The 144,179-nt window shown below is 40.4% G+C and overlaps 2 protein-coding genes and 1 pseudogene across 3 annotated transcripts; 1 reads left to right on the top strand and 2 right to left on the bottom strand.

The window, feature by feature from the left end:
* The first annotated feature begins 9,997 nt into the window (after nt 1-9,997).
* LOC104676817 lies at nt 9,998-11,650 on the top strand (annotated as a pseudogene).
* A 26,467-nt stretch (nt 11,651-38,117) lies between these two features.
* Nucleotides 38,118-93,524, bottom strand: BLOC1S5 (biogenesis of lysosomal organelles complex 1 subunit 5). 2 transcript variants are annotated; one of them, XR_004056684.1, is made up of 6 exons: nt 93,381-93,524; nt 91,658-91,740; nt 70,810-70,939; nt 51,885-51,943; nt 39,699-40,403; nt 38,118-38,465 (listed from the first exon to the last, which is right to left on the bottom strand). XR_004056684.1 is itself a non-coding variant. In XM_010381695.2 (5 exons), exons 1-5 carry the CDS (start codon nt 93,490-93,492, stop codon nt 40,224-40,226), a joined length of 564 nt encoding a protein of 187 aa, XP_010379997.1. In that variant the 5' UTR covers nt 93,493-93,524; the 3' UTR covers nt 38,118-40,223. The 2 variants fall into 2 exon arrangements, 1 of the variants encoding a protein (XP_010379997.1); XM_010381695.2 differs by having other exon boundaries at nt 38,118-40,403.
* A 14,214-nt stretch (nt 93,525-107,738) lies between these two features.
* EEF1E1 (eukaryotic translation elongation factor 1 epsilon 1) lies at nt 107,739-131,239 on the bottom strand. Its single transcript, XM_010381694.2, has 4 exons — nt 131,100-131,239; nt 125,983-126,183; nt 118,872-118,967; nt 107,739-108,376 (listed from the first exon to the last, which is right to left on the bottom strand). The coding sequence occupies exons 1-4, from the start codon at nt 131,184-131,186 to the stop codon at nt 108,236-108,238; spliced, it is 525 nt and encodes a 174-aa protein (XP_010379996.1). The 5' UTR covers nt 131,187-131,239; the 3' UTR covers nt 107,739-108,235.
* Nucleotides 131,240-144,179: the final 12,940 nt, after the last annotated feature.

The raw sequence follows: 144,179 nt of genomic DNA, 5'->3' as shown, positions 1-144,179 counted from the left end.
GGTGACACAGAAGATGGGCAATTTCTGCATTTTCAACTGAGGTACTGGGTTCATCACTCTGGGGTGTGTCGGACAGTTGGCGCTGGTCCGCGGGTGCAGCCCGATCAGCAAGAGCTGAAGCAGAGTGAGGCATCGCCTCACCTGGGAAGTGCAAGGGGGAAGGGAATTCCTTTTCCTAGCCAAAGGAAATTGAGACACACAACACCTGGAAAATTCGGTAACTCTCACCCTAATACTGTGCTTTACCAAGAGTCTTAGCAAACGGCACACCAGGAGATTATAGCCCACACCTGGCCCAGAGGGTCCCACACCCACGGAGCCTCCCTCATTGCTAGCACAGCAGTCTGAGATCTAACTGCAAGGTGGCAGCGAGGCTGGGGGAGGGGCACCCACCATTGCTGAGGCTTAAGTAGGTAAACAAAGCCACTGGGAAGCTCAAATTGGGTGGAGCCCACCACAGCTCAAGGAGGTCGGCCTGCATCTGTAGACTCCTCCTTTAAGGACAGGGCATAGCTAAACAAAAAGCAGCAGAAACCTCAGCTGAGGTAAATGCCCCTGTCTGACAGCTTTGAAGAGAGCAGTGGATTTCCCAGCATGGAGGCTGAGATCTGAGAACGGACAGACTGCCTGCTCAAGTGGGTCCCTGACCCCCGAGTAGCCTAACTGGGAGACATCCCCCACTAGGTGCAGACCGACACCTCACACCTCACACGGTGGGGTACACCCCTGAGACGAAGCTTCCAGAGCAAAAATCAGACAGCAACACTTACTGTTCAGCAATATTCTATCTTCTGTAGCCTCCGCGGCTGATACCCAGGCAAACAGGGTCTGGAGTGGACCTCAAGCAAACTCCAACAGACCTACAGCTAAGGGTCCGGACTGTTAGAAGGAAAATTAACAAACAGAAAAGACACCCACACAAAACCCATCAGTACGTCACCATCATCAAAGACCAAAGGCGGATAAAACCACAAAGATGGGGAAAAAGCAGTGCAGAAAAGCTGGAAATTCAAAAAATCAGAGGGCATCTCCCCCTCCAAAGGAACACAGCTCATCGCCAGCAACAGAACAAAGCTGGACGGAGAATGACTTTGACAAGTTGAGAGAAGAAGGCTTCAGTAGATCAAACTTCTCAGAGCTAAAGGAGGAACTACGTAACCAGCACAAAGAAAGGAAAAACGTTGAAAAAGAATGGATGAATGGATAACTAGAATAATCAATGCAGAGAAGACCTTAAAAGAACTGATAGAGATGAAAACCATAACATGAGAACTACATGACAAATGCGCAAGCTTCAGTAACCGACTCAATCAACTGGAAGAAAGAGTATCAGTGATTGAAGATCAAATGAATGAAATGAAGTGAGAAGTGTAGAGAAAAAAGAGTAAAAAGAAATGAACAAAACTTCCAAGAAATATGGGATTATGTGAAAAGACCAAATCTACGTCTGATTGGTCTGCCTGAAAGTGACAGGGAAAATGGAACCAAGTTGGAAAACACTCTGCAGGATATCATCCAGGAGAACTTCCCCAACCTAGTAAGGCAGGCCAACATTCAAATTCAGGAAATACAGAGAACACCACAAAAATACTCCTCGAGAAGAGCAACTCTTAAGACACATAATTGTCAGATTCACCAAAGTTGAAATGAAGGAAAAAATGTTACAGGCAGCCAGAGAGAAAGGTCGGGTTACACACAAAGGGAAGCCATCAGACTAACAGCAGATGTCTTGGCAGAAACTCTCCAAGCCAGAAGAGAGTGGGGGCCAATATTCAACATTCTTAAAGAAAAGAATTTTCAACCCAGAATTTCATATGCAGCCAAACTAAATTTCATAAGTGAAGGAGAAATAAAATCCTTTACAGACAAGCAAATGCTTAGAGATTTTGTCGCCACCAGGCCTGCCCTACAAGAGATCCTGAAGGAAACACTAAACATGGAAAGGAAAACAGGTACTAGCCATTGCAAAAACATGTCAAATTGTAAAGTCCATCGATGCTAGGAAGAAACTGCAACAACTGACGAGCAAAATAACCAACTAATATCATAATGACAGGATCAAGTTCACACATAACAATATTAACCTTAAATGTAAATGGACTAAATGTTCCAATTAAAAGACACAGACTGGCAAATTGGTAAAGAGTCAAGACTCATCAGTTTGCTGTATTCAGGAGATCCATCTCACATGCAGAGACACACATAGGCTCAAAATAAAGGGATGGAGGAAGGTCTACCAAGCAAATGCAAAACAAAAAAGCAGGGGTTGCAATCCTAGTCTGAAAAAACAGACTTTAAACCATCAAAGATCAAAAGAGACAAAGAAGGCCATTACATAATGGTAAAGGGATCAATTCATCAGGAAGAGCTAACTATCCTAAATATATATGCACCCAATACAGGAGCACCCAGATTCATAAAGCAAGTCCTTAGAAACTTACAAAGAGACTTAGACTCCCATACAATAATAATGGGAGACTTTAACACACCACTGTCAACATTAGACAGATCAACGAGACAGAAAGTTAACAAGGATATCCAGGAATTGAACTCATCTCTGCAGCAGCAAGCAGACCTAATAGACATCTACAGAACTCTCCACCCCAAATCAACAGAATATACATTCTTCTCAGCACCACATCGCACTTATTCCAAAATCAACCACATAGTTGGAAGTAAAGCACTCCTCAGCAAATGTAAAAGAATAGAAATTATAACAAACTGTCTTTCAGACCACAGTACAATCAAACTTGAACTCAGGACTAAGAAACTCAATCAAAACCGCTCAACTACATGGAAACTGAACAAGCTGCTCCTGAATGACTACTGGGTACATAACCAAATGAAGGCAGAAATAAAGATGTTCTTTGAAACCAATGAGAACAAAGATACAACATACCAGAATCTTCTGGGACACATTTAAAGCAGTGTGTAGAGGGAAATTATAGCACTAAATGCCCACAAGAGAAAGCAGGAAAGATCTAAAATTGACACCCTAACATCACAATTAAAAGAACTAGAGAAGCAAGAGCAAATACATTCAAAAGCTAGCAGAAGGCAAGAAATAACTAAGATCAGAGCAGAACTGAAGGAGATAGAGACAAAAAAACCCTCCAAAATATCAAAGAATCCAGGAGCTGGTTTTTTGAAAAGATCAACAAAATTGATAGACTGCTAGCAAGACTAATAAAGAAGAAAAGAGAGAAGAATCAAATAGACACAATAAAAAATGATAAAGGGGTATCACCACCGACCCCACTGAAATACAAACTACATCAGAGAATACTATAAAAACCTCTATGCAAATAAACTAGAAAACCTAGAAGAAATGGATAATTTCCTGGACACTTACACTCTCCCAAGACTAAACCAGGAAGAAATTGAATCCCTGAATAGACCAATAGCAGGCTCTGAAATTGAGGCAATAATTAATAGCCTACCCACCAAAAAAAGTCCAGGACCAGATGGATTCACAGCCGAATTCTACCAGAGGTACAGGAGGAGTTGGTACCATTCCTTCTGAAACAATTCTAATCAATAGAAAAAGAGGAAATCCTCCCTAACTCATTTTATGAGGCCAACATCATCCTGATACCAAAGCCTGACAGAGATACAACAAAAAAAGAGAATTTTAGACCAATATCCCTGATGAACATCGATGCAAAAATCCTCAATAAAATACTGGCAAACCGAATCCAGCAGCACATTAAAAAGCTTATCCACCATGATCAAGTAGGCTTCATCTCTGGGATGCAAGGCTGGTTCAACATATGCGAATCAATAAACGTAATCCAGCATATAAACAGAAACAAAGACAAAAACCACATGATTATCTTAATAGATGCAGAAAAGGCCTTTGACAAAATTCAACAGCCCTTCATGCTAAAAACTCTCAATAAATTCGGTATTGATGGAACGTATATCAAAATAATAAGAGCTATTTATGACAAACCCACAGCCAATATCATACTGAATGGGCAAAAACTGGAAGCATTCCCTTTGAAAACTGGCACAAGACAGGGATGCCCTCTCTCCCCACTCCTATTCAACACAGTGTTGGAAGTTCTGGCTAGGGCAATCAGGCAAGAGAAAGAAATCAAGCGTAATTCAGTTAGGAAAAGAAGAAGTCAAATTGTCCCCGTTTGCAGATGACATGATTGTATATTTAGAAAACCCCATTGTCTCAGCCCAAAATCTCCTTAAGCTGATAAGCAACTTCAGCAAAGTCTCAGGATACAAAATCAATGTGCAAAAATCACAAGCGTTCTTATACACCAGTAGCAGACAAACAGAGAGCCAAATCATGAATGAACTCCCATTCACAATAGCTTCAAAGAGAATAAAATACCTAGGAATCCAACTTACAAGGGAGGTAAAGGACCTCTTCAAGGAGAACTACAAACCACTGCTCAGTGAAATAAAAGAGAACACAAACAAATGGAAGAACATACCATGCTCATGGATAGGAAGAATCAACATTGTGAAAATGGCCATACTGCCCAAGGTAATTTATAGATTCAATGCCATCCCCATTAAGCTACCAATGACTTTCTTCACAGAATTGGAAAAAACTGCTTTAAAGTTCGTATGGAGCCAAAAAAAGACCTCACATTGCCAAGACAATCCTAAGCCAAAAGAACAAAGTTGGAGGCATCATGCTACCTGACTTCAAACTATACTACAAGGCTACAGTAACCAAAACAGCATGGTACTGGTACCAAAACAGAGATATAGTCCAATGGAACAGAACAGAGCCCTCAGAAATAATACCACACATCTACAACCATCTGATCTTTGACAAACCTGAGAAAAACAAGAAATGGGGAAAAGATTCTCTATTTAATAAATGGTGCTGGGAAAATTGGCTAGCCATAAGTAGAAAGCTGAAACTGGATCCTTTCCTTATTCCTTATACGAAAATTAATTCAAGATGGATTAGAGACTTAAATGTTAGACCTCAAACCATAAAAACCCTAGAAGAAAACCTAGGTAATACCATTCAGGACATAGGCATGGGCAAGGATTTCATGTCTAAAACACCAAAAGCAACAGCAGCAAAAGCCAAAATTGACAAATGGGATCTAATTAAACTAAAGTGCTTCTGCACAGCGAAAGAAACTACCATCAGAGTGAACAGGCAACCTACAGCATGGGAGAAAATTTTTGCAATCTACCCATCTGAAAAAGGGCTAATATCTAGAACCTACAAAGAACTCAATCAAATTTACAAGGAAAAAACAACCCCATCAAAAAGTAGGCAAAGGATATGAACAGACACTTCTCAAAAGAAGACATTCATACAGCCAACAGACACATGAAAAAATGTTCATCATCACTCACCATCAGAGAAATGCAAATCAAAACCACAATGAGATACCATCTTACACCAGTTAGAAGGGCAATCATTAAAAAATCAGGAAACAACAGGTCCTGGAGAGGATGTGAAGAAATAGGAACACTTTTACACTGTTGATGGGACTGTAAACTAGTTCAACCATTGTGGAAAACAGTGTGGCGATTCCTCAAGGATCCAGAACTAGAAATACCATTTGACTCAGCCATCCCATTACTGGGGATATACCCAAAGATTAGAAGTCATGCTGTTATAAAGACATATGCACATGGATGTTTATTGCAGCCCTATTCACAATAGCAAAGACTTGGAATCAACCCAAATGTCCATCAGTGACAGACTGGATGAAGAAAATGTGGCACATATACACCATGGAATACTATGCAGCCATCAAAAAGGATGAGTTCGTGTCCTTTGTAGGGACATGGATGCAGCTAGAAACCATCATTTTCAGCAAACTGTAGCAAGAACAGAAAACCAAATGCCACATGTTCTCATTCATAGGTGGGAATTCAACAATGAGAACACTTGGACACAGGAAGGGGAACATCACACACCGATTCCTATTGTGGGGGTGGGGGGAGGGATAGCATTAGGAGATATACCTAATGTAAATGACGAGTTAATGGGTGAAGCACACCAACATGGCATATGTATACATATGTAACAAACCTGAACGTTGTGCACATATACCCTAGAACTTAAAGTATAATAAAAATAGATACATATATATTTTAATAAAAGCATTTAGTTGCTATGTAGTTAACGTATGTCTTGATATACTGGGGTTTACATCCTCGTAGGCTTCATGCTTCTCTTGCCTATTCTAGTTCCTTCTCCTGTACCTCCTTCCCGCTTCCATTATGCTTTCTTTTGAATTAAGTTGGTATTTTAAAATAATTTTCTCCCATTAGGTTTGCATTTTATTATCTTCCACCACTTTTTAGTTATAGAAATTACACCATGCAGGCCAGGCATGGTGGTTCATGCCTGTAATCCCAGCACTTTGGGAGGTCAAGGTGGGTGGATCACTTGAGTTCAGGAGTTTGAGACCAGCCTGGCCAACGTGGTGAAACTCATCTCTACTGAAAACACAAAAACTAGCCTGGCATGGTGATGTGTGCCTGTAATCCCAGCTACTTGGGAGGCTGAGGCAGGAGAATCGCTTGAATCTGGGAGGCAGAGGTTGCAGTGAGCCGAGGTCAGACTACTGCACTCCAGCCTGGGCGACAGAGCAAGACTCTTACTGAAAAAAAAAAAAATTAATTTTATCAAAAGAAGCTAACATCATTAACACTTTTACTTCAAAATGCAAACGACTTTATAATACTTTAATTTTGTTTAGATCCCTCCTCATTTTTGTTGAGACTTTAAACAATTATGTTTTTAAATCCCAAAGCATAGCATTAATATCATTTTTTGAAGAACAACATTCATTTGGATATACTCATTTATTTACCCCATTTCTCTTGCTCTCCATTTCCTCCCCCATCTCTAAAAAATTAGAGTCATTTTTCTCTTGCCCGAGAATGTTCTTTGGTGTTCCCTTCATTACAGGGATGCTTCTGGTAAATTCTCTCAGCTGCTGTTTACCTGAAAATGTCTTTGTTTCCTTGTCATTCTTGATAGTTATTTTTGCTAGGGATAGAATTCCAAAATTCAAAGACTTTATTCTACCGTCTTCTATTATTTCTGTCAAGAAGTTAGCTGTCAGTCTTATGATTCATTCTTCGAGGATAATCTCTCCTCACCTACCCCATCACTTGGTTTGCTTTAAATCTTCTCGTTGCCTTCCAGCAGAATTTTACCATCAGTTTTTATTTATCTTACTTGAGGTTTACAATGATTCTTAAAACTATGACTTTAAGTCTTTCATCAATTTTGAAAAATTCTTAGCCATTATCCCTTGAAATGTTGCTTCTGTCTCATTTTCTCTCTCCTTTCCTTCTAGGACTACATGTTATGTTCTTTCACTGTATTCCCTATCTTTTCTTTTTTATGTATTTTCTTTATTTTCTCCCTCCCTTTCTTTCTTTCTTTCTTTCTTTTTTTTTTTTTTTTTTTTTTTTGAGATGGAACCTTGCTCTGTCGCCTAGGCTGGAGTGCCATGGTGCAATCTTGGCTCACTGCAACCTCTGCCTCTCAGGTTCTAGCGATTCTCCTGCCTCAGCTTCCGAAGTAGCTTACAGGTGCCTGCCACCACGCCTAGCTAATTTTTGTACTTTCAGTGGGGACAGGTTTTCACCATGTTGGCTAGGCTGGTCTCAAATTCCAACCTTTAGTGATCCACCCACCTCAGCCTCCCAAAGTGCTGGGATTACAGGCATGAGTCACTGCACCCAGCCTCTTTTATGTATCTTCTAAACTTTTATTTTTCTATGCTTCATTCTACATATTTTCTTCAGATTTTCCTACTCCCCTCCTTCTCTCTTTAGCTGTCTCTAATCTTCCATAAATCTTGTCCATTGAGTTTTTCTTTTGTTATCATAATTTTTAGTTGTAGAACTTTGTTCTTTTATAGCATTTCTAGTTCCTGCTTAAGCTGCCAATCTCATCTTTTATTTTTTTAAATATATTAATCAGTGTTACTTTAAAATCTATATAAGAGAATGACATTACTGAGATATGGCAGGATCCCCTGTGAGTCCATTTATATTGTCTATTGTTTCTCTTGGTGTTCAGTTACATTGTCTTGACTCCTTATGTATATAATAATGACTGCCTGAATTCTGGACAGTACACATAAAAAATGAGAGAGAATTTAAGGGCTAGGACAATGATCTATTTCTCCAAAGAGGAATATAAATTTGCTCTTTATAGACATCTAGGGATATTGCCAATCTTGATCCCACCAGGGATTGAGGTGACTCACAGCTGAATTGCAGTGTCTGTGAGGGATGGTCTACTTCTATACACATTTACTCCCATGTTATATGGCCTTTCAGGGTCCCAATCCAAAGTTCTGGGAAGTTTGCCAGACTATTGCTCTATCAGACCCCAAACTCCGTTTTTTTTTGTTCCCTAGTCTACTGAGTTTGTCAAAAACTCTGCTAAGCTTATCAGACTCTCAGCTACCTCTAATGGAACATGCAGAGGTCCCTAAGGAAACAGTGGGCCCAAATGCTCACCTCTCTGTACTTCTTTCTTTTCCCAGATCTCAGTACTAATTATTCACTAACTTCTTAGGACTCCAATGTATCCTGTATCCAACCAAGTTTTTTAAAAAATTTGTTCTCTGAGGAAGGTTGGTTTAAATTGAGTAGTCTGCCATAAACAAAAGCAAATTCCCATTATAAATATTTTATTATCACAAATACTTGTCCATTCATGGTAGTATGCTGGGGGCATAGCAGCACACATAACAAATTTCATATAAATTAAGTGTACAATTTTTCTGTCTCATTAGAGAATATATTTGCGGCATTATTTGTTAGCGTGTCATTATCACAGGTTTTGACAGGATGGTAGGGAATAGATATTATTCCTTAATTCCATAGGTTTTAGAGTATGGAAGGATCATGTAAATTCACCTAAACTCCTCCCTCCCCATTTCATAGAGGCAGTAACAGAGCCCCCGGGGATGTGGAGTAACTTACCCAAGATCATACAGTCAGCTAGTGGCACAAGCAGATTCTTAAATCAGTTATCACACTTCCTAGAGCTCTAAGTTCTTTCTTCCATAACACACTGAAGTGTTGTTTGAGAAAGCTTCTATACATGAATTGGAATTTCAAGTGTGTTTCTGAGACTAAGAGAGAAGTGAGGCTAGAGGACCGAGATGATCGGGCATTCAAGTCATTAGGTGCAACTTGAAATTAAAAAAAAAAAAAGGCTTAGGTAGGAATGGGTTGATGAGGTGAAGAAACCGATGGATCGGCTGAGCACGGTGGCTCACGCCTGTAATCCCAGCATTTTGGGAGGCCGAGGAGGGTGGATCACCTGAGGTGGGGAGTTCGAGACCAGCCTGACCAACGTGGTGAAACCCCATCTCTACTAAAAATACAAAATTAGCTGGACGTGGTGACGCATGTCTGTAATCCCAGCTACTTGGGAGGCTGAGGCAGGAGAATCGCTTGAACGCGGGAGATGGAGGTTGCGGTGAGCTGAGATCACGCCACAGCACTCCAGCCTGGGCAACAAGAGGGAAACTCCGTCTCAAAAAAAAAAAAAAAAAAAAAAAAAAAAAAAGGAAAAAAACAAAAAGAAAACTGATGGATGGAAGCGGCTGGGTTGGGCGATAAACAGGCCGTGGCTAGGGAGGACAGAGAGGCGGGCGTTCACTTCTCTGGGACTTTTCATGCCTCGTTTGTTTGTTTTTTTTCAGATGTGGCTTGGTCCTGACGCAGTGTCCAAGCAGCCAGCTTGAGCTTCATCCTTTGTGAAGGGAAGGTCTCCCCTGCGGAGAGCGGTTAAACGTGTGGAGGGGGTGCGCGGCGGGAGTTCCCCCCCATGGCAGGCGAATGGTGCGGCCTTGACCTGGTTCTGTAGCCGGCTCCACGGGTCTGAGGGAGGCCCCAGCGGGGCGGGGAGGTGGCCGCAGAACACGGGTTCTGTCAAGAGACGCGGAGAAGATTCGATTCCGAGAAGAGGAAGCGCCGGATGGAAAGAGAACCAGGCGGCTGAGGGGGGGAGGGCGCTGCCAAGATGGCGTCCGCCTCCTCCCAGCCGTCGTTGGTGGTCGGTTTTCCATCCTTTGATCCCGGAGTCCCTCCCTGTACCGCGTCCTCAGCGTCTGGAATCAAGGGCCCCATGGCATCCGAGGTGCTTTATGCCTCTGGCATGCCCATCAAGAAAACAGGCCATCGAGGCGTCGATTCCTCAGGAGAGACAACATACAAAAAGACAACCTCATCAGCCTTGAAAGGTGCCATCCAGTTAGGCATTACTCACACTGTGGGGAGCCTGAGTACCAAACCGGAGCGTGATGTCCTCATGCAAGATTTCTACGTGGTGGAGAGTATCTTCTTCCCCAGTGAAGGGAGCAAGCTGACCCCTGCTCATCACTACAATGACTTTCGTTTCAAGACCTATGCACCTGTTGCCTTCCGCTACTTTCGGGAGCTATTTGGTATTCCGCCGGATGATTACTTGTGCTCCCTCTGCAGTGAGCCGCTGATTGAACTCTGTAGCTCTGGAGCTAGTGGTTCCCTGTTCTACGTGTCCAGCGACGATGACTTCATTATTAAGACAGTCCAACATCAAGAGGCGGAGTTTCTGCAGAAGCTGCTTCCAGGATACTACTTGAACCTCAACCAGAACCCTCGGACTTTGCTGCCTAAATTCTATGGATTGTACTGTGTGCAGGCAGGTGGCAAGAACATTCGGATTGTGGTGATGAACAATCTTTTACCAAGATCGGTCAAAATGCATACCAAATATGACCTCAAAGGCTCAACCTACAAACGCCGGGCTTCCCAGAAAGAGCGAGAGAAGCCTCTTCCCACATTTAAAGACCTAGACTTCTTACAAGACATCCCTGATGGTCTTTTTTTGGAGGCTGACATGTACAATGCTCTCTGTAAGACCCTGCAGCGTGACTGTTTGGTGCTGCAGAGCTTCAAGATAATGGACTATAGTCCTCTTGCTGTCAATCCACAATATAGATGATGCACAACGAGAGCCCTTAAGCAGCGACACCCTTCAAGTGTCAGTTGACACTCAAAGACTGACCCCCCAAAAGGTTCTGTACTCCACAGCCATGGAATCCATCCAGGGAGAGGCTCAACTGGGCGACACCATGGAGACCGATGACCATACGGGTGGCATCCCTGCTCAGAGTAGTAGAGGGGAAAGGCTTCTGCTTTATATTGGCATCATTGACATTCTACAGTCTTACACATTTCTTAAGAAGTTGGAGCACTCTTGGAAAGCCCTGGTACATGACGGGGACACTGTCTCAGTGCACCACCCAGGCTTCTATGCTGAACGGTTCCTGCGCTTCATGTGCAACGCAGTATTTAAGAAGATCTCCTTGAAGCCTTCTTCTTCCAAAAAGTTTGGGACTGGCTCATCTTTTTCTTGGCATACGGGCTCCAGTGGCAACTCCTGCATTACTTACCAGCCATTGGTCTCTGAGGAACACAAGGCACAAGTGACAACAAAGGCAGAAGTGGAGCCAGGTGTTCACCTTGGTCGTCCTGATGTTTTACCTCCGAATCCTCCTTTGGAGGAAATCGGTGAGGGCTCACCTATTACTGAGCCCAGTTTCTCACCTGTAGTTGGAGAGACTTTGCATATGCTAACTACAAGTACAACCTTGGAAAACTTGAACGTGCAGAGTCAGAGTTCACCCATTAAGCGCAAAGCCTCAGAAGACCTGGAAAAAGATTCTGCCTCTCTGTGATCCCAAGATGTCAGCCCTTGCCCCAGCAATGTTGAATTTTCTTCTACTTGGTCATCAAAAAAGGAGTGTAAAAGAAGCGAGGTGGGCTCTCCATCTTCTTCCTAAAGAAGAGCCTCCTCTTCTCTGTCCTCATGAATGGGCATTAGTGCCTCGGACAGTTGAGGACCACAGCGTCCCCTCCACTCCAGAGTTAGGTGGCATGGATTTTCAACTGGCTAACCTTGGCTTCCACAACTGAAATTTTTTCAGACCCCCATTCTTCATGCTGGAAATGAGATTACTAGACTTGGCAGTTTTCTTTCCCCTCATCTTTCACCAGGAACTGGACTCTTAATTCCTCAGGACAGACTAGCTGGCACATTATCCCCACCTCTTTCTCTCTCATCCCTGGAAGAAGACCCCTGTAATCTCTGTAAAGGTTTTTGGGAGATAAGGGTGTTTAACCACCTCCCAACTTTTTTTTTTTTCCTGAAAAAAGGAAAAAGCACACAGCACAAAATTTCAAGCCAGTTTCAGATCAAAACTCCAGAAGTGTTGACGAGATGCCTATTCGTAGGGTTCCCTCAGAAGAACCACGGTGTTTGTGAAGAGAAAAGTAGTGATTGCTCTGCCAGAAGCAGCACCTCTTTAAACTCCTCCTCTCTTGATGAATTTCTTAAGGCTGAAGGAATGGAGAGAGTGGGATGTGGGGTAATCTTTACCCCTTTTGTTAAAACATGAGGCAGCCATGGGTTGGGAGATCATAGCCCTTCCTAGGCAGAATCCTATTCACTGCCAGGCTATAATGATTATTACTGTTTTGCAATTTGAAATATATTCTGGTTGCTTTTCTAAAATATGAAGACTTACCAAGTGAATTTTAGATCATTCTCCAAAGGAGATTTTTTTGCTCTTTCCATCTTTTCCAACAGTGTTCTCCTGTTTGTGGTGCTAAGGTGAAGAGGGGACACCTCGGTCTGTTTAACAGGCAGTCCGTATCTATGAGGCCAGCAAATATTTTCTTAAACTCATGGGGAGACAGTGGATTCTTGCCTCGGTGAGGTCATTGCTATGCCATATGTCCTACCCCCCTGTCTTCATGCAGAGAAGTTGGAAATGGGGGCTACATATGCCCTCTCCTCCCCATCTACAAGAGTTGTGGTTTTCCATCTGATCCTTCCACTGTTGTCAGGAGAAGAAGGGGGCCTGGTATCTCAGGCAGATTGTTGAATTCCCGTTCTATCCCTTCTCTATCGCACCCTGCCTTGATAGCAGGTTAGCCCATACCCCAAATAACTTTTTATATTAGATACCCCCAGTCAGTTTCTGGCTGCCTGTCTTTGCTGCCATGTTCTTTTTTACAAGAAGGAAACAATTCTTGCTTTTTTTTTTTTTCATAATTTACTATTTATGATGTATTTAAGTGTTTTATTAAAGACAGAGTTCTGTAAGGGGTGGGAGGGAACATTTGAGGGAGGGCTGGGTCTTAGGGAAAGGAATGGGAAATCAACATTTTTATGAAGTGTCTCTATTTGCCTCTACTTTGTATCGTTCAGAAAAGGCAAATGCAATATAAAAGTGATATATGGTTTTAATGTAATAAACTTTAATCAGTTATTTAGAAAAAAAAAGAAACTGATGGATCATTTTGATAACAATGAAGATAGGAGACAGGGATAAGGAAACGTTGAGGTTATCCTGTAACGCATCTTAAAGCAGAAAGCAAGGCTCTTAGTTTGTAATTTAATACACCTGACTGTAATAATTTTAAAGCAGGAGTCAAGGAAGGAAGGCAGCTGACTATGCCATGTGTCTGTCAGCATAAGGCAAAGGCAGAGCAAGGTGAAAAGGCATGACCAGGAAAGATGATATTCATTGTCATAAATAAATGCAGAGAGAAATACAATTTTTATTTTGTGAAAAAGAACCTTTTTCTGGACTCATATACTTTATAAGCATAGGGTACTACTTATTCTTCAAACTACCCAAACTAGTCATAGATGAATTTTCAATGTTTTTATATGAGTTCTTTCATGAGCCCAAAATACTATTTCTTACAGTGTGTCTTTCCATAACACATCTGCTAATAAACATACCTGCTAGAGTACCAGGAGCCTTAATGAGAGGCTTCTTTAATGTTATGTTACTAGCATCACTTCTGAGACACATTTATTCATCCACTCATATACTAAACCACTCATTTGAGAAGCACTTATTAAAATTTATGCTAGAACTAAGGAAACAGATAAAAGACATAATCCCTGATGCCAAGAAGTTGCCTGGCTTGCTGATGGAATTTCCTAGTACCCCATGTTATTCTTGGCTGTGCAAAAATTAGATTTTTGAACTTTTATTATTGTCTAAAATTATGGGTTATACCATTTAGAGAACAAAGCCTCACTACTGTTGCAGGTTGAGGTTACCATTGGGATATTAGGTATCAACACAGGCCCTATGACAGAATCTGAGTAAAAACTGTAGCCTTTGCATAATGAAAAGTCTGTGTCACTTTTCCTAAAGCTGTGTGAAAACAGCAAAATTATATCCTCTTCTTTTTTTTTTTTTTTTTTTTTTTGAGACGAGTCTCGGTCTTGTTGACCAGGCTGGAGTGCAATGGCGCAGTCTCAGCTCACTGCAACCTCTGCCTCCCAGGTTCAAGAGATTCTCCTGTCCCAGCCCCCAAAGTAGCTGGGATTACAGGTGCGCGCCACCATACCCAGCTAATTTTTTGCATTTTTAGTAGAGATGGGGTTTCACCATGTTGGCCAGGTTGGTCTTGAACTCCTGACCTCAGGTGATCCACCCTCCTTGGCCTCCCAAAGTGCTGAGATTACAGGCGTGAGCCACCATGCCCGGCCAATTATACTTTTTTATTGCTTTCAAAGATCTTCATGACAATAAAGAGAGCCAATGCTCTATCCCAGAAGGAAGAAAATGGTCACGTCACTTCTGAATGTTTGCTAGGATGCTAAGGTAAAAATGGGCTGAGGATATACGAAAGCTAAAGTTCAGGTGGCACTGTTGCTTATAAGTCAATGAAAATTAAGTCACATTAAACATTTAGTTCCTTAGACACATTAGCCACATTCCGAGTACTCAATGGTTACGTATGGCTAGTGGCTACCATATTGGACAACACAGATCTAGAACACTTCCATCACTGCAGAAAAGTCTACTGGACAATGCTGGAAGTAAAATGGGTCTCCTAAAAAGCTTCAAAGGTAAGGTTGTACATGGTGTCCAAGAGTTTGAGTAGCAAAGAAATTACCTTAAAATTATAATTAAATGTAATAAGAGATGTTTTTAAAAATTCTGTTGGAACTTTTAAACACATAATTTAGCCAAACAAAAATGATACAAATTTTCTCCTGGAACTTTGGCTGTTTGGGTGACTGTTTTGAATCTTGTCTGGGGGACAAGCAAGAAGCCGTGTCCCTGTGTGTGGCTACCAGATGGGCCTGAGATCACTGACTGTGTTGTCTCGGAGTCATCCAGCTGCTGGCTGACAGAAAAGGGAAGGACATTCACCCTGCATGCATATACATGCACACAGACATACTCTGTCTGCCTGTTGCCAGCTTCCATAACATGGGGGAGAAACTTTTTAAAAAGAAGGTCCTCTTATTTATGTGACTGGACACTAAAAGTTTTGCCTTTGAACTAGTCACATGGAAGGAATAGAATGGACTCATCTGCAGTAGATTTTAGTTAATGCCATTTACCTGGCTCATGTTGACATACTACACTATTCTACACTCTACTTACTTGCTCAAATCGAAGTCAATTTGATACATCCTACTCTTGATCTTAAAATATAAGACAGTACATGGGTGCAGCATTTCTTGGGTTATATGGATGAATGAGATCTAGAACAATGTGAAATCTGTTACTGGGGCCTAAATGAGATCGGTCAGTGCTGGTTTCTTTTATGTCTTCTGTCTACCCCCTGGTGGAGGGATTCATTACTAGTCAGAGCCAAAGAAGGAAAGAGAAAGAGAAAAAAGCATGAATTATTTCCTGAATATCTATTCAGTTCCTCAATAATCTTGGGTTTGTTGTTTATACGCGAGTGCCAGCTCAACGGGAGAAGAGCTGAAACCCATTATTTGCCTTTGAACATGTTCTTCACTGGGAATGGCAGGAGGAGCAAAGCAGCAGGAGGGCTGTCCTGCCAAAACGCTGAACTTGGAACTGAAGGGGCCATCGCTCTGGGTGCAAAAAAAGAGTTATGAGCTTTGCTGCTCTGTCAGGTCTGGAATCCTTCCCTTGGCTGTGGATAATACCTAATGATTCAGAGGAAGTACTGTCAACTCTTCAAAGCAGACCTAGCTAATTGTGTAATGTTATTCTGAGGCACTGGGAGAAGCCAAAAAAGAAGGGAGGCTGGGGAGAAATTCCTTCCTCTGCAATGATCAGCTTACATCCTGCACCATCAGATTTGATTATCCTTATCTTTTCTTGCATAACTACAAATGTTATGACTGGTCATAGTGACCAGACTTCCAAAAAAAAAATCCAGCCACAATATTTGACTCTATGACTGCCTGTGGCGGTAAATTCCTTAGACTAGCTACATGCTGTGCAAAAAGCTATTTCCTTTGATTTATTCATTTCCCAGTTCTTAACTCCATTAGGTGCCCCTTGATCTCACATTAGAGAATGAGGCAAAAAAAGAAAAGGAAAAAAGAAGTCTGTTCATTTTGCCTTATCTCCTTGCAGTTAGGCAATTTAAATATCCACTGACCTCTTTTGCTCATATTGCATAGTAATTTTTAAAATTAACTCCTTTTAACTAGCTCTTTTTTTAATTGAATAAGTAATACAAGGACCTGATTAAAAGATTTAGGCACTACAATAAATAGAAAAAGGAAAAGTAAGTATCCCTTCCATTGCAGACCTGCAGACCCTTGATTCCCCAGACCCTACCCTGAGGCAGTCATCAGTACCAGCTGCTGGTGTACACTCTAGAAATATCCAAACCCAAGCATGTGTGCATTTTCTCCTTTTAAAATGTATCTTTCTTTTTTACATAATAACATCTTGGAGTTCATTTCATATTATCATGTTTAGTGTTAACTCATCCTTTTTCATGGCTGCATGGTATTCCCATTTGAATATACCACACAATTGATTAACCAGTTCCATATTAATGGATATTTATGTTGTTTCTAGTATTTTTCTCATATGAAAAGCTACAACAAAGACCCCTGTACACATCTTAACATACAAATGCAAGCATATGCATTTATTTTCATTATTTATTTATTTATTATGGGACAGGCTCTTGCTCTGTCACCCAGGCGGCGGGGGAGTGGCACAATCTTGGCTCACCCCAACCTCTGCTTCCCGAGCTCAAGTGATTCTCCCACCTCAGCCTCCCAAGTAGCTAGGACCAAAGGCATGTGCCACTGTACCCGGCTAATTTTTGTATTTTAGTAGAGACGGGGTTTTGTCATGTTGCCCTGGCTAGTATCGAATTCCTGGCCTCAAGCAATCTGCCCACCTCAGCCTCCCAAAGTGCTGGAATTACAGGCGTGAGCTACCGTACCTGGCCTAAGAATGTGTATTTTATTTTTTATTGTATTTTTTTTTTTTTTTTGAGACAGTCTCACTCTATCATCCAGGCTAGAGGGCAGTGGCCTGATCTCGGCTCACTGCAACCTCCACCTCCCTCATTCAAGTGATTCTCCCGCCTCAGCTTCCAGAGTCACTGGGATTACAGGCGCGTGCCACCACGGCCAGCTAAGTTTTGTATTTTTAGTAAAGATTGGGTTTCACTACGTTGGCCAGGCTGGTCTCCAACTCCCGACCTCAGGTGATCTACCTGCCTCGGCCTCCCAAAGTGCTAGGATTACAGGTGTGGGCCATCGCGCCCAGCCAGTATGTGCATTTTAAATGTTGATAGATATTTTCAGATCGCCCTCCAAAGAGGTTGTATCAATTTATACTCTCCTTTGAGAGTATGTAGGAGTATGTAGGAGTCCTCTTCCTCACTTCTTTGCTAACATATATATTCTAATAATATTTTACAATCTTCCATCATATTCCTGTTCTGCCTGAAAAACCACACAAGGTGCAGTGACCTCTGCGTAACCATCAGGTCCTGACATTAAGCCTTTTGCCCAGTCTCTTGTAACACCACTCTCACCTGTATAAGCCCTAACATCTAATAGGCAAAAGAAGCAAGATGAAAAAAAAAAAAAAAAAAAAAAAAAAACAAAGAAAACGGGTTACATAAAGCAACCAACCAGCGCCACCTACACGTCCCTGGGCTTCTGTATCACCAAATTTGTGAACTAGCCAATTTGCACCTGCAATTGTTTCTGTATGTGTTTTGGGGGATGGAGTTACCAAATGATTCCTAAAATGGTCTGCGATTGCTACTTAAAAAAGATAAGCATCAGTGACCTACATAATTAAAAAGAGAGAAAGAGAAAGAAAATTAAACCTGGAGGACTGGATGCAGTGGCTCATGCTTATAATCACAGCACTTTGGGAAGCCAAGGTGGGAGGATTGCTTGAGGCCAAGAGTTCAAGAGCAGTCTGGGCAACACAGCAAGATCCCTGTCTCTACACAAAAATAAATTAGCTGGGTGCCATGGCATGTGCCTGCAGTCCCAGCTACTTGGAAGGCTGAAGCAGGAGGACTGCTTAAGGTCAGGAATTCAAGGCTGCAATGAGCTATGATGACACCACTGCACTCTAGCTCAGGCAACAGAGCAAGACCTTGTCTCTAAAAACAAAAAAAGAGGGAAAAAAATTGGATAAAAATCCAAATGCCTGATTTTATGGCTTAATGTAGATAAACTAAGTATTATGGTATACTTAACTACTAATATGTAAAATAATGAAATCACTCTAAACAGTGATTCTCCTATTTTGGGACTAGATACATTTCTAAAACAAAACATGCAACCCAAAGTGGTCTTTGTCAAAGTTCTCTTACTTCAGATAGAGGCATTAACCAAAAAATAGCTACCATGATCTGTCATCATTTCATAAGGTAATTTCAATACCAAAAAGTAGAAAAGCTGTAACATGACAGTAAAAGGCAGTTCCTTAAGGTGGGTAAATTTAACTGTATCTCAAGTTCACTGCTCTAACCCTCATGTTCTCATTTCACCATCCAGTCTGAGAATCCAAATGACACACACAGGAAAACTCTGTCCTATAGGATCACTGTCCATGGACTGACATTTGAAAACTACTGCTATCAGGAACCTTCTCTTAAATTCTAAAAGCCAGGGATTCTTTCCTCTGTCTTGTATTTTATATGTGTAGTTTAGAAATAAATCTAGAGGAGAGCAAGGCTGGGCGTGGTGGCTCACGCCTGTAATCCCAGCACTTTGGGAGGCCGAGGTGGGTGGATCACTAGGTCAGGACATCAAGACCGTCCTGGCTAACACGGTGAAACCCTGTCTCTACTAAAAATACAAAAAATTAGCCAGGCATGGTGGTGGGCGCCTGTAGCGCCAGCTACTTGGGAGGCTGAGGCAGGAGAATGGCGTGAAGCTGGGAGTCAGAGCTTGCAGTGAGCCAAGATCACACCACTACGACTCCAGCCCGGGCAACAGAGCAAGACTCTGCCTCAAAAAAAAAAAAAGAAAAGAAAAGAAAAAGAAATCTAGAGGAGAGAGCCCCCGATTTTCAGTTCTGGATTTGCCACTAATTAACTTCAGTTACTGAACCCTTCTATGAACTTCAGTACTTAATATCAGATAAGAATAACACCTTTCCTGCCCATTTCACAGGACTGACCGGTTCAAAGAAAATTAATATGTGAGAGAGTTTTTTTTTTGTAAACTACCATGCTTAATATAATGATTAAGTACTAACATTTATCAAGCATTTTTAAAGTGCCAGATGCTGTTCTAAATGCTTCCCAAATGGTATCCCATCTAGCCCTGTTGGCAGCCAAGTGAGGAAACTGAGGCTCAGAGAGGATAAAGAACATGCCAAGTTCATACAGTTAGTGAGGAATAAGGTCAGGACTGGACTCCATGACTGTCTGGCTGCAATTCCATATTCTTTTTTTTTTTTCAGACAAGGTCTCTCTCTGTTGCCCAGGCTGGAGTGCAGTGGTACAATCTCGGCTCACTGCAACCTCTGACTCCCGGGTTCAAGTGATTCTCCTGCCTCAGCCTCCCTAGTAGCTGAGACTACAGGCACCCGCCACTGCACCCAGCTAATTTTTGTATTTTTAGTAGAGAAGGGGTTTTGCCATGTTGGCCAGGCTGCTCTTGAACTCCTGACCTCAGGTGATCCACCTGCCTTGGCCTCCCGAAATGCTGGGATTACAGGCATGAGCCACTGAACATGGACTAATTCCATATTCTTAATCATTATGATATACTCTTTTGTAATTAGTGATATAATTATATCACTGCAATTCTTGTATGCTACTGGCTGAATACTCTAGCTACTGGCTGAACATGCAATGTTAATTAACAATTTGTCAGACTCAAGCCCTTCCAAGTCAGCAAGACCTCCAGATGATAGCTTTTAGTTTAATAAACAAAGGATTTGCTCAGGATCCATTCAGCTAATAGACGCCACTTTTTTATGTTCAGATATTAACCTCTGTAGATAATGACATGCCCTAGCAGGTAGAGCACTAGTCTACATTGCTAAGTAAAAGGATTGGGCATTATCGCACTCAAGCTGGAAACATGTCATTGGGTAAAGATGTAAAAAAATGGGGGGAAAATGAGATACAGAATCAGAAATGTCAAGCCTTTTGAAAAGTGTAGTCAATTTGCTAAATCTTTAGTAAATTATACACATGCATTAAAACAGGATATGAGGCTTGCTGAGCTGAAAACTTACATGTTAAGTGACTCTGTGGTATGCTATATTTTTCTCATTCATTTTATTTTGTGATTTATCTAGAATAAAACATCACCTACTTTTTCTTTTACTCAAGGCAGAATCATTTTTAGTTAACATTGGCTTTTGGCTTTAGCATGTGGCACTAGTGCCAGGGCAGGGTCTGCTAGTAGAGAGGACAGCATCCAGAGTCCAGGAGCTGTGTGCAGGGGTGTGGCCAGCACCAGCATCCTCCATGTGCATCCTTTCTTTGGACTTTCTGGTTTTGTTCCCCCCAGCACAAGACCACATTACCTCACACTTTACTTGGCAGTTTCCTAAGTAAACTTCCAGCACCCCCACCCTTCCCCTCTTTGCTGCCTGGAGCCACACTATTGGCAGAATAGCAGCATGCTATTCTCCGTCTAGGAACTAGCTGGCTTTCCTGGTCTCTGTGGCATCTGGTCTAAAGTTCTCCCTTCAAGGTCCTACATAATTAGCTTTCATCTACTTTAGCCAATTACTTTTTCATGACTTCACCAGCCCAACCCTACTTAAGGCATGCAAGGGACGTCACCTTTCTTTAGCAGACAAAATGCTTATTCTTATTCTCCCATCTGGAATTTTCTACCTGTTCCCTCTACAGGGTAATATACTACGAAGAATGTAGACTTTGGAGTCAGACAAGATACAGCTATGACTCTCAGTCAGATTATCTCTCTGTCTCTCTCTGTATTTTTAAACACATATTGAGTGGTTACAGCATATGAAAAACTGTGTTAAGTTCTTTGTCTCATTAAGTAATTTATTCATCACTCTATACCTATGAGGTCACTATTATTAAGTTCCCAGTTTACAGATGAAACAATGAAAGCACAAGGAGATGAAGGGCAGCCAGTCGGTGAGGAGCTGAGATTCAAATATAACACTGCCTGGAATGCAGAGCCAATCATCCTAACCATGACTTAAGAGCATCTCACTAGTTGTATAAACTTGAGCAAACTGCTTAACCTCTCCAGTCCTTAATATTCTCATGTATAAACAGGGATATAAATGTCTACTCAGCAAGATTAATGAGATTATGTGTATAAAGTTGCTATCTAAGAGTCTGGCGTTCAAAAGAGGCTCCATAAATGTTTCTGTCTTGTCTCTTTTCTGCCCAATTACATTCCATTCATCTTTTACATCCTGCCTCTTCCATGAAGCCTCTTTGGAAGATGCAATGACCTATTTCAGCCTACAGTGATTTCTTCCTCCTGTAAAATCCAAGCATTCTAAAATGTAGTTTTAAACTGTTTCCCAACGATTTCATTTAACTTAGCCTTTGCGTCCTCAACAAAGGTTTTTTACAAGGCAGTAATCACATATTATATACCTCATTTACATCCGCTGTAATTAGCCAAGTACTGGATACATGTGACTGGCCTAGTGATACAGTCCCTGCATGCAGTCTAAGACAGATGTTGCTTTAGAAAAATTTCATTCTATATTTAACAATGCTTATAAAAAGGTATATGGCAAATACAAATTCATAATCCACCATTTATGCAGTATAGGTAACAATGAATTAAAAATTCATACAGACTTCAATTTAACTTTGCTACCTGTGTAAGCCTGTGCTATCCCTAGTCATTGAAGACTAACAGACAATTGGTATTTGCTTACAAAGCTATACTATATCTTGCCAAAATTCAGTATTACCAAGAAAATGACTGTTCCAGAAAACATTAATAACACTTATCCTTAAATATAAACAGCAGCCCATTAGGCCTTAAGTGCTTCATAGACAGCTTCATAGAGTTGAGTATTCATGGCTGGCGATTGCCCTCTGAGGTAGCTATGACGACTAGTAAGGTAACTGGAATTTACAGAATTGGGTAACTACTGTGTTAAGCCAATCCTGGGAGTGAGCCAAGATAAGAAAGCCAAAAATGATTCCACTGCTATAAACTAAAGCCAAACAATGAAGACAACTGATTTAAGACTCCAGACACTGTTCATTCTCAAGTTCTTAACTAGGCCTAGACCACTGAAATCTGGTTCCAGCATATTCCACGGAATAAACGATGTGCCAAGACCTATGCCTGGTCCTCCTCCACCCAGGACTGCTTTCCCCACATGGCAGGCTGCACAGCCCCACTTGCTGTCCCATGGGGCAAGGTGGCACAAACCCTACTTCTGCTTTTAGCTTTTGTCACTGACTCTTCTTCAAGAGGTAATTTGACCTATTACCTTTTTAATAAAACAAATTGCCTCATTCCACCTATAGCTTCTCAATTTGAGTCTCCTGGCTTGAAAAGAGCCAGTGGGAGTCAAGAAACAATGAGAAAGGTAAGGGATTTTCTAACATGGACGTGTGGCCAACCACACTGTTCAGCCGGGCTGCAGCCAGGCCAAATGGAAAGATGTCTCAAAAAAAGAAAACCTCAATTTAGCAATTTCCATAATTTATGAGGAATTGGTTAATTTCAGATACAATCAGAAATAAGCATTTTTGTTTTTTAATTGTTTTGTGGAGATGGGATCTCACTACGTTGCCCAGGCTAGTCTCAAACTCTTGGGCTCAAGTAATCCTCCTGCCTCAGTCTCCTGACGCTGGAGCCATCATACCCGGATGCCTGAAATAAGTAGTTTTAAATGCCAGTTTCACACTATACTTTAAAAAGTTATACATTTCACTACAGTAAATGTCAAGCAAATTGATTTTGCGGTGGAATAAAGAGACGCGACATCGATACCTAAGCTTCCACACAGGGAAGATGATTTACAAAGACCCAGAAAGGCAGACAGAGAATGGTCTGTGTATCTGGGAAAAATGTCCAGAGGCAGCCGACGAAACCCCATAAGTAATGCTGCAGTGTCTCAAGTCCCTCTTCAGTCTGCTCAGTGTCCCTCCCTGTGATTCTTATATACGATTTATTATACCTTTCACTCACCGGATGTGTCAACACAAAGGCAAATTCAAACATTCCGATGCAATCTAAAACACAATCTAGTTTCCAAACAGCTTCCTAGCTGGCCTTGTACAGGCTCAACAGCCAGATGACTATTCTCCATTTTTTCTCATCCCTGATTAAATAATTTACAGTACTGACTTCCCTTCAAATGAGAATTCCAGAAAGCATGGCCTAAACATTAGCAATCTTCTTAATTGTTATTCTTTGCCATGGGTACCATCAGGCTACCTTGGTGATGTTTAGATTGCTAAGGATTATAAAGATGCCTCTTCATAGGAGTATCTACCAATCCACATTCAAGGTAAAGGAGCTACGGGGCCCAAAAACTCTTACACTACCTCAACACATGTTTTGCTGAAATAGATATTCATTCTTTTCTTTTCCTTTTTTTTTGAGATGGAGTCTCGCTCTGTCGCCAGGCTGGAGTGAAGTAGCATGATCTCAGCTCACTGCAACCTCTGCCTCCAGGGATCAAGCGATTCTCCTGCCTCAGCCTCCCAAGTAGCTGGGACTACAGGCGTGTACCACCACGTCCAGCTAATTTTTTGCATTTTTAGTAAAGACGGGGTTTCACCGAGTTAGCCAGGAAGGTCTCAATCTCCTGACCTCGTGATCTGCCCGCCTTGGGCTCCCAAAGTGCTGGGATTACAGGCATGAGCCACTGTGTCCGGCTGATATTCATTCTTTCTAGAAAGTTTGCACTTCTTATCTGGAGAGTCTGAAACAGAAGTCCCAAATTCTCTTTAGGAGTGAAAGGAAAACAAGGCTATAAAATGAGAATAGTTCAATAAACTGAAAGTAATCTCTGGGATGGTTCCCAAACGTGCACGAAAAGGAACCCAGCGTCATCATCTCCCAAGAGGCTGGAAGGCAGCACAAAGACAAGGAGCTCACCATGGCCAGAGCCCCTCTCAATAGTGCCGAGTGCTTGCTGATTTATTACCTCTGGTCTCTGGACTGGAGTGAAGGAAACTGGAATGTCATACCTTCATTCACAACACTGTCTCATGGAATTATTTTTTCCGGATTCCTTGGGAAGTTAAAGTATTTGAGAAGAATATCAGGAACTGTTGTTTCAGCCTGTTTTATGAGTAGATAATTGCCTTCCAACTCCATTATTTCAGGAAATGATGTGTGCGGCATTGTTCCTAGATGAGGGGAGCAATGTGTTTTAGCAAGACCCATACATGCATATGAAAACAAAACAAAACAAAAGGCATGCAGTCTAAGTCACTTCACTGAACTCAGACTTTTAAAATCTGGTCTCTAGATAAGAGGCTGGCCCCAGACAACCTACCCACATACCAGTAACATTCTTTTGAAAGGGTGTAAGCAAAATTTGTTTTAAGAAGTGAGAAATTTTTACCAAAATTACTAAATGTGGTAATAAATAACTTCGACAAATTAAGTGCTATCAAAATGGGTTCAGCAGAGCCCTATTTGAAAGGCTAAATTTTTCTCTAATTTGGGTCTGAGTCAAAGACCAGCATGGGAACTAGAAGTAAAACACATTTCATTCTGAGAAATACCTTTGATTCCATGGAATATATTAGCTGATCTTCCTGAAATGTGACATCATTTGTGGCACCAGCTGTATGGGTGTGCCATCTAAGGATTTACTAAACTAGTATTTCTTTGGTTTAATATGTATTTTAAGACCACAGAAAAAAGTCTAATCCAACTAAGTGGTCCAGGGGGAACTGTTATGGACTTCGTTCTAAGAAGCTTAAATTTCTTATGATCATGACCTGTCGACCTTTTAATGGATGGATTACACAGAGCAAATTCCCAAATGGACATCTAGAATTGATAATGATAATAACTGTTATAAAGGAATCATTAAATATAGCACCTGTGAGGTTCTATTTTACATATATTAACTCATTTAATTCTCAAACTTATGAGGTTAAGTATTGGTCCTTTTACCATTCCTGTTTTACAGATGGGGAAACTGAGGCACAGATATTGAGGTTTGAGATGCCTATTAGGCATCTCAGTGCAGATATTAATCAGGCAGTCAAATATGTGACGCAAAAAAACAGGGCTGCAGATACAAATTGGGGAGTTTATAGTTAACATCCTAAGACTGGCTGCAAGGAAGTATCTGCAGGGAAGAGATAGTTGGAGGTCTGGCCTTGAGGCATATCAATAATTAGAGGTTGGAAAGAGGAGGAACACCCAGAGAGGCAGAAAGCAAACCAGGAATAGCTGGTCATCAAAAAGCCAAGTGAAGAAAGTGTTTCTAGGAGGGAGTAATCAATTGTACCTACTGCTGTGGAAAAATAGTGTGAAAACTCAGGACCATTGGATTTGGCCCAATGGAGGTGGCTGGTGGTTTCAGGGGAGGAGCGGTACTGAAAGCCAGGCTGGCAAGGGTTCAAGGGAGAATACAGAATGAGGTAAGTGGACACAGCAGCAAACACTGGCAGCTCTTTCCAGGTATTTTGCTATAAACGTGAGCAGATAAATGGAGCAGTAGCTAAAGGGAAAATGGGGAGCATAGGGAAGGCTTCTTGGGGTTAGGTGGCAGTTATAATGCATTTATAATATGCTGAATTAACGATTTTGCATAATCTAAATTTTCTTCGTCTTCTGAAAAAATAAAATTAGTTTGATAATTAATGTTCAAAACATGCATTTTTGTTCTGCATACATTTAATCCATGTTGTTTTGTTTTGCAAGAAGCAGGATAGGTTACAAATGGTTGTCTACACTTGGTTCAGCCAGTCAGTCAGCCTCAGCAATGAGTGTTCCAGATTACTTTTCAGTTGCTATAGCCTGCAATTTTGCTGTCCCTAATACTTACAGAGGGAACTTGCTCTTTTCTTCATGAAAACTTGGTCTAGATGCTCCTAGGTGGGCAATGGAGGGGAAATGTCCACATGGAGAACAGTAACTACACCTCATGGGACAACATCCACCTTCTCCTTTGAGACTGCTCCCTGCCATCACCACTATCCAATACATTTGGTGTTGAGGGACAGCGCCTTGCTTAACTTCCTCTACATAGCCGAGATCATGTGAGAACATTTAAAAAAAGTTTCATGGAGAATTTGGGGGTTACAACGTGGAAATGGCCACACAATAAAATATAACTAGAGAATCTGGTTTACAAAGCATAACTCACTCATCTCTGGTTCAGGTGCTCCTACAAAGATGACCGTGTGACCTGTAGTCCACTTCCATGAGGCAGAGGTTATCTGTAACCCCTGCCCACTGCGGAGGGAGAGGGAGAAGAAAGAAAAGGGGCAGGGGGAGAAAGAGGGTGAGAGAGAGAGAGAGAGAGAGAGAGAGAGAGAGAGAGAGAGAGAGAGAGAGAGAGTAGGTTCTCACACCCACCTAGTCCTCTTTAAGAATGCATCACTTTCTCAGGTGATTAACATTAGTAAGGTCTATTCATTTCAGGACTTAAGTATAGAATTATTCTGTGGCCTTAATTAGATACCTACATAAGATTTTAATACAATAAACCCAACATCCATACAAGGCGCGCGCGCACGCACACACACACATACACACCAGATACAGAAGAGAAGAGGGATTTTGTTATGCTCTCATGATTTCTGATACCTGGAATCTGGGACCTGGGATCTCCAAGTGGGAGCCTAATTCACTTCATAAGATACCTAGGTCTGTGAAAGCCAGGAGGAGCCAGTTGGAGCAAGAAGGAAGGGATGAAAATAAATCCTTGGGGACTGCTCTGCACTTTCACTAGTCATTAGTTCAGCCCTAGGGGAATCCTGTAGGCAGCAACCTCAGGGCCGACTTACCCCACAGAACATCCCGCAAGAAGGAAACCAAGAAGAAAATGTTACAGAGCTCGTTTAATGTGCACATGGAGATGCTTTTATCCAGTGATGCGTTTAGGGAACCAAACCATCAGTGTCACTAAGCGCTCTTAAAGTTGTGTGTGTGTCTAGTGGTGGTAGAAAGGGGTGCTTCTCATCTGCTTCTCCTTTCTGTCAAAAATCTTAGTAAAAACCTCAAAATGTCTTCAGCACCAGATAAAAGGGAAACTGTGAGACTTTTTCTGAAGGTGAGTTGAAGAACAAACTGCTTTGAGGTAGGAAGTAAACACAAAGGGAAGCAGGCCGGTGGGAGGCTGGGGCTGTGGCTGCAGAGTGAATGGTACTAAACAGCAGACGCCTCCTTCAGGGACCGGGAGCTAAGAGATTCTGCTCTGCTTTCCCACCTGGCAATATGATTTTCAGAGCTGCAGCCAAATGGGTACATCCCAGGTCCCACAAGTTAAGACTCTGAATACAGTTCTTTAAAAAAAAAAACAAACAAACATCAAATACAGTGGCTGATAATCCGCTTAGAGCATTACATATCACTACTGGCACTATGGTATTTTGAGGCATGATACCATCTTTGTGGGCCAGCTAAAAGCTAATCACCATGTACATCATTGTTTCTATTGCTAGATGCATTCCAAGTTCCAAACAAATGACTTAAGTGAGGTTTTGGGGGAAAATACTGCTAATTGGGGTAATTTTTTTTTCCAAAAAGGTAATATTTCAAGTTTCTACTTTTGCAGTATATAGCTTATTTTAAAAGCTTACAAGCCTTTCCAGAGAGAAATAGCAAATTTTATAAACCAGGTGATGACAGACTATTGAGGAGCCTGAAGTTTTGATTAAAAACAATGAAACACATTCATCTAGTCTTTATGCATTCGTCATATTCAATTATTGTAAAACATAAATGTAATGTAAATAGCAAGGATAACTCAAGTTTTCCTTCATCAAACTAATACCTGGTGAGCCTTGTAACACAGCAAGAACCTCCTTTCCTTCTGTTTACTTCAATAGTGTTTGGGGAATTGGTTGCATGGAGAAGTTCTCTAGTGGTGGTTTCTGAGATTTTGGTGCACCCATCACCTGAGCAGTGTACACTGTACCCAGTGTGTAGTCTTTTATCTCTCACTCCTTTACATCCTTCCTCCCGAGTCCCCAAAATCCATTAAATCATTCTTATGCCTTTGCATCCTCATAGCTTAGCCCCCACAAACTTCCCTTTTTAATATGTGGTCAGCACATGTCCTATGAAAGGGATATAAAACACCATAACAGCATAAAACACATTCTTTGTCCTTGAATAATTTAGTCTTCTGGGAAAGGAAATGGGAAATCCTTAAATAGAGGTAGCTGCTTAGTAAAGCCTGATGTGTTTTCACACTGATTATAAAAAGCAAAATACTTGCCTAAAAGACAAAGACCATTTAATAACTTTCTTGATTTCCTACTTATAGTAATGGTGTTCTCAAAAGCAAAAATTCAGTCACTTTGGGCTAAGAATTACTATTTTACATAAAAAAGAAATAGAGATTATCTAAATCTGAAGCCATGCCAGTAATTGTCATAAAGTAACATAAACAGTCCATAGACATATCTATATATGGATGTTAAAAATTCCCATAATCTTAAATTCCAAACCAAGATCTTCATCTCTATCCCTGCCCTGTCTAGACTAGGAATTGCTATTTTCAGCTACATTCTAAAAAAATCCTTATGCAGGCTAATAATTTCCTCGATCTATCAGTCATACATCTGAGTCCACAGAGTAACCTTCCTGTAACACTTCCATCGTGTCACTTACGCTAAGAGTTACTTACCTACAGGATAAGCACAAATTATTAAAGTTGGAAATGAGGTGAAAACCATCTATGTAATGTGTTTAAAGTCTCTGTACAAATTTAGTGATGGACGCATGACCAAAATGCAAGTCTTCTCTCAACCCAGTGAACTTTCCAATTTCCACTGATCCACTACTGCTTCAACATCAAAGAAGTCTATGGATCATTGTCTAAACTTCCCAAAAGTATGTCCACCTATGTTTTTGATAAACAAGGGCAGAAACCAAGCTTCAGCCAGCTTCTTAGTCCTAGTTCCTGGAACACAGGTGCTTGCTGAACTAAACAGAGCTGGAAAGATTCTGCCATCCTTTTCATAATGCAAATCCTATTGCATTCAAGTTTTATCTTTATTACAAATGATTCCCTGATCACAACTCACAGTTTCTACTTGGGACTCTTATTTTAGTCATACACGGCCTGCTCAGCATATCACAGTCTTTGGTGTGGTATTACATAATGTTACAGTCTTGGTTTTCTACTTTATTATTACATGTGCACAACTCAATTATAAATTCCTTTATGATAGAGTGCTATTTCTCTGACTTTTCTGCCTTTTGGAATACAATCCTGACAGAGAACAATGCTCGTATGTTTATTAAATCCTACTCTGGCTTCCATGCTAGGTGGAGAAAAAAATACTGACAACAGCTCTTAAATTTCCATTTTCGACCAACTGCTGTATTTTTGTGCCTGTAAACATTAATTTAAAAATTACAACTGCCTTAATTTGGAGGAATGAACCAAGAGTTTTTTTCTCTTTTCTCTTTTTTTTCTTTTTTTGGAGATGGAGTCTCGCTCTGTCACCCAGCCTGGAGTGTAGTGGCATGATCTCAGTTCATTGCAACCTCCACCTCCTGGGTTCAAGCAATTCTCCTGCCTCAGCCTCCCAAGTAGTTGGGACTACAGGTGTGCGCCACCATACCCAGCTAACTTTTTTTTTGTATTTTTAATAGAGACAGGGTTTCGCCACGTTGGCCAGGCTGGAACTCCTGACCTCAAGTGACCCACCTGCCTCGGCCTCCCAAACCACTGGGACTACAGGTGTGAGCCACAGCGCCCAGCCAACTTTTCCAAAACCCATATGAAAACATTATTAGGAATGTTCCGTTTCTTAATTTAATTTTGGTTATACAAGGTGTTAACTTACTGATTTGTGTACCATTCTATACTTCAACATAGCCCAAATATAAAGGGATTTTTCACTGTACTTTTATTGCTAATAAAACCGCACATCACTTACATAATGAAAGAATCTGTATGTTTATGACATGAAGAAAGCGAGAAAAAAACACAATTCTCCTAAAAATACAGCACTCCTAAAAAAATATAGCACTCATAACCATCACGGAACACATAGGTTTTTCCTACATTTCGGTATTTTTATTCAGCTATATAACTTACATTTATTATCTCCTACATATCTTTGTCCACAGATGGCATGCGCCCATCCACATAAAACTGTTCAGAGGGGGGAAAACGTGTTATCACAGTGACACCTGCTGGTGTTCAGTTATAAATTTTATATTCTAACTGAAGGACAGATTTTTTGGTGTCAAAATTTTTCTTAATAAAATTTAATATTAATGTTTTCCACTTAAATAACTTGTATAATTGTTACAAACAAATCTATGTAATACACAACTGACCACCTAAGATTTTTATTTTGTGACAATTATCTTACTGTAATTTTATTAACCATTTTCTTTAAAAAGACACTTTCCCAATAAAGCAGCTTAAGTATTCAGATGACATGAAGTTTTTAAAAAAGTGGTTTTCTTTTCAAATTCTCTACAAATTCTATTTTAAGGGAAACTATTATATTAAATCAACATTTACAGAATATTTTCTCTGGTAATGCTAGCAATATAAACAATTTCACAAAAGTCAAAAATCAGGTCTATGTAGAGAAAATTTTAAGCACAACACAGATAAACTCATACATTGACTTCTATTATGGTAAAACTTCACACTCATAAATGGTGATAATATTTGCAATGGAGGCTAACTTTTAATGCCTGCCAGGTCTCAACCAAACTTTTCTTCTTTAAAGTTAAAAGGGGAGAACAGGTTGGGCGCAGTAGCTCACGCCTGTAATCCCAGCACTTTGGGAGGCCGAGGCAGGCGAATCACGAGGTCAGGAGATCAAGACCATCCTGGCTAACACGGTGAAACCCTTTCTCCACTAAAAAAACAAAAAAATTAGCCAGGCGTGGTGGCAGGTGCCTGTAGTCCCAGCTACTTGGGAGGCTGAGGCAGGAGAATGGTGTGAACCCTGGAGGTGGAGCTTGCAGTGAGCTGAGATCGCGCCACTGCACTCCAGCCCAGGTGACAGAGCGAGACTTCGTCTCAAAAAAAAAAAAAAAAAAAAAAAAAAAAAGTTTAAACGGGAAAACAATTGCTCCAAGGAATGCTAGAACGCACATATCCTCATTCATTTCCAATTTTAAAAAAAACACAGTACTGACCACATGGCTGCAGAGTGGACCTGCTGGCCACAGGGGACTGATGACAGGGCTGGATCTTGTGCACACACTCTCTTCTCTCTTGCTATCAGTAAATGCTGCACCACTTGAGCCTGGTGTTGTCTGCTCTAAATGTCCTTGAATCAAGCACTGGCCTCTTCCCAGGGTGGCACTTATCTATCTTAATCTTACCTACATTCATGTTACATTCTTTCTTTTTTCCTATTTTTGTGTAGAGACAAAGTCTCACCATGTTGCCCAGTCTGGTCTTGAATTCCTGGCCTCGTGATCCTCCTGCCCCAGCCTCCCAAAGTGCCGGGATTACAGGTGTGAGCCACTATGCTTGGCTTTTTTAAACTGATAAATAATTGTATATATTTATTAGGTACAATGTGATGGGTTGATACATGCATACATTATAGAATGATCCAATCAGGCTAATTAACATATCCATCATCTCATGTTATATTCTATGCTATGGCAAAGCCTGACCACACAGCGAATGGAGAAATAATAGTAAATACCTCTAATGATTCAAAATATTTCAGAGCAGAATTTCACATATTGACTTATTGTTTGTAGTACATGAGACTATCATTTTAGAAAGCGATGTTAATTTTAAAGAAAAATTTTTGGATCCATCTGTACTATGGATTTTCATATCACTTACGGAATTTTTAAAAAACCATGAAAGTATTATTTACTCTATCTGATGTGTTGTTGCTAGCTCAACATCAGGTGGGCAAAACACTATATTCCTTGTATTTCTGCTCTGTTTTGCTCTCTCTTTAAAAGAATATAATGGGTATTTCTTGGTTATAATGATGAAATAAGATTAAACTACAGGCCGGGCGCGGTGGCTCAAGCCTGTAATCCCAGCACTTTGGGAGGCCGAGGCGGGTGGATCACGAGGTCAGGAGATCGAGACCACCCTGGCTAACATGGTGAAACCCCGTCTCTACTAAAAATACAAAAAAAAAAAACTAGCCAGGCGTGGTGGTGGGCGCCTGTAGTCCCAGCTACTCAGAGGCTGAGGCGGGAGAATGGTGTGAACCCGGGAGGCAGAGATTGCAGCCAGCCGAGATCGCGCCACTGCACTCCAGCCTGGGTGACACAGCGAGACTCCGTCTCAAAAAAAAAAAAAAAAAAAAAAAAGATTAAACTACATATAAGGCACTTAAAAAGTAGGCTCTATGCTGTGTTATACAAATATGAGTATTGTGTTTAACTTACCTTAAATTAATTTTGACTATTTCTTCAGAGATAATTTGAACCTTGAGTTTTTGTGAGGATCAAATGTTAATGTACTTACTAACTTACTGCTCTTTGATGTGTATCACATCTGAACATCCAAGTTTGTTTTCTCTTGCTTATAGAGCATAAATAGGAAAATACCAGAGGAAATGCTGTTTTGCTATTGTTGCCAGACCAGTCACAAGAAAGCATTATTTGTAGCAGTTAAGATTCAAAAGTGAGCAGAGGGCCGGGCACGGTGGTTCACGCCTATAATCCCAGCACTTTGGGAGGCTGAGGCAGGTGGATCACCTGAGGTCAGGTGTTTCAGACCAGCTTGGCCAACATGGCAAAATCACATCTCTACTAAAAATACAAAAATTAGCTGGGTGCTGTGGTAGGCACTTGTAATCCCAGCTACTTGGGAGGCTGAGGCAGGAGCTGAGGCTTGAACCCAGGAGGCAGAGGTTGCAGTGAGCCAAGGTTGCGCCATTGCACTCCAGCCTGGACAACAAGAGCGAAACTCCATCTCAAAAAAAAAAAAAAAGGCAGAATGAGGAAGAGCAGGCAGTAAGTGATATGACCGATTTCCATTCTCCATTCATTGTATGACCTTGATTATGAAATAATTATAAAACCTTTCTGAAAGACTAAGAACAAGCTACTAGAAAATATATCGTCTGTAATGGAAGCTTCAAATATTTTGACTGAATTAATGTTTAAAGTATTTTTCTGGTATTTTTCATCCTGAGAGATAGACTTACAGCCCCAAATGGGAAAAAGAAAAAAAAAAAAAAAGCCTCCAGGGTACAATTTCAAGAAAGGCAGACACTATACTAAATTCCAAAGCAATAAAACCCTCTACCTTTTCATTTGCAATGGCAACCAGAAAACTCACTACCTCTAGACACATGCACAGTAGAAAACTGTACAGACAGCACACGGAAATGTTCAGATAGAAAGTTTATGTATTATAAGAGCAAAGAAGAGAATTCCCTATGTATCTTGGAGGCATCTGTGACTCCTCCAGATTTTCATGGCACTTTGGGTTTAATAGCACAGATCAAGCCCCTTCTATCTACATGCCCATAATAGTAGCCTGAGACATTTTCACAAACCACAATAATGTCCTAAAGATTAAAAATTCCAAAATTGAGCATTCAGATAAGAGTTATACAGGTTTAGAACACTACTGAACTCTTCTTTGCCTTCATTAGCTCATAAACAGTAAAAGGTCAATCCAATAGAAGCAGTAGAGACAACCATGATTAGTTCATGGATAATAGGAAAAATCTAATATAAAAGATTCAGTATAATATTGAAAGAAAAGTCAAAAACTATCTTTTACACTAGAATATGGGCATGTTCTCTTTTGGAGAAATTTTAGTATAATAAAATCACCATATACTTGTCTAACATGCCATTTCTGTACAGGGAAATCTGTCTAGCCACTGAACACCAGTAATGCTAGAAAACAAATGTACACTTTATTATTCTTGGCTGAATTTAAGGCAAATTAGTGAAAACAACTGAAGGGCAGCTCAGGAGACAGGGACATTCTACAGGGTCACTGAGCTCTGGGTAACTGCCCTAAAGGCATCTCCATCCCTGCAGCCTAGGAAGGCCTCACTTGTTAGAAGCCATACCTGTGTGAGGAACAGGAATCAAAGTGAGGGACTTTCCCACCTGCCGTAACAAAATACCACAGGCTTGGTGGCTTACATAAAAATTAATTTTCTTACAGATGTGCTGGCAAGAAGTCAAAGGTCAAGGTCCTGAAAAATGTGGTTCCTATGAGGCCCCTCTTCCTGGCTTGCAGATGGCTGCCTTCCTGCTGGGATCTCAGGACTTTTCCTCTACGTGCAGAAAGAGAGCTCTGGGGTCTCACTTCCATGCCCTATGACCTCATTTAACCTTAATTACCTTCTTAAAGGCCATATTATCTCCAAATACAGTCACACTGGGGTTACAGCTTTACTCGATGAGTCCAGGGGAGACAAAATTCAGTCCATAACAGGGACTGAGCTGGATGAGCAGGAGGATTTGTAAAGCCTCAGAGGGTCCTGTCCTCAGGAAGTAAACTAGGAGAACACCTAAATTTACCCTTCTTCATTATTCAAGAAGAGATACAGAGGAAGAAAAATGTCTCCTTTGGGAATGCCTCATCACAGCCAACAGTCACAGGTGTGTAGGGCTGAAATCCACATTTTGTGAGTGTGCATACACGTAGGTGTGTGGGTGCAAAAGCTTAAGGAGTAGAAAAGGGAGAGGCAGGGAATCCAAGGTGAAAACTGATTTTGAAGTGGTCTGTGGTTTGTAGTGTTGCAAGAAACAAATTGATGCGATAGGAGAAAAAAAAAATCTTCTCTGTAGGACTATACTTGAAATTCTAAAAAAATCTCCCAAAAGAAAGTTCAGAGGAATGTGAACTTAAAATAAAAAATGACTGACCACATGAGGAAACTAGTCACCATAAACTTGTTTCAGCAAAATCAACAAGCAACAAATTCAGATCCACAAAAAATATTGAAATTACCACACACAGAATGTAAAATAAGTACTTTTAATATGTTTAAAGAAAAGAGAAAGAGGGAATAATGGAACTATCCCAGGCAACCCAGGAAAGTTTAAGAAAGAACCAAACAACTCTTCTGAAAATAAAAAAAATAATAACTATAATTAACAACTTAATAGATGGGTAAAATAGGTTAGAGATAGAGTGAAGACAGAATTAATGAAATAGATTTAAAGAAATTATCCAGAATTCAACACTGAGACAGAGAGATGGGAAATACGAAACAGGGATTAAGAGATACGGAGAGGACGGTGATATCATAAAACGGAAGTGTAATTTGATTTCCTGAAGGAGAGAATAGAGAGAATGAGGGAGACACAATATTCCAAGAGACAGTAGCTGAGAATTTTTCAGAATTTATGAAAAGTACCACTTCTCAGATTCAGGAATCTCAATGAATCCCAACAGGACAATGAAAAGAAATATGCAGCTAAACATACTGTAGTATGGCCACATTTGACTGTAGAACATTAAAGATAAAGATCTTAAATATGACTTGAGAAAGAAGGCAGATTAGCTACAAATACTGATCAGACTGGCAACTGTCATTTCAGAAGCAGCAATGGAAGCAAGAAAACAGTAGAATATTATTAAATACTGAGAAAACAGCTGTCAACCTATAATCGTATACCTAGCTAACTTTCAAGGATAATAAAATAGTAAACTTCTAGGTAAATCTACATAAACACTGACTGTACAAAATAACTACTTTTGTAGTTAAACGGAGATAGAACTAGAATTCTAGGCAACAATTTGTAAGTTGAAGAGATAAATCAGACTTTGTACAAAAATCTCTAATGTATAGGAAGAGAGTAAAGATGTTTACTTTAGATTCTGTTAACTATGCAAGTTAAATTTCCTACTAAGCACTTCATTAAAAGTTAATTTTTACATATAAATAAAATACATATCAAAAGTGATTTGGAAACTGGGAAATGTTTAACTTTGAAAGTAGAAGAAAAGTAGATGGAAAAACAAAACAAAAACTCAAGCTGAAAGAAAGCAAGAAACAGAAAAGGTGGGACAAAAAGCACAAAATAAGATATAAATAAATATTAATATATCAGTAATTCTGACAAATGTAAATGGATTGAACTTCTTAGCTGACAAATGATCAGAAAGAAAGAAAAACATCCACTCACACGTTTTTTTGTTTTTTAAGAAAGAGTCTCGCTCTGTCACCCAGGCTGGGGTGCAGTGGTGCAATCTCCGCTCACTGCAACCTCTGCCTCCTGGGCTCAAGCGATTCTCTGCCTCAGCCTCTCGAGTAGCTGGGACTACAGGTGCACGCCACCATGCCCAGCTAATTTTTGTATTTTTAGTAGAGATGGGATTTCACCATGTCAGCCAGGATGGTCTCGATCTCCTGACCTCATGATCTGCCCACCTCGCCCTCCCAAAGTGCTGGGACTACGGGCATGAGCTACCACCCTGGCCCCAGTCACACAGTTTTTAAGGGGCATATCTAAAACATAACAGCAAGGTTTAACAGAAGGATAAAAAAAAAAGATATATCGTATAAATCTAGCTAGCTGGCATAATCTATATAAATATATATATTTTACGTATTTTTATGTATATATTTATAATTATTTATAACAGGACTTCAAAATATATAAAAATATAAAACAAAAATTGACTGAATTATAGGGAGAAATTGGTAAGTTCACTAGAATAGAAAATTTCAACACATCTCAGAGTCTGAGATCAAGCAGAAGACAAAAGAATAGTAAAATGGAAAAAAACTGAACTACATAATTAACAACTTTGGTCTAATGGACATCCAACAACTAAAAAACAAGCATACTTTTCAAGCAATCATGAAACATTTGCAAAAACAAGTTATAATCTAGGTCATAAAGCAAATCTCAACAAATATTAACAGATCAGTCTTACATGTACCTATTTTCTGTCCACAATTCAAATTCAATTAAAACAGAAATCAATAAACATAAAATTTAAAAATATACATGCTAGGAAATGGGAAAAAAAGCCTCATACATATGTTAGTCCAGAAAGAAATCATAATTAAAACTTAAAAATACATAGAACTTACATCTTTCTATGGTGCTTTAAAATTATAGAACATTATTTCATTTGATCATTACAGTAATCCGATGAGCTACGTAGAACCCATAGTATCTCTGCTCAACAGCATAAACACAGCAGAAATGTTACAAACTGGCTGGGCACAGTGGCTCATGCCTGTAATCTCAGCACTTTGGGAGGCTGAGGTGGGCAGATCACTTGAGGTTAAGAGTTCAAGACCAGCCTGGCTAACATGGTGAAACCCCTTCTCTACTAAAAATACAAAAATTAGCTGGGCATGGTGGTACATGCCTGTAATATCAGCTACTCAGGAGGTTGAGGAACAAGAATTGTTTGAACCCAGGAGGCAAAGTTTGCAGTGACCCGAGATCACGCCACTGCACTCCAGCCTGGGTGACACAGTGGGACTCTGCCTCCAAAAAAAAAAAAAAGGGGGGTAAAGAAATGTTACAAATTATGCAGTTATTAAAATTATTTTTTACATGTAAATAAAATACATATTAAAAGTGATTTGGCAACTGGGAAACAGAAGCAAAAGTGTTCACCACTAAAAATATCAAAAGGAAGGTAAATAAACCAACTCTTATAGAAGCTATGCTGAATAGTTAAAAATGTTACAAGGAAACAATTGAGTATCTTAATGTCTAAAGCTCAAAAAGCCCATGAATTCATTTTGGTTTAGGAAGTCCCTTAGGTATTTATGGAATATATACAAACTTATAAGGTAAAGTATTATTCACATGAGATGAACACAAACTATCAGAAATCTTTGCTATACAAGTTGGGTAGCCACAGTTAAGAATATATTCCCCTCACACATACAATCTTAATTTCTTGGTTACAGCATTCGTTCAATGATGTGTTGGCAATTAATTGCATTCCAAAAAGTGTCTACAGTACAAAGGGAATTTTCATTTAAGGCTCCCCTCCCCTTTTATGTGTAGGATATTTTTGGAAGTATTTTTTTTTCCGTCCACTGAAAGAGAATTAAGAAAATTCCAACATGCCTTGGTGTCAGCAAGTGCGCTTTTTAGTCCAGGTACCAGCAAATGATTGATGAGCCTGTCAAGCCTACAGTAGCGGATAGAGAAAGTTGGCAGAAGTTCAGTGTTACTGAAAAAAAATCTCAAATACTTATTTCATCTCCTCTATTAAGTTTAATCACATTTTCAACATGCAGCCAAGAATGAAGCTTTGACAGTAAGCCATACATTTACACAGGCAGGCATTGTCAATTTTCTGCAGTCGCCACACTGAGATAACACAAGAGAGCTGGATATTTTCTTTCGTGTGCCTTTCTTTACTAAAGAGCAATAAAAAATATGTGAAAGATTTATCCATACCTCAAATTCGTTTACCATAAATCTCTTGAAATTATTGCATTTACTTTTGCTTGGTTTATGGCAAATAAAAAATCAACTTAGTTCTTCAGTTAGATTTTTTTTTTTTTTTTTTTTGAGACAGAGTCTCACTCTGTCACCCAAGCTGGAGTATAGCGGTGCCATCTCAGCTCACTGCAACCTCCGCCTCCCAAGTTCTGGTGATTCTCGTGCCTCAGCCTCCTGAGTAGCTGGGATTACAGGCGCACACCACCACACCGGGCTAATTTTTGTATTTTTAGTAGAGACGGGGTTTCACCATGTTGGCCAGGCTGGGCTTGAACTCCTGGTCCTCAAATGATCCGCCTCCCTCGGCCTCCCAAAGTGTTGAGATTACAGGTGTGAGCCACTGCACCCAGCCTCAAATTAGACTGTTAAATGCAGGTTTTTAAAGATCACAGTGATGACAGAACTGGTCCATGTTTCATCATAATATACCTGCTTATGAGAACAGACATTAGCACTAAAAAGGATTTACATTTAACATGGACCATTTGCCATGTGGGCAAACACTTCTGGTTCATTCAAAGCCAGGAACTTTACATGGTTCCAGAGGGACTCCCTGGCAGATTTTGTTGATTACTCCACTAAACAGTCGAAACACGTATAGATATTTTTTATCTTATAAAGCTTACCCACAGCAAAACAGACACAAAAATGAGGTAAATACTATGGGCAAGATTATAGTTCTTGGAAAAACTAAATGTCAAAATATATTTTTGGTAAGCTGTTCTTACTAAGCATGATTTAAAAGCTGAAAATAGTTAAGTGTTGGAAGGCCACAAAACTTATAACATGTGTCTTCTCATCCACGGAAGCCCGTGGCATTACGCTGCACTGTAAAATGAGCAACCCTTCCCAAAAGGCAGTTCAAATACCAACATGGTCATCTTTGCTGCAGTAGAGACAATGTTTTCACTCTCACCTCTCTGAAATGTGATGTCTGCTCCAAGGACAGTTGGGTTTTTTTTTTTTTTTTTTTTTTGGTCTACATTACTCATGCAGTAACACTTTGTACGTTCTTCCAACAGCCAAGGAGGCCATGACAGCTAGCTTCTATACCTGCCCATTAAGCCACAACAATAAACAATTATTAACCCTATATAGAAATGAATTAAATGATCTTTTTAAGAAGTCTATACCTACAGTTCTCCGAGCTAATCAATGGAAAAGATGATCAATTCTGACTAACAAAGAGTACATTTATTCCATTGTCCTTCCTACTCCTCTTCATTCAAATAATCATATAGGCACTTAAAGCTGGAAAGATGTAGCACCTTTCTTTAAACATCCAATCAGAATGCCAGTAGAAGCTTCCTTCTTCTGATACAAGAGTGCCACTGAATATATTGCTAAGCTTGAAGCAGAGGCTAAATGGTTTGGTGGGAATATTTTTCAGGAGAGAGGTGAACATATTCACATTAGTTTGTGATTGTTATGGTTCAAGTTCCTAAAAAGTTGAAAATTTTGCTAGGTCCTTCTCCATCTCAGCATATTGTTCTTTAAGCCTCTCCATGGCTTTTCTGTGCTCTTCATCCACTTCAGCCCTTTTGTTGGGTTGCTCCTTCATGAAGTCGTCCCATTGGAGCGTATGCTGTTTCTCACTAGCTACTAAGTGGTCACTATGAATCTGAGAAAAGAAAATTAGAAAGTCACATGACATTTTCCAGACAATAATTTCATAAAGTTATCTCTTGATATTTGGTTACCGTAACAATCAGCTGGGAAGTCACAAGGAAAAAGTTGTGTTATAATATCCAAAAAAAGATGACACATTAGAAACATCTAAGGCTTCTCTCATTAAAATAAAACATGGATATTCTCATTTCTTTTTTTTTTTTTTTGAGACGGAGTCTCGCTCTGTCGCCCAGGCTGGAGTGCAGTGGCGCGATCTCAGCTCACTGCAAGCTCCGCCTTCCCGGTTCACACCATTCTCCTGCCTCAGCCTCTCGAGTAGCTGGGACTACAGGCGCCCGCCACCACGCCCGGCTAATTTTTTGTATTTTTAGTAGAGACGGGGTTTCACCATGGTCTTGATCTCCTCACCCTGCGATCCGCCCGCCTCGGCCTCCCAAAGTGCTGGAATTACAGGCGTGAGCCACCGCGCCCGGCCTTCTTAAATTTTAAATGCGGGCTGGGCACAGTGGCTCACGCCTGTAATCCCAGCATTCTAGGAGGCCAAGGCGGGTGGATCACCTGAGGTCAGGAGTTTGAGACCAGCCTAGCCAACATGGCAAAACTTTGTCTCTACTAAAAATACAAAAAATTAGCCGGGTGTGGTGGCACATGGCTGTAGTCCCAGCTACCTGGGAGGCTGAGGCATAAGAATCACTTGAACCCAGAAGGCAGAGGTTGCAGTGAGCTGAGATGGCACCACTGCACTCTAGCCTGGGTGACAGAGTGAGACTCCGTCTCAAAAAAAAAAGAAAAAAAAATTTTTTTAAAGCGTCTAGTATAAAATGATGAAATCAAACACAATCCAAGTATTTTTTCATATTTCTATTTCTCCTCAAATACCATTTCACTGCAGATATTTTAAAACCAATTTTAAAAATTACATGCTAAAAGAATCATTGCTATAAGAAGTCAAAGTGTCTGTCTTACATAAAATATTTTTAAGTGCATTAAAAAGAATCATAAATTATTAGTCACTAGAGGAGAACTCGAGAAATCTCTTCTGGGCCGGGCACAATGGCTTGCGCCTGTAATTCCAGTACTTTGGGAAGCTGAGGCGGGCAGATCACCTGAGGTCAGGAGTTCAAGACCAGCCTGGCCAACATGGCAGAACCCTGTCTCTACTAAAAATATAAAAATCAGCCGGTGTGGTGGCATGCACCTGTGATCCCGGGGCCTGTGATCCCAGCTACTCGGGAAACTGAGGCAGGAGAACTGCTTAAACCCAGGAGACAGAGGTTGCAGTGAGATGAGATCACGCCATTGCACTCCAGCCTGAGTGACAGAATGAGACTCCATCTCAAAAAAAAAAAAAGAAAGAAAGAAATCTCCTCTGGGTCAGTTCTAGTCCTTAAAGCAAATCAACATCTCAAACATCTAGGTCAAATGTCTCAGTTCTTGAGATGTTCCTTAATACTGCTATATAAGGATGAAAGGTTTTTTCTTTTTCTTTCTAGCACCACAGTAATACAGATAAAATGCTGTATAAATAAAAAAGGTATAAATTTAGTTTTCTCCTTCCCTCCAAAGTATAATTTCAATTATTAACTTTGAATACGTACAACAAAAATCTAAATACAGAGTATGAAAAAATAACTTTACATCCCTATTTCAATTATTCTACATGTATGTCATTAGCAGTTAAGTTTTGATACAGATTAGGTTCTATTAAACAAAAACTGGGATATGCAAACTATAAAAACATACAAGGTCGAATTGCTTGAACCCGGGAGGCAGAGGTTGCAGTAAGCCGAGACCGCACCATTGCACTCCAGCCTGGGTGACAGAGCGAGACTCTGTCTCAAAAACAAAAACAAAACACACACACACACACACACACACACACACATACACACACACCCCTACAAAGCACCCAAAGTCACTGTTAATTCTGGCATATTAATTCCAGCACTTGAATGAAAAAGAGACACCCAGTGTACTCAGATGCAGGTTAACTCAGATGTCAGCCACCAGAAAAACAGCTACTAAGAAAAAGAAACCATCTTCAGGCTGTTCATCATGTTCTTGCTGTTCTATTTTCTCTCTCATTCAGGTCAGGATGACAAACAGGATGAAGGGCTGAATAAACCAATGTGCTCTAAGTACCCATACAATGCAAATTTCTGCTAGTTGTTTTGCATAGCTACTTCTAAAAGCCTCTCCTTTAAGATGACATTATTCTCATTTTACAGACAAAGAAATTAAGGCTTAAGGACACTTTTATCCTCCATGGTCACTCACCTAATAGCTTGGTTGTAGATTCAAATTTAGGTCTTTCTGATACCCAAACCTACGCCTTTTCTATCACAGAGTACAAATCAGATCTTTCTAGAGGAAGTTTTACGTAGGTAGCTAAAAATCTCTTTCACAAGACAAACGCTCTTGTGAGAGCCTTTTTGCCAGGACATTGCTCTAAAATATGCCCCACAGACACTTGGGATCTGAACAGATATTACAGTGGTGGGGAGAGAGGATTAGGGAGGGGTTTACTCATCCAATAAATTTGTTAAACAGGTTAAACAAAATGCAAAGAATTACTTTTTAACTTTTCAGCCTTATAGATTATAACTCTAAAAGATGCATGAAGAGTTTATTGAACTATTCTGATGGGACTTTAGAAAAAACTGTTACAGTCTAAGAGAAAAGCCACAGTCACACTAGAAAAAGAAAAAATGCAGATAAACTTCATCAAAATGGTATTTAGCTTTAGTTGTGTTTTAATAAATACAGAGAATATTAAACATGCATACTCAGATGTTATTTAATTTGTTCATTTCTTTGTAAATGAAAAGTCATCATTGGCTCAGCTGACCCTGTGATGTGGACCACACGGCAACAGCCCGTGTTCCCCTTCCCAACCAGAATGCATTTTATCCAGTACAGCCCAATAAAGAAAAATATAGCTTTGGCAGGCATATAAACCTGGCTTCAAATTCTGGTCCACCTGTCACTAGTTGCATGATGCTGAGCAACTTAGTTTCTTTAACTTTAAAATGAGGAAAATAAATACTCCGCATCCATAAATAATACTTAAAAAGACTAGAGGTAGAACATATCAAGTTCCTAGCTCAGTGCCTGAGGAACTTAATAAAAGGTAAATATTATACAAATCACAAGCAAAGCATCTAGAAGGCAGATTACTCTACTTTTATCCCCCTGCCATTACAGTTTTTGTTCTTTACTTTTAGTAATTTTAGCAACAGATTATTGTAATAATTCAAACAACACAGACAACTCAAGAGCAACAGACTTTCCCCTCCATTCCTATATTCAATTTAATCCTTGATGTAGCCATTATTAACCACTTGGCTACAAGAACAGTCTTTAAGATACTGCAATATATTAGTGAATAAGATACTGCCAAAGATCAGTATTTCTATTGTGTACTTTCAGAATATTATGAATAAAGATAAACATATTCAAGTAGCCTGTTCACATCAGGCATATCGCTTACTGGCCTTGTAGGCCAAGTGAAAATAAGCTAAAAGATGACAATCGCCAAATCCAAATAAAAATCTAGTTTTGCTTCCTTATCAAGAAGTTCTTACAGTCACTCCATGCTATCGTTTCCTAGTCACCCAGGCTGGAGTGCCATGGCACTATCTTAGCTCACTGCAACCTCTGCCTCCTGGGTTCAAGCGATTCTCCTGCCTCAGCCTCCCAAATAGCTGGGATTACAGGCGCCCACCACCACACCAGGCTAATTTTTGTATTTTTAGTAGAGACAAGGTTTCACCACGTTGGCCAGGCTGGTCTTGAACTCCTGACCTCAGGTGATCCGCCCACCTCTGCCTCCCAAAGTGCTGGAATTACAGGCATGAGCCACCCCACCCCCCCCCCGCCCCCGGCCCATTCTTACATTCTTTACAACAATCAGTAAAGAAAAAAGGGAGAGGCGGGGGTCCCCTATACATTCATGTATTGACAATACTGCGGTCTTTACATACAAATAAAACTCAGCTACCTGGAAATAACATGTATCTGAAACTTAGTTGAGAACGTGGTAAGACCTTTAAGTCATCCAAAAGAAAAAGATACTACAAAGTCCATTTACAAATATTGCAGGGCTCATGAAAAGCTCTTCTGATTCTGAGCCTATTTGACCTACATTATATACATTTCTAACCACCTTAGTTAACTGGTTTCTAAGACAACACCCTATTAAAAAATCACAAGTTAGAAAATGGAAAGGCTGATAAATGAGGGAAGAATAACAGGCATCAGCCTTATAGCAAAAGAGGAGGCAGATAAAAAACTTAAAACACACAGTGTCTGAGGGCAGCTGGTACAGAAACACAGCACAGTATCTCTCTTTCTCCTTCCCTAATGACATCACCATATTCACCATAATATAAAATCGGATATTCTCAATAATGCCTGATTCCTACAAAATTATTCCTAACATTTAATAAATTTTTTAAAAAACATAAAAGTATAGAATATCTTTTTAAAGATTTCCATCCAAAGTAATCAAAGTTCATGGTGACAGATGACAAGAAGACCCATCGAGACATGGAGACCTACAACATCTCCATTGAGGAGATGCCCTTCAATGTTGCTGACCTTGTCTGAGAGGCTGTCCTGCTACCTGGCCCCAGCTAGGGGCAGAGGAGCAGCAGGCGTGTGAGGATGGCATGGACATCTTGTCACTTCTTTCTCTGAACAAATACCACTTCTTGAGGCAAAAGAAGTTAACTGTGAACATGTCAGACACCCCTTTTCTTTGGGGTAGGCTCTTGCCCTAGCGGCCATTTCTTCTCCCCAAAAACACTAATTCATTTCCCTAAGCTAGTTACCTCCAGATTCCAGAGGCTCTCCCCACCCCAGCTGAGTTTCTCTGGATATCATTCAAGGGACTATGTCACTGAACTTCATTTGCTGGAACAAATCTGGAGGGAGAGCTCCTAAAACTCCTGAGTGAGGCTGCCCAGGGGATTGTCCCCATGTAGGGGAAGCAGAGGAGAGAAAATGGTAGCCATTTTTACACTGACATTGTTTTGTATAGTATTTATTGATTCAAGAAACATAAAATTCTGAATAAAATGACTTGGAAACTCTCCTTAAAAATAAAATAAAGAAATCAGAAAAACAAAAAAAGTGGTTAAAGTTATAAGAACATTGTGCTTAAAGAATACAAAAACCTTGGCTTTTACATAGAATTACCATACAAAGCAGCAATTCCACTATTGGGCATATATCCAAAAAATTAAAAGTAGGAACTTGAACAGCTATTTGTACACCCACATTTACAGCAATGTTATGCATAATAGCTAAAGGTGGGAGAACCTAAATGTCCATAGACACAGATAAACAGAATGTAGTCTACACATACAATGGAATATTATTCAGCCTTAAAAAAGAAGGAAATTCTGACACATGCTACAGCATGGACGAATCTCGATATTACACTAAAGAAATAGACCAGTCACAAAAGAGACAAACGTTATATGAGTCTACTTACACGATGAACCTAGAGCAGTCAAATTCATAGAGCTAGAAAGTAGAATGGTGGTTTCCAGGGGTGGAGAGAAAGGGAAATGAGAAGTTACTGCTTACTGGGTACAGAGTTTCAGTTTTGCAATATGAAAGAGTCCTGTGGGCCGGGTGCAGTGGCTCACGCCTGTAATCCCAGCACTTTGGGAAGCTGAGGTGGGTGGATCACCTGAGGTTAGGAGTTCAAGACCAGCCTGGCCAACATGGCGAAGCCCCGTCTCTACTGAAAATACAAAAATTAGCTGGGCATGATAGCAGGCGCCTGTTGTCCCAGTTACTGGGTAGGCTGAGGTGGGAGAATCGCTTGAACCTGGGAGGCGGAAGTTACAGTGAGCCGAGATCACGCCACTGCACTGCACACTGGGTGACAAAAGCAAAACTCCATCTAAAAAAAATAGCAATAAATAAATTTAGAAAAAAAAGGTTCTGTGGATGGATGGTGGTGATGGTTGAACAACAATGTGAATATAGATAATGCCACTGAAATGTACATTTTAAAATGGTTATGAAGGTAAATGTTATGTTATATGAATTCTGCCACAATAAAAAAAAAGTAAATCAAGTTTCAGTGGGCTCTTCTTAAATGAAATCAATTGCACTCTTCAAGATAAACTTAGAAAATGCCAACTTCAAAAGAAAATGAAGAGAATTTATTAATAACCTATAACTACATACCAAAAGTAATTAACTATAATGGTGTTATCTCTTTCTACTTAGTAAAATGTATACATAAGTTACAACAGAGAAAGAAATAATAATAAACTGGCACGCATGCAGGCACACACTCACCGCCTTCCACCAATTAAAGATAATTTGAAATAGAAACCAATCCTGAAGATAGGTGTCTAGAACCAGGTATATAAAAGAATTCTGGATTACAAAATAAAAACACACTTCTGCAGAGATTCGTCTAAGTCAGTGATTTTCAATGGGGGGCAGGAGAGGGCATTTTACACCCCTCTCCCCCAGGAGATTGTTGGTTATTATAACACAGGTTGTGGGAGGTGCTACTGGCATCTAGTAGATAGAGGTCAAGGATGCTGCTAAACATCCTGCAATGTTTAGCAGCATCCTTGACCTCTATCAAGGATGTGGGACAGCACCCACAATAAGGAATTACCAGGTCCAAAGTGTCAATAGTGCTGAGGTTGAGAAACCCTGGTCTACAGGAAAACTCTGAATAATCCAACTAAGGTCTAATAGGTCTTTTAGAGCATCTGCCAGTAATATACATGCCATTAATTTTATATATGCCTTACAGAGACACAGGAAAAACCATTTCCTTTGGTAAGGAGTGTCAGTATAACAACTGCTGAAAATAATTTTATGTGGAACAGTATGTACTGATATGTTACTCTATTTTCAAACTCTATTAAAAACAATGTATAAGCCATGTGAACCTGTTGCTCTCATGAAAGTAATCACAAAGAAGGATAACTGGATCTAATAAATATTTGTGGACAAAGTGAATCAAAAGCATTCACATTTACTTCATAATTACTTCCAGTCTGGTTGAACAGGGCTTCAAAAGTTGACACCTGTGCATGAAACTGAATTTAAATTATTGACAGATACTATTAACCATCTCATCTCCACCGGTGGCATATTTTTAAGAGCAAGTGAATTTTATAAGCCAATAATATTTTCCTTTCACTATTCTTATTGCTAGTGCCCAAAATGCAACTTTGTACTAGTGGTAGTTTTTAAGACATGTCAAATAACTAGGGAATGTGCATTTATTGTTCTTCTGAATGTACTTTTAGATATCAATTGTGGGAAATATGATTTGTATGAATGACGTTTAACAGTTTACTTCCTACAGAAATCCACAAATTGTCTTGACATAAAAGAATTAATGAATTCAAGATCAGCCTGACCGGCCGCGCGCGGTGACTCAAGCCTATACTCCCAGCACTTTGGGAGGCCGAGACGGGCGGATCACGTGGTCAAGAGTTCGAGACTATCCTGGCTAACATGGTGAAACTCCGTCTCTACTAAAAAATACAAAAAAAACTAGCCGGGCGAGGTGGCGGGCGCCTGTAGTCCCAGCTACTTGGGAGGCTGAGGCAGGAGAATCGCGTAAACTCGGGAGGCAGAGCTTGCAGTGAGCTGAGATCCAGCCACTGCACTCCAACCTGGGCGACAGAGCAAGACTCCGTCTCAACAACAACAACAAAAAAAGATCAGCCTGACCAAGATGGTGAAACCCCGTCTCTACTAAAAATACAAAAATTAGCCATGAGTGGTGGTGTGCGCCTGTAATCCCAGCTACTTGGGAGGCGGAGGCAGGAGAATCGCTTGAACCCAAGAGGCAGAGATTGCAGTGAGCTGAGATGGCGCCACTGTACTCCAGCCTGGGTAACAGAGTGAGGCTCCATCTCAAAAAAAAAAAAAAAAAAAAGAATTAATGAGTAATGGCAGGAGTCTATTTTATTTCATTACTACTCCCATCTTTGCTCTGAGAACCTTTCAAATATATAAAATGTACACAATAGTATAACCAAGGGCAACAATTAACATTAGGTTGAAAATGCAGCTAGAGGTCAGGTCTTTCGTTTTGTTTACGTTGGCTAGATGAAAAATTAAACTTTACCTTTATGACATACGTGTGTGTGCACGCACATGTGTATGTGTGGGGTTTGAAATCTCTGCCATGTCACAGTTTCAGAAGAAGCTACATATGGCAGTAAAACAAAAAAGTAAAAGAAAAAGAAAAAAGAAAGACACGACTAAAAGTTTATTGCTCTAATAAAAATGTAAAGAATTTTTACTTTAAAAATGTAAAGAATTATTCTCTGAACAAAGAAGTACATCTGTTTATGACTTTAAGCTGGTTAATTTATTAAATTATCTTCAGGAAAGAAAATCAAGGTAACAAATCTAAGTCTGCTTACAAACTAAGTCTCACAGACTTACCAACTTCTGGTGAAACAAAGTTTCAGTATATTTTAAAATACTAATTTTTAATATATATTCTATAAAAATTAGTTTAAAAATACCCCCAGACATAATATCTATAAGAAATGTCCTTCAGGTTGGGCACAATGGCTCATGTCTGTAATTCCAGCAATTTGGGAGATTGAGGCGGGTAGATCATCCAAGGTCAGGAGTTCGAGACCAGCCTGGCCAACGTGGCGAAACCCTGTCTCTACTAAAAATACAAAAATTAGCTTGGATTACAGGTGTAATCCCAGCTACTTGGGAAGCTGAGGCAGAAGAACATTTAAACCTGGGAGGCGGAGATTGCAGTGAGCCATTGCACCACTGCCCTCCAGCCTGGGCGACAACGGAGTGAGACTTCGTCTCAAGGAAAATAAAAAAAAAAAGAAAAAGAAAAAAAGAAATGTACTTCATATTAAATATTAAAATATTCTTTTTTTTTTTTTTTTCCCTGAGACGGAGTTTCACTCTTGTTGCCCAGACTGGAGTGCAAAACTCGGCTCACCGTAACCTCCGCCTCCCAGGTTCAAGTGATTCTCCTGCCTCAGCCTCCCCAGTAGCTGGGATTAAACGAGGCATGCACCACCACGTCCAGCTAATTATGTATTTTTTAGGAGAGACGGGGTTTTTCCATGTTGGTCAGGCTGGTCTCAAACTCCCGACCTCAAGTGATCCGCTCGCCTCAGCCTCTCAAAGTGCTGGGATACAGATGTGAGCCACCACGCCCGGCTTAAAATATTATTTCTTGTGGCCAGTGCTTTTTAAACCATGGGCTAGACAGCACTTTTTAATTTGCAAAATCATCAATGGGACGGTTTCTCAAGTGCTTCTTCACAGACTCTAACAGACTACGGCAGGGCTCTTATCCACACAGTGACTGCTCGCATATTAAACAAATAGCTGGCAGGAAAAAAATGCTACTCTACATTTTGACAGTGAGATACAATTTTCAAAGTCATTTCAAATAATTTTTACAATGCAATTTACCCTTCGATCTATCAGATAAGTAGAATAGATCATTATTTTGCAGACGAGGAGCTGGAAGCTCAAGGATTTATCCAAGGGCTTATAGCTAGCTAGTAAAGGGAACCAATACCAGAAATAAAAGAAGCCAGGTATTTCTTACCCAATCTGGTCATCTTCCTACTATACATAGGGCCAATACACGACAGTAGAAATAGTTCAAAGCAACAAGAGAAACTGTTCAAATTAAAATTTAATTTTCAGTTCCTTCTGCTCAAGAATGACAAAAATTGCCATTTTTCAAACTATAACTGCTTTGACAATGTCTTAGAAAAAACAGACCGATTAATGTGCTGGTGCACACTCACCTGAATCTACTTAAATCATACAGCAACATGTCAGAAAGGTAACATGTAGCATGCGATACGTCTTCATTTTTATTTTGAGAGCCAAGAGAACCGCCTGCGTTGAAATGTACAGCCAGTGTTCTATCAGATAGTTATTCGGCTTCTCAAAAAACGGAAAGTTTCTGATGTCCCCACAACAAATTGTTTAATACAGCATTTAAGATCGTCCACAATAATCTCTAGAAATGTCCATTTAGACAGTCTCCATACCAGGTCCACGAGACAATACTGACTTACCACATCTTTCGCCTTTACTTACAATGTATTCCTTGCCCTGTAATATCTCTCTTCTCATCTTCCAGCAACTGAATTCCTACCAATCAAGGTCAGGCTTGAATGCCATCGTCTTCCTAATAAATTACACTTTTGCCAAGATCCTAAAAAGTTATTAGTAATGATCACAGTTCTCACTTTATCCTCTATTATTACAGGGTTAGCGCTTTGGGACTCCAAGACTTTTAGCTCCTTAAGTGTAGGAACTGCCCTAAAATTAACAAAATCCATCATCCCCAGTGGCACCTAGCAAAGCAGAGGAATTAAAAATGTATCTGCTGTCCAGTCTGTCATGGTCCACTTACATCCCCCAGCCCTGCCTGCCTTTCCAGCACTCTCTGCACACTGTGCAAGCACCCCATCCTGACACAAACTTCCCTGACCACAGACCTGCCCTGCCACTTCATCCGGGAGCTCAGCCATGGCCCTGCTTCCCGAATGGCCTGTGGGGTCCCACTATCCTTGGGCAGCATTCCCATCTGTCTTCAATGTCAAGTCCTTTCAATAAAGTGTAAATTAGCAAATTGTTGACTTTTCAAACTTTGTATCAACATTTAGATTTAAGCAGAGGGTACAGAAACTGAAACTCTGAGAAGGCTCATTCCATTATATTTTTATACAGTGACAGATCTGAACTATTACTGTGGATTAACCACAACACATTCCAGATAAATGGAGACAGTAACATTTGTCGGTACACAAGCAAAAAAGCATTATTTTCAGAGTGACTTAGTCTTTTCAATGTTTTTTAATAAGTGTTAAGATGTATCTTCATTAGTTTAGAGCAATGAGTAAGTTACAAAAACACTTGATGATAATTGCAAGTGAAAAACACCAAATTATCACAGGAACTTAAATTCTTGTGCTATTTTTCCACATCTGAATTTAGTTAACATATAATTCAAATAAGCAAAGCACTGCCCAGCAAATGATTCAAATACTCCTATGGCTATTCATTAAATAACCTATCCACAGGCATGAATGCTTCCTTTTCTGGAAGAAATATACATAATATACTCAATACTTCAGGCTCAGAGGAAAGATTTATATCTCCAATCTGGTGGATATTTGTTGTTACATGTAAAAGTCCTATTTTCTCTCTCCTCCAGGAGACAAATACCACTTTCAGGGAAAAGATGGAAATATTGAAAACGAAAAAAGAGAGTTCTGCAATTTCAATTTATAAGAATATTGATGGTATGACCACGTGACCATACCTCCTCAACACATCTTCAATGAATCAGCCATTTTAAAATATGTAAAAATCACTGCATTCAGAGAATTTTCTGATCAAAAGCAATTGCTAATCATATAACAAACACCCAAGACTTATATGCCCCGTTATCTAAATGATCTTTTACCTTTTTTCGTTCCTGCTCCCTCTGTTGGAGTCTACAGACTGAGTCATTAGCTGCTTGCACTGAAATAAAAGAGACATGGGTTTTCAGTCAGCAGACCGTGTTCGAGGAAACACACACCTGGGGGAGGAGTATGTGTGGAGAGCATGTGGATTGTTTTAGATCTCAAAAAACTAGGAGAAAACTGACATTATTTTGGTGGTGGTGAGATGGCCAGAAAGGGAAAGTAAGTTTTGCCAATATATTCAGGATGTCATAATTAGAACAATAATTCTTGAGCTTTGAGCTACAAGCTGAAGGACATTTAAATACTAACTCCAGTGACAGACTGTCTACAACCACCTCAGAATTCTCCAAAAAGATATAAAATGCCGATAAATTTATCACAACATTCTGATTATGACGTTACATTGTCTGTCTGTCCCCACCGTCCCCCCTTTCTCTCATTCATACTACTGCTCTCTCACTGCAGTACCTGGTAACTACATGACTTCAACAACTTTCTACTCTTCTTGCCTGTGCTCTCTTGATTTCTAATTTATCCCAGCTGCCACTGCAAGATTCAGCTTCCTCTGGACCATCTCCATTAAGTCACTTCTCTTTCTCAAGAACTAACTGCTAGTAATAATTATTCTAATTATTTATTGAGTATTTACTAAGTGCCAAGATCTATGTATTACCCCTCTTAATCCCACATTCCTACTAGGAAATGATCACTATTCCATTTTACAGATGACAAAACTGAGGTAAAGAGAGGTGAAGCTGTCAATCAAGGAGGTTATACAACTAATAAGTACAGGAAACAGGATTTCAAATCAGATCTTTCTAGCTCTAAAGACTTGGCTCTTACTATCAACACTCTACTGCCTCTTTAATTATTTCATCAGTGAAACCACTTGTAATTCTTCCCTTATTTAAACCTTTTCATCTGCCACATGCATTTTTTTTCTGTTCATAAATGTTCTCTTACTTCATCCAAATAAAGACATGTAGTGTGCAGGCTAAAAGTGAGCCTTAGTCAGTCAAATTTGGCACTCAGTTGTGTGAACGATCTTGGGCATGTTTGCTCGCTCAGCTACTCATTTGTCAAATGTTTACTGAGCATTTGCTTTGTGCCAGGCACTGTTCTTGTTGGCACTCCTATCTCTCAGCACCTTAGTTCCTCATCTGTAACATGAACATAACTACTAATGACAGGGCTTCAGAAGTGACATAAAATTTAAATGAGAACACAGTACATACTATGCTTAAAAGTAAATAATTTCAATATTAATAATGATAATCACTTAGAGTAGTTCTTTATATAAAATAAGCAGTCAGGCCGGGCGCGGTGGCTCACGCACGCCTGTAATCCCAGCACTTTGGGAGGCTGTGGTGGGCGGATCACCTGAGGTCAGGAGTTCGAGACTAGCCTGACCAACACGGTGAAACTCTGTCTCTACTGAAAATACAAAAATTAGCTGAGAATAGTGGCACATGCCTGTAGTCCCAGCTACTTGGGAGGCTGAGGCAAGAGAATCGCTTGAACGAGGAGGCGGAGGTTGCAGTGAGCCAAGATCGTGCCACTGCACTCCAGCCTGGGTGACAGAGCGAGACTCCATCTCAAAAAATAAATAAATATATATGTGTGTGTGTGTGTGTGTGTGTATGTATGTGTGTATATATATATATATAAAATAAGCAATCAAGAACTGTTCACTGTTACCAATATTCTATTTATTGTACTATCCTAAAGAAAATCCTTTCCTTATTTCTTTTCACTAATTAAACTGTTTTGTTTCAAAAGCCCAGTTCAAGGTTTACTGTCTTCATAAAGCCCTCCTGACTAGTCTCTTCCCTCTGAGGATTTTCCCTATTTGAAATTCCTTTATCAGGTGTGTGTGTGTATCCTACCATTTATTAATATCTTGCATTTGCTGAAACTGGAGGTTTGTCTAATTGTTTTAAAATTATGTCTTCCTACCCCACCCCAATCCGGCCCCAACTAGGTCACAAGTTCCACAATAGGGCAGGGACTGTGATTTCTCTTTCAGAGCAATGTTAGGCCTTTCCCTCGGGGAATATGGTAAAAGAGAAGAATTTTGTTTTCAAAAAGTTGTGTTTTTATCAGTAACCATTAATTCTAGCTATATCAAAGGTAATATTTAAGTACTGAAAATTAGGTTCCCAATCATTGTTTTTTTATAAAAGAAAATATTTTTTAAAAAAAGGGTTGATTAGATCTGCCTTCTTTCTGTGGCATATTAATATGACATCATTTTTCCCAAGCAGTGCTTCTATCATTTCCTGGGCTGGTTTTTTCCCCCACTGGCTCTGCGAACATAACTTAAAACCCATTTGGCAGTTGTTAGGAGCTTCATCACTTTCAGAAGATTCTGAGCCTAACCTAAAAGAAGAGTTACAGGCTTCTGCCACCTACTTTGTGATTTGTAACGTCCTTTAAAATTGTAATCAGAACACATCTGACAAAGGGGCACTTCTGTTCTGCGTCAGGATGGCTACGTTTAGACAGAATATCCACTTTCAGAAATCACAGTCCCTGTGAAGCAATTCACCTTTTAACTCTTCAGGCACACAATGGAAAAGGTTTACTTTCTGAATTTATGAAACTTGCTTTTCTAAAGTCGAAGACAGTCATCAGACTGCACCAAACATTCCCTTTTTGATCAGTTAGTGACAGCAAGAAGGCCCATTTCTCTAAACCTTCCTATCACACCTGCATCACTTACTGGTTGTATAACTCAGTACGAAGCCATCTGCTCTGTTGTCTCAGTGTTTTAGGAGAGACTTTAAAAAAAAGTCAAGAATTTATCAAGTGCTTTTCTCTTAACCAAAAGATTATTCAAGTAGATCTGTGCCACGCACCACAGTTAACAATGTCCTATTTTCCTCACATAAAAGAGAAACAAATTCATTCTATCATGGTGTCTATAAGTAAACCTCAAACACACACATAAGAAAATAATTTCAGGACTTGCAGTTCCAAAATGCGGGTATAGAAGCGAGCTAGCTTCACTCTCCACAACAGAAAACGAAAATCAGGTACACATTGCCAGCAATACCCCAGAACTCAAACATGAGGATGAGACAGTTCTCAGGGCCACAGAGAAATGAAAACACTCTAAGGAGACAGGAACAGAATCGGACTTTCATCTCTGTACCTTTCCTTCCCCAACCTGCCTTGGCACTAAGCACATGGGAAATTTCCCTGACTCATGGTTTCTATGCTAAAAGAGGGATCATGGTGGACGATCAGCTTCCCCGCCATCTTGGGCTCCCTGGCAGGAGAACTGTCCCTGCCTTAACCCATGGAAAGCAGTGGTGATACCTTAGAGGCAGACATATCCTCCAGGACAGCCAGAGATAAAGGAGAGAGGTGCCACTTCCACCCCCAGCCTTTCAGAAACTCTGTTCTGTAACTCAGCCAAAGAAGACACCAAATCAAAGTGGCTACTCGGCAGCACCACACTGCAGGAGGTTCGTTCCACAGGTGCCCTGGGCACAGAGGCTGCCTAGCCAGCCTTCTCACACTAACAAGATATCCCTTTGGGGACCTCCCCTATTCAAGATGAGTGGCATTTTGATTGTTTACTAGAACTAAGGCAGACGGGTTTAGGATGCCGTCTGGTGCTGAAAAGAAGCAGTGACCTAGTGAAAGAAAAAAGAAATCTGCAGGTAAAATACAAAGAGTCTCTAAGCAAATGGATCCAATAAAAACAGAAACAAGACAGAGGAAAGGGGAATAAATAACTAATGCTTCAATGCAAAGACACAGATGTACATCCACAAGAAACAACAGCAAACAAGGAACGAAGACCTCCCTAACAGACAAAGCAAAGAACCAGTCAGTGAATGACCTCAGTGAGATGGCACTAAATGAACTCTCTGACCAACAACGCAAAATAGCAGTTTTAAGGAAACTCAGTGCTCTCCAGGATAACACAGAAAAAATAATTCAGAAATTTAACAAAGAGATTAAAATAGATTTTTTTCTTTTGAGACAGCTGTTGCTCTAGCTGGAGTGCAGTGGCACAATCTCAGCATACCACAACCTCCGCCTCCCGGGTTCAAGTGATTCTCCCTCAGCCTTCTGAGTAGATGGGACTACAGGCGTGCGCCACCACGCCCAGCTAATTTTTGTATTCTTAATAGAGACGGGGTTTTACCATGTTGGTCAGGCTGGTCTCGAACTCCTGACCTCATGATCCACTCGCCGTGGCCTCCCAAAGTGCTGGGATTACAGGTGTGAGCCACCATACCCAGTCAGATTAAAATAATTTTTAAAAATCAAACAGAAATCTTGAAACTGGGAAATACATTTGCTGAACTGAAAAATTCACTAGAGACTCTCAGCAGTAGAATGAATCAAGCAGAGGAGAGTCAGTGAGCTCAAGAAAGGCCAGACACAGTGGCTCACTCCTGTAATCCCAACACTTTGGGATGCCAAGGCAGGCGGATCACTTGAGGTCAGGAGTTCGAGACCAGCCTGACCAACATGGTGAAACCCCGTCTCTACTAAAAACAGAAAAATTAGCCGGGTATTGTGGCAGGCGCCTGTAATCCCAGCTACTTGGGAGGCTGAGGCAGGAGAATCGCTTGAACCCAGAAGACACAGGTTGCAGTGAGCCAAGATCACGCCACTGCACTCCAGCCTGAGCGACAGAGCGACAGTCCAAAAAAGAGGAAAAAAAATCACACCTCAACAGACTCAGAAAAAGCAATTGACAAAATCCAGCATCCCTTTATGATTAAAACCCTCAGCATAACTGGTACAGAAGGGACATACCCAAGGTAAAAAAGCCATCTATGACAAATCTACAACCAACACTATACTGAATGGGAAAGCTTGAAAGCATTCTCCCCGAGAACCGGAACAAGACAAGAATGCCTACTTTCACCATTTCTATTCAACATAGTACTGGAAGTTCTAGCCAGAGCAGTCAGACGAGAAAGAAAGGGCATCCAAATCGGTAAAGAGGAAGTAAAATTGTCACTGGTCACTGACGATATTATTGTATACCTAGAAACCCCTGAAGACTCATCCAAAAAGCCCCTATAACTGATAAATGAATTCAGAAGGTTTCAGGATACAAAATCAATGTACACAAATTAGGAGCACTGCTATACACCAATAGCAACGAAGCTGAGAATCAAATTCAGAGCTCAACCCCTTTTAGAATAGCTGCCAAAAAAGCAAAATACTTAGGAATATACTTAACCAAGGATGTGAAAGACCTCCACAAGGAAAACTACAAAACACTGCTGAAAGAAATCACAGACAATACATATGGAAACATATCCCATGCTCAGGAATGGGTAGAATAAATATTGTGAAATGTCCATAATGCCAAAAGCAATCTACAAATTCAATGCAATTCCCATCAAAATATCATTATCAATATTCACAGAACTAGAAAAAAAAAAATCCTAAAATTCAGATGGAACCAAAAAAGAGCCCACATAGCCAAAGCAAGATTAAGCAAAAATAACTAACCTAAGGTCATCACATTACTTGACTTCACATTACACTACAAGGTTATAGTCACCAAAACAGCATGGAACTGGCATAAAAACAGGCACACAGACAAATGGAACAGAATAGAGAATCCAAAAAGAAAGCCAAATACTTAGTCAAATGATCTTTGACAAAGACAACAAAAACATAAACTAGGGAAAGGGCACCCTATTCAACAAATGGTGCTGGGATAATTGGCATGTCACATGCAGAAGAATGAAACTGGATCCTCATCTCTCACCTTATGCAAAAATCAACTCAAGATGCATCAAAGACTTAAATGTAAGACCTAAAACCATAAAAATTCTAGAAGTTGATAGTGGAAAAACCCTTCTAGACACTGGCTTGGGCAAAGACTTCATGTCCAAGAACCCAAAAGCAAATGCAACAAAAACAAAGATAAATAGATGGGACTCAATTAAACTAAAAAGCTTCTGTACAGCAAAAGAAATAATCAGCAAACAGACAACCCACAGAGTAGGAAAAAAATCTTTGCAAACTATGCACCCCACAAAAGACTAATATGCAGAATCTCTACAAAGAACTCAAACAAATCAGCAAGAGAAAAACAATGCCGTCAAAAATGGGCTGAGGACGCAACAGACAATTCTCAAAAGAAGATATACAAATGGCCAACAAATATATGAAAAATGCTCAACATCAATAATTTTTGGGGATATGCAAATCAAAACCAGAATTTGATACCACCTTACTGCTGCAAGAATGGCCATCACTGGCCGGGCGCGGTGGCTCACGCCTGTAATCCCAGCACTTTGGGAGGCCGAGGCGGGCGGATCACAAGGTCAGGAGATCGAGACCATGGTGAAACCCCGTCTCTACTAAAAATACAAAAAATTAGCCGGGCGCGGTGGCGGGCGCCTGTAGTCCCAGCTCCTCGGGAGGCTGAGGCAGGAGAATGGCGGGAACCCGGGAGGCGGAGCCTGCAGTGAGCCGAGATGGCGCCACTGCACTCCAGCCTGGGCGACAGAGCGAGACTCCGCCTCAAAAAAAAAAAACAAAAAAAAAAAGAGTGGCCATCACTTTAAAAATTTTTTTAAATTGATGGAACGTATCTCAAAATAGTAAGAGCTATTTTATGACAAACCCACAGCCAATATCATACTCAATGGGCAAAAACTGGAAGCATTTCCTTTGAAAACCGGCAAAAGACAAGGATGCCCTCTCTCACCACTCCTATTCAACATAGCGTTGGAAGTTCTGGTCAGGGCAATCAGGTATGAGAAAGAAATAAAGGGTATTCAATCAGGAAAAGAGGAAGTCAAATTGTCCCTGTTTGCAGAGGACATGATTGTATATTTAGAAAACCCCATTGTCTCAGCCCAAAATCTCCTTAAGCTGATAAGCAACTTCAGCAAAGTCTCAGGATACAAAATTAATGTACAAAAATCACAAGCGTTCCTATACACCATTAACAGAAAAACAGAGAGCCAAATCATGAATGAACTCCCATTCACAATTGCTACACAGAGAACAAAATACCTAGGAATCTAATTTACAAGGGATGTGAAGGACCTCTTCAAGGAGAACTACAAACCACTGCTCAATGAGATAAAAGAGGACACTAACAAATGGAAGAACATTCCATGCTCATAGATAGGAAGAATCAATATCCGTGAAAACGGCCATACTGCCCAAAGTAATTTACAGATCCAATCTATCCCCTTCAAGCTACCAATGACTTTCTTCAGAGAATTGGAAAAAACTACTTTAAAGTGCATATGGAACCAAAAAAGAGCCCACATTGCCAAGACAATCCTAAGTCAAAAGAACAAAGCTGGAGGCATTCAAATTATACTACAAGGCTACAGCATGGTACTGGTACCAAAACAGATATATAGACCAATGGAACAGGACAGAGGCTTCAGAAATAATGCCACACATCTACAACCATCTGATCTTTGACAAACCTCACAAAAACAAGCAATGGGGAAAGGATTCCCTATTTAATAAATGGTGCTGGGAAAATCGGCTAGCCATATGTAGAAAGCTGAAACTGGATCCCTTCCTTACACCTTATACAAAAATTAATTTAAGATGGATTGAAGACTGAAATTTTAGACCTAAAACCATAAAAACCCTGGAAGAAAATGTAGGTAATACCATTCAGGACATAGGCATGGGCAAGGACTTCACGTCTAAAACACCAAAAGCAATGGCAACAAAAGCCAAAATTGACAAATGCGATCTAATTAAACTAAAGTGCTTCTGCACAGCAAAAGAAACTACCACCAGAATGAAGAGGTAACCTACAGAATGGGAGAAAATGTTTACAATCTACCCATCTGACAAAGGGCTAATATCCAGAATCTACAAAGAACTCAAACAAATTTACAAGAGAAAAACAAACAACCCTATCAAAAAGTGGGCAAAGGATATGAACAGACACTTCTCAAAAGAAGACATCTATGCAGACAACAGACACATGAAAATATGCTCATCATCACTGGTCATCAAAGAAATGCAAATCAAAACCACAATGAGATACCATCTCACGCCAGTTAGAATGGCAATCATTAAAAAGTCAGGAAACAACAGGTGCTGGAGAGGATGTGGAGAAATAGGAATGCTTTTACACTGTTGGTGGGAGTGTAAATTAGTTCAACCATTGTAGAAGACAGTATGGCAATTCCTCAAGGATCTAGAACTAGAATTACCATTTGACCCAGCAATCCCATTACTAGATATATACCCAAAGGATTATAAATCATGCTACTATAAAGACACATGCACCCGTATGTTTATTGCAGCACTATTCATAATAGCAAATACTTGGAACCAACCCAAATGTCCATCAATGACAGACTGGATTAAGAAAATGTTGCACATATACACCATGAAATACTACACAGCCATAAAAATGGATGAGTTCGTGTCCTTTGTAGGGACATGGATGAAGCTGTAAACCATCATTCTCAGCAAACTATCACAAGGACAGAAAACCAAACATCGCATGTTCTCATTCATAGGTGGGAATTGACAATGAGATCACTTCGACACAGGGCAGGGAACATCACACGCTGGGGGCTGTCGTTGGGTGGGGGGCTGGGGGAGGGATAGCATTTGGAGAGATACCTAATGTAAATGACAAGTTGATGGGTACAGCAAACCAACACGGCACATGTACACCTATGTATCAAACCTGCACGTTGTGCACATGTACCCTAGAACTTGAAGTATAATAATAAAAAAAATTGATGTTGGCGTGGATGTGGTGGAAGGGAAATACTTTTACACTGCTGGTAGGAATGTAAACTAGTACAACCACTATGCAAGACAGTGTGGAGATTCCTTAAAGAACTGAGAGTAGATCTACCATTCGATCCAGCAATCCCACTCCTGGGTGTCTACCCAGAGGAAAAGAAGTCATCATACGAAAAAGACACTTGCACACACATGTTTATAGCAGCACAATTCGCAATTGCAGAAATATGGAACCAGCCCAAATGCCCATCAATCAACAAGTGGATAAAGAAAATGTGGTGTATATATATATACACACATGCACACAGATATACACACACACCATGGAATACTATTCAGCCATAAAAAGAAATGAAATAATGACATTCGCATCAACCTGGATGGAATTAGAGACCATTATTCTAAGTAAAATAACTCAGGAATAGAAAACCAAATGTCGTTATGGTCTCACTTATAAGTGGGAGCTAAGCTATGAGGACACAAAGGCATAAGAATAATACAGTGAACTTTGGGGACTCGGGGAAGGATAGGAGAGAGGCAAGGGATAAAAATCTACACATTGGGTACAGTGTACACTGCTCAAGTGATGGGTGCACCAAAATCTCAGAAATCACCAATTAAGAACTTATCCATATACCCAAATACCACTGTTCCCCAAAAGTCTATTGAAATTTTTAAAAAGGAATAAAAATCCATTTTTTTAAAAAAAAGGCATAGAGTGACTGAATAAACAAGACCCATCTCTATGCTGCCTATGAGAAAGGCACTTCACCTATGAAGACATGCAAGTTCTATGTGCTGATGAAAAGAACACATATTCTGCAGCAGTTGGGTGAAATGTTCAGTAAATGTCAGTTAGGCTTTATATTTTTTTTCCATGCAACCAGAAAAACATATTCCATGCAACTGGAGACCAAAAAGAGCAGGAGTAACTACACTTAAATCAAATAAAGCAGACTACAAATCAAAGACTGTAAAAAGAGACAAAGAAGGTCACTATATAATCATACAGGGGTCAGTTCAGCAAGAGGGTGTAACAATTATAAATATCTATGTACTCAACACTGGAACTCCCAAGTACACAAAGCAAACATTAATAGATCTAAAGGGAGAGACAGAAAGCAATACAATAGCCGCAGGAGACTTCAACTTCCCATACTTAGTAATGGACAGAAAATCCAGACAAAATCAACAGAGAAACACTTGGAGAGTTCAACTACAAACTCGACCAGGCCTTAGTGACACTTACAGAACCTTCATCCAACTGCAGCAGGTTACATGTTCTTTTCATCAGAACACAGAACATTCTCTGGAACAGATCATATCTTAGGCCACAAAACAAGTCTTAACAAATTCAAAAAGACAGACATCATTATCAGGTATATTTTCTGATAATGGAATAAAATTAAAAATCAACAACAAGAGGAAACTTGGAAAATACACACACACGTGGAAAGTAAACAACATGCTTCTGAACAACCAATGGGTCAGGTAAGAAACTAAGAAGGAAATTTAAAAATCTCTTGAAACAAATAAAATGAAAATACAACATACCCAAATCTATGAGATACAGCAAAAACAGTACTAAGAGGGAAATTTATAGCAACAAAAGTCTGTATCGAAAAAATAGAAAGACTTCAAATAAACAACCTAACATTGAACCTCAAGGAACCCAAAATTAGTAGAAGGAAAGAAATAATAGAGACCAGAGCAGAAATAAATAAAATTGAGGCTAAAAAAATCAAAGAATCATTAAACGATTATCAACAACTATACACCAACAAATTGGAAAAGCTAGAAGAAATAGATAATTTCATAGACACATACAAGCTACCAAGCACAAACCATGAGGAAACAGAAAGCCTCAACAAGCTAATAATGAATAACAAGGCTGAAGCCATGATAAAGTCTCCTGTCAAAGAAAAGCTCAGGACTCGATGGCTGCATTGCTGAATTCCAGCAAACATTTAAAGACAATTTAACACCAATTCTACTCAAGTTCTTCAAAAAACTTGAAGAGGAGAGAATATTCCCAAACTCATTCTACAAGGCCCAGCATTACCTCAATATCAAAATCAGACAAAGACAAAACAAGAAAAAAAAAAAAAAAAAAAAGAAAACTACAGACAATATCACTAATGAATGTAAAAGCAAAAATCCTCAACAAAATAGTAGCAAACCAAATTCAACAACACATTAAAAAGCTCATTCACCATGGTCAAGTGGGATTTATCCCAGGAATGCCAGGATGGTTCAACATATGCAAATCTATAAATAAACCATATGGTAATTTCAATAGATGCTAAAAAAGCATTTAATAAAATCCAACATTTTTATGATAAAAACTCTCAACAAACTGGGTATAAAAAGAACATAGCTCAAAATAATAAAGGGCATATATGGCAAACCCACAGCTAACATCATATTGAATGAGGAAAAATTGAGAGCCTTTCCTATAAGATCTGGAACAAGAAAAGGATGCTCACATTCACCACTTTTATTCAACATAATACTGAAAGTCCTGCCAAAGCAATTAGGCAAGAAATAAGGGCACACGAATTGGAAAAGTATTAAGTCAAATTATCTTTGTTTGCAGATCACATGATCTTATATTTAGAAAAACCTATTGACTCACCAAAAAGCTCTTAGAACTAATAAATGTACTCAGTAAAGTTGCAGGATACAACATCAACATACAAAAATCCATAGCATTTATATATGCCAACGGCAAGCAATCTGAAAAAGAAATCAAGAAAGCAATCCTATTTACAATAGCTACAAAGAACATAAAATAGCTAGGAATCAATTGAACCAAAGAAGTAAAAGAGCTATACAAGGAAAACTATAAAACACTGATGAAAAAAATTGAAGAGGGCACACAAAAATGGAAAGATATCCATGCTCCATAACTGGAAGAATGCCATTAAAATGACAATAATATCCAAAGCAATTTACAGACTCAATGCAATCCCTATCAAAATACCAATGACATTTTTCATAGAAATAGGAAAAATAAACCCTAAAATTGATACAGAACCACGAAAGACCCTGAATAGTCAAAGCAATTTTGAGCAAAAAGAACAAAGCTGGAGGCATCACACTACCTGATTACAAAGCGTATTATTAATACAAAGCTATAGTAACCAAATCAGCATGATACCGGCATAAAAACACACAGACCATGCATGGCACAGAATCAATAACCCAGATATAAACTCGCAAATTTATAGCCAGCTCATTTTCAACAAAGGTACCAAGAACATACAATGGGTAAAGGACAGGCTCTTCAATAAATGGTGCTGAGAAAACTGGATATCAATATGACTGGGAAAAGTGGATATCCATATGAAGAAGAATGAAACTGAACGTCTATCTCTCACCACACACAAAAATCAAACAAAAATGGATTAAAGACTTAAATCTAAGACGTGAAACTACGAAATTACTAGAAGAAACTCTAGGGGGAAACACTCCAGGACACTGGTCTGGGCAAAGACTTTTTTCCTTAAGATCTCAAAAGTGAGGCAACCAAAGCAAAAACAGACAAATGGGATTACATCAAGCTAAAATGCTTCCGTGAAGCAAAGAGATTAATCAAGTTGAAGAGACAACCCACAGGAGAAGAAAGTATTAGCAAACTATTCATTTGACAAGGGATTAATAACCAGAATATATAAGGAGTTCAAACAACAATATAGCAAAAAACCCAAAGAATCCAATTTTAAAAACAGGCAAAGATCTATTTCAAAAGAAAGAGACATTTCTCAAAAGACATAAAATGGCCAAAAGGAATATGAAAAAAATGCCCAAGATCACTAATTGTCAGAGAAATGCAAATCAGACCCACAACGAGATAGTATCTCTAGTTAAAATAGCTTTTATTAAAAAGACAAAGAATAATGGATGCTGGCAAGGATGTGGAGAAAAGGGAACTCTCGTACACTGTTGGTCAGAATATAAATTAGTACAACCACTATGGAGAACAGTTTGGAGGTTCCTCAAAAAACTAAAAATAGAACTACCATATGATCCAGCAATTCCACAATACTGGGTATATATCTAGAAGAAAAGGAGAGAGACATCTGCACTCATGTGTGTATTGCAGCACTAGCCAAAATATGGAACCAACCTAAATTTCCATGAATGGGTAAGAAAATGTGGTATACACAATGGAGTATTATTCAGCCATAAAAATGAACGAAATCCCATCATCTGCAGCAACATGGATGGAACTAGATGTTATTATGTTAAGTGAAATAAGCCAAGCAGAGAAAGACAAATATTGCATGCTCTCACTCATATGTGAGAGCTAAAGAAATGGATCTCATGAATATAGAGAGTAGACTGGTAGTTACCAGAGGACCAGGAAGTATAGTGAGGAGGACGGCATGAAGACAGTTTGATTAATAGATATAAATATACGGTCTGATGGAAGAAATAAGACCTAGTATTTGATAGATCAGTAGGTTGACTATAGCTTACAATAACCTATTATGTAATTCAAATAGGTAGAAGAGAATAATTTGAATGTTTTTAGTGAAAAGAAAAGACAAATATTTAAGGTGATGAATATGTGAATTACACTAATTTGGTCTTTACAAATTATATGAAAGCATTAAATTACCATAAGTACCCCCAAAATATGTACATTATACAATAATACAAAAGTAAAGTTATTTTTAAAAAGCTAAGTAAATGTAGTATTAGCTTTGAAAAAAGAAAATAATTTCAGCTTGGCATTAGGGACAGATTTTGGCCGAATGCTCACTCATTCACTTCAATGAACAAATAACTACTGAGTGGCTACAAAGTAGCAGGCACTGTTCTAGGTGCCTGAGATACCACAGTGAACAACCAGAGTCCTGAGCTTACAGGACTCAAATTTTAGTTGGGAAGACAGGCATATGGGACCAGGCTAAAACCACAAATGTGGAATTTAATTATTGATTGGTATACAGATGATATTGAAAGGCGTGATTCTGTATGAGCTCACCAAGCAAGTGAGTTTAAACAGGAAAGCAGTCACGGAACCAAGCCTGCGAGCACCCCAAGGTTAAAAGTCATGAAGGTAAGTGGGAACTAACAAAGTAGACTGAGAAGGAGGAGCCTGTGTTGTAGGAGGAAATCCAAGAATAAGTGATAATCCAGGAATAAAGGCAGACTTTTCTCACTACCTTTTCAAAGATATATAGAAGTAACATCCTGAAGTGGAACTTGAGCTCTGAAGGCAGAAGAATTAGGCTTGCATGATAGTTCCTCCAATTATTATTGGAGAATCTGGAGTGTTCAACCACTATAAATTTCGGTTTTCTCAACTATAAGGTGGGGAAGATGATAAACACTTATTTTACTGGGTTATGAGAAAAAAATGAAAAAATACAGGTGAAAAGTCTAACTAGTAAAGTGCTATATAAATTAGTTTGTATTTTAAATTACAGTGTGTTCTTAAAGATTTCTAGGTAAAGACAGCAGAGTGAAGCAAAACCACACAAACTTAGTCCCTTAGATGACTCTCAAAACAAATAAAGTTTTTTAAAAGGTAAAATACTTCACCATTTACTAAACAGTAAAGAATTATAATTGCATACAATAAACTTTGAAAAGTAGTAACCAAGAATAGGAACACAGATTGTAGTCAAGAACTGAGATTCCTGGTGGCTCACGCCTGTAATCCCAGCACCTTGGGAGGCCGAGGCAGGTGGATCACGAGGTCAAGAGATTGAGACCATCTTGGCCAACATGGTGAAACCTCGTCTCTACTACAAAATTGTTAGAACTCTAATATGCTTTAATTTGTAGAAAAACAGATGGGGGAGGGGAGAGGAAAGAAAGGAAAACAACATATGAAAGACAGATAAGACAGACAAAGTATCCATCCTGGAAGAAAACCTAATAAGTCTCCATAAGTCCTTTGCAATAGAAAGTAGCATTATAAGCTCAATAAATGTGATCAAACCTGATGATAAAAATACAGAATGAAATGAAAAATGAAATTACAAAGCTAAGGAAACAGAGAACTATAACAACATCATTACAGATACAATAAATAAAATCAGAAACAAAGGAACTGAATCAGGTTGGTTGTGGTGGTTCATGCCTGTAATCCCCAGCACTTTGTAAGGCCAAGGCAGGTGGATTGCTTGAGCCCAGGAGTTTGTGACCAGTCCGGGCAACATGGCAAACCCTGTCTCTACAAAAAAATTAGCCAGCGTGGTGGCGCATACCTATAGTCTCTGCTATTTGGAAGGCTGAGGTGGGAGGATCACCTGAGTCCAGGGGGTCGAGGCTGCAGTGAGCCGTGACCACACCCCTGCAATTCAGCCTAAAAAAAAGGAATTGAATTGTCTACAACTAAACACTGGCAGAATTTTAACTGTAGAACAGAAAGCAAACATTATAAACCCTGACAAAGTTAAATTCACAAGTGAGAGAGTAGTGGAAGAGTGGCAGGAAGGGAGGGTTGAAAATCCTCCATCTCTCATGGCAAGGCATTAATTAATGCTACTAACAATTTGAACATAATACAAATGAACAGAAACAACATGACTACAACTTTTAATTGTTTTCTATAATTATTTTCCTCATAATGATCTTTTAGTAACTACTATATTTGATGGTAAGAAGTACTTGTTTCAAGGTACTATCTTCCGTTTTACTTTAATTTTTGCTCTAATTCAAATGAAATTAAAGTTAATACTTTAACTTAAAAGTTATATGATCCCATTCTTATCAAATGTTTTCTCTCCCTCTCATACCTTCCCCACAACTTCTCCTCTCCCCTGCTCATTTATCCAGCTATCATTCTCCATACATCGTTCTATTTGAATACACACAAAGATGTCTGGGATGGTGTTCACCAAAGTTAAAAAGCAATAGCTTTTTAAAGTAGGTTGTTGTTGCTGTTGTTGCTGTTGGTTAGAGACAGGATCTCAGGCTGGAGCGCAGTGGCATCATCATAACTTGCTGCAGCCTTGAACTCCTGGGCTCAAGCAATCCTACCACCTCAGCCTCCCAGGCAGCTGGGACTATAGGTGCGCCTCACCGCACCTAGTTCATTTTTTTCAATTTTTTTGGTAGAGAGAGTGTCTTGCTTTGTTGCCCAGGCTGGTCTTGAACTCTTGGCTTCAAGCAATCCTCTAGCCTAGGCCTCCCAAAGTGCTGGGATTATAGGTGTGAGCTACCATGCCTGGCCTGTTTCTTTCTTTTTACGATTTATTTTCTTCTTTATTTTTTGCTTATTACTAAAATATATTAGGTTTTATTTTTAAATAATGCAAAAATAAAGTCATTGTTCTTAAAAAGACAAAGGGAGACAAGGAGGGAGGGGATATTCTTTTATTATGGTCATGTTAGTTTATTTGAATGAGGAATAACCTAGAAGCTGTCCACCCTCCTTACTCTCTAAAAATCAAAGGCTGAGTCCTTGATATTAAGACAAGATCTCCTGACACCAAACATGGTGAAATTTACAAGTCTATTAAATAATTAATAAATAGAACACAGACACCTTGTCTTAAGGATGAAAAACAGGTAATAGCTATATCTTCATAACAAGTTACTTTATGGGTTGCTCTCACATACCTTGATGGAGCTCCTGTTTACTTTTTTGTGGTTCTTAAGGAATTACAGAAGAGTTTTGGTTCTAAAGCCTCTGCTTACCTAATCTCAGGACACTCTGCAAAGTAGGTGGCAATGCAGCCAAAAGCAGAAATGGTTCCAAGCCGAGTTCTGTACTAGGTCTCCATTCAGAGAGTTCTAGATGGTCCCACCTTCTTGGCCCTTCATCTATTAGTTTTGTGCACAATGTCAGAACAATGTGTAAGACCCACATTTGTAGTGTTCTGAGAGGCACAGCTGACCACACACATAGTGTCAAACATGTATACGAAGAGATAAATGTGATGGTTCTACTAAAAGGCACAAAATGAAACCCAACTTATCAATAGTCTTGTACTATTAAATACTGAGATCAATATATTCTATACAAAAACTTGCTTAAATGATTTTGCACAACTCCCAGATCGATTAGTAGTGAAAATAAACAAGTCAATACATCATTTAAAATGTCGCTTTTAAACATAAAATTTGCCACGAAAGACAGCTGGGCCCAGACTAATTTTCAAAACTACATCAGTTTTAAAGGCAGTGACACTCAGCGATAAAAGGTACAAGAAAATATTTATGTCAGAGCTTACTACAGAAACTTTTCCTGCTTCCAGCAGAAAACTGTTCGGAAAGCCATTGCCTGGTTTCTACAGCTGGCAAGACCCAATGTATTCCACACACAATGGAACCTCAATTACTAACTTCACATTTTTATGTTTTAATTCTGCCTTTCAAGAAAACGCACTTAATCTGGATTCCAAATTATCAGTAATACTTTTGTACTTCTCTGAGAAGACTGTAATTTTAAGAGGCTCGTCCTCACATCTTCAATAACTTTAGCCCCAGAATGAAGTAAGTCAAAATAGTTTTCACTCAGTTTTACAAAATTTAGTTTTATATACTTACAATGTGGAAAAGGAAAGGTGTATGCATGTCTGCAAGGCATACGTAAACATCTTATTGATAACTGTTGGAGTTTTCCTTTTAGCATGCTAACTAGAATGTTTGACAGGGTTAAGGATGTGGTTATGAACAAATGAGGACATGTTTGTTGTAAAATGCAAAAGCCTAAGGCCAATTTTATACTTCTGCTGTTCCACTCCGAGAAACCAAATGTGACCTGGGAGATCTATGTTTTCCAACCTCCTTTTAGCATTAGAGTACACAAGAGCATTAACTTGGACCTGGACACAAAGACATATTTAATTCAATTAACCAAGATCTCTCTGCTGCCTTTCTTCAGCCAGCCAGTCTACTGCAGGTCAGTTTTTTTGTTTTTTTGTGGGGTTTTTTTTGGCTTTTTTTCCCCTTCAGAAAGATCTGTTTCCATTTTATACTTCAGTAACCCATCATTATTTACCAGCGTTATCCCCACTTGTTGCTCTTGAATTCCTTCCTGCGCAACACTTGGACAAGCTGAATATTGGCAATATAAATCTGGATTTTCTTAACTACTTCACATTTCTAAATCAGTTACTAATAAAACTTTTATTTATTTTGTTATGGTTTGATATTAAAAATACTCATTTTGATCAACTATCTCTCCACATTAAAGTATTTTACTTAATGAAAAAAAGTGATAAAGTATAAACATTTATGAAAACATTATTTTCTAAACAAAGCTAAAACCTCTAGTCCCCTGTGTGAAAAAGAAGTTCATCTCAGATCTTCCCAGTTCCTGATCATCAATTTTTTTTTCTTTTCCGAGATGGCATCTCGCTCTGCTCACTGCAACCTCCGCCTCCTGGGTTCAAAGGATTCTTCTGCCTCAGCCTCCCAAGTAGCTGGGACTACAGGCACGTGCCATCACGCCTGGCTAATTTCTGTATTTTTAGTAGAGACAGGGTTTTATCATATTGGCCAGGTCGGTCTCAAACTCCTGACCTCGTGGTCTGCCTGCCTTGGCCTCCCAAAGTGCTGGGATGACAAGCATGAGCCACCGTGCCCAGCCTCAAATTATATATATATATAAATTTTTTTGTAAAAATAGGACGGCCATAGTGGCTCATGCCTGTAAAAAATTCCAGCACTTTGGGAGGTTAAGGCAGGTGGATCACTTGAGGCCAGGAGTTTGAGAACAGCCTGGCCAACTTGGTGAAACCCTATCTCCACCAAAAACACAAAAATTAGCCAGGCGTGGTGATACACACCTGTAGTCCCAGCTACTCAGGAGGCTGAGGCACGAGAACCACTTGAATCTGGGAGGCAGAGGTTGTAGTGAGTCGAGATCCCACCACTGCCTTCCAGCCTGGGAGGCAGAGTGAGACTGTGCCTCCAAAAAAAAAAAAAAGAAAAATTTGTAAAAATAGGTGAAAAATATTTTGACTTTCTCACATACTAAACAGACTGTCTCGTGTACCACAGATGCACACAACTCACTTTGGAGATTAATGCTGTTTGGAGATTAATTAATGGCAACACACATTAATCACTAGAAAACCACTTTCTCTGTAACTGAGCTTCCCTCTCATTTATCCAGGTTAAGAACTTTCCCTCTCCACTTCTCATCATAATACCCAAGAAAATACATTGTGGTGTAGCATTCATTTGAAATGAAAAGCAATTAAAAAAAAATCGCTAACTCACATCTCTGGAGAACTTGGCTGAGGTTGTCCCGCATTGTGTCTCTACATTTGGGAAGAGTATGTTCATTTGTTTCATGGATCATATTCTTCAAATTTTCAAGAACTCGCATTTCTCGAAGACCACGCTTTTCCTATTAAAAGAAAGTAAATGACTAATAAATATGGTGTCTTTTTCTTTTTCTTGTTTTTGAGATGCAGTCTCACTCTGTCACCCAGACTGGAGTGCACTGGTGTGATCTCAGCTCACTGCAACCTCCACCTCCTGGGTTCAAGTGATTCTCCTGCCTCAGCCTCCCAAGCAGCTGGGACTACAGGCTACAGCCACTATGCCTGGCTAATTTTTGTTATTTTTTTTTCTTTTAGTAGAGATGGGGTTCCACCATATTGGCCAGGCTGGTCTCAAACTCCTGACCTTGTGATCTGCCCACCCTGGCCTCCCAAAGCGCCGGCATTATAGTTGTGAGCCACCACGCCCAGCATATTGTGTCTTAAATCTTAGTAATTACTTTCTAAGATATCCACCCAGGTTTTGGTTGTTAGGTTATGACTTATTACTGAAAATTTATGCAGCCTTCTTCTAATTATTTGGCAATAAATGCCTCATAACCCAGAGGCATTTTTAAAATTATGAAATGCTCCAAAAGTTGCAATATGAGTAATATTTTTATAGCAATGTTAAAAAATTGGCAAGAGAAATACTAAAAGAACCAGAAAAATGGCCCAGATTGCCACATATTTTATTAGAAGGAAATTAAACACCCCTGATCTGATCTTAAATTTCATTTTGTCATTCTTACTATCATATAGCTTCTATTATTATGTGCTATTTTTATCTGATTCCTTTTTTTTCCTCAAAATAAAAATGGGTAGTAAAAGCAATATATAGATACTTCCCTATATAGAAAAGAACACTGAAGGCCTGAGGCTATTATCACTAGAAAGACCTCCTCATAAGGTTGGCCCTGGCTTGGGGCTGGAAACTTGACTAGTAAACAGTTCCCTATGTTGGTATAAAACCCTTCCATAAATTACAAAAGTGGTTTACTGTGCCTAAATGGTTTACACCAAGCTTGTCCAAGCCATGGCAGATGGGCTACAAGCGGCCCAAGACGGTTTTGAATGCAGCCCAACACAAATTATAAAACTTCCTTAAAACATTATGAGATTTTTTTGTGATTTTTTCTTTTTTAGCTCATCGGCTATTGTTACTGTTAGTGTGTTTTATGTGTGGCCCAAGATAATTCTTCTTCTTTCAGCGTAGACCAGGGAAGCAAAAAGATTGGACACCCCTGGTTTACACAAACAATGTGATTAATGTTGAATACCTCTTTCCTTCTGGAAGTCTGAAAATGTCGTACATGCTAGGCCGAGGATGCCTCCTTGACCAGCCTCCAATAAAACCCCTGGACACCTAGGCTCAGGCAAGCTTCCCTGTAAGATTACACTTTACATGTGTTGTCACAACTTGTCACAAGGGGAATTCAGTGCATCCTGTGTGACTCCACTGGGGGAGGACTCTTGGACGCTTCTACCTGGGTTCCTCCAGACTGCTTCCCAAGCACCTTTTCCCTTTGCTGACACTGCTTTGATTTCTTTTGCCATAACAAAGCTTGCCACAAGTATGGTCATATGCTGACTTCTGTGAGTTCTTCTAGTGAATCACTGAACCTGCAGGTGGTTTTAGGAACTCCAAAAACATCTCCATAACAGAAAGTAGAGCAAAACCACCCTCCCTGCCCAAAATGAGGGTGGGCTATACTTAGTAACATGCTTCCAAAGAATAGAACAGGGAAAGGGAAAAATATTAACATTATAGTAGAGAAAACTAGTAACATGATAGTTGAGAAAACCAGCAAATGCAGTAATACCTCAACCAAGCCAAGAAGGTTCATATTATCAGTGGTGTCGTGTTGATAGCATGCACTCCTTGATATAATGTGATAAGGGTACTTTACCTCTGTGGTATTCTTTCCCAATACCCAAAACCCCAGTCTAGTCATGAGAAAAACAACAGACAAATCCAGATTGGATACCTAGCCCGTACTCAAGACTTATGTAAAAGTCATAAAAAATAAGGAAAGGCTGAGGAACTGTCACAGACCAAAGACTAAGGTGGCATGATCATTCAATGCAATGTGGTACCCCAGATTAGATTCTGGAACAGAAAGGGGACTATAATAGAAAAACTGGTAAAATTCAAATAAAGTCTGGTGTTTCATTAACAGTAATGTATCAATGTTGGTTTCTTAGCTTTTACAAATGCAGCATGGTAATAAAAGAAATTAAATAACGAAAGAAAGTGGGTGAGATGTTGATATGGTTTGGCTGTGTCCCCACTCAAGTCTCAACTTGAATTGTATCTCCCAGAATTCCCACATGTTGTGGGAGGAACCTAGCGGGAGGTAATCGAATCATGGGGGCCAGTCTTTCCCATACTATTCTCGTGATAGTGAATAAGTCTCTGAGGGACATATCAGGGGTTTCCACTTTTGCTTCTTCTTCATTTTCTCTTGCTACCACCATGTAAGACGTATCTTTCAGGCCAGGCGCGATGGCTCACGCCTGTAATTCTAGCACTTTGGGAGGCCGAGGCGGGTGGATCACGAGGTTAGGAGTTTGAGACAAGCCTGGAAGCCTGGCCAACATGGTGAAACCCCATCTCTACTAAAGATACAAAAAAATTAGCCAGGCGTGGTGGCACGTGCCTGTAGTCCTAGCTACTCAGGAGGCTGAGGCAGGAGAATCGTTTGAACCTGGGAGGCGGAGGTTGCAGTGAGCCAAGATTGTGCCACTGCACTCCAGCCTGGGCGACAGAACGAGACTCCACCTCAAAAATTAAAAAAGGAAGTGTCTTTCGCCTCCTGCCATGATTCTGAGGCCTCCCCAGCCATGTGGAACTGTAAGTCCAATTAAACCTCTTTTTCTTCCCAGTCTTGGGTATGTCTTTATCAGCAGAATGAAAACACACTAGTACAGTAAATTGGTACCAGTAGAGTGGGGCGTTGCTGAAAAGATAGCAGAAAATGTGGAAGCGACTTTGGAACTGAGTAACAGGCAAAGGTTGGAACAGTTTGGAGGGCTCAGAAGAAGACAGGAAATGTGAGAAAGTTTATCAAAGCTGAATGGCTTTGATAAAAATGCTGATGGTGATATGAACAATAAGGTCCAGGCTGAGGTGGTCTCAGATGGAGATGAGGAACTTGCTGGGAACTGGAGCAAAGGTGACTCTTGTTATGCTTTAGCAAAGAGACTGGTAGCATTTTGTTCTTGCCCTAGAGATCTGTGGAACTTTGAACTTGAGAGAGATGATTTAGAGTATCTGGTGGAAGAAATTTCTAAGCAGCAAAGCATTCAAGAGGTGACTTGGGTGCTGTGAAAGGCATTCAGTTTTATAAGGTAAGCGGAGTATAAAAGTTCGGAAAATCTGCAGCCTGACAATGCGAAAGAAAAGAAAATTTCATTTTCTGAGGAGAAATACAAGCCGGCTGCAGAAATTTGCATAAGTAATAAGGAGTCGAATGTTAATCCCCAAGACAATGGGAAAAATGTCTCCAGGTCATGTCAGTGGTCTTCATGGCTGTCCCTCCCATCACAGGCCTAGAGGCCTAAGGGGAAAAAGTGATTTCACGGGCCAGGTCCATGGCCCCCGTGCTGTGTGCAGCCTAGGGACTTGGTGCCCTGTGTCCCAGCCACTCCAGCAGTGGCTGAAAGGGGCCAACATACAGCTTGGGCTGTGGCTTCAGAGGGTGAAAGCCCCAGGCTTTGGCAGCTTTCAAGTGATGTTGAGCCTGTGGGTGCACAGAAGTCAAGAATGGAGGTTTGGGAACCTCTGCCTAGATTTCAGAAGATGTAAGGAAATGCCTGGATGCCCAGGCAAAAGTCTGCTGCAGGAGCAAGGCCCTCATGGAGAACCTCTGCTAGGGCAGTGCAGAAGGGAAATGTGGGGTCGGAGCCCCCACACAGAGTCCCTACTGGGACACTGCCTAGTGGAGCTGTGAGAAGAGGAGCACTGTCCTCCAGACCCCAGAACGGTAGATCCACTGACAGCTTGCACCATGCACCCGGGAAAGCCGCAGACACTCAACGCCAGTCTGTGAAAGAAGCCAGGAAGAAGGCTGTACCCTGCCTTCCGGCCACAGGGCCAGAGCTTCCCAAGACCATGGGAACCCACCTCTTACATCAGTGTGACCTGAATGTGAGATGTGGAGTCAAAGGAGATCATTTTGGAGTTTTAAAATTTGACTGCCCCACTGGATTTTGGACTTGCATGAGCACTGTAATCCCTTTGTTTTGGCAAATTTCTCCCATTTGGAACGGTTGTATTTACCCAATACCTGTACCCCCATTGTATATGGGAAGTAACTACCTCGCTTTTTATTTTACAGGCTTATAGGTGAAAGAGACTTGCCTTGTCTCAGTGGAGACTTTGGACTGTGGACTTTTGGGATTAATGCTGAAATGAGTTAAAAATCTGGGGGACTGTTGGGAAGGCATGATTGGTTTTGAAACGTGAGGACATGAAATTCAGAGGGGCCAAAGGTGGAATGACACGGTTTGGCTCTGTCCCCACCCAAATCTCAACTTGAATTGTATCTCCCGGAATTCCCGGGAATAGAATTCCCGGGAATTCTATTGTGGGAGGAACCCAGGGGGAGGTAATTGAATCATGGGGGCCGGTCTTTCCTGTACTATTCTCCTGACAGTGAGTAAGTCTCACGAGATCTGATGGGCTTATCAGGGGTTTCTGCTTTTGCTTCTTTCTCATTTTTGCTTGCCACTGCCATGTAGGCAGTACCTTTTCCCTGCCACCATGATTCTGAGGCCTCCCCAGCCATGTGGAACTGCAAGTCCAATTAAACCTCTTTTTCTTCCCAATCTTGGGTATGTCTTTATCAGCAGCATGAAAATGAACTAATACAGGGGTACATGGGAATTCTCTGTACTATCTTTGCAATTTTTCTACAAATCTAAAATTAATACAAAACAAGAAGTTACTAAAAAAAGAGTGGTAAACTTGACTGTGAAAAAATAATAGGTTAGTTATGTTACTGACGTGTTTTTATTTTTTTTGAGCCATTCTTATATGGCCAGCTTCTTACTTTTTCTAATTTTCCCATAATAAGATATTAACAACTTATACAAAAGTTGCAAGAGAATAATATAATGAACTCTCATATACTCATCACCAAGCTTCAACAGTTCTCATGACTGATTTGTTCCCCTCCATAATGCTCCATACACCTCATCCCCTCTAGATTATTTTGAAGCAAATCCAAGAAAGTATATCATTTCAACTGTTAAATATTTCAACCTGTATGCTTTTGTTTGTTTGCTGTTGTAGAGACAGGGTCTTGTTCTGTCACTGAGATCACACTACTGCTGGAGTGCAGTGATGTGATCATGGCTCACTTGCAGCCTTGAACTCCTGGGCTCAAGCAATCCTCCTGTCTCAGCCTCCCAGTAGCTGGGATTACAGGTGCACACCACCACACCTGGCTCATTTTTCCTTTTTAAAAATTTTGTGTAGAGATAGGGTCTCACTTTGTTGTCCAGGCTGGTCTCAAACTCGTGGGCTCAAGCAATCCTTCCACCCTGGACTCCCGAAGTACTGGAATTACACAGTGAGCCACCATGCTTGGTCTCAACATATATTAGTATCTTTAAAACACAAAACTTGCCTTAAACAGTAAGACCACCTCTCTCTCTCTCTCTCTCTCTTTCTCTCTCTCTCTCTCTCTCACACACACACACACAGTTAACAGTAATTTTTTTTTTTTTTGAGACAAGGTCTGGCTCTGTTTTCCAGGCTAGAGTGCAGTGGCACAATCTTGGCTCACTGCAACCTCTGCCTCCCTGGCTCAAGCGATCCTCCCACCTCAGCCTTCCAAGTAACTGGGACTACAGGCGCACATTATGACACTTGGCTAATTTTTGTATTTTTTATAGAGACAGGGTTGTATCCATCTCTCTATAAAAGACATTTGTTGACCACGTCTGGCCAACAATTGTTTAGTATCATGAAATATCAAAGTAATGTTCACATTCCCTCAAATGTCCTATAAATGTTTTTTATCCCCCAGTTTGTTTGAACCACAACCTAAACGAGTTTTATATACTGCAATTGATTAATATGTTTCTTAAGTCCGTTTTAACCAATAGATTTCCCCTTTCACTTTTTTCCTTTGCAATTTGTTGGAAAAAAGTGAGTCATTTGTTCTGCACAGTTTCCCACAGTCTGTTGTTTGCTGAATGAATCCCCATGGTGTAATTTAACATACTCCTTTGTCTGTTCTCTTTCCTGTAAATTAGTCGTTAGAACTAAAGCCCTGATCAAATTCAGGGTTCTATTTTTTGTTTGCAAGAATTTTTCAGACATGGGTTGTATACTCTCAACAGCATCTTGGTAGCATTCTGTCTTTGTTTACTAGCAGAAATACTCTATGAAGAGAAACTGCCCCTATCAACAACTTGGTTACTCCGAGGAATGTTCACATACAAAAGGCAAAACAGAACACTTGATTCTTTCTCCCTTATTTACCAGTTTCAAAAATAATGAGTTCGCTCCCTAGTATTCACTAAAGGTGATTAGAAAGGTTTTTTGTTTGTTTGTACATATCCCTATGACTCATAGATTTAAAGATATTTGAAGTTTTTCAATCCACTGCAGTATTTCTCACAGGATGAACGCAAGGCCTTTTGCACCAGATAATTGGTACTCAGATTATCCCAGCTTTGTCCAGTGGGAGCCTATTCAAGCTGGCTCTGGAATGCTTCACACGAAACTCTAGTATTTTGTAGTAGGTCATTTGCTTTCTGGCATGATCTGATACTCCAGGTTCATCCTCTCCATCTCCTGCTCTGGACTTGGAATGAGCAGGTGTCTAACTCCCACTGGAGAAATGGAATTCGGGGACTGAACACTAAGGCTGCTCACTGCTATTGGGTTGGTCACTATTTCTAACTTTTCAGTGGACAAGGCTAGGAAATATGTATTTTTAAAAAGAATAGATATATTTTGAGTTCATATTGATAGTCAAACTCAAATTTAAGACCATAGATTTTCTAATTACCCTCTTCTGTCTTATCTCTTTCCAGTTATCAAAACACCAACATAATTATTTGTTTTATCACTGATTCAATCAAGTCGTAATACCAATACTAGCATCAACAAAATGATTACTAAAAAAAGAAATTCAAGATTTTTAAAAAAAATTTTTTGTTTTGAAGATACATTTCACTAGGATGTAAAGTCAAATCATTGTGCCTTGAAATTACGTGGAAGAGTTGGCTGGGCACAGCGGCTCATGCCTGTAATCCCAGCACTTTGGGAGGCCGAGGTGGGCAGATCACCTGAGGTCAGGAGTTCAAGACTAGCCTGTGAAACCCCATCTCTACTAAAAATACAAAAATTAGCTGGGCATGGTGGTGCGCACCTCTATTACCAGCTACTTGGGAGGCTAAGGCAGGAGAATCGCTTGAACTCAGGGTGGCAGAGGTTGCAGTGAGCCGAGACCACACTACTTCACCCCAGCCTGGGTGAACGAGACTCCACCTCAAAAGAAAGAAAAGAAAGGAAATTAAGAAAGAAAGGAAAGAGGCCGGGCGCAGTGGCTCATGCCTGTAATTCCAGCACTTTGGGAGGCCAAGGCAGGCGGATCACCTGAGGTCAGAAGTTTGAGACCAGCCTGGCCAACATGGTGAAACCCCATCTCTACTGAAAATACAAAAATTAGCTGGGCATGGTGGCAGGCGCCTGTAATCCCAGCTACTTGGGAGGCTGAGGCACGAGAATCTCTTGAACCCGGGAGGCAGAGGTTGCAGTGAGCTGAGATCGCGACATTGCACTCCAGCCTGGGGGACAAGTAAGGCTTTGTCTTAAAAAAAAAAAAAAAAAAAAAAAAAAAAAGCAAGAAAGAAAGGAAAGAAAGAATGTGGAACAATTTCTAAGTAGCAGTGTCGCCATCCAAAAACACAGGCTTGTTTCTTTAAATTTTACTTGATTTTTAGTAATTGCTCTTTAAATTTAAAGTTTATTTTAAATTATGTAAAATATTTATATGGCTCCAAAACTACATCTGTAAAACAAAATACATTCAAAGAAGTCTAGCTTCTACTCCTACCCTTTGCACCCTATCTCCTCCACAGCTTTCCCTTTAGGTAATTATTAACAACTTATTCAACCACTGTTTTAAGTATACACAGGCATATATAAGTGCATACGTGTCAATGTGTATATAATTACGTATATACTTTTTTTCTTTTTTTGGAGATAAGGTTTCACTCTGTTGCCCAGCCTAGAGTAAAGTGGCGTGATCCTGGCTCATTGCAACCTCCACCTCCTGGGCTCAAACGATCCTCCCACCTCAGAACCCAAGTAGCTGAAAGAACAGGTACAAGCGACTATGCCTGGCCAATTCTTGTATTTTCTGTAGAGACGGGGTTTCATCATGTTGCCCAGGGCTGGTCTCAAACTCCTGAGCTCAAGCCATCCACCTCAGCCTCCCAAAGTGCTGGGATTACAGGTGTGAGCCACTGTGTCTGGCCGATGTATATACTTCTAAGTGTACACAAGCATACCTCACTTTACTATGGTTTGCAGATACTATGTTTTTTAAAAATTGAAGGTTTGTGGCAATCCTGTCTCAAGCAAGTCTACTGGTGCCATATTTCTATCAGCATGAGCTCACTTTGTTTCCCTGTGTCACATTTGGGTAATTCCCATAAAATTTCACAAGTTTTCATTATTATTACACCTGTTAGGGAGATCTGTGATCAGTGATCTTTGATGTTACTGTTGTCATAGTTTTGGGGTGCCACAAACCACAATCACATAAGACCACGAACTTAATCTATAAATGTTGGGTCTGTTCTCACTGCTCCACTGACCGGCCATTCCCCCATCTCTTTCCCTCTCCTTGGGCCTCCGTATTCCCCATGACACACTGAAATTAGGCCAATTAATAATCCTACAATGGCCTCTTAAGTGTTCAAATAAATAGTCATACATTTCTGACTCTAATCCAAAGCTAGAAATGATTACACTTAGTGAAGAAGGCATGTTGAAAGCCAAGGCAGGATGAACGCGAGGCCTTTCGCACAAGATATTTAGCCAAGATGAGAAGGGAAAAGAAACATTTTTTTTTTTTTTTTTTTTTTGAGACAGAGTCTCTCTCTGTCACCCAGGCTGGAGTGTAATGGCATGATCTCAGCTCACTGCAACCTCTGCCGCCCAGGTTCAAGCGATTCTCCCACCTCAGCCTCCCAAGTAGCTGGGACTACAGGCGAGCACTACCATGCCTGGCTAATTTTTTTGTATTTTTAGTAGAGACAGGGTTTTGCCATGTTGTCCAGGCTGGTCTTGAACTCCTGACCAGGTGATCCTCCTGCCCCGGCCTCCCAAAGTGCTGAGATTACAGGCATGAGCAACTGCGCCCAGTGGAAAAGAAAGATTATTGAAGGAAATTTAAAATGCTATTCCACTGGGAAGCCAAGACGGGCAGATCACAAGGTCAAGAGATCGAGACCGTCTTGGCCAACATGGTGAAACCCCGTCTCTACTAAAACTACAAAAATCAGTTGAGCGTGGTAGCGCACTCCTGTAGTCCCAGCTACTCAGGAGGCTGAGGCAAGGGAATTGCTTGAACCCGGGAGGTGGAGGCTGCAGTGAGCCGAGACTGCACCACTGAACTCCAGCCTGGTGACAGAGTGAGACTCCATCTCAAAAAAAAAAAAAGTTATTCCAGTGAACACACAAATAAGAAAGTGAAACAGACTTATTGCTAATAGGGAGAAAGTTTGAGTGGTCTGGATAGAAGACGAAACCAGCCACAACATTCTCTTGGCCAAAGCCTAATCCAGAGGAAGGCCCTAACTCTGTTCAATTCTATGAAGGTTGAGAGAGGTGAGGAAGCTGCAGAAGGAAGGTCTGAAAGCAAGCCAGCAGAGGCTGGTTCATGAGATTTGAGGAAAGACACCATCTCCACAACATACAAGTGCAAGGTGAAGCAGCAAGTGCTAATGTAGACTGCAGGATCTAGCTACGATCATTGGTGAAGGCGGCTACACTAAACAACAGACTTTTAATGTATATGAAACAGCCTGCTACTAGCACAAACGCCATCTAGGACTTTCATAGCTAGAGAGAAGTCAATGCCTGGCTTCAGAGCTTCAAAGGACAAGCTAACTCTCGTTAGGGGTTAATGCAGCTGGTGACCTGAAGTTGAAGCCAGTGCTCATGTACCATTCCAAAAATCCTAGAGTCCTAAAGAATTATGCTAAATCTACTCTGCCTGTGCTTTATAAAAGGAAGAACAAAGCCTGGATGACAGCACATCTGTTTACAGTATGGTTTACTGAAGTCCACTATTGAAACCTACTGCTCAGAAAAAAAGACTCCTCTCAAAATAGTACTGCTCAATGACAATACACCTGGTTACCCTGGAGGTCTGATGGAGATACACAAGAAGATGAATGTTGTTTTCATGTCTGCTGATACAACATCCATTCTACAGCCCATGGATTAAGAAATCACTTTGACTTTCAAGACTTATTACTTAAGAAATAAATTTCTTAATGGCTGCCATAGACAGTGATTTCACTGACGGATCTGGGTAAAGTAAATTGAAGATCTTCTGGAAAGGATTCACCATTCTAGATGCCATTAAGAACATTAATGATTCATGGGAAGAGGTCGAAGTATCAACATTAACAGGAGTTTGGAAGAAGTTGATTCCAACCATCATGGGTGATTTTGAGGAGTTCTAGGCTTCAGCTGAGTAAGCTGTTACAGATGGGGTGGAAAAAGCAAAACAATCAGAATAAGAAGTGGAGCCTGAAGGCCAGGTGCAGTGGCTCATGCCTGTAATCCCAGCCCTTTGGGAGGCTGAGGCTGGCAGATCACGAGGCCAGGAGACCGAGACCATCCTGGCTAACACGGTGAAACCCCGTCTCTACTAAAAAAATACAAAAAATTAGCCGGGCGAGGTGGCAGGCGCCTGTAGTCCCAGCTACTCAGGAGGCTGAGGCAGGAGAATGGTGTGAGCCCAGGAGGCGGAGCTTGCAGTGAGCCGAGATTGCGCCACTGCACTCCAGCCTGGGCAACACAGCGAGACTCCATCTCAAAAAAAAAAAAAAAGAAGTAGAGCCTGAAGATGTGACTGAATTGCTGCATCTCATAATAAAACTCGAACAGATGAGGAGCTGCTTCTTATGGATAAGCAAAGAACGCAGTTTCTTGAGATGGAATCTACTCCTGGTGAAATCAGGTCAATTAATAACCCTACAATGGCCTCTACATGTTCAAGTAAAGAAGAGTCGCACAACTCTCACTTTAATCAAAAGCTAGAAATGATTACACTTAGAAAGACGTGTTGAAAACGCTGTGAACACTATTGAGATGACAACAAAAGTTTTAGAATATTATATAGACTTAGTTAATAAAGCAGCAGCAGGGTTTGAGACGACTGAAATTTGGAAAAAACTTCGACTGTGGGTAAAACACTACCAAGCAGCATTTTATGCTACAGAGAAATCTTTGTAGAAGGAAGAGTCAATTGATATGGGAACTTGATCGTTATTTTATTTTAAGAAATTGCCACAGTCACCCCAACCTTCAGCAACCACCACCCTGATCAGTCAGCAGCCATTAACGTCGCTGCTAGCAACGTTCTCCACTAGCAAAAAGATTATGACTTGCTGAAAGCTCAGATTATTAGCAGCCTTAACAAGGAAGTATTTTTAAATTAAGGTATGTACATTGTTTTTTAGACATAATGCTACTGTAAACTTAAAAGACTACAGTATAAACATACTTTTCTATTAATTGGTTACCCAAGTAATTTTAACTTGCTTTATTACAATATTCACTTCATTGCAGAGGCCTGTAACCAAACCCACAATATTTCTGAAATATACCAATAATATTGTACACATTTTTAAATTACCTTCCTTAAACAGAAACATGATACAGACTTTTCTTATTTCATGAGTCAAATTCATACACACATACATAATATATATATAAAATCTTTATGTGATCTTTGTTTTCTCTTTTTGGTGCATCTTTTCGTTATTTAGAAAAGTTGGTGTTCTTGTTCTCATGGTTATGTTTATACTAACACAGATGAAGGATCCCTAACTCGAAAATCCAAAATCTGAAATGCTCCAAAATCCAAAACTTTTTGAATGCTAACATGATGCTCAAAGAAAATGCTTATTGGAACATTTTGGATTTTGGAATTTTTGATTAGGGACACCCAACCTATACTTTATATAACTTTGTATATAACACCTTCACTTTTTTGGTGACTGTTTATTGGTTCCCTACTTATTAGCAATATTAATATTAGGTGTTAATCTTCTCTTTTCCCAGTTTTTCCCTCCTTTTTGGGATCCAATTTGAAACAGCATCCTTTTACTTTCAGTTAATATTTACAAGGCAATCGGTAAGGAAATCCTACTTTTCACAGACGCTCACCATTTCCTTCTATTTTCTGTTACACTACATCTTCACTGTCAGAACACAGAGTCACTGGATATTACACTGTCTGCCTTTAACTGGTTTAGTCTTAATTCTGAAAGTGAATATATATTGAATGCTTACCCACTGTTGTTAGGTAGAAGTCTCTCTAATCATTTTGGTTAGCTGAAATTCATTCTGTTGTATAACAGATTCCTTAGGAAAGGCTCATGGGAACAATCATCCCAGAGTCCTTGCGTGATCTAATAGTGTGTGGTTCCTGTACCTGCGGGTCAGTTTGGCTGGATATAAAACCCCTGGCTGTTATTCCGTTGTCTTCTGGCATGAGACAGATACATCTGTTAACAACTGCATTTTCTTGCCCTTATAAAGGACTTAGCTATTTTGTCTGGATGCCCGAAGGACTTTTTTCTATTAAGTCTAATAGATTTATTGTTAATTATCTTAGTGTTGTCTGCTCTGGGTTAATTTTCCCTGAATGTAGTGTGCCCTTCAATATAATTTTAGTAGTATTGTACTTCAAGAAAGTTTTTTTGACTCCTAGTTTTTATATTTATATTTTATATTTGCTCTATTACATTGCTTTGGTTTTCTTTTCTAGTGCCTCATTATCACACATATTTCAATTTTTCATTTCAATTTTCAACTTCACTTAAGGACTCTTCAGTTGTTTATTCACTCATGTTCCTTTTAGTTTAGTTTTCATTTATGACATGTTTTTAAATTTCTTTTTCCTGAATTCTTTCACCTTACCTTTTATTTTTGCTAATTATTTTACCTGATCATTTCTGAATTTTTCCTTTTATGAGGTATATTGTTCTTTCCTTGCTTCTACAATTTTCTTATGCTCCCAGAGCTCATCTTAAAATACCAGGTTTGGCTGGGTGGCTCACGCTTGTAATCCCAGCACTTTGGGAAGCCGAGGCGGGTGGATCACCTGAGGTCACTGAGTTTGAGACCAGCCTGGCCAACATGGTAAAACCCTGTCTCTATTAAAAAATACAAAAATCAGCCAGGTGTGGTGGCGGGTGCCTGTAATCCCAGCTACTCGGGAGGCTGAAGCAGGAGAATCACTGGAACCTGGAAGGTGGAGATTGTAGTGAGCCGAGATCACACCACTGCATTCCAGCCTGGGAGATGAGTAAGACTGTCTCAAAAAGTATATAAAATAAAATACTAGGTTATAGTTTTATTTTTTGTGTGGTCAAATCTTTCTTATTTCCTTGAGGAATATTATTCTGTTCTTTATCCTCTAATAAATTGTGTGGGATTTGACTCTTGCTCAACTTTAAGTGAAATTAGTTTTCCACTATTTTTAGAAGGGAGGGGTGGTCACAACAGCCTTTTTAACTTCAGAGTTGTAGAACTCCCTTTTTTGTTTCATAAAGTATTCAGTTTCCTACAGCTTTTTTACAGTGTAAAACATTATTGTGAAAGGGTGTTTTGGTTTGGGAGTTCCAAAGCCCCTGACTGCTTCAGCACCGTTGGGTTTTCAACAGCCCGCTAGCACCTACTCCTAAGTTGGAGCCTGTGAAGTCCCCTCCCAGTTTCTGCTGCTGTTCTCCAAATGGCCCACTGCTACAGTTTGAATGTATCCCCCAAAACTATGTGCTGGAAATATAACACCCAATGCCACAGTGTTGGGAGGTGGGGTCTGGGCCTAAGGAGAGGTGATTAGTTCATGAGGGCTGTGCATGACATAGTCAGAAGGCACTCACCAGATGAAGCCCCTCTGATAACTTCCCAGCCTCCAGAACTGTGAGCAAAATACATTTCTCCTCATTATAAATTACTCAGTTCCAGGTATTCTGTTATAGCATCACACGACAGACTAAAACACCCATCAGGCTTCCCAAATCTATCTGGTGGGAATTTTGAGGTTGTCTAGCACTCAACGCTCTCACAAGTCCCTCTGCATTCTTTCCACTCCCTCTGGCAGTTCTCATACCACAGAAGCCTTTTAGCTGTTGGTGACTTGGCCACTGGTATCACGGGTACCCTGTCGCCTGGTTTTATTACAGATGTAGATTGGTTTTGCTATGCTAATTGCTCTGTTTTTAGACATATTCAAAGAGAAAAAAAAAAACAAACATAAAACTATGCCACCACCACTGCCACCTTCTCCAGATGGCACTGTAATACGGAAAAATCAAGAGAGTAGGGGAAACTACTTCATTGCTTATGGCAGACTAATTTACATGTACAAGAAAATGATCTCTCAATTCAAAGACAAACAAAACTAAGAACAGAGAAGGGAGCTATGCAGTTCCATTCACAGGACAGATTACTCTAGGGCCTATAAATGGGCTTTGGGCTTCCAGGGTGCTCCTGAAATTGTAGTCAAATTGAAGACATATGTTCTCTATGCATTTTTCTGGGGGAAAAAACTCTTAAAGGAGTCCGTGACCTACCAGGAGAACCACTTATTTAAAGGGTTATTTATTGTAGCAGGCAAACTGGTACTTACACACAGTAAGTGAATTAGTAGCCATACCTGTCTAACAGCCCATTAATAATTAATTTAAAAGACAAAAAAGGCCCAGAGTGGTGGCTCACGCCTGTAATCCCAGTACTTTGGGAGGCCAAGGCAGTTGGAGCACCTGAGGTCAGGAGTTCAAGACCAGCCTGGCCAACATGGTGAAACCATGTTCTCTACTAAAAAATACACAAAATTAGCTGGACGTAGTGGCATATGCCTGTAATTCCAGCTACTTGGGAGGCTGAGGCAGGAGAATCGCTTGAATCCGGGAGGCAGAGGTAGTTACAGTGAGTTGAAATCGCACCACTGTACTCCAGCCCGGGCAACAAGAGTGAAACTCCATCTCAAAAAAAAAAAAAAACACCCATGACACTATTACACAAAAAAGACATTAGAAAGTCTCTTCCCTTAAACTCACCATCTGGTATGTGTTTGTTTTTATGCTGATATTTTTAACTGAGGGGTACTGTTCACACTTATCACACAAGGAAGAATATAAACTAACATTTGTTTATTTATATATGTATATTGCTTCTGGTGTGAAAATTCTCAGAGCAAAGCTCAGCACTCATAAAGCTTGGTTTCTGATGTAATCTGAGAGCATTAGAGAGAAAATGAGAGACTGATATAATTTAAGTTTTTCTTTCAGTCACAAGATTTTAAACCATACAGTGTATATATATACTTATCACGTGTTATATGGAACAGACACTCTGACAAAATGATGTTTTAACCTGACAGTGTCTCTAGTAATCTAACTAAAAACAAGAAATCAGGAGGTCAAGTGAAATTCTTATGCTGCCTTTGGAGGAATTTTCTCTTGATCAACTTAACCCACATTGGAATTAATTAAAACAATCCCTCTCAACTCCTATACTTATTGCACTGTTAAATACTTTTCTTTTTGCCTCAAATTTTAACCAACATTTCCTTTACTTTTTCTAACTCCTATTTTTCTTTCAGTCCAAACATCACCTGCTCTATGAAAATTTCTCTGAGCTCTCTTAGAAGTTGTTTCTCCAGTTGTTTCCTCTTCTGAGGTCTCAAGTCTTTTGTGCTTATTTTATTATAATAATTACACATGACGATTCTTTGTTTACATGCCTTTCTTCTCCCTAGATGGTAAACTTCATGGAAGTAGGAATTGTTTCCTATTTATTTTTTACATGTCTGGTATGACAGGTATCTCTGCCTCCATTCTCTTCTCTCTCATTACCAACATCTAAATTTCATTTGGAGTGGTAACATGCCTATAACAGAGACTGCTAGCTATTTCCTACCTGCCTTCCTTTTTGCTACATGAAATGCACAGGTAATGGGTGGAGGTCCAAAAGCCACCTTGTAGGCTGAGCATGGTGGCTCATGCTTATAATCCCAGTACTTTTGGAGACTGGGGTAGGAGGATCAATTGAGCCCAGGAGTCCAAGTCCAGCACGGGCAACACAGTGAGACCCTGTCACTATGAGAAAGGCCAGCCATGGCATTGTAATCTGGAAGAATCATGAGAGAGCAGGGTAAACTATTTCATTCCTTATGGCAGACTAATTTACATGTACAAGAAAATGGTCTCTCAGTTCAAAGACAAACACAACTGAGAACAGAGAGGGGAGCTATGCAGCTCCATTCAGAGGATAGGTTACTGTGGTCCCAGCTACTTGGGAGGCTGAAGTAAGAAGACTGCTTGAACCCAGGAGGTTGAGGCTGCAGTAAGCCATGATCCTGCCACTGCACTCCAGGCTGGGTTACAGAGTGTGACCCTGTCTTAAAACAAAACAAAACAAAAAAGTCAACTTGTAAGCATAAGGACAAAGGCAACATCCCAGGGGGACAGAAGGTAAAACTGGAAGAAAAAGCTTGACATCATAGGGCCACCATTCCAGCCCTACGCTAACTCTAAACTCTGCATATTGTGATAGAAAATTAAGCACTTGTTAAATCCACTATTTTTCAGATTATCTGTCACTATCAACTAAACATATTCCATGCTGATATACATAGGTATTCAGTAACTATTCCATAAAGCATTGCATGAATAAAGTTTGCTAAAAACTAAACAATGAACTTATACAGGATTATATACTCTACAAGCATGTCTAAATACTTACTGACTACCATGAGTCTCTGCTCTTTTCTACATGAGAAAGGCCGTAACAGTTCCTCCAAGGCTAGAAAGACAGTGGCACAGAGGACAATGCCTTTACCCACTGATACTATGACATGAATACTCACTGGAAGGATTCCACCTGAAAGGTGAGATCCTTATGAATCTCTGCCCATAACGTCCACTGGAATCAAGGGGAAAAGAGTTTGTATAAAGCTAGGAGAAAGACAGTCAATTGCCCTTAAATACTAATGAAAAAAAAAAATAGCCTAATAGTACTTCAATAATTTAAGTAATGCTGCCACCATGTGGCACTTACTCCCTTCTTTTACAAGTAAAATTTTATAAAGAAAAAGCTAATTGTTGCCATATACCTTAAGTTTTTTAAACATATAAACTTTAGCTTTAAGTGCTAGCCAGTTTTTCTTAAAGTAAACAATATTCAAATGGTACAGAAAAGACGAAACTTCCAGGAGGTACCAGCAGCTCTGCTTCGCCACTCTTCTCTAACTAACCATGCCACTTTGGGCAAAGACCACATTTATTAATTATCTGATATCATTGTTTCAGCCAAGATAGAAAAGAAGTACAAATAATGCAGATGTATATTCAAACCTAAAGCCTCTGAAACACGTTGAGCTTTTTCCTTCTAATCTGAGAGGAGAGTATAACAGACAGAAAAGGCATTTGAGCCTGAGGTTCTGTGCTACACTAAATCCTGAGGAAGACCAATGGGGGAGGGAAGACCAATTGCTCTTGTGTTGGTCACTGTGTGAAAAGACTGGATCAAGCACTTTTCAAGAGAAGCAACTCAAACTTAGCTGATAAAATGTTCTTGAGCCCTTCAGAGATCATTCTTCAATAATAAAGACCATTCCTCAAAGCACTGTAAGAATGAAGGGTGGGACTATGTCTGTCCTATTCACTGGTAAATCATTACTTCCTGATGTTATGCCTCACATAAAATAAGTGCTCGACACATTTTGTTTGACTTTATATAATCAGCTGTTACTATAAGCTGTTTTGACCTGTTAAATTTGTAGTAATTTATTACACAGACTTAGAAAATGAATACAGTGCTATATAGAGAAGTAAATTAGGGTGACATGATAGACTATACTGGTGACTGCCTTGGACTAAAGGGCTGGAGGTGATATTTAACCTGCAATCTAAACCAAAAATAACGAGCCCTGCGAAAAATGAGAAGTAGCAGCATCTTAGGAAGATAGAATTGCTGATGCTTAACAATAGTGATGTGTTAAAAGAAAAAGAAAGGAAGAATTGTGGCTGAAACACAAGGAGTGAAGAGTTGTATACAATAAAGTCTGAAAGACAAGGAGAGGTCAGAGATCATCTAGGATTTTTAAATTTTATTTTATTTTATTTTGAGATGGAGTCTTGCTCTCTCTGTCCCCCAGGCTGGAGTGCAGTGGCCAGATCTCAGCTCACTGCAAGCTCCGCCTCCCGGGTTCACACCATTCTGCCTCAGCCTCCCAAGTAGCTGGGACTACAGGCTTCCGCCACCATGCCCGGCTAATTTTTTTTTGTATTTTAGTAGAGACGGGGTTTCACCGTGTTAGCCAGGATGGTCTCAATCTCCTGACCTCGTGATCCGCCTGTCTCGGCCTCCCAAAGTGCTGGGATTACAGGCTTGAGCCACCGCGCCCGGCCTCATCTAGGATTTTTAAGAACAGCCAAGGAGCTGGAGTGCACTGTCCATGTAGAGAAAAGCCATAGTAAGAGAAGGCTAAGCAAGGGTGTGGTACAACCGGATCTGCAGACCATTTGGCTACCGTGGGAGAAAGGCTATTTCACAGATATGAAACTGAAATCAAGAAGACCAGATTGGGGCGTACTGCAGGTGGCCAGGTGAGGGCTGCCGGTGAGCTGGGTTGGGATCGGAGTAGTGGCAAAAAGGGTAAGTAGAAAGATTTAAGATATGTTTTAGAGGTAGATTTGCCGATAATGTGGTTGCTGAAGTGAAGTAAAAAGAAGAAAATGTAACTCCCACATTTAAGAACTAAATCCACACTCTATAAATGTGAAACTCAATACAATTTTAAAAACATATTTATACAACACACCGTAAAAATCTTATAGCAAGTTTGTATAGAAATTTCCACTTTCTTCTTTTTTTGTTTTTTTTTTGAGACAGAGTCTCGCTCCATTGCCGGGGCTGGAGTACAATGGCGCATTCTCGGCTCACTGCAACCTCCACCTCCCGGGTTCAAGAGATTCTCCTGCCTCAGCTTCCCGAGTAGCTGGGACTACAGGCACATGCCACCATGCCCGGCTAATTTTTGTATTTTTTTTTAGTAAAGATGGACTTTTGCCACATTGGCCAGGCTGGTCTCAAACTCCTGACCTCAAGTGATCTGCCCACCTCAGCCTCCCCAAGTGCTGAGATAACTTGAGCCACCTCGCCTGGCCTCCACTTTCTTCTTACTAAGGAATTGGTAATCTTCTTTAGGCAGCACGGTAAAGGAATAGTCTCTGGATAATTTTCTGTGTCTCCCACATTATTCTTATTCTTAATAAGAATAATAAATAATGATGACAAATAAATAAATATCAAAAAGATAAAAAAGAATTTTTTTTAATGATGACGATGTGGTATAATCAGATTGTGGGAACTTACTGCTTAATGAACAATGAACCAATTATGCACGTTAATTAACATATTAACTAAACCAATTATATTTACACGTTAACATACATGTTATTTAACATGTATAATTAACTTGGTTATGTACCTAGTTAATTCCTAGGTACCAGACATTATTCTAAAATGCACATATCCTGTAAAGTATTACACAGTTTTTGAGTCACAGCATCTTTTGCACCCAGAAATGGTTATCTAATGCAACAGCTCTGGCCCTCTACCTTGAGTGCTCTGTACCAACTGGGTTTACTAAAAGGTTCTCTCCTTTTGGCATGTTTGCACATCCTGATTGGTCAGTCTCATTTGCAAAAAACTGAAACTTATACAGAATCACAAAATTGTCTGTGTAACACCATTTACCATCCCAGTGGTCGTTTGAGAAGTTACCGCTTAAAGCACAATAAACCAAAGTCATATGAAACAAGATGGCATGTTCGTGCATCACTGTCACTGACACATAGTATGTAAGGTAGACTGGGTGGTTAAGCTAGAAAAGCAGGAGCCAGGTCACAGAACAATGCTTGGACTTTATCCTGCTGACAGAAATAGTATCAAAGGTTTTAAAAAGTGAAATAATGTTAGATTCCCCTGGCAGCAGGGTGAAAACTGAATTTGACTTGGTTGATAAAGCAGGCAAACCTGTCAGAAAGAATGGACATTTATGAGGTAAACATCTAGGTAACGTCTAAAAGATGTGGTCGCTGAATGTGGAACCTATAAGAAAGGATATAGCCAAGGATAATTCTCAAGTTTTAATTTGACTGCTTGAGTGATTGGTGATGTCTCAGTTGAGGAAAAAAAAATACAGAAAATGAGTCTGGAAAACTCAGACCCATCAATCTCTAAAATCACTTTTTTTTCACTGTATCTCATTTTATAGATTTAAAAAACCTGAGATCGACAGATATTAAATGCCCTAGAGTAGGCACCAGAACTTATGTCTCCTGCTGTTTAGTATGGAATTTATGCCATTAAAAACAACAATTTTTACCTCTTCATCATTTTTACTTCGTATATTTTATGAACACATGAACTAAAATCAGATTTTAAAATTGGGGAAATTCTCTTCTGTATAATAACACACTAACAATTAGGGAAGTACTTTTATAAAATAAGTTTAAATACTCACTTCAAATTCTTTTACAAAATAACGAGTTTCACCTTGAATAACTGGTCTGTGATCCAAAAGCCTTGAATGAATTTCTCCAAGATCTATAAAGATAAAATGAAATTTAGGGTTAATCCATGCTAAATGGCATCATCTCTAGCTTGTTTTACTCTCTCTCTTCCCCACCAAGAGATGAAGGTTAAAATCCAGTTTAGACTATGGACTAAGGAAATCTCATCCACTGCCAGTGGATGTGTGCACTGATGCAACTGCTTTTGAGAACAATCTTTCAGTATCTAATAAAGTTGAAGACATGTACACCTAGCATTTTCATGCCTAGGTATGTAGCCTGGAAAACTCTTGCACAAATTAATAAGGCCATTTATACATATTTATTACAGCATAGGTGTTATATCAAAAGAAAAAACGGGAAACACCTTAACCATACTCATATAATGGAATTCTATGAATCACCAAATAAAAATAAATACATCAGAGTTACACTTATCAACATAAATATAATAAAAAATATAATATGTATTTTATAATAAATACAAAAAGCAAGTTTCAGGAGGATTAAAGCCATTTACATAAACCTTTAAAAATACTCAAAATATTCCCTTTTGGGATAGAGATAGATAGAAGCCACAAAACTATAAAGAAATGCACAAGAATAATAAACACCAAATTTTGGATGGTGGCTACCTTGAGAGGAGGGAGGGGAATGAGTGCAATTAGAGCAAGACACATTGGGGCTTTTAGTAATTTATTTATTACGGTGGATAGTGAATGTTCATTGTAAGTCTCTTTTTCATAAGTCTGAAAAAGTCATTAAGAAGGTCTGAATTTAAGTCTTTTGGTGACTCAATTTATTATTCTTCTTAGTTACAGCTATGTAGTTTAAAATGTAAATCTCAAAATTCCTTGAGAAATTAAAGAAAATGTAGTATTTATGTTCATTCACTGGCAATGTTCCCCAAATTTTTCATTTTTGCAGACATACGATGGGCAGATTCCAATTCTCTATTTTAATGAATTTTATTAGGACATCTCTTCTTAAGTATGTCAAGTAGAAAAAATACGAATACACTGTATATAAGCATCTGGTATACATAAAGAACTACACAACTCAACTGTCAAAGACTTTCCCGCAGGAAACAGCGTTGTGAGCTTTAGGAGTCAAACCTAATGCAGGTTCTGTGAGAATCTAGGTTGTAACCTTCTCCCAGCTCAAAGCACACAGGACACACGGACATTTCTGAACGTGAATGGTTCTTTACGGTGCTACAGAGCGCTTTCGTAAGTGTTATCTCACTTACTCCTCGCACGACCAGGAACAGATCGGGTAGGAGAGTGCGTAAAGCCAATGACCCGAAGTCACTCAACTCCTAAGCGACTGCCCCCCGCCTCCCAGGTCCAATGCCCTTTCCACTATACGTCGGTCACGAGGCTGCCCAAAGGCTCTGCGCCCAGGGGTCCTGAGCTTGCAGAATGGACGTGGGCGGGCCTGATAGCTCAGGTTGAGGCAGAGGAAAGCGGGGAAGCACGAGGAGTTGGGCTGGTTGGCTATAGTGGGACGCATTTGGAGCGGGGATAAAGAAGGGAACCAACCACGACGCCCCCACCCGCACAAACGCACGCGCGCCAGCCCGTGAGCCGGGGGTCGGCCCGGGTCAGAGGGCGCCGCCTGGGAGGTGAGGCTGTGCTAGGAACCACCAGGGACTATAGCCCTGACACTCCGTACCCTTGATAATGAGGTGCGCTGAGCCTGCAGTCCCCAGGGAGTCCCTCTTCTTGCTGCCACCGCCCAGGGCGGCCTCACAACCCACAGGGGTCTCTGTCCCTCCGCCACTCATCCCGACCAGTTCCGCCCACCCGCGGCCGCGCTGCGCCTGCGCAAACCTGGCCGCCCTCTTTCAAGGCGCGCTCGGGGTTTTTTTGCGTCATCACAGGGCGCCGGAGAAATTTGATCTACTCAGCGGGCGGTTCCGGAAAGGCGTCTGCCGTGTAGTCAGGGTGTTAACTGGCAGAAGCTCTTGCCGCCATGCTGGCTCAGGGCGGATGCTGCTGGAATAGGAAGGTGCTTGAACGTTGGAGCTAAACTCAGAGCCCTGATTATTTGGCTCAAGGCTGATGCAGTCCAGTGCAGTTGCCACCTATATCTACTGAGAATACATTCCAAGACCCCCAGTAGATTCCTGAAACTTCATACAGTACTGAACCATGTATATACTATGTGTTTTCCTACATATACATATGATAAAGTTTAATTTATAAATTAGGCACAGTAGGAGATGAACAATTAGAACAATTTAATGAAAGTTATGTGAATGTAGTCTCTCTCTCTCTCAAAATACCTTATTGTACTGTCCTGCAGGTAATGAAGCCACAGAAAGTGAAACCTCAGATAAGGAGGGACTACTGTATAGCAAAGTCAATCAGTTGGGGGCTGTTTCCTACTATGCCATGAGTGTGGCAGACTATTCCTGCCTTTCTTTTTAGACACCTGTTTCCTAGAATGCTTTTCTTGCGCCCTCTGCCTATTCAAGTCAGTAAACTTATGCTGTATAATAAAGAATTTGACTGGACTTTGACTCTGGTTCCTGGGAGGTACCCTCAATCCTTGGAATTTCCCAGGTGATAGAATTGTCTTTGTTATTCATGCTGGGCTTCTGGGAATACATCTGCGTTTATGCTAATGAGATGACCCATGGAGGGCCCAAGATGATTTCAGAATGGAGGTTGGCCACACCAGAGGGGCCGGCCAACCATGAGGGCTTAGGCTTTGAGCCACATAAACAGGCCCACCTCTGGGGAGCAGATGGGGGCTGGAGACTGAGTTCAGCCATGTGGCCAATGATTTAATCAACTATGCCTACATAATGGAACCCCAATGAGTACTCTGGACATGGAAGCTCAGGTGAGCTTACTGGTTGGTAATCATTCATCAAAGTGCCAGGAGGGTGAAGCGTTCCTGAGGACACATAGCTTCTATTTGAGAAATCTCCCATATCTCGCCCTATGCATCTCTTCATTTGGCTGGTCCTGATATGTGTTATTTATAATAAAACTGTAATAGTAAGGAGAACACTTTCTTGAGTTCTATGAGTCATTCTGTGAGACCTGAGGGAGTAAAGCGAATAGCAATGAAACATCATGTGTAGAGAGAAGCTGCATGGGTGAGAACTGAGGCACCCTAGCAGACAGTGTTCAGGCCCTGGGCATATGACAGAGACAGCTGGTCAGAAATGCAGGTGGCCTGGGAACCCCAGAGCTTGTGGCAGGTGTCTGAAGGGGAGTCTTGAGGAGGAACATGCTTTGACCTCTGAAGGCTGTGCTAACTTTGGATAGCACTGCGGTTTAACAAACACTTACATGGCACTTGCTACATGCCAGGTAATACTGTAAGTGGTCTACAAATTTGCATTCGTTTAATCCTCATGGCCGGCCTTTGAAGTTGTTATTATTTTTGTCCTCATTTTACAGATGAGGAGGCTGAGGCACAGAGAGGTTAAATGACTGCCTGACTTGTATGTGGCAGAAACATCTGACTCTGTGTTTAAGTATAGGTGGTGGGTGAAAAGAGAGTGGGGAGGGGAGATTTGGAGAGAAGGAAGACCGAAGCCATATTAACTTTAACAGGCCACATGGGCTTTTCATTTTTTCATTCAAAAACATTTAACAAATACGTTACTGAGCAGCTGCTATGTGCCCAGCACAGTGCTAGGAACTAAGATATAGTGCTGAACAAGACTGATGCAGCCTTTTCCTTTCCTCATGGAGCCTACAGGGGAACCAACACTGAATAAGTACACAATTACTTTTCTGCAAGTCTGTTGCTTGTAGCCTGTGAATATGTGTTCTAGCCATTTGATTATACACTATTGAGTTGTATTGTTCTCTGGGATGGTGAGGTCCAGCATATGCCTCTGTTCTCTCTCTGCTTTTACAGAAATCTTTACACTGCAGCTCAGACAGCTAGGAGACTGAGAAGCAACACTGGCAGTGCCATTTCACCTGGCACATGCAGCTGCTATGAGTGTATCCTTGGTCTTTGAACCATGAAATCTCAAGAGTTTTAGGACTCTTATCCTCTCCCTGAAGGTCTTGTATTATCTCTTATTGTCTCTGGATTGACGAGACTTTTCTTGTGTTTTTTAATGAAATTCGTATTGAGATATTTGTAGATTCTCATGCAGTTGTAAGAAATAATAGAGTTTCCTTTTACACTTTGCCTAGTTCCCCCAGTGGTAACATTTTGCAAGTGCTAATATTACAACCAGGATATTGACATTGATACAATCCACTGATGTTATTCAGATTTCACCAGTTTTCCTTGTATTCATTGTGCGTATATATGTTTAAGTTTATGCAATTTTATTATGCGCAGATTTATGCATCTATCATCACAGTCAACATACTGACCAGTTCTGATGCCATAAGGATCCCGTTAAGGTTCCTGTTTATAACCACATTTACCTTCCTCCCTGTCCCCACCCTGACTTCTGGCAACCTATCATCTGTCCTCTATTTCTAAAAATTTTTTTACCTCAAAAATATTATAGAAATGAAATCATACATTAAGTACCTTTACGTTTTTAAGAATAGCTGTACTCACATCATAACCTCTAAATCGATATCATATACAAATATAACCATGGGATTATAAAGGGATTTTTCCAATTACTGTACTTTTTGAGAGTCAAGACATCTAAATCATGGAGATATTGTCAATTTAGTAGAAGTAAAGTTCTGACTTTGGGGATAATTATTTGCTCTAATCCCATATTGAATCTTGTGAAAATTAAAAAATAAATGAGTAATTACATGTATACAATGAATACAATTATAATTTATTCCTTAGTATAAGCCCATCAAGGGGAACCATAACCGGCACAGGGTGGGAGATGGAGGGACTCCTAAGTTGATTTTGTGTTCTATCAAATGCACTCCATGAGATTTCCTCTGCAACATCTTCTATTGACATTATTTCTTATCTTCGTTTGTCTAACCTATTTTAGAAATGGGTTATAAAATAAAAAATAATGCAAAAACTGATTAAGGCAAAGGAGGAGAAAAGAGTAGGTGGTCTTGCTGTTCGCGATGGCTCATGCCTGTAATCCCAGCACTTTGGGAGGCTGAAGCGGGTGGATCACCTGAAGTAGGGAGTTCGAGACCAGCCTGACCAACATGGAGAAACCCTGTCTCTACTAAAAATACAAATTAGCTGGGCACGGTGGCACATGCCTATAATCTCAACTATTCGGGAGGCTGAGGCAGGAGAATCGTTTGAACCCAGGAGGTGGAGGTTGCGGTGAGATGAGATCGCACCATTACTCTCCAGCCTGGGCAACAGGAGCAAAACTCTGTTTGTCTCAAAACAAAAACAAAAACAAAAAGAGTAGGTAGTCTTTTTGGGTGAGGTACTAAATATTACTGTGTAGCAATCTCATAAAGTTTTGGAAATGCGGCCGGGTGCGGTGGCTCACACCTGTAATCCCAGCACTTTGGGAGGCTGAGGCGGGTGGATCACCTGAGGTCAGGAGTTCAAGACCAGCCTGACCAACATGGTGAAACCCCTCTCACTAAAAATACAAAAAAATTTTAGTATTAGCACTGGGCGTGGTGGCAAACACCTGTAATCTCAGCTATTCGGGAGGCTGAGGCAGAAGAATCGCTCAAACCTGGGAGGCAGAGGTTGCAGTGAGCTAAGATTGCACCATTGCAGTGCAGCCTGGGCAACAGAGCGAGTCTCTGTCTCAAAACAAAAAAAAAGAAAAAGTTTGGGAAATGCTTAGGGCACACCGGGCATGAAAGCCAGCTTACTGTGAGGTAGCATGCTTTGTATTAGCATTAGCGGTCTTTTAGGCTGAAGCAACTTTATAATCCAGTACTGAATCTTCCTGTACCAACTGCTGCTAGTAGTTCCTCCTAGAGAAGCTTCTGGTGTAGCTCCACCATTCGGAGAACATGCAGGGCTTACTGCAAGAACTACTAGAAAGTAACTCTTCCAGTGACAGAGCCAACCCACTGGAACACAGAATGCATTCCCTCCACCACCCCGGACACACCTTCATTAAACTGAACTCAACTGTGCAAAAAGACAAAAGCATGAGTTGTTGTGTACATGCAGCTAACTCTGTGTATGCCTGTCACCTAAGCTTTGGACAGGTGTAGTGCAGTGGTTTGCATGGTATGGTCATCACAGCAGCAGTATTAGAATCCTCCTGAATCAGGCTGGGCGTGGTGGCTCAAGCCTGTAATCCCAGCACTTTGGGAGGCCGAGACGGGTGGATCACGAGGTCAGGAGATCGAGACCATCCTGGCTAACCCGGTGAAACCCCGTCTCTACTAAAAAAATACAAAAAAACCAGCCGGGTGATGTGGCAGGCACCTGTAGTCCCAGTTACTCGGGAGGCTGAGGCAGGAGAATGGCGTAAACCCGGGAGGAGGAGCTTGCAGTGAGCTGAGATCCGGCCACTGCACTCCAGCCCAGGCTACAGAGCAAGACTCTGTCTCAAAAAAAAAAAAAAAAAAGAATCCTCCTGAATCAGAAACTCAAATTGGATCCCAGAAATCTGTGCCCCAGGTGATTCCCATGCATGCTAAGGTCTGAGAACCAGTGCTTTATTGCAGTGTCTATTACCTGTTCCCTCAGCATCTGATAATGAGAGTCAATGATAGAATTCTTTTATCCAAGTGACAGGGCTCAAGTCAAATGGTGAAAGCGGTCAGGAACTGGAAACCTCATGAGGTCAGTCTGAGAGTTTAAAACTTCTAAGGGTTTTTAAGACAAGGTATGTGTGTTGCAAAAGGTCAGGAAAAATGGGGATGGGGAGAAGGAGAACTTACATTACATGAACAGACTAGTTCATAGACTGCACCAAAGAAGCTTTTGAATTTGTAATCAGGTGGCTGGAAGTTTCTCATCTTGCTCAAAGCAAGCCTGCAGCCTTACTGTTTAGAGCTATGTATGCCTTGTCAAATTGGTCATATGGCTACTGTATTTCAAGCTTAACTTGGATAGACAGGCCTGCCAGGCACAAATTTCTCAAGCTGATGATATTGGGGAGAACAAAAATTATCCACTGCAAGACTCCAAGGACAGATGACACCCAGCAGGAATGGCAAGCCAAATCTGCAGGAGCCATAATACTATTGGCTAGCCCTAGGGACCTGGCCTCTTTGAAGTGGAAGAGACAGCACGAATGAGCCATCAAATTAACTCACTGGGCTGAAAAAGATGCAATGCTTTCATTACCCCCAAAGAAACAAAAGTTTAAAAGATTAAAATATTCCTAAAGGAATCATGATAATGGAAGCAGAAATCCTTGAGATAACAGCAAAAATGGCCAGCACCTCAAATTCTCCTGCCTTCCTGCCTACCTTCTTTTGGCCTCCCTTCCTTAAGTGAAAGATGAGTTTTGCTAGATTAGGTAGAGTTAGAATTAGTTTTATTTCTAGCAGTATTGGGAATAAAGGCAAAGCCTGCAGGAATGTGGGCGCCAGCAACAACTAATCATTATTGCAAAATCAAATTCCCCATCTCATCTCTGATATGCCTGTATGTAACCCTAGAGCTGGGCTTCACAGTGTTATAAATCCAGCATACAAGCCACAGAGCAGTGGGATGTGGAGCCCCTTGTGTACCTAAAAGCTCTGCCCAGCAAGAGAGATATATGACGGTAACTTTCTCCCCATTGCTTTTGCAATAAAATTCACCCAGTGCTCCAGGAAGAGTTAGGAATGTAATTCAGCTTCAATAAATCAAGACGAAAATTAAGATGGCCAGATATGTAGCAGCCTGCTCAGGTGTATGGAGAATTTGAAATTTAGTGCCCTGGTAATGGGTAGTAGCAGATTATCTAATTATAGAGAGAAAGAAGAAATATTGCTCTCCGGGGTAAAAAGCTAAATGCTCTAATCCATTAAACTACCACCTCCCTGCCAAAGCTAGATTAATATTAAAGTTCATGTAACATCTGACTTTTTTTTAAAAGGAATTAAGTCAAATATTAGAAAAAAATGTAAACGAAAAAGCTATAGTTCACAATAATTCTAATTTAACCACTTGTCAAATAGTGTATTTTATCTTTGGGTGTGATGTACATGTACCTGATTATAATAGAGTTCTATTTCATCCTAACAATATATCTGCTTAAATTTTTATCAACATATCTTGAAGCTATTCTGGGCAGACTTGCTATTCTGGATGGACTTTCAGCGAGGCTCTCATGAATGACTTTTTTTTTTTTTTTTTTTTTCTTTGAGACGGAGTTTTGCTCTTGTTGCCCAGGCAGGAGTGCAATGGCACGATCTTGGCTCACTGCAACCTCTGCCTCCCGGGTTCAAGCGATTCTCCTGCCTCAGCCTCCCAAATAGCTGGGATTACACACATGCGCCACCACACCCGGCTAATTTTGTATTTTTAGTAGAGACAAGCTTTCTTCATGTTGATCAGGCTGGTTGCGAACTCCTGACCTCAGGTGATCTGCCCACTTCAGCCTCCTAAAGTGCTGGGACTACAGGCATGAACCACCGCGTCTGGCCATGAACTACATTTTTAAGGGGGCACTGATGGTATGACGCGCTGGCAGTGGGTGATGATTCACATTCATTCCACTCCTCCTTTCCTGCCTTCTTCATCCCTGTGGGAGATCTAATGTGCTTATTACTGACTGTGGTTAACCGTGGGTTCAGGTGTACTTGGGTGGGGTCAATGGAAGATCAAGGTATAACTGGGAGTAAACATGAGAATTCCTATATATCTGCTAAAAACCTTAGTGAATAATCTTATTGCTGAACTGGGGGTGGGAGATGGGGTGTTTAACTGGGAAGTCAGGTCATGGATGGATGATTATGTCATTCTTGGAGCTATGTCACCTTTTCTACCATATTGTGATAGTTGTCGCTTGAGAAGAGACTCACAACCACAAAACTACACAAAACACTTCATGATCTCTTGGATGCTTGGGTATAACCGTGGCTGTGGTCGTTTGACATCGTTCCCATTCTAGAATTTCTATTTGTTTTAAAACTCGTTTTTATTCTAATTAATGAAAAAGTTCACGGATGTTTGACTGAAGAGTGAGTCTTCCCTACTTGGAATTTTTGGTCTGTTCTTGAAAGTTACACATGGAATAGGGATATATATCTAATCAGGGCAGTTGAATCAAATCCAGTGAACATGGGAACAGATGGTCTTCCAACCCTGAAATCATACAGTTCCCATTTCAGCCATGGTCTAACCAAGGTGGTGGTTAGCATGTGGGTTAGTCTCTGCCTCCTCTCTAGCTCGTATATTAACATGAGATCATATTAGTGTTGTAAAATTCCCATACAGAGCTCAGAACATATTAAATACTCAGTAAATGATATCTAATTATTTACTTTCAAACAATGCTGAGTGGCTGGCAGCCTCCCAAAGAGTGCTCTATACACCCTGTTTCAGGAATATGTTCACAGACCATTGGATTGTAAACTTTATGAGAGCAGGGATGTGACTGTGTTATCTGCAGGGCCTAGCAGAGTGTCTGTTACACAATATGGCCTAAATAATATTTGGGTTATCATTGACTGGTCAGTGCTGTAGGTTTCTCGGAATTACAGAAAGAAAATCCTTGGAAAGGGGCTTTCACTTTTCTGAAGGAAGATCATTCACAAAGATAACTGTACTGTATCTTAGACAGGTCTCATCAATCTTTGTTTTTAAGAGACAGGGTCTCACTCTGTTGCCCAGGCTGGGATCCAGTGGCACAATCATAGCTCACTGTAATCTCAAATCCTGGGCTCAAGTGATCCTCTTGCTTCAGCCTCCCAAAGCACTGGGATTACAGGTGTGAGCCACCACACCTGGCTCACTGATCTATTAGAAACAAAATAAGAAAGACAGCATGGTCCTTTTTTTCAACAGCTTGAAAAATGTAAGAATCAGACTTTTTTATTTTTTTATTTTTTGACACAGAGTCTCACTCTTTCACCAGGGCTGGAGTGCAGTGGCACAATCTCGGCTCACTGCAACCTCCGCCTCCCGGGTTCAAGTAATTCTCCTGCCTCAGCCTCCCAAGTAGCTGGAATTACAGGTGCCTGCCACTACACCCAGCTATTTTTTTGTATTTTTAGTAGAGATGGGGTTTCACCATGTTGGCCAGGCTGGTCTTGAACACCTGATCTTGTGATTCGCCCGCTTCGTCCTCCCAAAGTGCTGGGATTACAGGCGTGAGAGACTTTTTAAACTGGTAAGTAATATAAATTCGTGTTTTATCAAAATCTCAAGATGCTCTGCCACCGTTTATCTCAGATAGGCTCACATGTTGAGCAGGTTGGTACCTCAGGGATGATTGGCAGATGGGAAAAGTCTTAATAATTTTATGATTTTACAACCTTCCATAGCAGTTGGTCCTTTACTCATAACTTTCTACATATTAGGCACAGCGCTGGGTAAGTTTTATACATTCTCACTGCAAACTAAATGAGATCAGTTATCTTTACCCCTACTTCATATGAGAAATTCCATGTGCAGTAACTTGAGTGAGGTCTCATAGTTAACACATGGTGAGGCTGGTGTGCTTGACTCCACTGCTTCCCCACCCCCAAATGCTTTCATGCTGTAATTCACATATTACAACATTCACCATTTAAAGTGTACAAGTTAGAGGTTTTCCATATATTCCCAGAGTGGTGCAACCATTTCATTTATTCTTAAAATTATGTACCCATTTATTTTATCTAATACTTAGGGCAGCTTTTTTCTAGGTTGGCAAAAACTGATTCCACAAGTTAATTAACTGGCATTTTATGGCACCCCCTGTAAAGTAGTTTACAGGTGAAGTTTGAGCAGACATTTGTGTTTGAATCTCAGTCCCTTGACCATTGGTTGGATGATGCTGGGTTAGTTCCCCACCTCTGTGTGCCTCAGCTTCCTTATCGGCAAAAGGGGACAAAAAAGGAGTGAATTCACTTAAAGCACTTAGAATAGTGCCTGATACTCACTGAATGCTCAGGAAATGTTAACTATTATTGTTATTAAAAGTTTTAACACATATTTTAAAAAGCATTAACAGATCTTCATAACTCTGCATACTACAGAATCCTAAAATTAGCTCTGAATCATGAAAATTAAACTGTCAGTGCAATGTGGTCAGTGGAAATTGTATTATATCCCAATTCTTTGCAAACTGATGATCCATGTGATGTCAGCAATTTATTAACAAAAGATCTTACACAATTGATCATTTGGCACTCAGAAGGCATTTTCCCATTTAAGTGTTACTCACTGTGACAAAGGTAGCTGGTTGCCTATGCAGTATCCCTTTTCCTTCTTTTCTCATTGACAGAGCAGAGCTTTATTCTAGGTGCCCTCCGACTACACATCTGGCCTCCTCCCAGCTGCAGTGGCCAAAATTGTAAATCAATACAGCTGAATAGGGCTTCCAGGAAAGGCCCTCCAGGGGAATTGAGAAGGCTGGGAGAGAAGCCTTTTGCTGTCCCCCTCTTGCTCTTTCTTTGGGTCTTAATCAGATTTGATGTCTGGAGCTCTGACATTAATATTGGACCATACGTTGAACTTTAGAATGGAAACCACTCGTTCAGCATGGAGCAGCAGAGACAGGAGCTGGATGCTCACACCAAAGGTGGTCTATTTCCTAACTTCTTTTACATGAGAGAAAAACAACCCACCGTGATGTTATTGGATCTTTCTGCAATATACAGCCGTACCGTTAACATATACATGTAATTTACACTTATACTTTTCTCAGTCAGCTCAAAAGGAACTTAAAAGAACAGTACATTCTTTTAACAGATTGAGAACCGACTGTGGTGTGCCAGTGATTGTTCTGAGGGCTGGATAAGCAAGGGAAAATATAGTCTCTGCTCTCAAGAAATTACTAAGCCTGGCCGAAGAAACAGATAATCAAAAACAGTACAATGATGCCAGTGACAGAATCAGGGGCCAGGGGTGGGACAGACTTGCCGTCCATGAGGACATTGACAAAGCAGAATACTGAAGAGGTCATCAGGTGAGAAGAAAAGGGCACTTCAGGCAAGTGCCTGACAGAAATGACCCAAGAAGCACAGTAGAAATTCTACAAGGAAATGAATTGTTTTGATCTGGATGCTGAGAAGATGATCTAACCCTTGGCTGCAGAAGCCAGGTCTTCATCTTTCGACCATCCCTTCATCCTCCAAGATCTAAGTTAGTTGCGAGAAGTCCTGGGACTTGATGGTACCAAGTAATACCTGTTCCCTCAATGTTTTGCACAATAAAGAATTGCCGGCCGGGCGCGGTGGCTCAAGACTGTAATCCCAGCACTTTGGGAGGCCGAGACGGGCGGATCACAAGGTCAGGAGATCGAGACCACCCTGGCTAATACGGTGAAACCCCGTCTCTACTAAAGAATACAAAAAACTAGCCAGGCGAGGTGGCGGGCGCCTGTAGTCCCAGCTACTCGAGAGGCTGAGGCAGGAGAATGGCATAAACCCGGGAGGCGGAGCTTGCAGTGAGCTGAGATCCGGCCACCGCACTCCAGCCCGGGCGACAGAGCCAGACTCCGTCTCAAAAAAAAAAAAGAATTGCCTAGCCGACTGAGGGATTCAGAGGAATTTAAGACACAGGAAGAAGTGGGAAGAGGGGTCGCTTGACAAAGAGGTGGTCTTCCTCTCTGTCCTCCCACCCTTTCCTCACTGCTGACCTAAAATGAAGGAAAAGAGTGAAATAGTTGGGATGAGGATGCTTGGTGGCCTATTTCCTGTTGCCTCTATCTGTCCTGCTTCAACCCTCCTGCTGACTGGGAGGAGAAGACAGAAGCGTTGGGGCTAGGCGTAATTTGCAGCAGTGAACCATAATGTGGCGTGCTTATAGCAGCCCCAGTGGTTAGCGTGAAAGGTACACAGACTTGGCCTGCCCCTGTAAGACACATAACAACTCCTGCAATTAATTTGAACCCTGTAGTCTCCGAACATACAAATACAAATTTACAGTTTTTAATTTAAAGATCATATCATAAAACTAAAAATACTCCTGAGGGCAACGAATTGTGAAATACATCATGTAACAACTGTCTTGATCTGTTATACAGGAAGATGTGAAAGACTGTGGGGTTCCTTTCTAGAGCATCACAATAAAGTGAGTATGACAACAAAGTAAGTTGCACAACTTTTTCAGCTCCCTAGTCCATAGAAAAGTTACGTTTATACTATACTGGAGTGTATTCAGTGTGCAACAGTATTATGTCTAAACCACAATGTATGCACCTTAACTAAAAAATATTTTGTTGCTAAAAACAGCATTAATGATCGCCTGGGCCTTTAGGAAGTCAATCTTCTTGCTGGTGGAGGGTTTTGCCTCCATGTCAATGGCTCCTCATTGATCAGGGTGGTGGTTGCTGGAGGTTGGGGTGGCTGTGTCAATCTCTTAAGACAACAATAAAGTTTACCACATTAAGTGACTCCTTTCAAAAACCGTTTCTCTGTAGCATGCAATGCTATTTGATGGCATTTCAATCAAAGTAGAACTTCATTCAAAATTGAAGTCAGTTCTCTCAAACCCTGCAGCTGCTTTGTCAACTAAGCCTATGTAATAGAATAAATCATTTGTTCTCTAGAGTTCACAGCATCATCACTAGGAATAAAGTCCACCTCAAGAAACCACTTTCTGTATTCACCCATAAAAAGCAACTCCTCACCGGGCGCAGTGGCTCACGCCTGTAATTCCAGCACTTTGGGAGGCCAAGGCCGGCAGATCACAAGGTCAGATTGAGACCATCCTGGCTAACGCGGTGAAACCCTGTCTCTACTAAAAATACAAAAATAATTAGCTGGGCGTGGTGGCGGGAGCCTGTAGTCCCAGCTACTGGGGAGACTGAGGCAGGAGAATGGCGTGAACCAGGAAGGCAGAGCTTGTAGTGAGCCGAGACTGCACCACTGCACTCCAGCCTGGGTGACAGAGCAAGACTCTGTCTCAAAAAAAAAAAAAAGTAACTCCTCATATGTTCAAGTTTTACCAAGAGACTGTGGCAATTCAGTACCATCTTCAGGCTCTACTTCTAATTCTAGTTGTCTTGTTATTTCCACCACATCCGTAGTTGTTTCTTCTACTGAAGTCTTGAACCCCCTAAGTCATCCTTTAGAGTTGAAACAACTTCTTCCAAACTGCTGTTGTTATATTTTGACTTCTTCCCGTGAATCTCACAAATGTTCCTAACGGCATCTAGAATGCTGAATCCTGTCCAGAAGGTTTTCAATTTACTTTGCCCTCTCCGTCAGAGGAATCACTATCTATGGCAGCTATAGCCTTACAAAAATGCATTTTTTTTTTTTTTTTTTTTTTGAGATGGAGTCTTGCTCTGTCGCCCAGGGTGGAGTGCAGTGGCTCAATCTCGGCTCACTGCAAGCACCGCCTCCTGAGTTCATGCCATTCTCCTGCCTCAGGCTCCCGAGTAGCCCGCCTCGCCCGGCTAATTTTTTGTACTTTTAGTAGAGACAGGGTTTCACCGTGTTAGCCAGGATGGTCTCGATCTCCTGACGTCGTGATCCGCCCACCTTGGCCTCCCAAAGTGCTGGGATTACAGGTGTGAGCTACCACGCCTGGCCTACAAAATATATTTCTTAATAAGAAATACATTGCATAAATTTTTATTTATTCCCGCATCTCAAAGTGCTGGGATTATAGGCATGAGCCACCTCACCCAGCTAGCACTTTCAATTTCCTTAAAACTTTTCCTTTGCATTCCCAAGTTGGCTGTTTGGTCCAAGAGGCCTAGCTTTCAGCCTATTTTGGTTTTGACATGCATTCCTCAAGAAGCTTAATATTTCTAGGGAGAGAGACGTGCAACTCTTCCTTTCACCTGAGCACTTAGGGGCTACTATAAGTTTACTAAGTGGACTAATTTGAATACTCTTGTGTCTTGAGGAAGAGGGAAGCCCGAGGAAAAGGAAAGAAATGGGGAACAGCTGGTCAGTGGAGCGGTCAGAACACACACATTTATTAAGTCTGAAGTCTTATATGGGCATGGTTTGTGGCACCCCAAAAATAATAACAATAGTAAAAAAGGTCACGGGACACAGATCACTAACAGATATAGTAATGAAAAAAATTCAAAATAACGTGAGAATTACCAAAATGTGACACAGAGACATGAAGCAAGCACAAGCTGATGGAAAAAAATGGTGCTAACAGACTCACTCGAAGCAGGGTTGCCACAAACCTTCAATGTGTTGAAGATGCAGTAAAATGAGGTGTGCTGGTGTTCACACACCTGGCCTGTTAAGCCTCCTGACTCAGTAACTTGAGAGGCAAAAATAGGGGCCTGTTACAATCCTCATTTTGTTATAAACAACAAAATTATGATTTGCCTGGAGAAGAGAAAGGAAACTAACCTTACTGATGGCCAAGAGCTATGTATTAGGCTTTTTTCTTCATGTTGTCTACATTAATCCTCCTAATTTAGCATTATCTTTTTATTTTTGGAGATTAAGAAAACATGATTAACTGCTTTGTTTAAAGTCATACAGCTACTAAGTGATAAAAACAGGACTCAACCTGAGTGCTCTATATTTCCCAAGTATCTGCTCTTTCTGCTAGAACTTTGACGGGTCCACTGGTCAGACTCAGCATCAACATGAAAACATTAGGTGGCATTAAACGGGAAAGCCCCCCAAAGACCCCATTTTTCTCATTATTGGTAAAGATAAGGTCTTTAGCTCTACAATAACTATTATCTATTCAACCAGCAAGAGTTATAAAATATACAGATCTTTTAATGAAGTGCCTCTGTTCTTCACACAGCACTTTAACAGCAGTTCTTTCCATGAGAGTTGGCTTTCAGTTTAGAAAAAAATCTAGTAATTAAAAATCCAAAATTAGTGGGACAGTAAGACTTTCCCATCTCTGTTTTTATATTTATTTTCCTCCTTCCAGGAGGAAGAATTTCCCATCTCTTTTTGACCACTGCATATTACAATAAGCCTAACAACAAAAAAGAATCATTAACTCAAGAGGAACTGGAAGAATGTATCTTCCTCCAGTTTCCCGTAGGGCAGCTCAGTAGTTAGTTTCACCCCAATGAACACTGACTACAGAAAGAAAGAAACAACCAAGAAATATTTTTTCAACCACATTTACTAGCTCACATAAATATTTAGAACAAATCCATCTGTCTTCCCTGTTTCCTTGGCACAATTTATCACAGTTCTTAACAAACTACCATAAATATCCATAAGGGGAAAATGAATTTTAGAATATGAAAGAGAGATTAATAAATAGCCAAATATGTCAACCATTGAAAGGACCACCAATTTTTTTAAGATTAAGCCCCTGATTTGCAACTTTTATTGAAATAAATGTCATCTATTAAAAACAAGGTTAATTTATAACTTGATCTCAACTTGTTTGAGAGCAATTGAATTTTGACATAAAAATTGCAAAACTTCAACTAAAGAACAAATAAAACATTCAGACACAAGTTTACACTTCAAAAATTCTATCAACTTCAACAAATAATGAATGACTGTATATTAATTTACATTAGTCCTGTGGCCCAGAGTACATTTTCCATTTAAAACATTTTTAATAGATCTTCTGTATGGCATGGACAGCTTCTAGTGGGAATTAGTATATAGCCTGTTCTTGATGAAGACAACACTAGACAGATGTTGCCTGATGCCTGGATAATGCTGAATGTGACAAAACCAGCGAGACACATTAAGGTATTTCTCCTTTTCTTGAACTGTCAGGTCAACCTAAGTAGAGATTAAAAACATACACACACAACACAGATGTTACATAAGCACAACTATTAATATCACTTAAGTAGGAGATAGAAGTTGAAAAACAAAACAACATCAATCCCCCACGAGTTCTCAAAAGCCAACATATTCATTCAGATAGGAGTAAAAGTTTCAGCCCAGTGAACACTGACTTGTAAAAGTTCTTCATGTTCAATGCTATGTTCAGTTCAAAACCAGATGTGCTTTCTGGGAAATATCAAGTTTTCAACAAATGCAAAATTTACATTAACTGAGGGTTTGGAGGTCAAAGAATTTGTTTTTTACTTCATTGGAAAGGAAGATAGATTAAGATATAGTTCTTTCTCTAGTATTCTTTAGTAAACCTAAAAAAAGGAAATGATCCATTTCAAGTGAATATTGCTTAATATAAGGGAGGGCTATTGCTAGTGGCGTGTGACTCAGATGAAGGAGGCTGAGTAAATGCATGAGAACAGACCTTCATAATTCTGTTTGCAATAAAGCTGAACTCAATCTTTTAGTGAATGCAGCAGTTCACCCAATTTGCTATCAAGCTACAAGAATGCTCAGAGATTTGGTTAGAGAGAGATGTGATACAAACTACAGGTGCTTATCATTTCACTGGGCTCAAATTCCGAAGTAGGTGACTCAAAGACTTTTCTCTAAGATAAATTTTGGAATTATTGAGAGTTATCAGGTAAAGAGAAAACCAGCAGGGCAGTGACTTGTAGTCATGACCCATGAATGGGTAGTGTAGTTCCTTCTCCTAAGTCACATTTACTAAACAGATAGTGCAAGTCTCTATAACACTGACAGGAGTGTTTGCAGAAAGAAATAACTCAGTCACCCTGCAAGCGGTACAAACCCACTAGCAGCCTGCTTGTTGGGAGACATTTTTAGTGAGATGAATGTCCTTTGCTTTTCAGAATGTAGCACATACTTGTTCTACAGGCAAACATTCTGCTAAGTTACCAGATCACCCAAGGTGAAGGACAACTCACTCTACATGCAATCATTATTACAGAATACAAAAGGAGATTAACAAAAAGTAGGCAGTATTTTCTCATTAAATGTTTACTTGGACTCATATTTGTTGGCTCAGTTTACTTAAGTTGTTAGCAGGGAGAATCTTCACTGCTTCTGTTTCATAAAAATGTGAGTTCTGGATTTTAGTGATACATACTGAAGTCCCACACACAAGCTGCTCTAGCACATCATAAAACATATTCATCTGTTTAAGGTGTGTAGGTTGTGTCTACTTAGAAAGATGTTACTATAACTGTCTCATCTATAACACAGTCAGTCCATGGCACAGAGATAAAGAACACATCAGTCAAGAAAACTGGTCAAGAATGTCTTTTTTAAGTAAAAGTTTAATGTTTATTAAGAAAATTCATGGTTTCACATGTAAAGAATTACATTAGGCTAACTGGTAGATTCAAACGGAAACGAGCATCTCCCTGTCAGGTGTGTGTTCATAGGCAGCACTTAATCATGTGTGGACTAAACTGAGCATCAGTCTATATTTCAAAAATATTTTGAAAAATATTTTGTAAAAGAGCATTTTGTTCTCTTTCTAAATCTTTACCATATGTAAACTTCACCAAGGACTTCAAAAGAAAATGTACGATTTATTAAAAGCTCAACCAGTAATAAACACAGCTGCAAATCTAACAAGAAATGGGAGCTTTCTTACCAAAAATGAATGAATGAATGAATAAAATTCAAAATCAACTTCGACAAATCTCTTTGCTGATAGTTAAAGCAAACAGATGTAATAATAAGTTCTACTCCAACTTGATTTCATGTTAGCTGCTGAAATATATGATGATTCCAATCTGACCTCTTTCTTATCATTTTAGTCCTTTCACAGCTCTTTCATTTCAGGGAATTCTCCACTCAGCTATTTGGTAAAGCGCTTCCAAACAACAGAGTACTAATGCTTGTTTATGTTCAAGTTGTTCACACAGATTTTAAACTAGGTAAAAAGGGCAATGTTACCTGTGATATTTGTATTTCAGAACAGCATCTGCTGTCACAGAGGACTAGTATATGTTGCTCACAGGTCTGTTATTTAAAACAGTAACAACATACAGAACACAGCAAAATATTCTCCAACTTAAACATTTTACATTTGGAGTCTCTAGTGTCAGGATTATCAACAGACCCACAGTACAAAATAGTTTTTCTTCCAAGAGCTCCTAAAGCTTCTAACAATTCCTAATTTATTCCAATGATTTTTTTTTTTTTTTTTGAGATGGAGTCTTACTCTGTTGCCCAGGCTGGAGTGCAATGGCGTGATCTGGGCTCACTGCAACCTCTACTTCCTGGGTTCAAGTGATTCTCCTGCCTCAGCCTCCCGAGTAGCTGGGACTACAGGCACATACCACCACGCCCGGCCAATTTTTTGTATTTTTAGTAGAGACGTGGTTTCGTCATGTTGGCCAGGCTGGTCTTGAACTCCTGGCCTCAAGTGATCCACCAGCCTCGGTCTCCCAAAGTGCCTGGGTTATAGGCGTGAGCCATCGTACCCAGTCCCCTACTCCAATAATTTTTAGCTAGATGATCCATTTCACAATATTTTTAGATGATCTATTTTAGAGACTGCACATTTATTCATTTTCCCTCAGGAAACTTTTGCCAGAAACTCACAGAGTTTTTCGAAAAGGATGAGGTTACGGTTACCACTTTCACCTCTTTTTACAGTTTAAACTTTGGAACTTGTCCCTTTGAGTCTGAGATAATTATGAATGACCTTGACTTCTTAACTCTGCTACTTTTTTGGAAGACATTCCCTAAATAAACTTCCTGTAAACAAAGAAATGAACAGATTTCCCCCTCACCAAATTTACAGATTTTAAAAACATTTCTGATGGGATCCCCTGGACTACTTCACTTACAACACTGGTTTTCCACCATCCCTTTCTAGCTAAAGTTCTTTCTCCTTTCTTACAACAGGAAATAATGCAATTGTTCTAGTTACCATTTCCTGCTTCATGTCGGTCTGCATGCCAGTGTGTCTATAGCGGTGCTTGGCTCTTTCTGCCTAATAATTCCTTTTAATTTATATTGGCACTCTATCATGACTTTGAACTTTAAAGCCAAGCAGATAATATTCTGAATCACTAATTTTCCATGAAGTCATGTGAGAAACACTTTAAGTGACCCGTTCCAGATCAGGGTGACACGCTGCTTTGTTACCTTTCCAACTGGCACCACGCTGCCGCCTTTGGGACATTCTTTAGGGCCAGGGCTCCTGGACTATTTTGCAGTTATTTCTTTTATTTTTCCTTTCCTTATAAAAGAACCACATGCCTCCAATGGTGCTCCAAACTTCAGAACAAAAGTATTTCAGTTGATAACAATCTTACAGTCAAGAAGCACATAATATTACAAAGGATTTTAATAATCTTGAGTAACAGTCTGTTCACAGGGATGACTATCTACTAGTGAAATCACTTTAAGAAAGCAGTGAGTCACTGGTGTTATAATAAACAGCCGCACTAACAGGCGGTATAACAAAGGAAAGGCAACATAATATTCCTCAAATGGAGTTAAGATAGACCAAATCTCAGAATAACTCAGCCATGACTAAAATTGGGCTCACAATGAAACAAAATACAGTGGGATTATCTGATGACTCGAAGGTTGCTTGACTGCTGTTTTGTACACTGTGCTGATTACATATTCCGTACTGAATAACGTGAACAAACAAATGAAGGAATGCATGAGGCCAAAAATAAGTAATACTGCCAAAGCAAACAAAGCACAAAGACCTGGTAAATATCAGCAGGTGGTCAACCTGCACCTCACACCTACCCTACCTTAATTTAACACCTAGAAATCATTTATTCCACATCTGCATGTATTTGTACCCAACTTAACAGGAATGCCATTTAACACCACAGTGCAATTCTGCCATTGTGTAGGTTTTAGTCTGTGAGGCCTGCTCCTTGAGAAGGTGTTTATTTGTCTGATTACTTTGCCTGCACTTGGACTAGAGTGGGAGAGATACTTTGACTCACGACAGGAACCCAAAAGGATGGTCAACAGTGATTTACATATTAATCTATTCAATTTCACTTTGAAAAAGATAAGGATATCTTTAATCATCACATCCTAGTCAGTATATATGAAGAGGACATACATTCCAAAATAGAAAAGGTTAACACATAGAGAGTGCTAAATATTGTTAAAGTAACCCTAACTTTAACATGCAGTACTGAATGAAACACTTCTAACCTGCCTAAAAACCAAGTGCCCTCCAGTGCACTTAGGCTCGTAATTAAATAACTTTGCAGATAGTGCTATGAATATTTTGCACTATAGGATTGTGACCTTGTTCATTCTGCTGGCAAAGGAATTCCAGACAAGTTCCCTCCTTTGCAGAGTATTTCCTTTCCCTACTGCAAAACCTGCATAAACTAGAGGAGAGGAAAATGTAATTACACACTTGGATTATGAGTTGCACTTCAGTATCATCTTTTTTTTTTTTTTTCAATTAGATGGAGAAATACTCTCCTTCTTGTTTTTTTTTCTTTTCTTTTTTTAGATGGAGTCTTGCTCTGTCGCCCAGGCTGGAGTGCAGTGGCGCATTCTCGGCTCACTGCAAGCTCTGACTCCCGGGTTCACGCCATTCTCCTGCCTCAGCCTCCTGAGTAGCTGGGACTACAGGCGCCTGCCACTGCGCCCAGCTAATTTTTTGTATTTTTTAGTAGAGACGGGGTTTCACCATGTTAGCCAGGATGGTCTCGATCTCCTGACCTCATTGATCTGCCCGCCTCGGTCTCCCAAACTGCTGGGGTTACAAAAATACTCTCCTTCTTAATGACAGCCCGATGCCACAGCAAGCCAGATCTTGTGGGTCTGAAGAGACATTCACTAGCCTGCTGGCTGTCATCACACAGGATGACTGATGACATTTTTCCTAATATAAAGCTTAAAAAGTTAAATGTCAAAACATATGTCACATTTAAATATATATTTTTTAAAAAGCCAACAAGTTTGTTATTGTGGTTTTCAGATAGAAATTGTTCTTGGAGCCCTGTTGGGTAGCCATGCTCACAGCAGCACAGTCTTACTAAAATCTGGTATAGACTCTCCCAAGTTCAAAGACTGTGTGCAGGCTGCCACCAGAAGAGAGATGCTTAGATACCTTAGCAGCAAATCCTCTTTACCTTGGAGGTTTTTTCGTTTTGAAATGAGGTAAGTTGTTCCTCATCATCATTTTAAATTCCAAAAGCTACTAAAATATATTGAACCTAGAATGGAATAAAAGGAAGCTAGTAATCAATGTATTTCAACTCCAGTAAACTTTCTCCACATTTAACTAACATTACTTAATTATACTACACTTTCACTACAAAGATAAAAAATCTGAAATAGGAACTATAAATGGGTACCAGTTGTTAAATATTGTTTTATTTATTTTTTTAAGACAGGGTCTCTCTGTTGCCCAGGCTGGAATGCAATGGTGCAATCATGACTCACTGTGGCCTCGACCTCCCTGGGCTCAGATGATCCTCCCACCTCGTTCCCCCAACTAGCTGGGACTACAGGCGCAGAGCTACCATGCCTGGTTAATTTTTTTCTTTTTTTTTAATAGAGACGGGTTTTGCCGTGTTGCCCAGGCTGGTCATGAACTCCTGGGCTCAAGCAATCTACCTGCCTCAGCCTCCCAAAGTACTGGGATTACAGGCATGAGCCATCATGCCCTAGACGTAATATTGCTAATCTCAGTAAGTATTCAGCTGTGCAAGGCACTGTGCTAAAAGTCAAGAGGGGATGAACAGAAATCGGACACATCCTCTCCGGTCCCTTATTTTGTGTAAATTGAATTATATTCTTTGTAAGTATGGGGAACATTCATTCTATTTCACTCCTGTTGTCCCAATGTAATTATTAATAGGCCTTCTTTCACAGTCAAGTGTTTTGGATGAGAAATCATGTGGTCACCCTATTTATAAAGAATATGTGTAATCAAACTTATCATAAGCTTTCCAAAACAATGAAAATTCCCTTAGACAGCCAAGGCCATCCAAACCTTCAGATATTTTTCTGACAATTTTATGATTCTATATTCTACTCATCTGCCTCGTTCATTAATAACATAATATTCTGACCAGAGATTAGCACTGGATTCCATTTTCTTTACTTCATTAATTGCTTTCATGTAAAACAGTCTAATTTCTTCAATAAGATTAATATGCCCCTGAAAATAGTTTTACACTTCTGTTGTCTCCCTCCCAAGTATAAAATAGTGGGCATACACAGTGGGCTCTCAATAAAGCATTTAAAACTCATAATAGTCTTACACTAAATGAAGGATCATTCTAAGTCATTTAAATAATGTTGTAGAATTTAACATAATCATGGAGGGATCTTTGAGGAACAATTCACAATAAAGTCAGGTAAATTCAAACCGAGGGATTATAGCTTGAGTAGGGGACTAACAACTGTATTACGCATTATTACGGTATGTTTGTGGGGTGAGGGGAAACTAAAAGGAATCCACTTCTACGACTGTCATGAAGTCCAGGAGTTCTGGAGGAAACTGCATTCCATTCTGAATTTTCTGGTTACAATCCCTGTTTTCTCTCTTCAACCTCAACTGAAACCCCAGACTCATGAGGCCTCAATCTGTGCCCTCTTATTCTTGGCAAATGGCAAAGCCAACTATGTAGGAGGCTTTTTCAGAGGAGAAAACGACTTTGTTTTTCCAAAAGACAAACCCTCCACTTTGCTTTATGAGGCAGATAGCAGCCCCAAACCATGAACAGGTTGGGGCCTGCGCAGGCCTCAATTATTACGGTATTTTATAGTTTATAACACAAAGAGCTTCCCCACACATTAAGACACTTCAGTCAAAAGATCTAGTTTGGCCCTTCCAAAAACTGAGCGCTGTGCCTTTAAACCTCAAGTTTCCTAAGCATCAGTTTCCTTCTCTGTAAAAGGAGGCTAATAACACTGGTACCTATTTCCTTCTTAGTGATGAGGCACAATGAGAAAGTATATAGGAAACTCCTTGAAAAGCATAGAGAAATACGTTTAAAATTTTATTTAGTGTTTATGGAGGGGCGACTACATACACGTGCCAGGAATTACCTCAGATAATGGTGTTACAAGTATGTGTCGCTACAATCATTGAGTCAAGCAGCTTATAATTTAGAGAGAGAGATTTTCAAAGAATTACAGTAAGAGTGAAACAAGCTAGACCTAACATGTATATGAGGTACAAACACACACACAGGAAGGAGCACCTCAATACAGTTTAGGGGCCTGAGAGGGATTCAGTAGAGGAATGAGTGGGAACCGAGAGATACTTGGAAAATGCAAATGAAGTAGGGAGGAAAGGAAGGGCTGGGACCAGGGAGCAAAAGAGAAGAGCAACGCAAGGACGCTGGGTAGAAAGAGCACAGCAGCCAGCAGGCTCTGGGGCACATGTTGTGGCTGAGAGAATGACAGGCGGAGGATAGCAAGGGAGGTAGGAGTCAGACGAATTGAGGCAGAACTTCACTCTTGTTGCCCAGGCTGGAGTGCAGTGGGGCGATCTCAGCTCACTGCAACCTCTGCCTCCCGGATTCAAGTGATTCTCCTGCCTCAGCCTCCCGAGTAGCTGGGATTATAGGTGCCTGCCCTGCCCCTACGCCTGGCTTTTTTTTTTTTTTTGAGACAGAGTTTCACTCTGTCGCCCAGGCTGGAGTGCAATGGTGCAATCTGGGCTCACTGCAACCTCTGCCTCCTGGGTTCAAGCAATTGTCCTGCCTCAGCCTCTGGAATAGCTGGGATTTCAGGCACATGCCACCATGCCTGGCTGATTTTTGTAGTTTTAGTAGAGACGGGGTTTCACCATGTTGACCATGCTGGTCTCGAACTCCTCACCTCAGGTGATCCACTTGCCTTAGCCTCCCAAAGTGCTGGGATGACAGACGTGAGCCACCATGCCCGGCTAATTTTTGTATTTTCAGTAGAGATGGGGTTTCGCCATGTTGGCCAGGCTGGTTTCAAACTCCTGACCTCAGGTGATCCACCCGCCTTGGCCTTCCAAAGTAGCTAGGGTGAGCTACTGCGCCCAGCCGAGTTAATTATTTTGAGAAAGAAAAAGACACGGTCATGAGAAAGACTGCTTCAGGGGTCACCAATCTCATGTCTTACAGTCCATCCTCTTTAGATGAACAAAAGATTCTAAATACTGGAACTTGGGCAATGTCACTGGGATCAGAGGATGTGAGAGGCATTCAGGAGCTGGAAATCAGGATCTGACTGACTGGATGCCTGAGGTGCACAATGCACAAAAATGCATGAGTTTGTTTTTTTCCACAGGGGGAAGATAGGGTTGGGGTGATGGGGAGTTGAGTCAAGCTTTTAGGCAGAGAGATGGGTGTAAGAAAGCACACACTCTGGGGCCAAAGTGTCTGGTTTCTGGACCTTGCTCCACCACTTACTTAGGTAATCTCAAAACATTTGACCTCTCTATGCCTCAGCTATCTCATCTGTAAAATGGGGCTGATCATATTAGTGCCTACCCTATATGGCTGTTATTAGTACTAAATGAGTCAACATTTATACAGCATGAAGAACAGTGCCAAGAACATACTGAATATTATGTCATTGTTCACGAACAAATTTAAAATAAAGAGACTGACCATGTAGGTAGTAGGCAAGACTGAAATAAAAAGAAAGGAAATACAATCTGGAGCAAAGATCCAGAAAGGGGACAGGAGGTGGAGAGGAGACTGAGGTAAGAGGTCCGATGAATGGTGATATGGTTTGGCTGTGTACCCACCCAAATCTCATTTTGAAATGTAACTTCCACAGTTCCCACATGTCACGGGAGGAACCTGGTGGGAGGTAACTGTGTCATGGGGCAGGTCTTCCCTGTGCTGTTCTTGTGATAGTAAGTCTCAGGAGATCTGATGGCTTTATAAGTGGGAGTTCCCCTGTACCAGCCCCCTCTGCCTACTGCCATCCATGTAAGACATGACTTGCTCTTCCTTGCTTTCCGTCATGATTGTGAGGCTTCCCCAGCCATGTGGAACTATAAGTCCGTTAAACCCTTTTTTCTGTATATATTACCCAGTCTCAGGTATGTCTTTATCAGCAGCATGAAAATGGACTAATACAAATGGACTGGCCTAGGAAAAAGGCAAGGCTGAGACCAGGAAAAGGAGACAAGATAGACAAGGATGCACAATCAGGCAGGCTGGAAAATGAAGGGATTCAGATGAATGGCCTCCATTTTTCTAGTCTAATGATGGAGGAAAGCTTGGTGATAAGGACTAACGATAAAGGAGGAGGGAGAAGGAAGGGGCTTAAGGAAAGAAGTAAAGGTTTGGAAGTATCCCTGGGAGAAAAAAAAAAAAAGGAGATGATCCAGTATGAGAGCCCAGCTGCAACTGGATAGTAAACATTTTTAGTGGCAGTAATCTACAGTGTTGTAATTTCTCCAGTTGAACTCAGCTTGGATCTTGGATGTAAGAATGAAGACATTTATTTGGACTGGCCAAGAGCCGGGAACTTACAGGGAAAAGGTGGTGACTGTACGGTAAAGCAAAGGAGCTGAAGATACTAAGAGGATGTAGCTGAAGTTACACAAAAGGGGGTCTAGGTTGGGTGGGGAAGAAAGTATACAGATTTGGAAAAGAGGAGTCAAATTACATCTGATAGAAATTAGACACTAGGAGATTAAAAGAGCTAAGATAAGCCGTGTATTAGTCAGGGTTCTCTAGAGGGACAGAATTAATGGAATATATAAATACATAAATAAAGGAGTTTAGTAAGTATTAACTCACACAATCACAAGGTCCCACAATAGGCCATCTTCAGACTGAGGAGCAAGGAGAGCCAGTCTGAGTTCCAAAACTGAAGAACTTGGGAGTCTGATGTTTGAGAGCAGAAAGCATCCAGCACGGGAGAAAGGTGTAGGCTGGAAGGCTAAGGCAGTCTAACCTTTTCATGTTTTTCTGCCTGCTTTACGTCCGCTGGCAGCTGATGAGATGGTGCCCATCCAGATTAAGGTTGGTTCTCCCTTCCCCAGCCCACTGACTCAAGTGTTAATCTCCTTTGGCAACACCCTCACAGACACACCCAGGATTAATACTTTGCATCTTCAATACAATCAAGTTGACACTCAGTATTAACCATCACAAGTGGTTACACAGAAGATACGGGTCCTGAAATTAAGATCTAGAGGTGGAATGGTAGGAATATGGGGCCCAGGGGATGACGACAAAACCTAAAGCATGGCTGGAGAAGTCACTGTTGAAGAAGAGCAGAAACATAGGAAGAAAATCAAGGTCAAAGAAAAGGAAGCAACTGTGTTAACTGGATATGTGAAAGGAGTTTTTACATAGGCACCTTGTATACAGGTAATTCCTTTCATTTTTATTTGATAAGCTAAAAATGCAAATCTGATTTAAATTCAAGACAAAGTTTTAAAAATCATTCTGAACACTACAGAGAAAAAGCCAGTAACTATTCAAATACTCACTATAAAGCGATGAAGTCCATAGTACAATAGGATATCTGCTAAGGTAAAGTTATACCCTGTAAGGTAGACTTTATCTTCAAGATATGAATTAAGATCCTAGAAAAAAGAAAAAAACAAATAAATATTAATGTAAAAAACAGTAATAATAAAGTTAATTACCATATAACAACTTAAAAGATTTAGGCTACTAGAAAACAAAATATCGCCATTTAATAAATTTACTCTTTGACATTAATATTCATTCAAAACCACAAATCATACGCCAGTTACCTTATTTTAAAAAAATAGGCTAAACATTACTAGTCTTAAAGAAACAAGAAAACATTAGAAAATGATATTCAAAGTGCCATCTATGATCATTTTAAAGTCTAGCTTTTTGTTTTTAGAAACATTTTGTTACTCATGCTCAGTAGCTACACTTATTTTTTCCATTAAAATATAAAAAATTCCCCAACAATTTCAATCTCTTTAGAGAATTCTAAGAAACCCTGTATCTATGAAACAATAATTCACCCATTTTCCCTTGCCTCTAGGTCCTGGCAACCACCATTCTACCTTGTTTCTATGAATGTGACTACTTTAGATACCTCATATAACAGCAATCACAAAATATATGTACTTTTGTGACTGGCTTGTTTCACTGAATATAAAGTTCCTCCATGTAGCATGCAGCACATGTCAGAATTTCCTTCTTTTTTAGGGCTGCATAATATTTCACTGTATGTATAGACCACATTTTATCGATTCCTGTGTCAATAGACATGGTTGTTTCCACGTTGGCTAGTAATGCTGCTGTGAACAGGAGCGTACAAACATCTCTTCAAAACCATGTGGGATTTGTTTTGGTAGTAGCCATCCTAATGGGTGTGAGATGATATCCCATTGTAAACGTGATCTACATTTCCCTAATGATTAGTGATTCCAGCATCTTTTCATATGCTTGCTGGCCACTGATGTATCTTCTTTGGCTAAATGTATACTAAAGTCCTTTGCCACTTTTGGAATCAGGATATTGGGTTTTTTGTTGCTGAGCTGTAGGAGTTCTTTACATATTCTGAGTATTAACCCCTTATCACACATACGATTTACAAATATTTTCTCCTACTCTGTGGGTTGCCTTTTCACTCTGTTGTCTCCTTTGATTATGTCCAGAAATGTTTAATTTTGCCATAGTCCAATTTATCTAGTTTTACTTTTGTTAGAGGTTAGTATTGTCTGGCAGACCAGCATGAATACGTCAATTTCCTGAGATGGAAAATGTTGGCTTCTCTTAAAATTAACACTTAAATTTAGCAGAACTGGAATTTACATTGAATTACAGTCAATTAAGTGAAACAACAGATTCATAAAACCTTCAGAGGAAGATTTTGTAAATAAGTTATATGAACTATTATTAGATATTCTTTGAGGCTCCTCTAAAGACTAGATATAAAACACTGTCCAGTGATCAACAGCATTTATTCCAGAAGAATTCCTTAAACTATAGAGAGGGCATTTTGTTCCAATTCTCAAATCACATCTGTCTTAGTCCACTTGGGCAACTGTAATAGAATACATAGACTGGGTGGCTTGTAAACAAGAGAGATTTATTCCTCACAGTTCTGAGGGCTGGAAGTCTAAGATGAAGGTGATGGCAGATGCAGTGTCTGGTAAGGGCTTGCTTCCTGGTTCACAGGCAGCTGTCTTTTCACTTGGTGGAAGGGGTGAGGTCTCTCCCAGGCCTTTTTTTAAGGGCAATAATTCCATTCATGAACGCTCTGCCTCCAGGACCTAATCACCCCCAAAGACCCCATCTCCTAACTCCACCACTTTGGGGGTTAGTAAATTTGGGGAGGGGGAGTCAAACATTCAGACCATAGCAACATCCCAAAGTGTCTGGAATATAGTGGTTCAGCAATCAATAAAAAATGTTTGGCCGGGCACGGTGGCTCAAGCCTGTAATCCCAGCACTTAGGGAGGCCGAGACGGGCGGATCACGAGGTCAGGAGATCGAGACCATCCTGGCTAACACTGTGAAACCCCGTCTCTACTAAAAAATACAAAAAACTAGCCGGGCGAGGTGGCGGGCGCCTGTAGTCCCAGCTACTCGGGAGGCTGAGGCAGGAGAATGGCGTAAACCCAGGAGGCGGAGCTTGCAGTGAGCTGAGATCCAGCCACTGCACTCCAGCCCGGGCGACAGAACAAGATTCCGTCTCAAAAAAAAAAAAAAAAAAATGTTTGCAGAATTTAATTTAATCTCTTTGAATTTGCAAACAAAGTGAACATGATACATGCTCAACATGAAGATAATGCAGATGAAGACCTTTATGATAATCTACTTCCACTTAATAAAGAGTAAACACATTTTCTCTTATGATTTTCATTTAAAGACAGTCATTTCCAAAACAGTATATGAATATGGACCCTAAAGGTGGTACAGATGAGAACATAAAGGAATATAGACACAAATGGAAGGCATGGAAGAATCAAAATAAAATTTCAGTGGAAAGGGTAGAATGTATTGGTCTATTAGGGACTACCACTTAAATTTTATGGTAATCTGTTGAATGAATATGATTTCTCTCCAAATATCTTCAGAGAAATCAACTTTGAGAAAGTATAAGAAATTAAATATCTTAATTAAATTTCAAATAAAATAAATACATCTTCATTTAATTTCAAGAAGACCTGAAACAATAACAGTTTTTATTTTTTCCAAAAACAGAATCTATATCCATGTTTTAGAGATAAAGACCCCCCCCTTTTTTTTTTTTTTTGAGATGGAGTCTTGCTCTGTTGCCCAGACTAGAGTGCAGTGGCACGATCTTGGCTCACCACAACCTCCGCCTCCAGGGTTCAAGCAATTCTCCTGCCTCAGCCTCCTAAGTAGCTGGGACCACAGGCACACAACATGCCTGGCTAATTTTTTGTATTTTTAGTAGAGCTGGGGGTTTCACTATGTTGGCCAGGCTGGTCTTGAACTGACCTTGTGATCAGCACACGTCAGCCTCCCAAAGTGCTGGGATTACAGGCGTGAGCCACTGCACCCGGCCACGCCTCTTAAAAATGTAGTTTTTATAAACGATGATTAGGTAATATTTTCTGGGTTCATGATATAACTAAAATTTTTCCTACGAAAAGACAGTTTCACACATTCAAAATATTCACAGGTGAGAACTAATTATGTCTGACGTTTGTTTCCTTTTTTTTTTTTTTTTTACAATTCTTCCTGATGCTATTGTCAAACTTTTTAAATACTTCCCCCACAATTCCACCTGATTTTTATTTTTCCTTCCATCTATTAAACTTTCTAATAATACAAAAAAGTTGAAAAAGCAGTAGAATAAACAACTACATACCCTCCATCTAGACTCAACACGTTAGTGTTTTGCACTGCCTGCTTTTTGAAATTATATATTACCTTATTTATGAGGCATTTAAACTTAGCATTGTGGTTTTAGCACTGAAATGGAACTTTGACAAATAAGAATTAAACCCTTTCATAATATCCTAAAAGCAAGAGTTTTAAAAATAAATAGTAAAAACCTATACAGCCCAGTATAAACACAGGCAAAGAATACATGTAAGTAAATCTTTAAAAATAATAAAATAGCTAATAAGCAGTATGAAAATGACACATTAATAATTGTATTCAAAAAAACATAAGCAAATAATTTTTTTTTTGAGACAGAGCCTTGCTCTGCTGCCCAGGCTGGAGTACAGTGGGGTGACCTTGGCTCACTGCAACCTCCACTTCCCAGGTTCAAGTGATTCTCCTGCCTCAGCCCCCTGAGTAGCTGGGACTACAGGTGTGCACCATCACGCCTAACTAATTTTTCTGTTTTTAATAGAGACAGGGTTCCACCATGTCGGCCAGGCTGGTCTCGAACTCCTAACCTCAAGTGATCTGCCCGCCTCGGCCTCTCAAAGTGCTGGGATTTCAGACGTGAGCCACCCTGCACGGCCTCAAACAAATAATTTTTAAATTTTCTTGTTTTGGTAATTAAATTGGGGAAGTGAAGGAGAAAGAGGTAATACCATGTTAGTTTTGGGGAAGAGGCCACTCTCATATGCTGCGATACTATAATGATGTACTTTTCTAGAGGACAAATGAGCAACATAGCTTAAAAATATACAGCTTTTAGCCTAGCAGTTTACCTGGTAGGAATTTAGCCTAAGGAGGCCGGGCGCGGTGGCTCACTCCTGTAATCCCAACACTTGGGGAGGCCAAGGCAGGCAAACCACTTGAAGTTAGGAATTCAAGACCAGCCTGGTCAACAGGGTGAAACCCCATCTCTACTAAAAATACAAAAAAAATTAGCTGGGTGTGGTGGCGTACACCTGTAATCCCAGCTACTCGGGAGGCTGAGGCAGAAGAATCGCTTGAACCTGGAAGGCAGAGGTTGCAGCCTGTGTGACAGAGCAAGGCTCTGTTTCAAAAAAAAAAAAAACAAAACAAAAAGGCTAAGGAAACAAATGGGAATGTGCTCAAATATTTAGCTACAATTAGTAACTACCCAGGGATACATAATTTAAATTGTGGTATAATTAGTTAACCCCTGAACAACGCAAGTTGGAATTGCATAGGTCCACTTAAACACAAATTTTCTTCTGCCTCCGCCACCCAAGAGAACAAGACAAACCCTTGCTCTTCTTCCTCCTCCTCAGCCTACTCGATGTGAAGTGAAGACTATGAGGATAAAGACATATATGACAATCCACTTCCACTTAATGAATAGTAAATGTATTCTCTCCTCCTTACGATTTTCTTAATAATATTCTTTTCTCTAGCTTACTTTTTAAGAATACAGTATATAACACACATAAAATACAAACTATGTATTAATTTGCTTTATGTTACAGGTAAGGCTTGCAGTTAATGGTAGGATATTAGCAATTGAGTTTTTAGGGAATCAAAATTATACATGGATTTTCAACTGCTCAGGGAGTCAGTGCCCTGCACTGTATATGATGCAACACTAACATGTTATTAAAAGGAGAGTGTAAGTGAATACTTGTTGGCGTAAAAAGGTGTTGACAACACATTGTCAGTGAACAAAAAAACAGTTTACTGGCCAGGCGAGGTGGCTCACACCACTAATTCCAGCACTTTGGGAGGCTGAGGTGGGCAGATCATTTGAGTCCAGGAGTTAAGACCAGCCTGGCCAACACAGAGAAACCCTATCTCTACTAAACACACAAAAAAATAAGCCATGCACGGTGGTGCGCGCCTGTAATCCCAGCATGCCTGTAATCCCATTTACTTGGGAGGCTGAGGCACAAGAATCGCTTGAACCCAGGAGGCGGAGGCTGCAGTGGGCCAAGATTGCACCACTACACTCCAGCCTGGGTGACAGAGTGAGACCCCATTTCAAAAAAAAAAAAAAAAAAAAACACCCCAACAGGTTACCACGCCAGTAGGTGCCCGTTTTTTTTTTTTTTTTAAATACATACACACATACATACAAAAGGAAAAAAAAAAAAAAAAAAACAGAGAAAACACAAAAGGGGTTTAATAAATATCTGATGGCCGAACATAAGCATTATTAATAGTTCTCTCTTGCTGGTGGGACTATGGATGTTTCAAATGTCTTCCATTTGCTTATTTTTACTTCCTAAATTCTGTAATATTTACTGCTTTTAAAATAAAAACAATACTGTTTTAAAATAGCAAAACAAAACAAAACAAACCTTTTCTCATCTGTGCATGTGGCCAAACTCACATTGCAATCCACTCTATACATAATCAGTCTCACCTGCCAGTCTGAGTTCTGTAAGGGCAGAAACTGTGTCTAATGCACCACCAGCCCTTAGAACTGCATCCTGGTGCATTGCAAGTGCTGATGTTGTAGGTGCAGATGAGCAGACTGAGGTCAAACAAGGAAGACAATGCAAATTGCCCAGCTCCACATACATTAAATAGAGGCTCCCAATTAAATATTTACATGTCTCAGAGATAACACTTTGGAAGTTACTTCTATGCTTCTAATACCACATCTATTAATGTAACTTTTGAACCTTATAAACCCAATTCATTGAAATTCTGTTCCTATTTTTCAGAATCAAGTTCATTACTATCCTTTCCTTTGGAAAACTATAAAAGAAGGTTGTGTTCACTTTTTATTTGCCTGAAATCTCACATTCACTTGGAGGGAGGATATGACCGCTTCCCCTGGACATACTGTCAATAGTAGGGCACAAGAGAAGGGTCCCTGTGAATGACCAACATGGTATTAAGAATAAATGGTTGATCACGACAGACACACAGAGGGCCAAGTTCTGAAACTGACTTTCTACCAGTTCTCTTGATGGCATCTATCAAGAATACAGTTTGAGCCATTTTGCCCAACGTGATAAAGGAAGACCTTTCTTGCTCCACTTTTATTGCCATGATAAAACAATCACAATAAAATTAAGAAACAGAAGGAATTTCTACAGCGATATGCTGTTGTCTGGATAATCTCTCAAGTTTCTCTCAAATTTAAAGCTTCAACAAAATCTTTTAAAATCTGCTTTCTTTTTATATAAATAAATTAACAAAAATAACTTTGTTTGGAATTTTTTTTTATTCTTGGTAACTCTGAAGCTATATCCAGTAGATTATTTTATTATTTGATGCCTTTGAAAATAAAAATTTAAAGCAACGATTCTCAAAACAGGGAAAGGTGAGCTTTCTCAGATGAGAGTTTTTTCAAACTACAACCCTAAAAGATTCTGATTCTCTCTTGCCTCTGAGAAAGTACTTCACCTCTTAGAGAATCAGGATTGTCGAGTGGGGCATCACATTAAAAAAACAAGAAAAGTCCTATTATAATACTGTAATTACTGTGACAAGGTTCTGAAGGAAAAGCACAGGGTGCTGTGACTGCATGTAGAACAAAGAACCTCATCCAGCTGAGAGAGAAGTAGTCAAGAAAGCTTCCAAGGCCGCGTACCTCAGCTGAGATCTGAGGGGAGGGAAGGGCTGGGGGAGGACAGAGTCTGCTCCAGGCAGAGGGAATAACAGATGCAAACTACTGAGGCAGAAGGAAAGAGGTGAAGAAAGCTAACAGCTGCAGCTTTTTAAACTGAGGGGAAAGAGATTTCTGATTAACAGTTCATGCATTTCAGCCTATAAGAGAAGTCATGATACCTTCAACAGTGTGTGGATATCATTTTTACTGGAGTGTCCATCTATCTGAGTGACCCTGTACTCTAACCATTGCTGAACGATCGCTTTTTCTTCTGCAGTACTCCCCAGCAAATATTCTTTGTTGGCTTGCTTGACTAGATGAGCTGCTATAGTAGTCAATCCTGTTAGACTTGGACCATTGTTTGTCTGAAGAACTGGAGTCTTAAAAAGAAAAAAAAAGTTCACAGAATTTAAAAAACAAAGACCACATCATGATTACAACTTCTAAGTAACCACAAAATCCCTCAACTGGTTCTTGAAATAATCCTGGATTTTACTCTAAGATACTAAATTACATACAAATGAAAGTCTGGCAAATAGCAGTTAAATAATTTACAATGTGGTAACAGATGCTTGATGATGAAACTGCTATTAACATTGCAAAAATCAGTATAATATTACTACAATAATTTTAAGCTATGTACAATGAGAGAAAATGGAAACTCTAATTAAACAGTATTAATTTCAATCAAGTTTACCTGCACCCTATTATATAGCAAAGTGATTATATTTAAATAAACCTGACTTCATGTTCCCCCTATTACAATAGCAACACAAGTTTGCTTGTGTATAAGACACTGACAATTAATTTAAATTTTCTTGATACACAAATAAGCATAATGCATTATGAGAAATGCAAAAGAAAATGGAAAGTATTACCTGATGGGAAGACTGACCAAATACAAATAATAAGTATACAATCTCAATGACTTAAGCAAATAAAAAAAGAACTGCTTTTTGGCAAGACTGCTGCTCTTTTCTGCAATGAAATAGCATCTTTTTTTTTTTTGAGAAGGAATCTCACTCTGTCACCCAGGCTGGAGTGCAATGGCATGGTCTCAGCTCACTGCAACCTCTGCCTCCTGGGTTCAAGCGATTCTCCCACCTCAGCCTCCCAAGTAGCTGGGACTACAGGCACGTGCCAACACACTCAGCAATTTTTTGTAATTTTAGTAGAGACGGGGTTTCACTATGTTGGCCAGGCTGGTCTCAAACTCCCGACCTCGTGATCCACCCACCTCGGCCTCCCAAAGTGCTGGGATTACAGGCGTGGGCCACCGCATCCAGCCGAATTATATCTTGTTCTCTGTAATGATTTACACTTTGCAAGGCATTTTCATACACCTACATCAACAGGACTTGGTGAAGTCTACAAGGAGATTAATACTCTATAGGATACAGATTCAAAGTCAGGAGGTAACTTCAAAGTAAAGGTGGTAAAAGTTCTTTCCACTTTCCATTCACTATTCATAGCTCCTTGACTTCTCACTTCTGCCTTCAACTCAAATGAAACCACAATCTCTAAGATCACCAATAAATTAAACGTACTGAAAGAAAACAATATGGAACCCTCTGAGGGGTGCCAGTAATGTTCTATTCCTTGACTGGGTGGTCACCTGAGTGTGTTAACTTTGTGGTAACATCAAGATGTGTGTACTGAATGTATGGTATATTTGGGGGGAAAAAGAGAAATCAAATGACTCACAATTGCTGGGCAGGAGGGGACAGAACTAACTCTAAAGACAATTATTTGTAAAAATAAATTATCCACAACCCAACCATGCTCTAAAAAAATTCCCAGTTACCTTCTCATCTAATCATTACATCTTGTAAAATAAGGTAAGTAATCTCATCCTCATTTTACAGATAATAAAAATCAAGGTCGCTAGGTTTGCAATGGCAGAGCCAGTCAGTGTTTGAATAAAGTCCTATTGGCTCAAACATCCATTTTCTTTCCTTTACATAGCCTAAAGTACACAATTCTTATGCAGTTGCAATTATGAGACATATACTATTTTCACATTCATTTTAAGGTTCCATAATCCTCAAAGTAATTACTTTTAATGGCTGCATTATGCAATAGCCGTGTACTGCATAATGATGTTCTGGTCAACGATATTCTGCATGGCATATCCAATGGCAGTCCCCTAAGAGTACAGTCAAGTATTTTTACTGTACCTTTTCCATGTTTCAATATATTGAGATGCACAAATACTCACCATTGTGTTACAACTGCCTACATTATTCAGCACAGTAACACATGCAGTATGGGTTTGTAGCCTGAAGGAGCAATAGGCTATAGGCTGTATCACATACCTACTGTTTGTGAAGTAGGATATACTATCTAGGTTTAAGAATACTCTAGCCAGGCGTGGTGGCTCACACCTATAATCCCACTACTTTGGGAGGCTGAGGCGGGCCGATCACCTGAGGTCGGGAGTACGAGACCAGCCTGACCAACACGGAGAAACCCCGTTTCTACTAAAAATACAAAAATTAGCCGGGTGTGGTGGCGCATGCCTGTAATCCCAGCTACACGGGAGGCTGAGGCAGGAGAATCACTTGAACCCGGGAGGCTTGCAGTGAGCCAAGATCGCGCCATTGCACTCCAGCCCAGGCAACAAGAGTGAAACTCCGCCTCAAAAAACAAAACAAAACAAAACAAAAAAAACCCCAGAACACTCTATAATGTTCACACAATGATGAAATTGCCTAACAATGCATTTCTTGAAACATATCCCTGTCTTTAAATAACACGTGACTGTATGTCAACGTGCTGATGTACCATAATTTAGAGAATCATTCTCCTGGATAAGGATCTCTGAACTGCTTTCAGTTTTTAACTATGATTGGTAATGCTGCAGAGAATGCTTTATCGCTGGCTCACTGCTGTCAGCTGTCTTCCCAAAAAATGGCTGAATCTTATCACATATGGCCAGCCCTTTCCCCATGCAAGCAAACAGAAATTTTCACTAGCTGCTCACTGCTAAAATGCTTTAATTAAAATAAAATTAAAAACCATACTCTGAACTCCAAAGTCTTCACAGTTGGGCCTCAAACTGTGGTTTGGGGTTTACCTTGCATTGCATCATTCCTCATACTGTTTTACTTACTGCCCTAAACTTTCCAATCCTTCATAATTTATTGGTTTTACACATCTTTCAAAGCATAATCCCTTAAATGCCAGCTCTTCCATGAGTTTATAAATCCATTTTTATAGTCAGAATTAACTGCCCTTTTCACACTCCTCAACAGTGTTTTCCTCCATGTGGAGTCCTAATTAGTGAAAAGAAGTCAGGTTGAGGGGACCAAGGGAAAGCAAAAAGAGAAGGCCGATAAGCTACAAGTCTGCCTTTCTTCATGGTCCAGGACACAGCCCTTCTGCACAAATAACTCAATAATCTTTCTGTGTCCAGCTATCACCGGACCTCTGGCTGCTAGAAAACACAAGTTAGCTCACTGCAACCTTAGTGTTATCAGTACTGCACAAGCCCCTCTTCAGCACACAGCAGAAGTACTATTCCATAAAATCCCCAGCCAGCCTTTGTTTCCTTGCAGTTAGCTCCTCTCTTACTAACTTGCCTGTTGCACTCTCGCAACATATTTTCATACTTTCTCTAATAAATCTGCTTTTCTTTACCTACAGCTGTCCTGGTGAATTCTTACCCTGGTGCCACCTGCCCCAGAGAGTTCCTGCTCACCCGTGACAGTCCATAAAGTGCTTATTATGTTGTGCTTTAAATTATTTGCTGATGATTGTTTCTCATACTAGATAATACTCATATCTTGGCAATGGTCCCTAAAAAATATAAACTACACCAGGCGCGGTGGCTCACGCCTGTAATCCCAGCACTTTAGGAGGCCAGGGCAGGTGGATAACCTGAGGTCAGGAGTTCAAGATCAGCCTGGACAACATGGTGCAACCCCATCTCTACTAAAAACACAAAAATCAGCCAAGCATGGTGGCGTACACCTGTAATCCCAGCTACTTGGGAGGCTGAAGCAGAAGAATTGCTTGAACCCAGGAGGCGTAAGTTGCAGTGATCCGAGATCACGCCATGGCACTCCAGCCTGGGCAACAGGCGAGGACTTTGTCTCAAAAAAAAAAAAAAAAATTATATATATATACATGTGTGTATATATATATGTATGTATATATATATGGCACTCTTTCAATTTAAATGGTTGCAATGTTTGTCCACTCGGCCATATATATTTATATATGTATTATGTAATATATACACTAAACTAGCGAGTAGGGGCTTGAAGGGACAGAATCATCACAGGGGCAGAGGAAACACCAAAAGAAGGTCACTTTGGCTCCGATGCCTACTCTGCCACCAATCACAGGGCTGACCACTTAACCTCTCTAGGCTTCAGGTTAACTTAAATAAAAACTATACTACTACTTTCTAAACAAGATCTTCACATGGACCAAATGAAGAAGAGAAAAAATTAAAGACAAAAAACAAACATCATTTGGAAAAAGATCTCAAAGGAGCGAAAAAAACATATCCAAAGTAGTCTTCCTACAACCCATTTCCTTCTCTAATACATTCCCTCTACGACAAACAACTATAAAACACAAACGTTTTAACAGTGCCTCACCAGGCAATCTCATACCTTGTGATGTAATCTCCTCCTCTAACACATTCCCTCTACGACAAACAACTGTAAAACACAAACGTTCTAACAGTGCTTCACCAGGCAATCTCATACCTTGTTATGTTTCCCTCACTCTCTGTGGGTCGCACACTTAAATTGATACCCCAAGGCTTTAGAAACGCCTTCCCCGCATCGCCTAGATTGGGCCAAGACTGTTGAAGCGTGTTCCCCTAAATCAGCACTGTATTCCCCAGGCCCAGCACAGTGCTACCTGGCACCCTGTTAGCTATCACGGAATCGCTGCGTAATAACTGAATGAAAGGTGCGATTACGGTTAAAAAAAAAAAAAAAGCCAGTTAATACTGAATACAAACGCGGGGCTTCCAGATTGGTCTAAGAGCCCTGTGAGGACCCTCCTGCAACTGGTGTCGTTTCCTCATAATGGGATGATTTCCCAGGAGGTGAAGTTCAGGCCGAGCCCGACCTGAGCTGGTTACCCCCTCCCTCCGGGAGGTAGGGCGGCACGGGTCGAGGTCCAGAGGCGCCAGCCTGCTCGCGGCGCAGACACGTGGGGAGCTGGGTAGCAGCATCCTCACTCCGCCGGCATCGGGTGGCCGGCCCGGGTACTGCCAGGGTTCGGCAGGCCCCGCTCCCGTCCACCTCTTCCCCTCTGCGCCGCCTCTCCTTCTCACCTGTCGCTCGCCCTGAGCACTGTATTTATTCCCCTTACTCAGCCCCAGGGACTTCTCCAGCAGCGACAACTCTGCGGCCGCCGCCATCTTCCGGCCGTAGCTCCTGGCAGAGGCGAGACCTGCAGAACAAGAACCTCCCGCATTGGTGGAAACGGAAGTCCCACTGCTGCAAACTTCAGCGGCGATTGGCTGAACGGAAGGGGCGTGGAGAGCGCTGGCCAAAGCGCAGGAGGTGGGGCCAGTGGAAGGGGCGGGGCTGAGGGCGGGGTGTGAGACAGGTGGAGAAGTGATGGCAAATTTCCACTCGAAGTGTTGGGGAGCTACTGGTAGAGCGGCCCCAGGGCCGGGCTTCGGTGGCTGCAGTAGATTGGATCTCTAAATAGCAATCTATTGACATGGCTGCCAGCGGTAACTCGTTAACTCATTTGCTAGTCTAAGAGAATTTATATATGATGGGAACTGAAATTTACCTTAGTTTGGCTCGGAAATCTATGCATTTGAACAATCAAATTGAATAGCAAAGAGTTCACAATCCATTAGGAGTTTCTAACGTGTAGCATAATTCATGAGGATTTTAATTGTGTTGTAGTGGTGAATTCGAAAAACTGGTTTTTCTACTGTTAATATACAGCTCAACACTAGCAGCAGAATTATACATTTAAAGATTATTCACAGAGCACGGAGTATGTTAGATAGGGGTCAGATAATTACAGTTCAAGGAAATCAGGCATTAATGGAATTAATGATCTTTATTTGCAGTACCAGAAAGCTAGTTACATAATTTATGAAGTTTTGGTATATAAACAAGGTGCATAACTTTGCGCCACTAACTTGCTACATTCTTGTATCTTCAAAAAAAAAAAAAGAAAGAAAGAAAATTAGTAGTATATTAGTAGTATATATTGTATATTTCTAAAAGATTTGTGAAAATACTAAATATTTTCCACATTGAAGAATGAATAAACAAAGTGTGTATTAGTCTGAGAGAAATAGAAAAATCCTACAAAGTAATTCATCATTGAGTCAGAAATATCAAAGTTTAGTGGGGAATGTTGTTACTGTGTTACACCTTCCCTATCCCAGAATACTTAATGAGTTTACTCTGGCAGCAGAAGTAAACATAAGGAAAAGAAACTTTTGCCAAATCAACATAACAAAATACAAAATAAATTTCAGTATAAGTGGATTGTTAATGCACTAATTATCTGTATTACTTTCCATATTCAGATAATTGAATAACTATTCTACTACTTTTTAAAAGACCAGCCCTCTAAGATAATTCACGTATCTATTTTCAGTGTCTAGGTACACTTCTTATTTGTAATAGAACATTTTTAAAAAAAAACTTAACATTTATCCAATGCCAATGGGTGGTATAATTAAAATAAGGTTTGGCCTTTACAAAATTATAGAATATCAAATTAAAAAAGAAATCTGTAAAAAACTGAAAGCAGAACAAAGCATATTGTACATCAAGTTGATGACATCATCACCCAGTGTGGACCTCTTTTAAGTGACTTTATAGCACAGTCATTTAATTGTATACTCTTAGTAAGATATGCTTTAAGGACAAAATTCATGAAAAACTGTTTTTGGTTCATTTTGTTTGTTGGTTTGGTTGGCATTCTGGCAATGTCAGTGTTGGTATGGTGCTGCATATGTACTGTGGAATAAAGCAAAGACGCAATCATGTGGTGTTGCTGGGAACTTGGGTTTTTGTTGTTGCCAAAAACAGAAGCAGTTGTAAGGTAGACGACATTAAATCAAAACTTTCTGGTCCTGAATTTGAATTCTAGTATCAATGTGAACTTATGACGCTTTTATCTTAAGGAAAATGAAAAGTATTTCCTACCTAGTTCTGTTTACTTAAAAGGCCTAGAAACAAGGACAACTGAACAGCAATGAGCACCCCAGCACCCAGATTCTGGTTTCAAATACTATTTCCCACAAAAATAAATGAGGGCTTTTTGGAGATTGGCTGAATCCAGACCTGGGCAGGAGATCAGTCTGGACCACCTTGTTGCAGTAGAAAGGAAAGAAAGTATCTAAGAGTAATGAGGGGAGTCAAAGGGTAGGATCAGACCACTTGAGGGTCAATAATAGTCATTACAAGTTGAGGGTCAATAAGAATAATTGCAATGAATTGAAACATGTTGAATATGTTTAAATCTATGAGCTCATAATGATACTAAAAAAAACAAGAACAAAATCAAAATAGCCCTCATTGGTCATCTTTGGAGGATACTAGAGATCCAATTCATTATTTTGAAAAATTATAAAGAAACACATAAGAAACCAACATTTTTTTTCATGATTATTCTCAGGGAAACTAAACTCTGATGAGAAAAATGTCTTTATAGAATTCTAACTAATAAAAACAGAACAATAGAATATCATTGTTTTGGAGCTACTGATATAATGAATCTACGTGACAATTATCAGTAACTATTCACATCATAAAAACAGAGACAAAGAGACATAAAGTGCTTCCGAGAGAGGGGTAGATCATTGCCCAGTCTTGCCAATTGAATGTGAATTTGACCAAGCCTTTTGATCTAACAGTCAATTTACAAGAAATAATAGTGGGAAAGAGGATCATGTTAAATGAAGTCATGGAGATGCAATGAGCAAATTCTAGATCATGAAAACTATGGGACAAATGATCCAGTTTTTTCAACAAGTAAATTGCAAAGCAAAAAGAAAAGGCAGAGAGAGGTGAACCTGTAAGTTGAAAGCATTATAAAGGAACTGTCAACCAATTGCAATGTATAAATCTTTTTTTCAAGTCTGATTCCAACTAATAAACTGTTAATTTTTTTTAAAGTGGATTGTCATGTCATGATTGTGGCCAATGTCTACTACATTCCATTTTATATACTATGGATATTGAATTACATGCCCAAATTCACATAACTAATAGATCTGTGCATGAATCATCTGGGGATTTAAAAAAAAAATCCATGTCATACTGGAGATTCTGACTCACTTTATCTGGGGTGGGACCGAGCGCTATTATTATTATTTTTTTAATCCCCAGTTGAGTCTAATATGTGGCCGGGGTTGAAACCCCCTATGGCAGATGGAGAATTTCAACTCTGCTTTCTGGCTTTTAAACCCACACCATTCTGACTTTCTAATGTCTCCTTTCTCTGTTGTTATGGTGAGCGGGTACAAGCTTTACTTCACTTAACATTAGACATAAGAAAGAGGAGAAAGCTTATATTTTATTAGAAAGAATCAATAAATGTATTTTTAGATGATCTGCATATTTGATCTGGAGATATCTATATCAAGACAGCCTTACTCATAATAAAAGTAACTTGATGAATTGATTTTGTCAAATAGAACACTTCTCTAATCTGCTATTATCATAGTCAAGTTTTAAATCCACAGTACCTTAGGATATAAATTAAATGTCAAATGAAATTAATTTGGCAAGTGGAACATGAACTGGATGGCTTTTCTTTTTGGAGCATGCCTGACAGCTTTCTGTATGTCATACAGGCATCTGTTAAAATGAGCTGCATACGCCAGAAACTGTTACTGTATCAGATTGCTCTTAGCAATGCCATAATCTGCAAATTTTCAGTTTTAGAAGAGTTTAACTTTCTGTTTCAGAATATGGTAGGGTTTTAAACTTAGGTGTGAATGATATTAAATATGTGGTAAGTGAAGTGATGCAGGTGCCGTACATGCATTTTGTTCTCTCTATAGATACCTCTCATATCTATGTATGTCTTGCATTTATCACACTTGTTTATTGAGCCATTACTATGCACCAGGCACTGTACAATGCACTGGGGATCCATTGATGAACAACCCCCATCAAGCTTAGAGTATCTTGAGAGGAAAGACACTGGAAAAATTTTGTGATAAGGCAACGATCAGGAAGTGGAAGGCATGATAAGAATGCAGAGAAGGCACCCGGCCAGGTGTGGTGGCTCACGCCTGTAATCCCAGTACTTTGGGAGGCCGAGGTGGGTGGATCATGAGGTCAGGAGTCCAAGACCAGCCTGGCCAAGATGGCAAAACCCCGTCTCTACTAAAAATACAAAAATTAGCCAGGTGTGGTGGTGGGCACCTGTAATCCCAGCTCCTCGGGAGGTTGAGGCAGAGAATTGCTTGAACCTGGGAGGTGGTTCAACCTCACTGGGAAGTTGCAGTGAGCCAAGGTGGTGCCACTGCACTCCAGCCCGAGTGACAGAGTGAGACTCTGTCTCAAAAAAAAAAAAAAAAAAAAAAAAGATTGCTTCCAGGAGGTCATGGTGTTCAAGTTGAGACTTGAAGGATGAATAAGAGTTGGTCAGGTGAGAGGTGGGGTGGAAAACTTAGGGAGAGTTCTGAGCAATGGGAATTGCATGTGCAAAGGCTGCAAAGTGGAAGAGAGCATGATTCTTGGGAGTAACTGTTCAGACTAGACAGGTAAGCAGATGCTGGATCGGAAAGGTCCTTGAATGATACCTCTAAACATTTTTAGAGGCATCTGGGCATCCTTTATTTTTGGTGGTTAATTTTGTGTGTCACCTTGACTGGGCTTCAGGATGCCTGGATATCTGGTTATACATCATTTCTGGGTGTGTCTGTGAGGGTGTTTCCAGAAACGATGAGCATTTGAGTTGGTGGACTGAATGAAGAGGACCACCCTCACCAGTGTGGGTGGCCACCATCTGGTCTGTGAGGACCTGGATGAAACAAAAGAATGAAGGAAGATGGAATTTGCTCCCGACCTGCCTGCTGAGCTGGAACACTGATCTTTTCTTGCCCATAGTGCTCTTGGTTCTCAGGTCTTCATACTCAGATGGGAATCTGCACCATTGCTCTCCAGCTCTCAGGCTTTTGAATGGTACCCTCATGGATTAGTCTGTTTTCACGCTGCTCATAAAGACATACCTGAGACTGGGCAATTTACAAGAGGAAGAGGTTTATGGGACTTACAATTCTACATGGCTGGGGAGCCCTCACAATCATGGCGGAAAGTGAAAGGCACATCTCACGTGGTGGCAGACAAAAGAAGAGAGCTTGTGCAGGGAAACTCCCGTTTTTAAAACCATCAGATCTCATGAGACTTATTCACTGTCAGGAAATCAGCATGGGAAAGACACAGCCCTATGATTCAATCACCTCCAACCAGGTTCCTCCCACAACATGTGGGAACTGTGAGAGTTACAATTCAAGATGAGATCTGGGTGGTGACACAGCCAAACCATATCACACCATCTTTCCCAGGTCTCTAACTTCCAGATCGCAGATCACTGGACTTCTCAGCCTCCATAATTGCGTGAGCCAATTCTTGTCTACAATCATATTATTTATATACACCTATCTCTATGTATCTATATCTTTAGGTATTGCATTCGCTGTTTGTATCTCCTATTAGTTCTGTTTCTTTGGGGGACTCTAAGGCCTCCTAGGCATCTCAGACTCACGTATGACCTGAACTATTATTTTCCCCCAAGCTGCTCCTTCTGCGCTAGTCTTGATCTTGCTAACTGACATTCAACCAGTTGCTCACATCAGAAGTCTACATGCCATCCTTGACTCTTCTCCTCCTTCATGTCCTATATGCAGGCAACAGTGAATGGACTCAAGCCCCATGACAAAGAAATCCTCCTTATCCTGCCACCCCAGCATGGAAAGACTGGCTAGAAGTCTGTACACTGGATTTGTGTTTGGGCCCAGACTTCCTCTGATTTCTGTGGATCCTCTGATGGCTGCCTTTACAGTCACATCTCCCATCCCTACTGCTCATGCCTTAGCACACCCACCATCATGGGCCATCTGAAATTTGTCAGTGGTCTCCCACCCGAGGTCCCAATATCTATTTAGTACCCTGCCTCATCCATCCTCCACTCTGCAGCTCAGGTGATCTTTCTTTCTTTCTTTTTTTAAAAAACTTTTTTTTTTTTGCGGGGGGGACAGAGTCTTGCTATGTCACCCAGGCTGGAGTGCAATGGTGTGATCTCATCTCACTGCAACCTCTGCCTCCCAGGTTCAAGTGATTCTCCTACCTCAGACTTCTAAGTAGCTGGGATTATAGGCACGCACCACCACACCCAGCTAATTTTTTGTATTTTTTAGTAGAGACAGGGTTTCACCATGTTGGCCAGGCTGGTCTCGAACTCCTGACCTCGTGATCCACCCACCTCGGCCTCCCAAAGTTCTGGGATTACAGGTGTGAGCCACCCCGCCTGGCCTCAGGTGATCTTTGTTAGCTGCTGATCTATTTGGTGACTCCTTCCAGAAAACATGCCTGTGGTTCTTCACAGCACTTAGAATTTAGTCCAGACTTCTTCATCTGGGAGCTAAGGTCCTTTATAACCTGATCTCTGTTGTCTTTTTCACGCTCACTTCTAGACACTTCCTGCCTGGCATTTTTTGCCCCAGCCCTGGCCGTCTCCTCACAGTTCCTGGGAGCCCAAACTATTCTCTTGTCTCTGGGCCTTTCTGTCTCTGGTTCACTCCAGCAGGATTGCCCCCCTTCCTCTCTTAGGGCTGAATCTGAGCACTCAAAACAGCCTTGGGAATGCTCCCGATACAAGACAGACCCCAATGTGCTGAGGCTGCCTTCTTGGTGTCTGCCTGCCCTGGCTGGCACGCTGACTGAGAACACAGACCTGCATCGTGTTTGTTACTGAGTTATCGCACCGGGCATCAGCCTTGGAACAGGGTGAGCACTGGATACATTCATTTGCTGAATGAATAAAGAATCATGCAAACATATGAAATGATGTTGAAAGCTAGGTCAGTGGGTCAAAACAACTAACATGCGAACTGTGAGGATATTATACAGTCTCATCTTTAAGCAAACATTAAAAACCAAAAATTAAAAAACCCTTATGTGATGGGTTGACCAGTGCAAATGAAAATGACCCAAAACTACAAGTCAGGAATGGGCAACCAATGTACTGAAAGAAAAATCGTTTTCTTTCATTAGTCTCCCAAACACTCATTCATTGATCCCCCAAACCACCTTCTTTGGGCTCAGGAAGTGGCCATTTACTACATTATCACCATCATCATCGCCAACATCCTCATTCTCCTCCCTCCCAGTATCCGGCTATCAAGCATTTATTGATCATTCCTGTGTGCTGGACTGTGTTCTAAGCTCTCGAATTAACTCATGAATTATCGCACCAGCCTTTGAAGCAGATACCATTGTTATCCCCATTTTATAGATGAGGAAATTGAGGCTCCAAGAAGGGTAAGAAAATGAATTTTCAGAGCATTACAGATAGAAAAATATCTTAGAAGAGAACAAAGTATCCCCCAGATTATGAGGCCTGCCCTGACATCCTCTCTGTAGCCTCCTAATTCTCCAACTCAGCAGCGACTCAATTTAGAACTCCAGGCTCTACTCAGGGGGATGCCAGTTCATCAAGGCTTGGGTGGATCTTGGCCTGAGAGCCTGGGGACCTGCTGGGGTCCCTGGGGACCCTGCTGCACAGTGTCACTGAGATTGTTGCAGAGGAGGTGTGAGAGGGGAGCTGTCGGCACAGCTCCAACCACAGCCTTGGGGACAATGACAGCAGAGAGTCACAGGATTTTTAGCAGCAGAACATCTTTCCCACACTCTCTGGAGGAAGGCTCAAGGGTGGAGCATGTCCTTGGTGCCACCCTTCAGGTGAAGAGTCAGTCTGGGGCCAGCAGGCTGGTGACAGGCCAATTCTTTCTGATCAAGAGCAGCACAGGCCATTGGAGGGACATGTGTCCTGAGAACTGCTTCCTTTCAGACTGTGCCCAGGGTCACCTTCTCTCTGAAGACTTTCCTAATCCCTTTCTACCCTCACCCCCAACCCAGGCAGCACTGGTCATCTGTGTTGTGGGTTCTGCTGAAACCCTGTATTTGCTCCCTACAAAGAAATTTGCCATACTTCCTATTTATTCACATTTTGGACTCTTCCAAATGGACTCTAAGTCACTTGAGATGAAACTGACAGAGTAGGCATTCAATAGTATTTCTAGAATGAGTAAATGAAGGTTAAATGAATAGTAATCATTCGGGTGAAATATTAGAGGGATAGAGGAGTGTTGAAAGAGAATGGGGCTGGGTGTGGTGGCTCACGCCTGTAATCCTAGCACTTTGGGAGGCTGAGGCAGGTGGATCACTTGAGATCAGGAGTTTGAGGCCAGCCTGGCCAACATAGTAAAACCTTGTCTCCACTAAAAATACAAAAATTAGCTGGGTGTGGTGGCGCATGCCTGTAATCCCAGCTACTTGGGATTACAGCTACTTTAATCCAGCTACAGAAGACTGAGGCACGAGAATCACTTGAACCCGGGAGGCAGAGGTTGCAGTGAGCTGAGGTCATGCCACTGCACTCCAGCCTGGACAGAGTGATACCCTGTATCAAAAAAAAAAAAAAAAAAAAAAAAAAAAGAAAATGGGCTTTAGAGTGCTGCAAAGGCAGCTGGGCATGGTATCATGCACCTGTGGTCCCGGCTACTTGGGAGGCTCAGGCAGGAGCCCAGGAGATTAAGGCTGCAGTGGGCTATGGTTGTGTTGTGAATAGCCAATGCACTCTAGCCTGGCCAACAGAGCAAGACTTTGTCCTAAAAAACAAAAACCACAACAAAAAACCCAAAAAACAAAACAAACACAAAAAGAATAGAAAGGAAGAAAAAAGAAAAAGAAAAAGAAACAAAGCAATATACGGGCTCAAGGACTAGCCATCCACACGCTGATGTTGAAGGGCTCCACGTGTTCCCATCTGTGACAGGGACTGTTGGTTTCCTACCCCAAAGCTATTTTCCTCTCCTTTTTACCATATAATGGAGCACAGCTTGCATAATACATCCAGGAAGTACAGGGGCAAAGCTTATAAAACAAAGGTTGATAACTTTGGTCCCAAGTCGGTAACTTATTCTTTCGTGGCATTTCTCCGCTAATAATTTTTCAAATGGCTTTTAAAGAGTTACCTTAGAATCTTTTGTAAACTTCAGTTCATTTTAGACTTTTTCTTTCTCCATAACATTCATGTGTGTATTAGTTACAGTTGTCTTGATAACAAGTACTTCCACTGTTTAGGGGCTTAGCACATAGAACACTCATGCCACAGTTCAATGTGGGTCTCTGATTGCCAGTCATTTAGAAACTCAGACTTACAGTCTAGTGATTCCATCATCCTCTAAGGCCTCAAAGTCCCTTTCTGGGCCCTAAGCTCTTGTCATTTGAACTATAGATGAGGCAAGAGGGAGGCCATTGAGGACTAACTATTATGGGCTAGGTCTGAAAATGTTGCACATCACTTCTGTCCATGTCTCATTGGCTGAAACTCAGTCAGGAAGACACACCTGGCTAAAGGGAGGCTGAGTGAAGTGATCTGATCTGTGTGTCTGCTGGTTATTCTGCACCTGCCACACAGTTTTATTCTCCATTCTCCTTGGCCCTGCTCTTTGACACAGAAGACTGACTCTGTGGATGACATTACCCAGAGTCTCCTACCTTCTTCTGGCTTCCAGATAGGTTCAGTGTGGGAGGCACAGTTAAGAGATTGGAGAGCACGAGTTTGGAGTATTTATGCCTTTCTCCCTTCCTGCATTTGGCTGTGCAGTAGAGTCTGACTCTGTTTGTAATGTTTGACTGTTCACAGCATTTAGGCCTCCACCCACCCTTGCCCTGCCCACCATCATGCATCTGGGACTTCATGTAAGGAACCCCCCATCCCTAAGCTCCTGAGCTCTTGATGCAGTAGTATGTTTGAACCCCTCAAGCTTCATCCAGCTTGCACCTGCCCTTCCCCAGAAGTCCTCCGTGTGTTAGTAATAGACTTTCTTTCTTACTCTCTTGGTGCATGAAGGAGGGTCATTAGTCTCCACATCTGATCTATTAATTGGGAAGAAGTCTGTACCCTGTTGGAGGAATGACCAGAAAACAGGCTGTGTTATCTAAGAGCAGTTGGTAATCTAGAAGTGGTAATGGCTTTCTATTCTTGCTAGTCCCTGGGCACCTCAGCTTCCCGGATTGATTTTCTTAATGCTTTCCATGCTTCTGTATCTAGTACTTTCTTTAGAGTCTCTTGAAGCATCAGAGTCAGATTCTGTTTCCTGCAGGAAACCTGATGGATATGGGAAGAAGAGGGAACTGGTTTGGTGAGCATTTAGTCAATTGCTGCCACATTATGGTCAGTGCCAATTTTTAAGTTTTATCCTTGGTTTGCAGTGAATGTGGATATATATGGTCAACATCATTTGTCTTATATAAATGTGTATATATATATATAAAATACATGTACTGATGAAGGTAGATGGACTTTTATGAGGAAATTTAGTAGATGAGGGTCTTTTTCATATTGAAAAATTTTACTTTCAGATGCTTTTTGACATTAAAATGGCATTTGAACGTTGGGATGAAGACTACTTATCTGAAACTGGGCTTTAGCTAACTGGGGACAAACATGCTTTATATAAATTTTCACTGTAGGGTCCAAAGTAATTCTTTTCTTTTTTTTTTTTCTGAGACAGGGTCTTGCTCTGTTGCCCAGGCTGGAATGCAGTGTCGCAATCTTGGCTCACTGCAGCCTCCGCCTCCTGGGTTCAACTGATTCTTCCACCTCAGCCTCCTGAGTAGGTGGGATTACAGGGCCATGCCACCACACCAGGCTAATTTTTTCATTTTTAGTAGAGACGACGTTTCACCATGTTGGCCAGGCTGGTCTCAAACTCCTGACTTAATGTGATCCACCCCGCCACTCCTAACCTCAGCCTCCCAAAGTGTGGGATTACAGGCATGAGCCACAGCTCTCAGCCAGCCCAAAGTAATTCTTAGTGAAAGAGTACTGCTGTAAAAATGAGTCTGCAAACTAGATGCATTTCCCTCTCCAATTCATCCTGCTGAGATGCACGTAGATGTGTGTGTCTCAGATCAGCTGTTGCTGGGAATAGGTTCCTTGTCATTAAGGAGGAAGATGCCAAGGGAGTCAGGAGGAGAGGTATGTGTTCCCACAGTGCTGCGTGGAATTCCACAGATGACCCAGCTGCTCGTGTCTTGCTGTCAGTTTCTGCAGTTAAATCAGGCAATTGTAACTGGTGTTTCTCTACTTTGTTTGATTTCATATCACGCATCCTGCAAATTGGCGGGCATTTTTCAAATTCTCTTAAAGTTTGTGAACAAGAATCTCCAAAGAGCACTTGCCATCTCTGTGCCTGATTTGTGTGTGCTCACTAGCTTGCAGCTTTTTCCAGGCTCTCTGGTGTTAAATTAATAACAAATGATGTAGAGCTGACAGGCAGGTGAAACTGGAGAGAACCATGATATTAAAAAAAAAAATCTCAATCTATTATGTAGCACAATGTGCAACACTTTGTCAGATTTTGCTTGTAGGTATCTTAATTTTACTTAAATATTTTGCTCATATATTTTTAACCCAGAGGATGGGAACATAGCCCTTAGCATCTCTCAAGCAGACTGTGTAGCATATGTTAGTGTGATACAGAATACCAAACTCTGCCAGTTATTTGGCATTTTTTGAAAAGGCACTAGATAAAATAAAAATAAAGAAGATAAAAATACTTGCATGGTGGAGGAATTGTCTGATTCTCACTTAAAGTTGTAAGGGGCATATTTTGGATCAATATAAACATTATTTTCTCACAGGCAGAGCCATCCAATTATGACTGCCTCAAAGTTAGTGTACTGTTTGTCATTGGAAGTATTTAAGCAGTTGGAGATCATCTGCCAAGATTCTTTGGAAATGATTCGTTGCAAGTATGCAGAATATTGGAAGAATACTTTGTAGTTTTTAAACTACATACATTAATCTGTTTTACATATTAAATATAAACATAATCTTTTAAAAAATACTATGGAAAATTAATATACACACAAGTAGGGATAACAATATAATGAACCCTTATTACTGATCACCCAATTTCAGCAATGAGAACATTTCTTTTAAAGAACATTGCCACTGCTGAAAACAAATTTAGAAGCTTCTAGATTGGATGATGCCTGAAGTCCCCCAAGTTATATTTTAGAGGCAATATAAGGGTCAGCTTTTCTGTCTTGCAGGTCATTTTCTTAGTGTAAATTGAAAGATATTTTGATTGTTCCCCCTGTCCCCCAGAGCTGTCCTCTTGGTCACTGGTCTTCTTAGTCTCCACTCCCAACTTTGCTGGGGACAACTACTTGTTTCTCTGCTGGCTAATGTCTAAAATTTCTAGATATAATTCCTGGATAAATATTGCTCCTTCTCCATGGTGACCATGGAGGGTGAAGATGGAGCAGGCTTCACACCCCTTTTCTCTCTCTTGCTTTGTTTCCTTCCACATCACCAGGCTTTACTTTTTTTTTTTCTATTTGCAAATCATTTATCTGCAAAGGGTCTAGAATCCAGAATACAGACCTCTTACAACTCAATAATAATAAGACAATAACCCAACATAAAAGTGGGCGAAGGATTTGAACAGACATCACTCCAAAGAAGATATACAAAGCTGGACACGGTGGCTCACACCTATAATCTCAACACTTTGGGAGGTTGAGGTGGGCAGATCACTTGAGGCCAGGAGTTCGAGACCAGCCTGGCCACCATGGTCAAACCCCATCTCTACTACAAATATGAAAAAAAAAAAATTAACTGGGCTTGGTGACACACCTGTAATTCCAGCTACTCAGGAGGCTGAGGCACGACAATGCTTCAACCCAGGAGGCAGAGGTTGCACTGAGCCCACATCACACCACTGCACTCCAGTCTGGGTGACAGAGTGAGACTCTGTCTCACAAAAAAAAAAAAAAAAAAAAGATGTACTAATGGCCAAGAAGCACATGAAAATATGCTCCACATCACTAGTTGCTTGGGAAATACAAATGAAAATCACAGGTGTACCTCACAGTAACTAGGATGGCTATGATTGTTTTAGAAAGGAAGAATAAGTATTGTTGAGGATGTGGAGAGATTGGAACACATACATACTGTTGATGGGAATGTGAAATGGGGCAGCTTCCGTGGAAAACTGTTTGGCATCTCCTCAAAAAGTAAAACATAAGACCATAAGCCCCAGCAGTTCTACTCCTGCACGTATACCCAAGAAAAACAGAAAACGTATGTCCACACAAAAACATGTACATGAATGTTCATTGCA

The sequence above is a fragment of the Rhinopithecus roxellana genome, chromosome 4, assembly GCF_007565055.1.
Source record: "Rhinopithecus roxellana isolate Shanxi Qingling chromosome 4, ASM756505v1, whole genome shotgun sequence".
Lineage (NCBI taxonomy): Eukaryota > Metazoa > Chordata > Mammalia > Primates > Cercopithecidae > Rhinopithecus > Rhinopithecus roxellana.
Note: the sequence above shows the minus strand (reverse complement) of the source record. Positions and strands in the feature narration are given on the sequence as shown.

What these genes read in the sequence shown, in the direction of transcription:
- EEF1E1 (XM_010381694.2), bottom strand. Translation starts at nt 131,186, where the DNA reads ATGGCGGCGGCCGCAGAGTTGTCGCTGCTGGAGAAGTCCCTGGGGCTG. An exon ending in GTGCTCAGGGCGAGCGACAG is followed by an intron (nt 126,184 to 131,099) that starts GTGAGAAGGAGA and finishes TTTCTTTTTAAG; the next exon opens with ACTCCAGTTCTTCAGACAAA. An exon ending in ATGGACTTCATCGCTTTATA is followed by an intron (nt 108,377 to 118,871) that starts GTGAGTATTTGA and finishes ATCTCTACTTAG; the next exon opens with GTTGACCTGACAGTTCAAGA.
- BLOC1S5 (XM_010381695.2), bottom strand. Translation starts at nt 93,492, where the DNA reads ATGAGTGGCGGAGGGACAGAGACCCCTGTGGGTTGTGAGGCCGCCCTG. An exon ending in CAGCCAAGTTCTCCAGAGAT is followed by an intron (nt 51,944 to 70,809) that starts GTGAGTTAGCGA and finishes CTTTTATTTCAG; the next exon opens with TGCAAGCAGCTAATGACTCA. An exon ending in GGGAGCAGGAACGAAAAAAG is followed by an intron (nt 40,404 to 51,884) that starts GTAAAAGATCAT and finishes TTCTTTTCTCAG; the next exon opens with ATTCATAGTGACCACTTAGT.